This window comes from Juglans regia, chromosome 12 (assembly GCF_001411555.2).
Source record: "Juglans regia cultivar Chandler chromosome 12, Walnut 2.0, whole genome shotgun sequence".
Classification (NCBI taxonomy): domain Eukaryota; kingdom Viridiplantae; phylum Streptophyta; class Magnoliopsida; order Fagales; family Juglandaceae; genus Juglans; species Juglans regia.
In genome coordinates, this window is record NC_049912.1 from 28,705,167 (window position 1) to 28,820,601 (window position 115,435).

General features: G+C 35.7%; 12 protein-coding genes, 1 long non-coding RNA gene and 1 other non-coding gene across 17 annotated transcripts; 5 read left to right on the plus strand and 9 right to left on the minus strand.

Moving 5' to 3' along the window:
- The first annotated feature begins 3,584 nt into the window (after positions 1-3,584).
- LOC108980483 lies at positions 3,585-4,091 on the plus strand. The gene is made up of 2 exons (XR_001994401.2): positions 3,585-3,799; positions 3,881-4,091. It is a non-coding gene; the product is annotated as an uncharacterized LOC108980483 (long non-coding RNA).
- Positions 4,092-5,336: 1,245 nt separating this feature from the next.
- Positions 5,337-8,042, minus strand: LOC108980477 (4-hydroxy-tetrahydrodipicolinate synthase, chloroplastic). The gene is made up of 3 exons (XM_018951416.2): positions 7,960-8,042; positions 7,015-7,095; positions 5,337-6,516 (listed from the first exon to the last, which is right to left on the minus strand). The coding sequence occupies exons 2-3, from the start codon at positions 7,038-7,040 to the stop codon at positions 5,589-5,591; spliced, it is 954 nt and encodes a 317-aa protein (XP_018806961.2). The 5' UTR covers positions 7,041-7,095; positions 7,960-8,042; the 3' UTR covers positions 5,337-5,588.
- Positions 8,043-13,572: 5,530 nt separating this feature from the next.
- LOC108980489 (kinesin-like protein KIN-UB) lies at positions 13,573-23,088 on the plus strand. Its single transcript, XM_018951428.2, has 19 exons — positions 13,573-13,903; positions 14,783-14,883; positions 15,052-15,174; positions 15,425-15,610; positions 15,763-15,984; positions 16,136-16,289; positions 17,141-17,290; positions 17,458-17,546; positions 17,872-18,075; positions 18,613-18,735; positions 19,173-19,307; positions 19,417-19,548; positions 19,953-20,091; positions 20,179-20,271; positions 20,944-21,069; positions 21,227-21,352; positions 21,905-22,048; positions 22,530-22,658; positions 22,741-23,088. The coding sequence occupies exons 1-19, from the start codon at positions 13,717-13,719 to the stop codon at positions 22,899-22,901; spliced, it is 2,724 nt and encodes a 907-aa protein (XP_018806973.1). The 5' UTR covers positions 13,573-13,716; the 3' UTR covers positions 22,902-23,088.
- Positions 23,089-30,319: 7,231 nt separating this feature from the next.
- Positions 30,320-31,858, minus strand: LOC108980480 (AT-hook motif nuclear-localized protein 22-like). The gene has a single exon (XM_018951418.2). It carries the CDS (start codon positions 31,432-31,434, stop codon positions 30,529-30,531), a length of 906 nt encoding a protein of 301 aa, XP_018806963.1. The 5' UTR covers positions 31,435-31,858; the 3' UTR covers positions 30,320-30,528.
- An 8,314-nt stretch (positions 31,859-40,172) lies between these two features.
- Positions 40,173-40,703, minus strand: LOC108980481. The gene has a single exon (XM_035683803.1). It carries the CDS (start codon positions 40,701-40,703, stop codon positions 40,173-40,175), a length of 531 nt encoding a protein of 176 aa, XP_035539696.1.
- A 217-nt stretch (positions 40,704-40,920) lies between these two features.
- Positions 40,921-54,795, minus strand: LOC108980487 (brefeldin A-inhibited guanine nucleotide-exchange protein 2-like). Its single transcript, XM_018951426.2, has 11 exons — positions 53,372-54,795; positions 47,934-48,251; positions 47,405-47,750; positions 46,882-47,304; positions 46,500-46,789; positions 45,555-45,828; positions 44,539-45,038; positions 44,107-44,428; positions 43,405-43,786; positions 42,509-43,173; positions 40,921-41,832 (listed from the first exon to the last, which is right to left on the minus strand). The coding sequence occupies exons 1-11, from the start codon at positions 54,541-54,543 to the stop codon at positions 41,221-41,223; spliced, it is 5,304 nt and encodes a 1,767-aa protein (XP_018806971.1). The 5' UTR covers positions 54,544-54,795; the 3' UTR covers positions 40,921-41,220.
- A 10,440-nt stretch (positions 54,796-65,235) lies between these two features.
- On the plus strand, positions 65,236-69,195 carry LOC108980485 (LOB domain-containing protein 31-like). The gene is made up of 2 exons (XM_018951421.2): positions 65,236-65,537; positions 68,689-69,195. Exons 1-2 carry the CDS (start codon positions 65,253-65,255, stop codon positions 69,010-69,012), a joined length of 609 nt encoding a protein of 202 aa, XP_018806966.1. The 5' UTR covers positions 65,236-65,252; the 3' UTR covers positions 69,013-69,195.
- A 1,092-nt stretch (positions 69,196-70,287) lies between these two features.
- Positions 70,288-74,711, minus strand: LOC108980486. Of its 3 annotated transcripts, XM_035683536.1 has the most exons (4): positions 72,121-74,711; positions 71,466-71,621; positions 70,719-70,774; positions 70,288-70,616 (listed from the first exon to the last, which is right to left on the minus strand). In XM_035683536.1, exon 1 carries the CDS (start codon positions 74,568-74,570, stop codon positions 72,651-72,653), a length of 1,920 nt encoding a protein of 639 aa, XP_035539429.1. In that variant the 5' UTR covers positions 74,571-74,711; the 3' UTR covers positions 70,288-70,616; positions 70,719-70,774; positions 71,466-71,621; positions 72,121-72,650. The 3 variants fall into 3 exon arrangements, with proteins under 3 accessions (XP_035539429.1, XP_018806969.1, XP_018806968.1); XM_018951424.2 differs by having other exon boundaries at positions 71,466-74,711; XM_018951423.2 differs by having other exon boundaries at positions 70,719-70,916; positions 71,466-74,711.
- A 7,410-nt stretch (positions 74,712-82,121) lies between these two features.
- Positions 82,122-88,584, plus strand: LOC108980488 (AT-hook motif nuclear-localized protein 1-like). 2 transcript variants are annotated; one of them, XM_035683666.1, is made up of 6 exons: positions 82,122-82,548; positions 83,253-83,687; positions 84,734-84,801; positions 85,746-85,877; positions 87,307-87,468; positions 87,970-88,584. In XM_035683666.1, the coding sequence occupies exons 2-6, from the start codon at positions 83,333-83,335 to the stop codon at positions 88,261-88,263; spliced, it is 1,011 nt and encodes a 336-aa protein (XP_035539559.1). In that variant the 5' UTR covers positions 82,122-82,548; positions 83,253-83,332; the 3' UTR covers positions 88,264-88,584. The 2 variants fall into 2 exon arrangements, with proteins under 2 accessions (XP_035539559.1, XP_035539560.1); XM_035683667.1 differs by having other exon boundaries at positions 82,254-82,375.
- Positions 88,585-96,148: 7,564 nt separating this feature from the next.
- On the minus strand, positions 96,149-99,372 carry LOC109015683 (protein cornichon homolog 4-like). The gene is made up of 5 exons (XM_035683210.1): positions 99,005-99,372; positions 98,327-98,508; positions 96,895-97,017; positions 96,722-96,788; positions 96,149-96,481 (listed from the first exon to the last, which is right to left on the minus strand). Exons 1-4 carry the CDS (start codon positions 99,074-99,076, stop codon positions 96,755-96,757), a joined length of 411 nt encoding a protein of 136 aa, XP_035539103.1. The 5' UTR covers positions 99,077-99,372; the 3' UTR covers positions 96,149-96,481; positions 96,722-96,754.
- Positions 99,373-99,622: 250 nt separating this feature from the next.
- Positions 99,623-102,613, plus strand: LOC108982692 (proteasome subunit beta type-1-like). Its single transcript, XM_018954132.2, has 7 exons — positions 99,623-99,794; positions 99,875-99,982; positions 100,808-100,889; positions 101,715-101,844; positions 101,917-102,059; positions 102,141-102,227; positions 102,313-102,613. Exons 1-7 carry the CDS (start codon positions 99,748-99,750, stop codon positions 102,385-102,387), a joined length of 672 nt encoding a protein of 223 aa, XP_018809677.1. The 5' UTR covers positions 99,623-99,747; the 3' UTR covers positions 102,388-102,613.
- A 331-nt stretch (positions 102,614-102,944) lies between these two features.
- On the minus strand, positions 102,945-103,140 carry LOC118344136. The gene has a single exon (XR_004797901.1). It is a non-coding gene; the product is annotated as a U2 spliceosomal RNA (small nuclear RNA).
- Positions 103,141-103,739: 599 nt separating this feature from the next.
- On the minus strand, positions 103,740-108,881 carry LOC108982693 (transducin beta-like protein 2). Its single transcript, XM_035683209.1, has 10 exons — positions 108,546-108,881; positions 108,273-108,378; positions 107,855-107,915; positions 107,448-107,743; positions 107,194-107,333; positions 106,374-106,448; positions 105,999-106,089; positions 105,100-105,303; positions 104,398-104,442; positions 103,740-104,121 (listed from the first exon to the last, which is right to left on the minus strand). Exons 1-10 carry the CDS (start codon positions 108,753-108,755, stop codon positions 104,042-104,044), a joined length of 1,308 nt encoding a protein of 435 aa, XP_035539102.1. The 5' UTR covers positions 108,756-108,881; the 3' UTR covers positions 103,740-104,041.
- Positions 108,882-112,375: 3,494 nt separating this feature from the next.
- LOC109010697 (vestitone reductase-like) lies at positions 112,376-114,859 on the minus strand. The gene is made up of 4 exons (XM_018991596.2): positions 114,706-114,859; positions 113,329-113,862; positions 112,838-113,039; positions 112,376-112,733 (listed from the first exon to the last, which is right to left on the minus strand). The coding sequence occupies exons 1-4, from the start codon at positions 114,824-114,826 to the stop codon at positions 112,580-112,582; spliced, it is 1,011 nt and encodes a 336-aa protein (XP_018847141.1). The 5' UTR covers positions 114,827-114,859; the 3' UTR covers positions 112,376-112,579.
- Between the last annotated feature and the right edge of the window lie 576 nt (positions 114,860-115,435).

Sequence of the window (115,435 nt, forward strand, 5' to 3'; positions counted from 1 at the left end):
AATCATTTTGAAATATATATATATATATATGAGACTCACATGAAAAAAAAAATTAATTTTTTAATAATAGATTACATCGATACTTGCACACTTCACGACTATTTATAACATTACTCATTTTAAAAGTTAAAGAAAGTGGAGAGTTAAATGCACACTTAGTAGTGAAACTAAGCAAATAACTTGTCAATATTATGATGGGAAACATTATTGAGGATGTGGGGGTGGCACAAGATATAAATATCAATCATTAATAAGAAGATATTCATTTCAAATAAAGAGATTTAGTAAATTTCCAAGTGCTATGAACATCATAACCAAAATATATAAGGCAATTAGATCATTTTGATTATGAGAGAGGTCTCATTTCTTAGTTGACTACCACGACCTTCATCCTCATCACATGCCTCGTATGGTAGTGCAAGGCCTTTGGTGTTAGTAATGCAAGAAATGAGTATAGGATCGAGCTAGTGGTCCTTGTTCAAAGAGGCATTATGAAGGGTAGGATCCCTCCCCTATTTTACACCTACATGCAGAAAGAGGTGTATATTTTACATAAAATGAAAAGTCATGATTACTTTATTCCCCCCCCCTCTCTCTCTCTCTCTCTCTCTCTCTCTCTCTCTCTCTCTCTCTCTCTCTCTCTCTCTCTCTCATTTTTATTTTGTCAAAAAATAAAAGATTGCAATTCCATATTGGCCATTTAGTTTTATAATTTCTAGATAAACCTGAGCAGTCTGATTGCTTCTTCCAAGAAATAAGAAGCACTAGTTTATTTTCTCAGGTCAATTGCCAATCAGCAAGTTGAGGACCATGTGAAGTGGCTCAGCCGATGAAATTGGACAAAAACCACCACCCTCATCATTATTACGATACGAGTAATACTACTTATCATCTTAATTTTCATCATTTTTTTATCATCTTTATAATATAATAATAGATGAATAAAAATTATTTATTATATTTTATTTGTAAACTTATCATTTAATACTATGTCATAAGATGTTGAATAAAATTTTTCTTATGATAATACCCTGCAGTGGATTGGGGGGTTGGTTCGGGGGGCGGGTTGGTTCATTTTCCAAATAAAATGAGCATGGCTCTGGTACTCAATCAATTACAGTACTGAGAAAAAAAGGGACAAAAGGAGAGAACCTAACCACACTGACTACTCATGATCACCCTTCATCCTCATAACCTTTCCCTTCCTTCCAAATATCTACTGATCATTCTCCAAATACATGTGATTTGTAGGTGAAATTCACCTCCATTTGCATTCTTCTCATGAAGTTTGGATTAACATGAAGTGATTACCTAGTCTAACAAATCCTTTTATGATATATTTGCATGGCAATTATCTTGCCAGAAAGGACTACAAAAAATCTAATCTTTTTAAATGGATGCAAATGATCACTGAGCATGACGAAAAAAAGTAATAACTTTTTTTATCATATGCTGTACGTTCATATTATAGAGCTAATTATACGACATAGATTTCATTTCATGTAGACAAGCATGCATGATCAGGAAACGACAGATCGAGCCATTACCATCGCATTACCATCGTCATCATCAAGATACACAGAAAGTCATTAATGGGAGCTCATGTAGCCCCAGTAATTTGCAGGCAAGAATTCTGGTAAATTAAACCAATATTCCTTAGTGGGTTGCATTAGACTCAGTACTGAGTGCTATTATATGGCTTTGTAATGGCTAAGTTCACGAACGTAAGCAGACTCGAATCAATGACAGAGACTGATGCCAACCCTAACCCCAGCCCGCCCAACAAGATCATATCAAAGTCGTCTTCCCATGACAGACATAAGCCTTTACGTCATGTGTAGAAGAAGGATCCCGACGGTCTTCAAACTGAAGGAGAAATGTTCTAGAATTCAAAAAAGTTACTCAGAAATCATCACTTTGATTCAAAAGCTTAAATCGATCAAGATAAATAATTTAATTTTTATTTTATATAAATAAAATATAAAATATTTAATTAAATATACCGAGACTCAGATAAAACTAACCCTCCTACTTTGTTCAATGTGATTCAACCCACTGCCCAGTTAAGGATTCAGCTTGGACTCCTAGAAAAAGTAATCAGATTAGGACACGTTTGGAAATCGTTTTCATCCCATCCCTTCTCATTTAGGAGATGTTTGGATTCGAAGATGACTTGAGATGAGTTGAGATGGATTGTGAATAATAATGAGATGAGTTGTGAATAGTAGTGAGATTTATGAGTTAAAGTTGCTGAATAGTAATGAATAGTAGTGAGATGAGTTGAGATGAGTTGAGATGAGCTGAGATAACTTGTGAATCCAAACAAGCCCTTAATCTCATTTCTAAATTTCACTCAAATAAAAATATTTTTAAATTAATCATTACAATTTTCTCAAATTTTCAAATTAAAAATAATTTAACTTTTTCAAATTACAAAATAAAAATAATATTTTAACAATATTTTAACTTTATAATATTTTTATTTAATTTTTTTCTTTTATTTTTCAAAACTTCATAAAATATCATACAAACTATATTATTATTATTTATAGGTTTCTCATTTTATCTCATCCCTTAAAATAAATTAAAAGAAGCCATTTTTTTAAAATTGTATTCATCAAATGTAATAGGTGAAGCCCATGTATACATAGCGAAACCATTTTTTTTTCATATGTATTTATGTTATATTATAAACGTACCAATCTTTCTTTTCATTAATTTAAAATTTTGAAATAAATGATGATTTCATATCCGCTTATGTAATTACGAGTCCATGCACCAAGTGGAGAGAAGTATTAAGAGCATCTTCAATGAATTAGTTAAAAATTAAATCAATATTTAGTTATTAGAGCACAAAATGTGATCATAATGGATTAGCCAAATTTAGTTATAATTACTTTTAAAAGAATTTTTAAATTTGAAAGTTATTGTACATATATTAAATACATATTTTATCGATTATTTTTCTTTCTATTTCTTTCTATCACATATTTTATCACAATGGTTGGATTCATGTGTTGGGGGCTGGGTTCATGCATTGATATATTAATTTAAATTAGTGATATATTAATTTAATTAGAATATGATTATTAATTAATATATAATAGGTAGAATAGTAAAATATGATAAAATTAAATATTTTTAAAATTATTAATTACTCACTACTATATAATAAATAAATAGATAATCCAATATAGAGATTTGATGTGAATAGGTAAAATCAAATTCATCTTATATTATTTTATTATTATATAATGAAAAAATAGCAATTCTAATATAAAGATTTATGTTAATAGAATAGTTAAAAGTTAAATTTCTCTCATATTCATAAAAAATATCTTTTAATTTTGACTATCTATTAAAAATGCTTTCTATAAAGATATTTTATAAAATTAAACTTACAAATTGAATATCAATTTAGAAGTTTATTTTTATAAAATTTATATGTAAACCAAATATTTTTCTCTTGCCACTCTCTGTCTCTCTCTCTCACATGTGCATTTATAAACGGTGTGACAGCTACATGGTTCGTAGTATTAAGTGTCCTCTTTAAAGTCCAAGAGCTGTCGCTTACAACCCACATTTTTATTCGCTGCTGATCTTTATTCACTTGCCTATAAACAACCCCATCTCTCTGGTTAGCTCCTGTAAGGTTTTTCTCCAACAAAGAAGCAGAATTTTAGGGGGAAAAAAAGATGTGCATTCACTCTTCATCCATCCCACGTAGTTCCCTGTGTTCTGGTTTTTGCCTTCCACGGTCGTCAAAGCCACAAAACCTTCGAGTTGGACGGCTTAGCAGGTTATTTCCTCCACAACTCAGCTCTCTCTCTCTCTCTCTCTCTCTCTCAACAGAGTTATATATATACGTGTAAATTAACAGGAAAAGAAGACTATTAATGAAAGAAGCAAAAGAGAAGAAAAGGCTGAGGATAGCGAAGGCAGAGATGGAAGTCAAGAACTTGAAATTGTACCTGGAGAACCGAAGCATCATAGAAGAGAACGAGAAGCTGAGACGGCAAGCTGTGCTGCTTCAGCAAGAGAACCAGACCCTGTTATTTCAGCTCCAGAAAAAGCTCCCTCAGGAGAAACAGCAACAACAATCACAAACATGAACACATACCATGGTATTGCTACGCTGCTATGCAGAAAACAAAAAGATTTACGAAGGAGTAGGGAGCCTAATTTCTTTGATCTTTTGAGGGGCTGTCTCAATGAATCCTCTCTCCTCTTTTTTTCTTCTATTTTTTCTTTTGGTTTTCTTAGCTTAAATTAGACTTGGTAACTGAAATGATTATGGCAAGGAAGAAGAAGACGAAGAAAGGGGTTAACTAATAATGATATTGGCCTTCCATGAATGGCTTGACTATCTGTGTTTTTTTTTATGAGTATTAGAACGCGCGTAGTGATGTTACAACTATGCACTGTTAATTGACTATAATCTTGCGTTACTGAGTTTTCAGAGAGGGTTTTCAGAGCATGCTCCGAACAAGATAGTGAGAAATACTCAAGCTACAGTCAAATTACACAAAAGTAAATTTATAAAATAACCGTAACATGATGTGATACGCTAGATTGTAAAACTATTGTTATTGTAAAGTAGATTTAATCAATCATATGAAATCACGTAATTTTATAAATTTATTTTTGTGTAATCCTCTATAACACTTCTCTTAGTCTAATGTAATCTGAGCATTGCTAGCATAATGAGAGGATGATGGATTACATAAGAAGTCCTGCTTTGGCTCAACAGTAATTTAATTAATCATGATTCATGACTATAACTTCTGATTTGGAAGGTTATTTAAAGGAAAAAAAAGACCTGCCTTGGAGAAAGTTATTGTCTGATTATCATTAAGGTCAACCAAAATGTCTATTTTTGTTTAGAGGGTTGCAATGTAAAAGTGAATTAAAGTCAACAACAAAATCTCACAGCCTCAACCAAGACCCTTAACTAGATAGCCAAATTAAGGATTAGAATCCAGGTTTACGACGTTCAGAGTCCAGACATGAGCCACTTCAGGCTCAGGGAACAATTCGCTATGCCAAAGTGGGCCTCCTGGCCCATTAGCAAAGCCTCAGCAGCATACAACGACCAATCGTCGCGTCCGTACTGCGTTGCTCCCGTTAACAGTTTGAACGAGAAAACACGCAAAGGTTTTTTTCTTTTTTTTGAGGTACAGCACGCAAAGTTTTTGGCTCCACTATCAGATCCAGCGAGCTCCATCTTCTTAAGCAAATCAATTACAGTCAGTACTTTGATAGAAGCACCAACAGGCAACAACCCACTCACTCCTCTAAAAACATTCAGGCCTACCAAATCATCACAGGTTCAGTGCTACATCAGGAATATCAGTCCAAATGCCTCGTACACTTTAGCAATGATAAAACACTTCAGATTCATTGCCATAAGTGCCGATTAAAAGAATATATATAAATATATATATATCCATTGTCATAATAAGTTAAAACTACCAAAATGCATCAAGAAACTGCATTATGACTTTATAATGGGTAAAAAATCCAAAAAAAAAAAACCTCCAACTAGCACTTCTAAACCAAAAACAAGGATCTAGAGCAAGAAAAATAGATTAATACCGACGGACTAGTATAAAGTCATCGTCATCAAGAACCTGAACATCTTTTTCTCCAACAAAATTCTCCCGGCCAATTTCCTCCACCAAATCAACAAATTTTACCCTCTTTGCCAGAGGAAGAGGCACGTATGGGAGCCTGAAAATTGGCCTCACGACTCCAAGTTGAGCAAGAGCTGTGTTTAAGCCAATAGGATTTGGCTCCTGAAAGAGCCATTCAATCAGAGGCATAAGCTTCGCATTCAGTGAAGGGTTCTTTCCTCCAAACATGAGTTCCCTCATGAAACCAGGAACCAAGTTGCTAGTAACAGATATCACCCCAGTTGCCCCATGGCTCCATCTAGCATCATGGCATTGATCATCATTCCCACTCCACACCACTATCCTATTCTCTGAATACAGTTCAACCCGATCATTTCCAACACACTCCTTGACACCAGCCAAGTTGGCACTCTGGGCTATAGTGTGAACCACACGGGGGGGAATATCTTGGCCAGTCCGTGAAGGCACATTGTATATGATGGTCGGGCCCATAGATAGGACACTTTCAAAGTGAGAAACCATGCCCTCCAACGAGGTTTTGCCGTAGTAAGGATTAATGTGAAGGGCAGCATGCATCCCAACAGCAAAGCCCTGTTCAGAGGCATGAATTGCTTCCCTTGTGGAATTGCTTCCAGTGTTTCCAATTACCTTGACTTTTCCTCCAAAACAGTTGACTGTATGGCCAATAAGCATTATATGTTCATCCCAGCTCATCAATTGGCCTTCGCCAGTTGTGCCACCGACAATAACACCTTCAGCTCCATTGACAATCTGCATGTTCAACAAATCATCATATGCTTCTAGATCAAATCTACCATCAGGTAGGTATGGAGTTTTGATTGCTGTTATCAATCTAAGAGACTTTATACCCTCTGCCGATGTCCTGCAAACATGGTCAGATGCCTTAGGGCACAAATAACCATCTATGGCAACAATTCTCTAAAACAAAGAAGCAGATATCTCAACATCAACAGTTGCACCAACTATTTCAGTAAATAATTCAGAACCTCTACTTTGATACCATGTGAAATTATCACTTTCTCAAAAGCTTAAGGTGATGGGAAGGGGTAGATTTATATATTTCAATTATATCTTAACATCTATTCAAACAATTCAGGAATAAAGTACAAGCGGATAATTCAAGCTTTAATAAACCTTGGAGGCTTTAAAAACGCAAAATACAGGTAACGTGCAAATGTTATATAGGCTTCTCTCAGAGAACCTAATCAAAGCAGAAGTGTTTCCTCTTAAAATACAAGTATATCATACACACTCACACCCACACTTAGACATTAAAAAGTTATGCCACAACAGATGGCTACCATTTAGATATCTGATATGCCAATTGCACCCACGCAGGAAATATATATTCATAGTGTACCTATTTTTAACCTCCAAACTGCGCATTGGAAGACGGAAATTAGGTATTAGAGCCGCTTGCAGAGACCTCCATTCTGGATTCCTACCTCATAGCAATTGAGAAAATGTGATTAGTAAACTAAGCAAAAAAGAGTTCGTGGCAAGAAGTGGCATCTTTCCATCTAACATTAGACCAGCAAAACGATTGTCCTCGGTACAAACATATAGAAATTTATAAAGATCAATTAAGCGAACAAAAAATAAAATAAAATAAAAACGCAATAAATATACAGAAGAAACTATGGTGAAACAGAAATTGCACTTCATTCGATTATCGATACTGAGGTCTAGTGCTAAATGCAGGAATCTTTCTAGCTTAAAGTCTCGACGGAAAAAAAGCCGGAGGAGGTCAGTAAACAAAATGTTATGGATTCAAGATGAAATACTGAAGCATCAAAACAAACAAAAAGCTTGTGGATTAAAACAAAGACTTTTCACCAAAAATGTTTTTCGGATACTGACAATTACAACCAACCCAGCCCAATTTAATTACTAGCAAAGATAAATTCTTCACTGAAAACATCAACAAAACACACATGGACATGATGTACAAGATTTCTCCTGATTCATAGTATGCAACCAAAAAACAGCTGAAAGTAGCACACATCGTAAACAAGGCCGAAGAAACCCGTATAGAAGAAATCATCAAAGTTGATTAAACTCTGCCTGTCATTACAATTTCGTGGACTGAACGCCATAACACTAAAAAATAATAATTATAACACAAAAAAGTCATTTAGCTGGCGTTAATGGAACGATAAAAACTAATATAGAAAGGAAACGGCTCCGGTTTGTTTAATAAATAACTAAAGCCTAAAAACGGCTAAAATATACGAATATAAATAAGAAAACGATTATAAGTCAATACATTAATAGCTAGATAATGGATTAATTTAATCAGATTAACCTCCTATAGTTATCCCCATAATGGGGACGCGGAGACTGGAGAGCAGAGCCCCTCGGAATCGAACACAAGCTATAGCTCTTCAAGTTCAAAGTTCAAGGTAGCCATTTCTTCGCCTGCAGCTAGAGAACAAACCAGGACCCGATAACCCGATCCGAAAAATTGAAGGTCTGTAAAAAGCTCGGTAACGTCGTTCTCAGGGATTCAAAACGCGAATATGAGAAGTGCCGGGGGTGGCAGAAGTGGTATTTTTCAATGAATAGTGACGGGAATAACAACCGTAGTGGAAATGTCGGTGGCGAGGGTCGCGGCGAACGGTGTTTGTTAAAGGAGGTGGGTCATGCCGTCAGATTGCGGAGAGCGAGTGGTTGGATTTGCTTCGAGAGAGGAGCAGGTGGGGGTTAAGGTAACCGAGGGAGGCAGTGTTTTAGGGTTTTGTTGCACCGAGTGGCAGTGTTTTGAGTGTGACAGTGAATGGACAGAGATTGATTAACAAGAAGTGTCCCACTCGCAGTCAGAGCGTACAACTTCATGGACTCCACCTTCGTAGTTTAAGGTGTAGAGTCGTAGACGACATGGTTTTGTATTCAAAAGGAAGTCTAGTAACACGCGTCAACGGGGGATGTCGCGTCATCAGTCAAGGAAGATTTTTTTTTATCTGATACACCCAACCAGAATAGGGTTTGTTTGATAAAGTGAAGTAGTTTTAGCTTAGAAAAAAAAAAGTGAAGTGGTTTTATATTATTATTTATAAATTATTTATTATTTATTTACCGCTATTTATAGATTATCTAAAATCACATTAACATATAAACTTGAGTCTTGCTTAAAAGACATTTCAATTTATCTTAAATTAATCATTAATAGAATCTATTATATTTTTAATTTTTAATAAAAAATATATCTCAATTTATTTAATATATTCAAATATATATCAATATATTTATATTTAAATATATTTTAATAAAATTTATAAATTAATATTATTTATAAATTAATTGATGGCTCGTTTGTTTTTAGAGATGAGTTGAGATTAAAGTTAAAAAGTTGAGTAAAATATTATTAGAATATATTTTTTTTATTTTAAAATTTAAAAAAGTTGAATTATTTATTTTATTTTATATAGAAATTTAAAAAAATTATAATAATGTGATGGGAGGTTTTCAAAATTTTCAAAGTTTTAAATTTCACTCTTGAAATTACTTAAAATTATCTTAACATTTAAATACAACGTTTTTCACCAGATTTTTATTTTATAATATTTGGTAGGGGTGGGTAGTGAAATTTTATTTGTAATTTGAAGTCAAATCGCTTGTTTGGCGCCTCACGAGCATTTGAAATTACACGTGGGAGTGTACCTTAAACATTGGCAATTGGAAACTTTTTGTTCTTTTGCTTACCATGCAGGCATATGTGCATTCATTAAAAACTAAGTAAAGTTGCTTTTTGCACTGTCTAATCATCACGCCAAATCTCCGCATTTAATTGATGCTTTTCATAATGTATGGATTCCCTAGTGTCTGTCTGCAGTTTGTTCATCACTTGGGCAACCACCATTTATATAGGAGCATTGCTATTCATAAGTCCATACACTTCATATCATAATTTTTTTTATTTTTTTATTTTTTTAAAATTTTTTTATGATTTTATTATTCTTAAAATAATTGAATTATTCTACTCATAATTTATATACCACATATTTGATAAGAGAATAAAATTAAAAAAATCATAAAAAAGATGGTATGTGATGTATGAAGCTTAAGAATAGAATTTTTCTTTATATAGTATCACGTAAATTTGTGTTTTTTTGTTTTTTAATTAATTACTGAAAGAAGCTAATGAATAGACGTGGAAGGCTATTCCCCTAATGTATATGCGATTGTGTCCTAAGGAAAAAATCTTTTATATTATTATTCCCTTTTCTTCTGCACTTCTTGCACACTACAACAAATAAGCACATTTTGCGGTCGATTGGGTTATTTTCGGCTGTATTATTCTTATTTTGACAAACATTGAATCATTATTTTTTTTAAAGAAAAATAATATTTACGATTTTTAAATCTCGTGTACTTTTCTGTTAAATAATAAATAAATCCAGATAAAAAAACTATTTTTTCAATAATAAATTTCACTTTTATTAAAAAAAGTATGCACAATTTATATTCTTGAAATTATATATAGCAACTCTCAATAAATCTCGTAAACAATAATAATAGGGGTACACAATTTATACACAAAAAATAGTGGCAGTAGTAACGTCTCGATCTCGGAGGTCTGGAGAGTTAGCTCCCGATATCTAAAATCATCTCCAATAATACAATTTAAAATACTATCAACTTATATATTCAACACAAATACTCATGTTTCTCCATATGGACACCAAATAAATACTTCAATAAAATAAATTAAAAATTCCACAAAGACTTAGACATATCTATGACTCAAAATACCAAAATAACATAAAATAATAAATCTACTAAATAAGACTCTCCAATGAATAGTTGTACCATTTGACACTTATTCCTCTACAATTATCAAACTTTGCTTACACTTCTTACTATTGATTTCTAGTTGAACCATCAAAATTATCTAAAAAATATTGTAAAGATAAGTGGTGAGTTATCAACAACTCAATAAGTAAAAAACATATACTAGTATGTAAACATAAGCATTTGCAGAGTTCATAATACAAAACAATACATTTTTATTTTCATAATAAATAATCAGAACATGTTATCAAAAATATCAGAGCGAAAGTTAAAAAGTACTCTTATTTAAAATTCATCTGGCTTATCATAACTGAAATATCATATCATAACATAATTCTATATTTAACCCCTTGATAGGGTTGTGCAAACAACGACGGCCAACCAAGCAGAAACAAAATGTGAAATGTTTTTCTTATTATTCTTGGAGTTCTGAGTGTGCACACAAGAAATACCACGCAAAAAACTACTTTTACTTCCAAAGTGGATGCACCAGAAACATAAAAATTGGTACCAACCCGAACATGCCACAGTTTTACACCCGTGGTAAAGTAAAAATAGAACAGAACAAAAATAAAATGTCATGCTAGAATTTTTCAGAAATCACATCATTTCATGTCAGAATACATAATAAATTCAAATCATCTTCATATAATCATGCACGAATTTTCATATTCGCTATTTTTACACAGTTCAGAAACAGAATGCCAAAAATAATTCATGTCTACACTAGTCATAACATAAAATACTTTATCTTCTTAAACATAATTTCATGCGAATACATATAAAATGACCGATGTTGTTTTTCAAATTGTTTTTTTTTCATAACAAAATATGTATATTTTTCATAAAATCAATCTCAGTCCAATCTTTTTATGCAAAGTATAGCATATGAATCTTGCTTACTTGAATTTTTAACTTTTCAAAATTTTCTCACAATAGTGTCGAACAAATATTAATCGTCACCTATAAAATAGTCACGTAGCTTCCGTATATTCTTGATCGAATATGTATTTCGATACTTAAACTTGAAATACTAAAATAACATATTTTTCCAAAATTCTCTTAACCCTAAAATATCATTACTTTCCAAATTTCATCATTATCCATTTAATTCCTCCGACTAATACATTAATTGTAAAATAAAATTTTTGTACTAATATCAAGTGAGACTAGACCCACTAAAAATATTATACTAATTTTACAAATCAACTAAGGCCCATGGTAAAAATCACGCCCAATATAAAAATACAAGTTTAAACTTTGGTTTGTAACTAAAGAATTACTCTACTTTATGCCAAGCTTTACATGTGACCAAAGAAATATTTCCTATTTTGAAAACAAGGCAAGCAATAGAAAAGGGGTGGTACGTTTGAGGCTTACAGAGAGGGAAGCAGGCGTGCGGTGGAGTAAGGGACTAGGTAGCGGTCGTGGGTGGTCAGCGAGGTGGAAGAGCACTGAGAGAAAGAGAGAGGGGGAGAGAGAGAAATAGAGAGAGCAATGTGAGGGAGAGAGAAAGCTCACCACGAGACAACGAGAAGGTGTGGGACGGTCTGGGGGTGACAGGAAGCTTTTGGCGATGGTTTATGTGCGGTTTCCGACGTGTTTGACTCTCGGTGATGGTGGTTTGCAGTGGCTCACAGTGGAGAAGTAGGTGCTCTATTTTAAGGGGCAAAAATAGAGATGTATTTGGTTCTCTATATAGGTGGCTGCCAGTTTCACGTGGGTTGGACAGTGGGCTATCACATAGTGGTTTTATTTTGGATAGGTTGGTTTCGTACGGTGGGCGTACTCGAGTTGGACTTCTGTGATGAAGAGGATGTGCAAGTTTCCAACAGCAATGACTTGATGTTGCAGCTTTGCCTTGGGGAAGGGGAAAGGGCAGCATGGCTGTTTCACGGTGGTCCCATGCTAGATGCTGGAATGTGAGAAAAATAATATGGAAAAAGAAAAAGTGCCACCTGAGAGGTGGTGGTGGTCGTGAAAAGGTGCTAGTTGGTTATTCACAGTGCAACGACGTGCATGGAAAGAGAGACTTCAATAGAGATTTACGGCAACCCTATTATGGGAGAAAGAAAGTTGTTTTATCTAACGTGTGGTATGTATAGTTGCCGTTGAAAATCCTAGGAGAAGGAAAACATGTACATGCATGGGTAGGGGTGTGCAAAATTTCGAAAATTTCGACTCCGTCCGACTTCCGCTCTGACTTCGACTTCGTCGGAGTCATTGGAATTCGGAGTAGCTCCGAATATCTATTCGGAGTCGGAGCTCCAAGAAGCTCCGATTCCGACTCCCAAATTTTTTTTACTGAACACTTGCGCTCGAGCGAAGTGTCGAGCGCAAGTCGAGCACACGTTGTATTGAACATTGGCTCGAGCGACATGTCGAACGAAAGTCGAGCGAACCTCTCTGGAAGAGTTCTGCTCGAGCGACAAGTCGAGCGGAAGTCGAGCGAACCTCTCTGAAAGAGTTCCGCTCGAGCGCCACGTCGAGTGCACGTCGAGCTCCAATCTTATATCGGAGCTCCACGTGAGTCTTATTAATTTAGAGCAATTACACTTACGTCTCTCAATTTAGAGCAATCGATTGTGAGTCTTATTAATTGGGTTGGATTGGTTATAGCAGCCCACCTCATCTCTTTTTTGGCTTGCTTGTATTTTCATGGATCTCAACACAATTGCTAAAATAGTTTAATTCGTCTTTTAAATTTTTCGGCAATTTCACTTAGTTCATTAAATAATTTAACCTAATATTAAACTCAATAAAATTTATACTCTATCAAAATAAAATTTAGATCCGTAATCTTACTCGTTAACTTTCAAGTGACATTTCATACGTATTATTTGAGTGTGCGCTGTACCGGACGTTACAGCAATGTACGCGGTGCTTAATGAAACAGTAATAACAATGTGAATAGTCCACGTGATGAACAGTAATAACAATGTGAACAGTAATAAGTATCTATGAAGACACTTTCGTAATTTCATCCCCTAACCCAAACCTCTAAAAATAGTGGGACCCACCGATCTGAGACGGTGGGACTCCTCCGGGTCCTCCCTCTGCTGTCTTTTTCCGGCGTTGCACGTCCTTTTCTTACTTGATATATGTTTGAAAATGTGCTTTGAAACCACCCAAACACCAAATCCGAAGCACCAATCAAACTCTCCCCTCTCTGCCTATATTTCTTCATTTTAATGGAGGAGGGACTGTTTTGAGTATCGGAGGAGAATGTACTGATTTTCAGTTTTTTTTTTTTTTTAATTTTCTTTTTCATATGGCTTCGAGTGCAAATAGAAATGGAGCTCACAGGGGAAGTAGTGGCATGAAGGTGGATCGGCCAGTCCAGGTAGCGAACATCAAATCGTCGTCGTTTAAATCCAGGCTTACTCCGTCTCACTCTTCGGGATCCGCCCTCCGCCGCAGTAGCCCCGCCTCTTTCGCTTCCAAGGACGGCGACGGAGGTGAATTTCATTCCATTCTCCGAAAACGGTCCAGTTCGTAACTTCATATTTCTACATTCTTATCTTTTGCAATGCAATTTCATTTTTTTTGTAATCGTTATTTTTCGATTTTTGATCGAGGTAATTTGAAGATAATGCTCGTGTTATTATTATCATTTCAAGTTTTTTTTTTAGCTTTTGAGATTGATGCCCTCGCATGTGTGGGGTATCAATGAACTCTGGAAGATTTCGAAGAATTATTTAGAAACGCTTACCCTGATTGTTACGAACGTGTTTCATATCTCTGCTTAACGACTTCCAGTTAGCTGCAACAAGAAGACGAGAGGGGCTAGATGTGGTAGGGGAGACCTCCGATGCCTAAATCAGTGTAGAGTGTGGAGTATATTCTTAAATTTTCGAGGTTCAGAAGTTACCTCAGACGTGTCCTGGACCTCTATTTATATGTGGCTTGTCTCATGGCTTGATCTTCTCTGATCCTTGCTGGATTGTGGATTGTTAGGGTCTCGAATAACCTGTTATGCTGGAGGGAAATAATACCCTGAACGAGTGTCGATGGCGGATGTCACGTTGGATGTTATCTCGTTCGTTATGTCATTAATTCGTGATTAATGACAGCTGGGTTTGAATCCCATACTGGTGATAAGTTGATATGTTCTGCAAACGTTCAATGAAGTGTTAACAATTTTTAGCTTTCCCATTCCCGCTCCTTTTGTTGCTCGTAGCCCTTGGCTCAAGTGGCAACTGTCCAAATATGTGTATTATATATTTTTTTATGTATACATGCAACATATGTTTTTGTATGTATAATGACCTCCACATGAATGAAAAAACAATGGACTTCGGGATGCCAACTGTTGTTTTTTTTTTTTTTTCAAACAGTACCTGGAAGAGTTCGAGTGGCTATAAGACTACGACCTCGAAATGCTGAAGAATTGGCGGCAGATGCAGATTTTGCTGATTGTGTGGAGTTGCAGCCAGAGGTGCTCCTAGTGGGAGTCTAGTTTCAATTTTTAGATTCTACATGTGCCCTTAGTAGTTGTGTTGTCGTGTCTTCCCTTGCATGTTTTCTCTCTCTTAATTTTTTAGCTTTCTGGTATTTTATTACTTGGTTGTGGTGTATAATCATTTTGGGATTTGCCCTACCTCAGCTCAAAAGGTTGAAACTTCGGAAAAACAATTGGGATTCAGACACTTATGAATTTGACGAGGTTCTTACTGAATTTGCATCCCAGAAGCGTGTCTATGAAGTTGTCGCTAAGCCTGTTGTTGAGGTCTGTTATTTGTGTTACATATCTTGATTGTCAGTGGAACTTCCTTAAGCTGTTTCTCTTTTAAATAAAAAGTTGGTTTATTATAGATGATTTGGTACCCCTCACCTGCCAGTACTATTATATTAGTTCTGGCAAGTGCTCACTACCTTTCTTCACGTTAAGTTTATATGAATAAAATCTCCCATCACATGTTCCTATTATCATGTCATAATTTTGGCAGCAATCTGATAATGTGGCCATGATTTTGTAGAGTGTTTTAGATGGGTACAATGGAACTGTGATGGCTTATGGTCAGACTGGTACTGGTAAAACTTTTACTCTTGGACGACTGGGAGAGCAAGATACAGCTGATCGCGGAATCATGGTTCGCTCTATGGAGGATATTTTAGCAGAAATTTCTCCTGAGACTGATTCTGTCTCAGTCTCATTTTTGCAGGTTGTTCTGGTTGCATTTCTTCATAAGGGAATCTTATATTCTCACTTCTTATTCACCATTGGTGTAAACATAAAGATTCTGTTTTCAAAATAAACTCTTTAATCTTGTCCTGTCTACTAAATGACTTTTTTTTTCTCGACAAACATATGTAGCTTTACATGGAGGCCCTGCAAGACCTGCTCAATCCTGCAAATGATAACATTCCTATTGTGGAAGATCCAAAAATTGGTGATGTTTCACTACCAAGGGCAACTCTTGTAGAAATCAGGGACCAGCAGAGTTTTCTGGAGCTGCTAAGAATAGGGGAAACTCATCGAATCGCTGCTAACACAAAACTGAATACTGAGTCTTCTCGTAGTCATGCTATTCTGATGGTGAAATCATCAGCTGTCAATTATACAATAAATTCTCAATTATATACTTTTTTATGTTCTTGCAACAACATTTCATGAATCCAGTTGGTAATTCTTTACTGGTGTGGATTACTCAACGTAGATCTTGATGCATTTTAGTTCCTTTGTACAGGTCCATGTTAAAAGGTCTTTCATGGATGGAGAAGATATCATTTCCAGTGAAAATGGTGACATCTCTCACTTGGCCAAACCTTTAAAGCCACTTGTTCGGAAAAGCAAGCTAGTTGTAGTAGATCTAGCAGGGTCAGAGCGTATCCACAAGTCAGGTGAATGCCCCACTCATGACCTCTCTCATGGTTATTCTACATGGTTATTTGTTTTTATAATAATAGGCTACTGGGCTACACAATTTGGGGTAGCTTTCCATCCGTGGACACAGCTGGGTTCTTGTGCATTTACATGCCTGTAATGGCACTGTGGTTTGCAATTCTGTTCTGGAGGCAAATCATATCAATAGTTTTGTTTTGGGATGATTGAAATTCTCATGCCTGTAAATGGTGCTGAAGTTTTGGGATGATTGAAATTCTCTTGCAAGTAAATGGTGCTGAAGTTGCTATTGGATTTTTTAAAATTCTTTCCATAACATGAAGAGATCAAGGCCCCCAGGTTTCTCTAGCAGTTGGCACCTGTTTTTTTTTTTTTTGGCTGTGGAATCAGACAATTAAGGCCACATCAATATCTGTAAAAGCTTCACGAGCTGGCATCTAGTTTATGTCTTACTTGGATTTTTGACTTGTAGGAGTGTTGGAGACAATGTGCAGGGCCACCAGAGATGGATTATTTTATGTCCATTAAAACATAAAGGAAAACGATACATGAAAAAAGTAGTGCGGAGAAAATTTGAACAGTGCTACTTTAGAAAGACTTTTGTTTTAGATGGAAATCTTGCTAGAAAATAGAATGAGTTTTGTTTTTTTGTGAGTGATTGTTATCTACTTCCCAGAATGTTTTGACATCGAATGTCCACCTCCTGAATTTTGCACAGCTATGAAATTGCAATGGCTTATGGGCCTTATATGGCTTTTGATGAATCTGCTTTATGTCAACTCTGATGCTTTTGTATATGAGTTAGACTCATCAGTTTTGTTGCGACATTGTCTCTCATCCTTTACTGCAGGAAGTGAGGGACATATGTTAGAGGAAGCTAAGTCTATCAACCTCTCTCTTAGTGCATTGGGGAAGTGCATAAATGCTCTAGCAGAGAATAGTGCTCATGTTCCAATTCGTGATTCAAAACTTACGAGGTTGCTTAGAGATTCATTTGGAGGTGATTTCTTTCATACTCATGTCAATATGTGATCCTGATTTAATGGTCAAATTGGTGTCTGAGACACTCGCATGATTCGGATGTGCACATTGAAGCTAATCAAGCACCATGATTTGGATGTGCACATTTAAGATAGGCCATGCTTCACATTGGGCATTTTCTCACAGGCACAGCGAGGACATCATTAATTGTCACTATTGGCCCATCCCCACGCCATCGGGGAGAGACAACAAGCACCATACTGTTTGGACAAAGGGTTAGTTCTTATATTTAGAAGACTTCAAAGATTAGCTTCAAAGTGTCCAATACATGTGATGCTCTAAATGTTATTTGTAACTTACCACAAACCATGTCACTCTTTTATTTATGCTATTATATTTAGATGGCCCTTTGCTGGAATGTTGAACCTTCTTCCTTTTCTTTCCATATCTTTTTTAATAGCTTCTTCCTTTACTAGTATAAAAAAAATCATTTGGTTTTTATCAATGCCTAGTCTTCACCTTTTATATAACTGGCAACTGTATTGAGAGTTCGTATTACACGTCTGCAAGAATAATTATTGGATGTGCCATCAATCACAGGCTATGAAGGTAGAGAACATGTTGAAAATAAAGGAGGAATTTGATTACAAAAGTTTGTCTAGGAGGCTTGAAGTACAACTGGACAAGCTCATTGCAGAAAATGAAAGGCAGCAGAAATCTTTTGAGGATGAAGTAGAAAGAATAAATATAGAAGCGGAAAATCGAGTCTCTGAGGTCGAGAGAAGCTTTGCAGATGCATTAGAGGTTTGTTGGGCTATTTATTTGAACAGCACTCTTATCTGTGATAAGTTTGAATTTTTTCTTCAAATATATATGTAGATGTTGGGGTGTTTGTGTGTGTGATCATGAACTATGTTTACTTATAAAAAAAAAATGTTAGAATACTGCTGCATCATACTTGGTGGTTGGTGGTTTAAATTCTAATCCATTCGGACGAGCTGAAGAATGTCAAGTGCTAGTCCAAACAAACTAGCTGGGGCTTTGGGGGCCAATTTGCAACCCGGATGATTGAAATTTCATTATTTTTCATTATTACTTGTTAATTGTTGTCATGCCCGGCGTAGCCTTCATTTGGATCTCCCAAAGAGCTAGAGAAAGAGGGGGGAAAAAGCATAAAAATGCTCTTGAAAGGAACCCATGTTAGAGCATTTTCCTTTCCTTTCGCTTCTTTTCTTTCATGGCCTTCAGTTGCAAAGATTTCTGGATCATTGAAGTTCTTAGCTTTTTTTTCTTCCTATTTGTATTTGTTTGCTGTTAATTTCTGTATCATCTTTTTTTCAGAAGGAGAGGCTAAAATGCCAGATGGATTATATGGAATCAGTCAAGCAGCTGGAGGAGAAGTTGGTGTTGAATCAGCAACAGTGTGATCTTGATGTCTTCACGGACGGTAATTGCATTGGACAGGTACTTCCTTTTGGAACATTTTGTCTGTTATGTTGTTGTATTCTTGAAAGAGGGATTTTGAATGATTGTTTGTCATAGGATGCTTTTGAGACAATAGACATGCACCTTGTTATTTTCAACATCATATTGGACCCATTTGTGTGTCTCATGACTGTCTTTTGCATATGTGACTCTCTAGAATCTTTTATCGTGAAATACAGAGGCAATTTTCGTCCTAAGTTGGAGCATAATGTGACCATTTATTCTGTTGAGGTTATATCCATCAGCACCCTCCCGTGTTTTTTTGGTGGTGGGGTGGCAGTGAATGTCTGGTCCATCAGCTCAGGTCAAAAGTAGTCTCTAATTATGGGCATATTAGAGTATAACCTATTTTAGAATGATCATACTATACTTATAAAAAATAAAAGATCATCTTGTATATTTTGTTTACTGTTCAGGGGCTTGGCCTCTCTGCTGCTGAGGAACTTGTTGAGTTACAAAAGTTGCTTGAAAAGGAAATTAAACTAAGAAAAGTGGCTGAAGAAGAAGTAAAAAATTGTAAATGTCAACAAGGGCAAGATAGGCAGTCAGAGGTATGGTCCTTGCCTTGCTTAAAGAAGTATCTGTAATAAAATCATCTGGATCTTGTCAACTTCCAAGCATGCAATTTATGGCATATAAGGGTTTGTCTCGGTGTACTAGGCAGGTGGAAGTGTTGAGGTTTTGAAGCTTCACAAAATTCTTGAGGATGAGGCGCATCAGAAGAAGAAACTTGAAGAAGAAATAATAATACTACGAAGTCAGTTGCTGCAACTGACTTTTGAAGCTGATCAGGTATTTGGATTAAATTTCGTTTGTAGTTTATATGTTGATGTTTCCATGATTGATTTTGATTTTATCTCCATTGTGGAGTTATTTGAGATTTTAAATGCCCAAATTGTATGAGAGCATAATGGATCCATGGTTTTTATAATTTTGGAGTTTTATAACAATTTAGACATGAAGGGGGGAATATCATGAGAGCTCACTAGATTTTCCCAGATTTACTTCCTTAAATGACAATAATGAGAGAGAAAAGATATGTTTTTGAGTGAAAAACCTCCTTGTTTAGCAGAGTAAATGATTTAGGTTACTAGTTATGATGGAAAAGAGGATTCTTGTCCCTCTGAAGTGTTAGCTATATTACATGTGTATCTTAGAGAAATTTAATTCCATTTTCTTTTGTTTTATGTTTGTAGATGAAAAGGTATCTTGACAGAGGTGGTTCTGGAAATGCGTATACTGGTCTAGATTCTTCCATGTCTCCATTTAGGCATCCCCAACTTAAAGATGCTGTAAATGGACAGAAGGCATCAATTACAACACTCTTTGAGCAAGGTAATAGAAGAATTTTGAAAGCTTTATCTCATTTGGGCCTATATATAATCTTTGTATCTCTTATTTTTTTTCCAATTAATTTAATAGTTGGATTGCAAAAGATCTTGGCACTACTCGAGTCAGAAGATGCCAATGTACGGATTCATGCTGTAAAAGTAGTGGCTAACCTAGCAGCTGAAGGTAGGTAACTTTTTCTGGGGGGTGCTTTGTTATTAGATATATGCCCACATGTACTATCTATGTTTGTTGTATAACTAGCATAGATTGAATGTCATGTTTGTTAGGAGAAATTTTTTAATCACTATCACTAAAAAAGCGGTAAAATGAGCAAATAGAGTTGGAGCCTCATGCTAATCTTCTTTTTCCAAAAATTTGGTGTAGTATTTCCAACCTCTGTTTTTGTATGACTTAGAAATGATGCTTGCTTGTTTTGTTCTGATTCTTATATGGGCAACATCCCAGTTCTTGAAGAATAATGAGGGAAGCCAAATTTACATTTCAAGTATGATACATTATACTTAATGTACCGATCATATATTATGATGATATATGCAAACTAATATGGGATCCCTTGAGAACTCCCCAAATTGATGACAGAAGTGAACTTATAACCCGATTTCATTTTTATCCATTTTCTATTCTACCCTGCCCAATGAATTGATAGGGTGTATTGCTTTCATCTCATAAGGTTGTGTGAGGGAGATCATTTCAGGATCCCAGAGAATCTTCTTTAATTTTTGAAGTGATTCCATATCCTAGAATGCATATTGGTTTTCTTTAGATGCATTTCCTCTTGTAGCCTGTTTTTAGTTTGATGTTAGAAATGACTTGTGCGCACCATGCAAAAAGCAGAAGTGAACCAGAAAAAGATTGTTGAAGCCGGGGGTCTTACTTCCTTGCTGATGCTTCTTAGAAGCTTTGAGGATGAAACTGTTCGCAGAGTAGCAGCTGGTGCAATTGCCAATCTTGCAATGAATGGTACTTTCTGCTCTCTCTCTCTCTCTCTCTATATATATATATATATTTGAGAGGGTTGGATCTCTGTTCTTTCTTTTTGAATTTTGTTACAATTGGGTTGGGATTTGTTCACTTTGGAATATCAGTTTTTTATGTTGCTTCCTTTTTGGCATAGCAGAAGCCAATCAAGAACTTATAATGGCCAAAGGAGGGATTAGTCTTTTATCAATGACAGCAGCTGATGCTGAGGATCCTCAAACCTTACGCATGGTTGCTGGAGCTATTGCTAATCTATGTGGCAACGGTATACTGTATTTTTTGCATTTTCTCTATTTTTTTGTTATGTTTTATCCCTATAGGCCCTTTAGCTTGTGGGAAGTATGTGTTACAAAAGTGGAAAGAATTTTTGTACATAAATCAGGAAGCACATTCAGTCCTGAACCTTTGCATTGAAGGAAGAGATGCTTTGAAACATTATATGTACCATAATATTCTTTCTGGACCTACTGAGTACTCTCTTCTTTGTTTTTAAATTACTTACTAATGATGAAACCTAGTGGATGAAAATAGAAATGTTGCAGTTAGTTTCCATATATTTTAACAAAGAATATAACCTTTAATTTTTTTACCTTTTTCTGTTGTTTTTTAATCAGCAGGTAGAGGCTTAGTTGATCTTGTTGATGCCTGTTGCTCTGTTTCATAACCTTTTGTAGAATATATTTCCGTTTTTTATTGCTCGACTCATTTGAGTTTTTGGCCTTCCCATGTTCCAGTATGCTTGTGTTTTGAGTCTGAATCATGATTTGTTGATTTTTATTTTTTCTTCTCTCTTTTTCCCACCCCCTTCATCCTGTAGATAAGCTACGAACGAAGCTGAAGTCTGAAGGTGGTATTAAGGCCTTGCTAGGAATTGTGAGATGTGGACATCCTGACGTTCTGTCTCAAGTTGCACGTGGAATTGCTAACTTTGCAAAATGCGAGTCCCGGGCCTCTACTCAAGGTAGGTACCTTAAATGATCTCACACAAGTCATTATTTAGTTCTTTAACAATGATGCTTCTGGAGTTGTCTGCCCATCACCTTAGCGGTGGTATGGAATTGGATAAAATATTCAAACTGATTGATGTTAAGTAAATATCCCAACCTATCTGAGTTTTTCTCCACCAACCAATCTGAGAAAAAAGACGAAACATTAAATGACAATTCAGTTTTTCTATCCCAATTATATGTGTATGGTTGAGATAATTTTTATAACTCTAGCAAAAGCAATTGTACGTTGCAGTGACAATTTTGATAGATGTACCTGTGCCTCACTTTTGGATTTGTAGCAGCATCTTTTTCTCTTTACCATTGTGATATAGATCATGCATGCATCTGCCATAGGACATCTTATCGACATGAAATGGATGTGGTAACTATTTATTGTTAATGTCAAAGTCTTTCTACTATTTGTAGTTTAATTGATATGGTGCCTCGTTATAGGGACAAATAGCAGTAGATCTCTTTTGATAGAAGATGGTGCACTTCCATGGATTGTACAAAATGCGAATGATGAAGCTGCACCAATCAGGCGTCATATTGAGCTTGCACTCTGCCACTTGGCACAACACGGTACAACTACTTCTTTTTACTTATTGAATGGTATAAATATCCGGGACTTGTTCCTTTAGAAGTCTGGGTTTATAAATTGCAGAAGTAAATGCTAAGGACATGATTAGTGGAGGTGCACTCTGGGAGCTAGTTCGTATCTCACGCGATTGCTCCCGGGAGGACATAAGGAGTCTTGCCCGTAGGACATTGATTTCCAGCCCGACCTTTCGATCTGAATTGCGGCGGTTACGGATAGATTATTGATTCTCAGAATAATGGGAATAGCTTCTCTTAATTGTTTCTCAAATCAAGTTGGTGCGTGTGATAAATGTGAGAAAACTTCCCCTAACGCTTGGTAGAGGGGGATCTCACTCCCCATGCATGCATGCTACATAAAAGCTGGTACACACTACCCACTCCGACTTTCTTCGAAGGCGAGTTGGTCTTGTAATCAATGTTTTTATTCTCTTTGTTGAGCATCCATGACCGTAGCAGCAGCTTAATGTAAAAGAAAATGACAAGGCAAAAGGAAAAAAAAAAAAAAAAAAGAAGGAAAATTTAATTCATTGAATCCTCAGTTCTTTAAATTGGGACCGACACATGTCCAACACCCATGTGTCTTTTATTTTTCGTGTATCTGGAGGAACCCATTTTTGGGTTGAAACCCGTTTGTTCTAGAGGAATCCCCCACCTGAGACTAGCGACATCAATACCCGGTACGTAGGAGGATTTCATGTGTAGAATAGAATGAATACCCGATATATTGAGGACCCAGATAAGCTTATCCGTAACTTACTCAGAATATTGAGGAAGATTAATGATTTACAATTTAAAAAATTATTTTTTAGTACAATATATATTATAGTTTGATTTCGGTAGATTTGATTTCAAAGATTCTGGTGTCGTCTGACCAAATTGACGATTTATTTGTACCAGATAAATATCTTATACATATGGTTTGACACTTAAGCAAGCCTCATTAATTAGGACCGAGAATGGGGAAGACTTGTAACCTATGATTAATTACTTGATCACTGGCATAAAGTAGAGCCTCGTAAATAATATATATGGAATGACATAATGAAGGGAAATAAGTAATGGGGCAAGACCCAAAGGCCCAATTTATGGTCATCGTTTACATAATCAACCGTACGATTTTTTTTTTTATTTGTTTTATTTTCTTGATAATTGTGATCATATATAACAATTGCGTTAATAAAAAAGAGCCATCAGACACGAGGCTTGATAATTCCATTCCGACAGGAAGTGTTATGGATTCATTGTGTTTTGTTATGAGTCGTGTCTCAAATTCAACGGAGTCAATTTCAATAAGAATTGGACCAAAGTCAAATCCCGAAAATAACCTTACATCTCTAAATAAGAACTTTAATGGTAAAGAAAATTTCTTATTTTCAAGCCAATATGTAGAGTATATTTAATAAAGTGTTTGATGACAATATGATTTGATTAGAAGATAAATTTTAAAATTAAATCTTACTATATATTTAAATTATATAGATGATGTGTTTTATATACCGGTTTGAGAATTGAAAAACCATTTGTTCATCTACTAGATGGAAAATACCTATCGCCTCTAATTTGGGTGACACCACTATGCTTCATGAAGTTAATCACTTCCTTATCACTCTTAAACATGGTTGTGATATTAGAGTTTAGAAACATTCTCATCATGGTAATTTTTCTTTCAAATCTGCTTGGAACCTTTTTTGGGATCACTCCCCTCCCATTAATGCCTTGAGTTTTATTTGAAATCAAGTCTCCTTACCAAAATCTCGAACTTTTTTCTAGAAACTATGGCATAATGGATCGGAATTCCCCTCGATGATATATTTCAATGAAGTGGGATTCACATGGCTTTTAAATGCTCTTTTTGTTCTGAAGACTCTATTGAAAATGCTAACCATGTTTTTTTGGACTGCTCCCTTGTAAAGAGCATTTGGTATTATTTATGTTGTGTTTTTGGTCATTTTCTTCTGGACTCTAACTGTTGAAAAAACATTACTATCCATTGATGGTCTTCTTTCAAGGGTTCTAACCAATTTAATTTACTTGCTCGTTTGTTACCATCTCTTCTCTTTTGAGAATTATGGCTAGCTCATAATAGAGCAAGATTTGAAGGTCCTAATACTACTGTCATTACCATTATTGGTAAGATAATTAAGAAGTGGCTCTGAGACCTAAACCCAATGCTTAAGGCTAAAGATATTGTGCCTAACATCAATACTAATGTTCTCAATTCTTTGCATATCTCTCGGATCTCTATTAGGACAAGAAGACATATCTTGGTCAAATGGATTCTGCCTCCCCTAGGCATTCTTAAGTTGAAGATTGACGGTGCTTCAAAAGGTAATCCTGGGCCTATTGGTTGTGGTGGTGTTTTAAATTCCAATAATTGCTCTATCATTGTTAGTTTCTCTTGTTTTCTTGGTGTTGGTACTAACACTTTTGCAGAATTGTCTATATTAAGATTTGGTTTAATTTTGTGTTATGAACTAAGTACCACTGATCTGGTTGTTGAGATTGACTCCCTCATTGTAGTTAATTGGCTCACTAAAGGCTACTCTCCCCCAGGATTTGATCAACCATTTGGGATGATATCTTACATTTCAAGAATGATTTTCCTTTTTAGTATTAATCATGTCTATAAAGAAGGTAATGCGCTAGTAAACAGTCTAGTAAATTATGCTGTTATGGGACATACGGTAAGTTTTTATCCATCTTTCAACTCTTTAAGCATATGATTGCCTTGTTTTCTCTGGATCATGTAGGTCTTCCTACTATTAAGCACTAAATTTTATAGGTTTTTCCTTATTTTTTTTTGTAATCTTTATATAAGGTCTTTATTCATTTTTAGGAATATGGGCTTGGGCCTTTACTTTTCTCCTTGTAATCCTCAAGTTTCATTATATGTATAAAGGATATGACATGCCATAAGCGAGGGTAATCAATAAAATTGAGATACCGTCCTTCTTTTAAACAAAACTTGCTAAGATGTATAACATAAACATTATTGATGATTTTAAAACAGCTGGCGGTTAATTAAGATAACTGCCTAGTCCATAGTTCAGATTTCTAAAAAGTTCCAGTACTAGTCACGAACCCAGCCGCCCTATTCCTCTCCTTTGTGCAGAAGATTAAGCCTTAATATGGCAGTTTGCAACCGCCACTAAATGTAAGTTTCAAAAGTGACCACTTAACGTATAACATTTATTCGAGCTGGCTCTAGAAAATATAGCGCCTTAGAGCATTGACATTGGACTAGCCAAATGCCAATGTATCTTCATATTTTGGCTAGGCATGAGAAAAATCATCTACATTGAACTAGCCAAACTACTAAAACTCAAGATATGAGCTACAGTAAATTAAGGAGGCTAGTCATATTTGGAGAGTGACTGTTCACAGACCAAACAATTATTTTAATGTTTTCCACCAACCATCCCTCTCTCTTTTCCTCACTTTTTTCTCCCTCGCAGGAAATGTTTTCCACTTCTGTGCATTCTTCTTCTATTTTCTTTTTGGATATTTTCAATTTCTCCTTATTTCTTTATTTATATATTTTCCAGTAGGTTTGAGAATTGGGGTCATTGTTTTTATTTATATTTTAAGCTGAAAGAAAATTTGGTTTGTATGTGTTTGTTGGATAATTAGGTTGAAGAAGAAAATAGTTGAGAAATAATAATTTTGAGTAAAAATTTAATAATTAATTAATATATGAAGTGTATTTATAAAATAAAAAAATTATTAAAATATATATTATTATATTATTATTTTGACTTTAAGATGACTAGTCGAATGTAGATTCACCTAGCTAAAAATTAATACTATACCTAAAATTTGAAGTTCTTAGTCAAAATTTAAACTTGACAACCGCAAGATCGACGGAGTGCATGTGGCGCAATAAGTAAAAATTAACATATATAGGTGAGTATGCATGTAGATCAGACATTTCAACGTGTAGGAAGTTGTGTGGCCTTGTGACCGTCGACGTTTGCCCTTTTATTATAATTTTATCATATATGTACTTTACGATTCATTTATTTAAGAGAAATAATATAGGTACAAAGATAATTATTAAAAAAAACTAATTGTACGTATATAATAAAAAAACACGTAAGAGAAAATACGATGCCATTTTTTATTTTATTTAAATCTATATTTCATTAAGTTTGGGGAAAAAAAAAATCATTGCGTTGATGAGAATTGTATTATCCCCAAAGTCAAAATTCTTATCAGCTTACGGCTGTTTCATGCTTTAACCAATGATCATGAATACATGAGCACGGTAAGTTTAAACTGTTAAAATGGTTTGTGAATAATATAATAAATATTTAATTATTTATTATATTTTATGTAAAAATTTAAAAAAATTATTTTGAAATTTAAAAATGTTAAATTGTTTATTATATTTTACGTGAGAATTGGAAAAAATTGTAATAATGAGATGAGATGAGTTGATGTGAGTTTTAAATTTAAACGAGGCCTAAAGCCAACACTTGATCAATCAATCCGTGTTTGGAATCCTAATTTTGATCAAGAGGACCAATAATAAATCGATCCTGCAAAATAGATTCTTGGAGAGAAATTATGATATTTACAATCTTAGAATGTGTAGTCTAAGTAGCACTTTAAAAAAATAGATAAATTTAAGACCCAGTACATGTATATATATTATATACACACACATATATCCCCTTATACGTAAAAGCAGCTATCAACGGTGAACAGTAATGAACAATAAACTTATTTTTCGCTTTTCTTCTTCCCCTTACGTTCATCTTTGTATCCACATCCCTTTCTACATCCTCACCATAAAATTATTATAAAATCACAGCAAAATTACAAAATCACCACTCAAATGACAAAATCACCACATAAGTTTCCACATAAATTAGGAGTCATCGGCTGGAGGAAAGGAGGAAGTGGAGGGGTCATCGGTGAAGGATGAGGCTGGTGGTGGTGGTGCATGCGGTGTCTTAGGGGTGGCTAATGGCGGCACTACGAAGAGAAACTCGTACGTGTAGAGGAAGAGAGAGGGCTATGGGCTTCGACTTGTTGCAAGGGGAGAGAGAGAGGTCTGTAGGGACGAGATCGGCGGGCTGGTAGTGGTGGTGCGGTGCAGTAGGGGTGGCTAAAGGCGGCGGTACGGGGAGAAACCTGTGCGTGTAGAGGAAGAGAGAGTGCTACAGGGCTTCGGCCTATTGCGGGGGAAGAGAGAGAGAGAGAGGTCTGTGGGGAGGAGATAGGCGTGTGGAAGGTCGCCGGTGACTGGGCTTGGTAGTGGCGCTGGAAGAGCCGAGGAGAAGAGAGATCGAGAGGGAGAGGGATATGCGGCTGGAGGGAGGGAGGAGAGAGAGGGAAGAGGGAAAAAGTTAGGATTTTGGACTTTAAATCTCAAGCCTTCGTCTTGAATCTCCAGAATTGATCCAACAGTAGATGTTAAAACATTAAAAATAAACTAAGTTAAAATAGATAATTAAAATATAAATTCAACTTTAATTTATAAAATATTAATCTTTTATCATTAAATAAATGATAGAGTTTTGTGAAATATTTTTAAGAGAGTAAAACTATATAAATAATTAGAGTTTTTAATATAATTTAAATCTCATAATATTCTTAATTAGCTAAAATCATTTAGATAAAATAATTTTTTATCATTATAATATTTTTGGAGTTTCCAAAATAGAAGAGACTTAGTTTAATGATGAAAAAATGTTAGAGCAATATAGAAATAAAAGATTATATTTTTTTAGTGCTTCTTGGATCATTGAGTAGTGTGGTTAAATTCTACAATGCATGTTTTGTTATTATTATGATACTTATTAAAATTTATTTTTCTATTATTGTGCATTAAATTATTGACTAATTAATTTTATTTAAAAAATCATATTATTTTTATATTTTGTGAATATTAATTACTAAGTAAATGTGTATTGCACGTCACTCTACAACTATATATATAATATAAATATATATATATATATATATATATATATATATATATATATATATATGCGCGCGCGCGCGCCCATAATCATTTGACTGTAGTAGTTAAAAGAACCAAATGATGCTCATCATAATAGGAAGGAACGATTATCTTAAGTACAGTATGACCCATTTTTGCGACATACTACCCACAAATCTGCATTAATTTCTAATATCAAAACCCGGATTCCAGCTTTTGTTCAAAGGTACTTCTCGACTATGAGTATGACCACACACCGTATTAAGAAATTATAAGAACGCCTGAGGCCATATACTGCGAGGGAAACAAAGTTTGGCAATTTCCTGGCCCACGCACGCATTATATTCCCGCGAAGAGAACATAAAGTGGCTTACTTTCCACTTTCCAGGAGCCACACTCCACGAAGAACAAGAACATGGCCCTATATCGGCCTCCAAGTCTTAATATATCCAAATGCATGCATGCTTCGAAAGATAATAATCAAGCTGGATCAATATGAATATCTATAAGCATTTGAAGATTTATAATGAAGTGGAAGACGTAACAAAATGATATAACAAAACAAGCGAATATTTGGCTGACATCATGTTAAAAATACATTTTATTTAGTATTTATGGGGGAGTGGGGAAATCTGTAGGGGAAAAAAAAAATCTCTGGTGGTGCTCAGTAAGAAAGATGTCTGCGGGAAACTCTGATGATCAACAGAAGATATGTTCAAGTGCAACAAATGAGAGTCCAGATAAGTTTCTCATAAAATAAGGGGAAAAAAAGAAGTAAATGTTGGCATGAGCACTGGGTTACTTCCAGTGCAGAGAACCAGAGGTGGCTAGGGTTTCAAGAGCATCCATTGCATAATCAAGACAAAAACTATATGTATTTATATTTTACTACCTTTGTCGAATCACTCCAGCCCTTTAGATCTCTGCTGCCAACGGGAAGAGAGGGAGAGGAAGAGGAAGAGAGATCAGTAACTTTAACGCTTGCTTAAGGTCTGTTTGTTCTGGTTGCAGCCTCGAAAAGGAGCTTTCTACAGGGCAGTGCACGTGTGACCCAGTATACAATGCATCTCTGCCTCCATATAATAAACCCTAATTCGTCAGAGTGACAGAGAACCCTACGCCTATGACCTCCCGTGACCCTATTTTCTTTAAATTAAGAGTACGTCTGCACCTCCCCCACCAACCTTAAAGCAGCACCAACTTAAATGAACCTGCTATGATTCCAATAATAAGATAATAAGATAACAAGTTTGAAAGCGTAGTACTGTGAAGTGAAAAGGGAGGTCTGGTGTAATGATGGGTACTGAGAGAGCGAGAGATAGAGAAGAGATAAAAGTGTGTGCTGTTACGAGCAAGTGCTAAGAAATATTGAGAATAATATTTTTTTTTTCTAGAAATTGTAGAAACGAAGCATGTAGTCCAAGAAATTGTGTTTGTTAAGTTGAATAAGTTGTTCTTAAGGGCCGTTTAGATTATGTAATGGAATTAATGAGAAATTTAGAGTCTTACACAAAAAATAAAGAATAAAACCCCTCAAGGTCTAGATCATGTGTCTGCTTTCCGAGCCTCTGTAGAGTGAACGAACAATTAGGTTATCATGCAAGTTACCAGAAACTGCAAGAAATGAAAGAATAGAGAGAAATAATTATGGATTGCCATCCTCCGGTATACTGCTGATTTGACCTCTGAGATATATTACTTGGGGTGTACTGGAGGATCGAGCTAGCAATTCAGATAAAATCAACCCGCCAAAAAATTCATAAAATTTGTACATCCTTCAATCAAAGACCGACGAATAGCATAATTAACATCTTAATTGAACATGACTAACTTGTAAAATAAGAATCAAAGCTGATTGAAAACCAGTCACAAAGAGGAAGAAATCAGAACACAGTTTTGGTATTCTTAATAGGGAGGACGACCCGTGCCACCCCAGTAGGCCTCAGACGGTAACTGGCATGAATTTAGAAGATTTTGGGGCATGCCATGAAAAAGAGATGAATTAGGATCAGGCAGTAGTTGCTGCTGCTGCTGTGACTGTTGTTGCCCGACAATTCCTGGGGATCCGAGAGATCCACTTCCCGGAATTGGCACCGGTGGCTCTTCCTCTTCTAAAGGAAGCCTCTCATATGCTGCATTACCAAATGATGCTGCCATTATAACAACTGGGCCAGATGCTAGAAGCGGACCAACCACGCTACCGCCAACCACCTGGCCTTGACCGCCGGCTAGATATATGGTCAACCCCGAGGCGGCCGGTGGCGCAGGAGGGGGTAAAAAGGACCCTGACAGAGATAAAATCTCAAATCTTCCATGTAAAGTCACAACTGCACCGGCTGCAGCAGGCTGCCTGAGGGTGACATTAGTGACAGTGCCACTCCCACTCATAATGCAAACCCCCCTTTGTCTCCGCCTAGCGAAAGTGGAAACGCTTTCCATGATATCACAACCATTAGCGACTTCAACGACATGGGATCGGAGGGCATTTGCACTATCGCGGGTGATTATGATGGGCGGCTTGGGCTTGTTCTTGGAGCCAGCGGGTCTGCCTCGGGGTCTTCGATTAATTTCTCCCTCTCCAGTGGAGCCTGAGCCGAATTCCTTGCTTTCAGTGGTTGTGGCGGTGACGTTGTTGGTGTTGTTTTCATCGTGATCTCGTTTCAGCCCGCGGTTTAAGCTAACATTACCGCTTTGTTCCTCCTCGGAATTTTGGGGTTGGTGGTTTTGGAATTGATGGTGGGGGTGTAGATGAAGATCTCTGGATAGGAAAGGAGGAGGGAGAGGACGGCCATGTGCTGTGATCGGATCCATTACAGCTTTGTTACCCTCAAACCCTAGCTAATTAGCTCAAGTTTACAAAACCCAAGCAAATAGAGAGAGCAAAGGGGGTTGTGTTGTTGGTTTTCACTCTACTTCTAGCTTGGCGACTTTCTTTCTGGATTTTTTTTTTTGGAGTTTCGAAGAATAAAATGATACTAACCTTCAACCAGAAAAGAGAACAAGAAAAAAAGGCTTTTCGGCACACCCACCAAAATTTCAGCTGAATCAGCCATCTTTCCTCTCTTTACCCACTCTTTGAAGCTTTGTTTCTCATTGCGAGGTCTGTTCTATGATGGTTAAAGTAGTTGGGTAAGGGTTTGGGAGAGAAAATGAAGAACCAGAAAAAGGGTAAGAAGAGAGTTAGCTCAAGTGTGTTTGGGTGGGGGTTTGAGATGGGTCTTTTTTTTGTTTTAGCTTTCTGGGTAATAGTGTGGATGTTGGGTTAGGGTTAGGTCTAAGGAATCGGATCGATGATGGGTTTGGTTTTGGTAAGACAGCGTGCGCATGGGCGGTGATGTGGGCCCCCTGCCTTTATCTCTCCCCACCCTCGCTTGGGGGCCCCAACACCCCATGTTCTTTGCTCTTTCTCTCGCCTACATGGACAACACTCCGCGGTAGCCAGCATTAAAAGCCTGCAGTTTAAGATCATCTTGTCCTCCGTTTGCTTGCTGAAAATCTCTATCTTTTCCTGATCTGCTCCTCACCTTGATCTCTCCCTCTCCCTTACTAAAAGGCTTATTGCTTCTAGTTCCAAGAAGTAATATTGTTACGGACGGACTTGAAACCAAATTGCTAAAGAACTTTCCGCTTTTATCATCTACAAATAATTTGTCAAATTTAGAGTTGGGTACAAAAATAAGTCCATTAATCTTCTGGAGTACTACCTTAGATCTCTTTCGTGGGCTTGTTCCTGTTTTCAGTACTGTTTCATTGACCAAGCCCTTATATAGAATTGTTTCACCCATTTCAACCGTACTGTAACATGTAAGATGAAAAAAAAAAAAAAAAAGTGAAAAAGAGATATTTCAGAACTGTTCCAACTCGATGGTTCTGACATTTCTGAAACTAAAAATTAATTGCACCATACTTTTAGAAACTTTTTCATGCTTCACATATATTGAGGGCTTTGCAGTTAGCAGCTTCAGAAAAGGTCAAGCTTAATTTAAAGCCATATTATATATTACGTAACTGACAAAATTAAAAATCTCTTTATACAGCTTCTTCTCTTATATCTTTCTGAAATTTGCAGATCCCCGGGTTACCAAGATTTTTACCTGATTTCATTTATGCGTCGAAAGCAACTCTAGCTAGATAGTCTGAATCCAGCATGCACACAGCTCGCCCAAAGTTTTGGTCATTTGCAACGTCGAAAAGAAAAGGGTCTGTAAATTTTATGTTTCTGTGGAAGATATTATATATATATATATACAAGACGATCGAAAAGAAGTTAAACTGAAACTGAAGCAGGGAAGAACTTGACGTGCTTTTGTTGTCTGCTGCTCTAAATTAGAAGTTGCACCATTGCCGGGTCCGTTACTCCATTGCATATATATTTGCAAGTTTCAGTCACAGGAGTGGCATTTCGTAATTGGGTGCATGAATATGGTCATTCATATAGAACAAGCTAAGAGGGAAAGAAGAAGGCGCATATGGGTCATGGAAAATTGCAGTTGGCCCACCCAACAAACATATCGGGTCAGGAGAGTCAGGGCGTGTCTTGGGGGCGACTCTCTCTCTCTCTCTCTCTCTCTCTCTCCGTGTGATGTCGATGTTTAAAGTGAGGGTCAGCTGATTGTGAGAGACGTGGCTCTTCCCCCATTCATCTTTTTCGCGAAGTATTAGGTGGAGGTACCACCACAAAACGCATCTTCCTCTATTCCTCTTTTTTACTATCTACGTACAGAGAGGCCTTACTTTATTGACTCTGAGCAGATGCCAGCCAATTTCAGACAATTTTTATTTAATTTTTATTACTGTAAGAGTATAAATTAAGAGATATATGATACTAATAAATTGGTATAGCTTACACCCGTTGGTTTCCACTTATGCCCGTTGCAAGTAGTATATATATAACGACAAACACCCGTTGCAACAAGTGTAACGTACAAAAAAATGGAGAGTGATCATATGGTAAGACACAACAAGTATAGCATGATGTAACCGCTAGACACAATTATAAGATGCAACGCCGCATGGTTGCACGGGCGAGCCAAGTTGCACGTGAACTTCACGCATCGGACATATATTGTGGCAATTCTACCCTATATATACTAATAGATCATCAGCGACGGGAGGGTGATGTGGTAAGACATGAGCAGATATTCAATCATCGAAAAGTAGTAGATTGTTCGTAGGCAGAGTAGAAAGAGAGCAAAAGAAAAATTTATAAACGCCAAAAAAATGGCAGAAAAAACAATGGAGATCACAAAGAATCTCTCCAGCAAAGAAAAGGAGAATGAAAAACATACGTTATTTCTCTCTCTCTCTCGAACCTCTACGCCATCAAGAACTGATTGAGAACCGCTAGAATTGGTACGGCCAGTATTTCTCCTCCCCATCGGCCGGTCCAATTGGTTCTTCCATGAAAATTACCTTCATTGATCGGCGGCGGTTTTTCTCAAAAATCGAGCCTATATGGTTGGTTTCCACCCCTATAAATAGTGTATATCTTTCAAATTAACAATAACCTACAATTTCAATATTAATTTCATAATTTTGACAAATATTATCAATTTTGAAGATTGTAAGGGCCGAATGTGCCAAATTAAGTTTAGATTGTTTAAATGTTTAAATAAGACCTAGTTCTCGTTTGGTTGTTAAACTCATTTGAATTCAATTCACTTTAGTCTAATTTTAAGTTAAATCTAATATCCAAACACTCAACTCTCAAATTATTAAACTAATCTCAACTCAAAATTTTTTTATATATGAGACTCATAACTTTTTTCAATTCAATATTTCTTTACACGTGAGACACACAACTTTTTTCAACTTCTCATAAATACATTTAAACTCATTTTAAGTGGACTCCATAAAAATCACTCTACCATCTCTAATCACTACTATTTATAAAAAGTTCAATTCAGTTTAATATCCAAATACAACCTTAGATATATAAAATAGAGTTGATTCACTTGTTGGCCAACTATACATATAATAAAATTTAATATAATATATAATCTAAAAATCCTTACCCTCAAAAAGTCATGTTTTTACATATTTTTATAGTTAGAAGGCCGCTAGCTGCTTACAAAGTAGCTACAGAGAGATCAAGATCATGTGTGTGTATAGATATATATAAGTGGCTCAATATTCAAGCTATTTGATTGGGCCGCACGCATGGATGAAAATTAGTTATATTGTAAACGATTGAGGGAACTTTAGATGTGACACCCACAACCACAAGACATGCGGATGGTCAATTTATAGAGAGGGAATTGGAAAGTTTGTTGGAACATACATGCCTTGGATTTTACCCGAATTCAAATTTGAAATAAATCCGATTTGTCTTTGAATTCGAAATATTTAATTATTAATTTGGAATTAAAAATAAAATAATTCATGGCGTACGTAACAAGCTATATATGCTTTTGACTTCTGGAGCTGCGCTAATTCTTAGATATCAGTACTAGACAGACGTAGCTATAGCTAAGCTATTGGTGTGTATATATATATATATATATATTAATCCACCTTCTAACTATATATAAGCATTGATCGAAGATCACGAAGAAGTTTAATTTCTTTGGCGACAAAGACATGCAACGAATTGTTGTAAATTGGAGAACGATTAATGTTTGATGGATGACCTTGACTTCCTTCTCAATATTATTGGACATTCACGCTAATTAATTTGAATTGTTTTGTTTTTTCTCTAATGCTATATACAGTCATTTTTATATATTTTATTAATATAATTAATTAAAATAATTATTTTATATTAAAAAAAATGAAGCAACCAATTTCATCAAATACGTAAAAGAAGCTATATAAATGGTTTTTTATTTTTTTTAATGTTAGCCGAAACTTTTGACGTTTCATAAGGCCTCTTTTGTTTGTAATCTGCCATCAAAATTTACAGTCATGCATCTACTATACGTGCTTTTTAAAAATAAAAAATAAATAAAGCTATTTTTTATCGCTTGATTTGGAAAAAAAATGTGCTTTTAAGATGTGATCAATTACCTAAATTTCAAAACATTCAGTAATTGATCATCACCCTGCTCCCCGAGAAACTGTAATCTCACAATGTCCATGGATAACAAAATTTTCTAGCTGGAACGTACGTGTACTCAAAAATAAATAAATCGTACATGTCTTTAATGGTCTTGATCATGGTCTTCTAGCATTCTCTTTTTGTTCTGATCAGTCTATAGATCATCCTGAAAACAGAAGCATATATGATTACCCAGACGAATTAGATCCATCCATTAGGGTTTAACAAAATAGAGATGATCTCTACCAAGTCATCATGTTAATGTAACCCAAAAGTCAAAGATCATGAAATCTACCAACGACATGAGATTGATTTATATTTTGAAAAGAATAGCCAAACAAACAAACAAGCAATCTTTGTACTTTTCTATGCGCCACTAACCTCATTCATTTATTGGTTACCATTCCAACAATATATATTGGCGAAGCCCATAAACATAAAATGGTAATTATAAAACTTTGAATAAATAAAAAAAAATATTATTATATAAAAATTAATATTTTAAAAAATAATATTTTATTCAACTCATCTAAAATTATTAAATTTTATTTCATTATCTCAAATAGAATCTTATAGTGAAGAATTATTTTTAAAAAGTTAAAATATTAATATTTTTGAATTGATATCAAAAGTTTTGAGGCGCTCAAAAAATAAAATTTCTTAGATAAATTTTTTTCTAAATAAAATGGTATGAAATTAGGCTGATCGGATACATCAATCTTTTGCAGATTGCAATGCCAACTGGCAATTAGCAACATTAATGATAATACTCGATTATAAGCCTATGAAAGTTATGACATTTATAAGCTTGCATTTATATTATCGGCACAAGTACTGAAAACTAGCTAGTACGTACACAGCTAGCTAGGTAGGTCAGTAACTCCAGAATTACGTACGCAGATCATAGGCCGGGTGGAAATGGGAGAGCAGCTAAAAATATCACATAATTAGGTTTGACTGCATCGTCCATGGTGCTCATGTACTTTGAATGGCAAACCGGAGCGTGTGGGCATGAATGAATGAGAGAGAGAAGCAGGAGAGGTGCTGATGAGAGTGGCAGTGACAGTGACAGTGACAGTGACAGAGACAGATAGACACAGACTAATAGCACGAGCGGCCTTTCTGTGTGCGAAAGAGGAATTGGTATCGAATGATAGCTTATTAGGGGAAGTTGTACTGAGCGAGTCCGATCGAGGGGGGCAGTGTTGCTTTCTTTCTGCACACTCATTCGTGTAGACCACAAGCAGTAGTACTGCAATCAATCCTCGTGAATGAATGAACCCCTTTTTGATGCTCCCTGTCGGTGTGTCCTTTCATTGCCCCGTTCCTGATCACCACCTTGCCATTGCGGTCTGCATAATTTAGTACTTTATGTCTGTAATCTGTATCTTATAAATTTCAAAAAAATGAAATTTTATATAATGCATTAAATTTATTTTGAGTTTACTTTAATGAGATATGTTTATAACTAAAATATTTTTCTTTAATAGGTACAATTATAATAACTTTTCAAACCATCTATTTATTTTATTTGAAAATTCAGCAAAATTTCATTTTCTTTATAATTTGAGATCAATTAATGTTTATGAGGTGGATTCCTTTAAATTAAAATGAAGTATTTTCTAAAAACAACATAAAGGCCAGCGTAACTACTACCTAGCTAATTAATTACATGAATGTCGTGTCTACTAATTAAACTTCGATTCTAGTACTGGTTAGAGATCGAAGGTTAACAACGAAATGGAGAGATTAATGGTGACTTAAAAATTGCGGAAAATCGTTTAGAATTGGTGAAATAAACTAGAGGGCACTCATGCATGCTAGCTAGTACTGAGTATTGAGACTCTAAGGGCAAATTTCACATAATTCATGGCCGTGGCTGCATGCATGTCGTTGATCCTGCATGCCTTCCCATTGAGTATTACGTCACTGTCCCCAACTCTGCTTCCTTCAACCCTTTTTAGAGAGAGAGAGAGAGAGAGAGAGTTTTAATAAACAAATGGAGAAACATTGGTGCGATTGGACAAAAGAGAATCAAACTTTGGGGTCCTCTCCTTAGCGACCGGCCCGCCTTCTTCTCACACGTTACTTCCTCTCTCTCTCTCTCTCTCTCTCTCTCTCTCTCAATAAACATGACATAGTGATCATAACACAGCAAAGCAAACCATCCATCCATCTATCAACGAATAAACAAATTTAGAAAAAAAAATGGAGGCAGAGAAAATGCATCATCATATACAAACAAACCATCGTTTTCTTAAACAGTCAACGTTGCCCGGCCCCAACAACTCTTGTCCAAGGTACAAATCCAAGTCGTCTCGATGATCATGATCACCAATAACCTCCATCTCTAATTAATATCGATCTCATAATTACCCACCATTTTGTTTTGTTTTGCAAAGACTTCACAAATATGGTTAATATATATATATATATATATAGAGTCTGAATTGACATTTTCTAAAGTTTGTTGAAGACCAGAATTCTTGGGTTCACCAAAGTACTATTCGGTGCAAACAATTGTACGTTAAAATAGAGTAAAGCTAACGAGGTTCATTAAAACCACCCTCCCAAAAAAAGGGACATATACGTACGTTTTGAATTATCTTGTGAACATGTGAAGTCTTCAAAAAAGACATAGTCTTCCCTTTGGAATGAAGACGAAATGGACAAAAGCATAGAAAACTGTAGCAACTCTTGTCCTATAGTGCAATGACAACGTACGTTGCGATGCTTATATATCTTAATGGAGTCTCTTTTATTAAACAAATCAAATTACCCATTATCATGTCCAAATAAACGATGATTTTAGTAAAGCTAATCCAAAGAGAGTATGGACCACACGGCCTCATGAAAGAGAGCAGAATATCACTTCCATCATGTGAAGGGCACCTATTTAATTGCTTCGAATCTAACATAATGTTGCATGTTCTTGAGCCCTCAGAAGCTGCTAGCTAGCTTTTCACTCAAAGTGGCTTGAGATTGTTGCGCTAATTGTTGTCCTCGATGCAAGGCCAATCAATAGAAAGCTAGCTAGCTAATTTTCGAGCTTTAGTTAATCAACCAAAGTAGCATCGAGCAATGGGAATATTTTAGAAACTAAACAGCCGACCAAAACTAAGGATTCCATGTGATTGATAGTGATTGATTTGGAATCAGTACTCTAGCTAGCTAGTCATCCCTTCACCTACTTCGATCTTTCAAATGAACTGAACGTCGTCAAAGGTTACTTTTCGTATCGATTTGAATTTGAAGACATGGTTTCTTTCGAGGCGCTTCTAAGCAAACCACCCCAACCCCACCCCCAAAACACCCAAGTCCTCTCGCCTTTCTATTAGCATCTTTTGTTAGGACAAAGTGTAAAAGGTTTGGAACATGGCAAACCCCTTTCAAATGGGTTTCTTAAAACAATAGTTTAGAAGGTACGTAACAGAATAATAGCTAGCTAGGAACTTCAGCGTTTTTTTAGTTATATATGTTGCAATGACTTGATTAATTTGATATTCTTCTGATCCTAGTTTTTTTTTTTTTTTGGGGGGGGGTGGCTTTAATAATTAGTTCGTTTAATAAATGTTTTTAAGTGTCCGAACAGTCAGGCTCCAACCTATTTGGAAGTGCCAAAAATATTTTCTTACTAGTAATTTATTGGAAAAAAAAAAAAAAGAAGAAGAGAAAAGTGGGTTCCATGCATGGCAGTTTAATACCAGAAAGATTGCTCTGCCTGTACTTTAGAAATGATCACCGAGACAATGTGCTAGCTTTTGTTTATAACTTTGAGGCATTACTTATATGCCATGGTTTATCATGGAATCCAAAAATAGTTTAAAAGGGGGCTGGAGATCAGAATGAAATGATGGCATTCGACAAGTCCTTCGCTGCTGCAATCAAGTGTAGATCTTTAGACAGCTAGCTCATTAAGAAATGAATAAATCGAGTTTGGATATAAACAATTAATGGCAGTTGAGTGTAGTTATGCATACAAATAAATACTCAACGTACACCACAATCAATTAAAGTACTATCTCTGATCTCTCTCTCTCTCGAGAATATAGGAAAAAATATGGACTCGAATAATGTATGCTAGCTATAACCGTATGCGTTATCCCATTAGAAACTTGTATAAAATACAGGTGGGGATTGAGGAATGGCTGCTGCCCCTCCGTACAGAAAAAAAAAAAACTTAAAAGGGAAGGAATTCAAGGAAATGTGAACTGAGGATTAGGTCGAGAGAGAGTTCTGTTTTGTCAAACTAGAGAGTTTGCATTTGAATGGCCCAAGGCCCAACCTAAAATGGGCTAAAAAGTTATGGATTGGATCAGGCCTGGTTTTGGTTAGGGGTGTAGAACCAGATGGAGCTCTAATTTAACCTCTTTAAGTCCTATTAGATTCATATATTTTTTCAATTTATTTAGTTAAGTCACGTCAATTTGTCAAATTATTTTTATATAATTTTTTTATAATTAAAGTATTTTCTTTTCTTTTTTTTTTAATCTTTAATCAATTGCGATTCCTATCATCGTGGATCGAAAATCTTCAAAATCCACAAATTGAAGTCATCTCCATTTTTATCGACGGCTTTTATCATACGCCTACGTTCTTTCATTGAGACTCCATTTATCACATCCAAGGCTAGCTGATGAGAACCCGCTAGCTGCAGTTCCTTAGGAGAGATGGGTCCATTAATCCTATCAATATCAAAGGTGAAGAACACATCTCTGAGATGACCTTCCTCGTTCTCATCAACTCCAAGCTTGTTACTAGTGTCATTAATGACATCCGTGAATTCCTCCAAATCAATATGCCAAGTGTCTCCGTTGCAATCCATTTCTCTCAGCTTCCTTGAAGGCCGCAGATTTCTTCTCATGTCGAGGCAGAGAAGGATTTCACGGAGCTCAAAGGTTGATATCTTCTCATTCCCGTTAGCGTCGAGGGTGGAGATGATATTTACAAAGACAACGAGAATGCACAGATGGAGAGGATGCATGTGCAGGTGCTGGCTCTTTGTAAGAACCTCTTTTTGATTTCTTCTTGCAATGATTATCATCAGCTTAGACGGCCCCAAGACCCAAAAACAAAAAACAAACACAGAAATCCGACCAAATCTTTTTAATCAAGAGATGCTTTCCAGACATTGGGAACGCTCCAATCACTCAGTCACGAGGAAGACAATTCACCAATGCCTACAAGGTCCATCCATTTCCAGACATCTCTTTAATATTTTAATCCAACTATGCGACAAATGCGTAGCCGAAAGAGGATCGAAAAAGGCGAAAATATATTGTATATTATCCATCCATCTGTAATGCGCTGCATAGCAACTTCTTTACAAGAATTTATTGTTCTGGAATTCCTTGTCAATAGGAATGTTTCACTAACATACAACATCGGAACTCCTGATAAAATCTATCAATCTATAAGGAAGAGCCGCTCGCCTGAATAAACTACTACGTACAGAAGGTTCCGAAGCACCAGCCAAACCAAAACATGACCCAACTCTCATACAATTATCAAAAAATGAAAAATATAAAAAAGAATATAAAAATAAGACTTGGGTGACAATATCAACAAGACCGAAGCAGAATCGGACCCACTGATGAACTAAGCATATCACTGAGTGCTAACTGGACCTCATTTGACCCATGTTCACAACTTATCAAGCTTGATAGTAGGGGGAAGAACCGACCCAAGTTCTTCTCCAATGAACTCTCTTCCTGTCTACAGATAGCCTGGAGAGTGGTGACAATGAGAGGCGCACGTGCAGCCAACTCTCTCCGTTTCCCAGAACCTAAAGGAATTTTCCAATGAAGCTGCCCAATGGATGATGATTCAGATATCTGTCCCGACCGAGCAGTTTCAATATAAAACTGCAAGATCTCCTTGCAAAGGTCAACAAGGCAGGATTCCACCTGGGCCTCATCATAACTTGGAGGCCTATCCAGTATAAGATTCTGTATGAATGTGAAGCAAATTTGGTAAGACTCATTCTCAAGCCGCAATAATGGAGGGTCTTGCATTTGGGTCATAGAACCAAACTCCTGAAGCTTTGATCGTAGCATTGTATTACTATTGATCTTATGAGCATGGGATGCCACATCATGCAATGCGTCAAAGAGTACTAAAGTAGTTTTTGCTGAAAGGTGAGACCTATACATGTTGTAGATTTCCATCACAGCCTGCAAATTTTGATAATGAAAAACAAACGAAAATCATGTTAATCATTCTGAAAGTGTAATCTTTAACATGCTATGTTGTCTAAATAGTTTCTGTAATTTATATACACCCTTCACAAATGCACAAGGATACCAAAGTAAAAAATTTCTACATACAGCTAATTCAGTTCTCTCAGAATTGTTAGATTATAAATGTTTTCTGACAATCACGACATTGATGGCATCAGTACTAGAAGATCGATTCAATGAATCAAATAGAACATGATTACCAGTGGAGAACTCCACCGAGGCATATTATAAACTGTCAATGATGTTAGTTTGAGATATATATTCTCACTGAGCAATCATTTGCTTCCAGAGAATTTTGGTTTCTGGGGCAACTTGGAATTTTCAAGTTCAAAAAAATATTGTTGATATAAAGTTTCATTCACAGTTTTGCATGCATTGATTTACTTTCTGAAAAAAATAAAAAAATATTGCATGCACTGATTCAACATTGCTTATTCTTAGAAACATTAAACAATTCTAATAGCTGGATTATGGACCCTGTTGTAGAGACATCAAAATCAGGCAAAGCAGATATATTGACAGGCAGATTAACTCATTTCACGACCATATGTTCATCTTAAGTAGTAGGAAGGCATCTGTACTAATTGGCAACATCAGAGCGATATTCTACCTGAATCAATAAAAGTTGAACAGCAGCGCGGCACTTGGCATCAGATAAAGAAGCATAGAGATGGCGTGTCCTTAGGCTCTCTGAATCACCATCGGGAATGTCAGACACGGAAGACTCTATATAATTTTCTCTAGATAAAGAAGGTTCATTAATGACAATGAACGAGAAATCAGGAACTGTTGCATTAGCTGCTTGTTTCAATGAAAAAGCCACTTCTAGCCACTTGTCCTCGGAAAATAGATCACCAGCATTGCTCATCAAACGGACAAATGCAGCAATACCAATACCAGCAAGACTTTTGTGAGGGCGATTAATAAAGCTAACCAGAAGCATCAAAACTTTTTTCAATAGTGGATTAACAGTGTTATAAAATTTGACAAAGAGATCTACAACTAGTTGGAGGGCCAATGTGCAAGTCTCATAGAGCCATGCATCTTGATCAAGCTCGCCTGTGTCACTATCAGTTCCCTGACCTGGTGAGTTCCCCCCAGAAGGATCAATAGCATGCCTCACGTAGTCAAATATTGGAAATAGAACTGATTCAAACACTCGTTCCCACAAAGGAAGTGAGAAATGGTGACCATGGTTGCGTAAAGTATCAAACAGCACTTGTAAGGCACTCTTCCTGATTTCAGGCCTAGGGTCAAAGCTGAGTTCTGACAAACCTGCACAGAAGGAAGAGTCAAGACTATTAATTCAAATTTTTACAAAATGTTTTTGTTCAAAAAAATTTTCTATACATAAAAGCACGTGTTTGTTTGAAATTAGAGCCATTTCTTTAAAGCTTTAGGGTTGAAATCTCAAGAAAATCAAAATGATTAGCAATGTGAGAACTTTTTTTTTTTTTTTTGGATCAGTGATTGGTAACATGAGAACAGCTAATGCAGCTTCCTTACCAGCCAACAAAGGAAACCAGAAATAAATGTGATCATCCTTATCTTCAGTGTCTCCCTTATCTTGTTTACCATCTTTTCCGAATTTAGGTGAAGATGGCGATAACTTTGCAGAAGCTTCCTTGTCCTTATTCCTTGATGAGGAGCCAATATTTTCTTGTACAAGTTTTGTTGCACAAAACTGAAGAAAAGCAATGGCATTAAGGCTAATGTCTTTACTGAATCTGTTATTAGTGAAGGCAATCAGGCAATTGACACAGTCTGTAAAGGTGGTGGTTTCAGTCTCAGTGATGTATGGAAAGTAGTCTCGCACAATCTTCTCAGTTATTTCAAAGGCCAATAAGACAATGTTTTTGTGGTCATCAGAAGCTGCAGTTGTGAAGACCTGAATAAAGTTCACACGATAACAAGAAGCATTAAGAATAGCTCAAGAAGAATAATTTATCAAATCAAATCAAATAATAAAAATAACTTCTAAAGAAAATTATCAAGGACTAGATTTTTTCTTTGAGTAATGCTAGACACAAGCCTATAGTGTGCAAGCCCATTGAAAAAAAGTGGGACCCACCATAAAAAAAGTCGGTTTTTCCAGGTGGGTCTTACTTTTTTCAAAGGGCTTGCACAAGGCTTGCGTGCCCTAGGCATGCACAAATAATTTTCCTTATTCTTTTTAATAAAATAATATATGTTGGATAGATTCCATACCATGAACATACTCTTCCATCCAGATTTAACATTGCTGACACGAGATAACACCATTTGCGAGACACATCTGATGATTAACTCTCTGATTTCAACGGCACTACTCTTGCGCATTACAATGACAAAAGGCTTCATAAATTCATTTTGAAAATTATAGTTAGCCAATTCTTCTAGGTCTAAGAACTTCATTGACAACTGGCGTAAAGAATCCATTGCAAATATTGCAACAGAAAGGTTTCCAGAACAGCCAGTGGTTACAAAGAAATCAGAGAGCACATGCCAGATGCTTGACCACACAAGCCGGATGCGGTTCATGTTATATTGCCTGTTATAAGGAGACAAAGCAGGCCAAGTTATATAATAGATACCAATAAATCACGAGAACAAAAAATGATATGCCCAAGGAGGAACAAGAGAAAATAAGGCGACTCATACGTAATCTCAACAATCTTTGTAAGGCTGAAAACCCGTGGATCAGATGCAGATCTCAATTCCTCCATAGAGACCTTGCAAAGGGCCTTAATAAAGTCTATTATTGCCTCACTGTTTAACTTTTGACTCTGTGTGAATATGAGATTCATTTCAGAGCTCCCAACTTGTTCTAACAGGTTCAAATTTAAGTTGTTCTTCTGTTCAGATGAGACCACCCCCGAGGCATTGCCACCAATAACAGCACTATCATAGGAACCCCTCATTACAGCAGAAGCCGCATTCTGAATTCTCCCAGGTCCCTTTTTCTTCAAAACAGGAAGGATTGTGGACTTAGCTTGTCTAGATTTTTCAGACTCATTCTGAGGAAAAGCAAAAAAGGTTGCATCTGGAGGAGCACCTTCCCCCAAGAGATGTAGATGCTCAAACCTAGAAACACATGTCAATATATGCTCCCAAGCTTCTTGTAAGTAATTCCCATCTTCATCTGCAATTTTAACTATTGCCTATTAACAATAAAGATGCCAAACACACTGTCAGGTCCATAAGCAAAGGCCAGGTGCTTAATTTTATAAAATCTAGTGCCCATGTTATTCGAAAAACTAGATTATGAGTGTCATAGGGTACATTTTCATATAAGATGTAGGCATTGTTTTTTTGGGGGGGATAAGTAAAGATGCATCCTATATCATGTAGGGTGGGCAATGTTAAATAGCCAATTGTCCCAAAAGCTTAAACTAATAGGAAGAGGCAGATTTAATCTTTAATTTGCATTCTGATGCCATCCTCAAGTGTGAGTCTAACTCCACCTAATAAGTGGGCTCAGCACATGAGATATTTATTTGAAGTGAGGGTAAAATTTATCTTACTAAAAAAAACTGCATATTCCATCAAATACAAAGTAGATTATGTTAAACAGAATCTCTCAGACATTGTATAACTCGAGTAGGATCATTAGCAATTATCATTTTTTGTTTATTCTAATCCTTTATGGTATCTATAATAGTAAATCGACCACCAACCTTAATAGCATCTATGTTTTTCTGCTTGATATCAGCGGGAGAGTGGAGAGAGGTAAACTTTGCTAGGGAAGTCACAAAAGCATCTCTATGAGTCTTCATGGACATCACAGCAGTAACATGGATAGCATACTGGAAGCCTTCAAGGCACATTGCTATTACTATTTCATCGTCACTTTGGTCAAGTGGAACACTGAAGGCAGCCAACATAGGAGCCCAGCATACTTCAATCATGAATCTAAGGATCACCACATCGGTTGCCGCATAATAAGCTGACCTACAAATCACCCAGCAAGTGCATATAAAGAAGTAAAGTATCAGGTTGTTTCCTTCAAATTACATGAAGTCACACGTCACAATGAATATAATACAAATTTAGATTCTGGGCAAGTAGAACAATAAAACATCAAAATAAGAGACTATCTGAAAATGATATACTGATATACATATCCAACAGGGATTTTCCTCATGATTCTATCTCAAAATGTTCGACCGAAAATTCAAGCTATACAAATCTTATTTTCCCGAAGTACCCTCATCTCTCACGCTATCCATTTCTTTCATACCACAAATTCAGATGTTAACAGCAAGTATAAATTCAAACTCAAATGATGAACAACTAAGTAGAAATCATTAGCTACATGTCTCCTTAGTTGTTTGCTTCTTCAAAACGGAAGTCTTAGTGGGAAAAGGAAAAATAGTATCCTACACGTCGCTCTACTCAGATTATTGAACTTTTAGGACAACACTGCTGAAATGCCAGTAAAAGAGTAGCATGACTCAGTGGTTTAAAGGATATATTCACTAGATAAAGCACAGTAGAAAAACAACATTTATCAAACCAGGATCCGCATATTTGGTATGATATGGTTTTAGTTGTATGCACCGGCAAACATTTGGTTAAAGCAACAAAATGTTGGACATAAGAGAGAAGCAAGTCCATCTTACTCGGATTTGCGAGCTTTTTCTTTAAATTGTTCTTGCATGTGCCTAATAAGATTGTCACTGGTCTCCATATATCTGTCTTCTTCGCGCTTTCGTATCACTATATTCAGGATCTTGTCCAAGCCTAGAAGTCTGTTTGAGTTCATAGACTGTTTTTGTTGAGAAGCCAAATCATCTTTCATTTTTATCTCGTTTCTTGATATTCGTTCAAAGAGTGACCTCAGGTACTCCTCAGGTAAATCTTTTCCATCATCTATGCCACGATTGTTTCTTATAAAATCATCAGCTGACATCTGCAAATTTTAATGACCGGCGAGGGAGAGAGGGCTTTATCATCATTCTGTATGAAGCATCTGATTAGATCAAATACGAAATGTGAACGCACCTTGTTCTTCACCATGGGGTTATGAGCATCAGTATTGAGCATTATCACGGAATAAGCAAGGACATAGGCCGTGTCAGCACTTGTAAAAACCTTTGGATTACATTTGCAATACCGCTCAGCAAACTTCTCCATGATTCGATCAATCTTCTGTGCCTCACCAGGCAACCTAAAGCCTTGAAGAAAGGCCCTGATTGCCTCGTCAAAATCCATGCCTTGAAATTCAAAGGAATCCACATAGGCATGCATTACTTTCAGTGGAAAACCTTCCCTTTCTCCTAGATAATCACCAATCAAAGTCTTATTCAACCCAGATCCATTTTTAAGAAAATATGCTATCTCCTCAGGTGAATTGCCCACCTTGCTTGCATTGATAAGAAATTCAACCCCTTTTGTAGGTTTCCGATTAAAAAGAGATATACCTTCCTGCCACAAAATTTTACATTAGATTGGATAGGAAATAGCCAACTAAATAATGGTCATGAGAGAGATCGGGTTGCATGCAAAACATCACATATTCTCTTGCCTGAAGTTCCAGCTTGTAAGCTCGTCGTTGCTCGATTGTCAAAACATCAGAAGCCTCGCTGGAAGCTTCAGAATGAGAACCTGGCCCATCAACAGGCTCATCCGCATTACCATTTGCTATGGGAAGACTTGCAGGTTCAGGACTGTTATCTGCTGCTTCAAATTTCTTGGTAGAATGAGGATCTGGAATATGCAACTGTTTATTCATCCAATCTCCCATTGATCTCAAAATAGCCACTAAGCACTTCATAGCTTCATGTTTCACGGTCACCTCCTGTGGTGGCAACAATGTGGTGGTTACACCGGGAGAGACACCTTGTGCAGTTTTAAGAAGTCCATTGACCATTCTGGAAAGATCCGCATAACCGAAAAGACAGATACATACACCAAATCAATCGTTCTCAAAGCATCAAAGGAAGTGTAACAATGCAGCAATGAGATATGTTGTTTAGTGGAAATTCTTGTTCTTGTACATGCTTCTGTAAAATTGTATCAAAAAAGGTAAATTTCGGAGGATGAAACTAACATACCTCTCAAATATGTTTGATGAATTGACATCACAATCATAATTAATAAAGATGTCCACTAAGATTTGCGAATCAACACACAGCCTTTCAAGAAACCGAAGCACAATCATCTTCTGCTGAAAATTCGGTTGGGCAACGTTTTCTAAAACTCTAAGAACTATCATAGGAAAAAATACTCCAATTTCTGCTTTCAATCCAGCTCTAAATCTTGACACCAGACTAATGAAAATGGAGCAAGAAAGCTGGAAAACAATTATTAGAGTCGAAGCACTGTTCTTCAACAATGATAGACACAAGTACTGCTTAATGGCTCCTAAAAACCTGTTTTGCCACAAACAAATGAGAACATAAATTTCATATTAGAAACCTCACCAGTTGGGTTAAAGAACACTAAAACTATGCATGAGTTGAAGCAAGAAAAGTGAATTTTACTTTTCAGAAAGGCAACTAAATGATTAAATGTGGTCACCACTGAATGAAATCAAAGCAGGACTAGCAGTGCAATAAATGCTCAAACATACTAGTCAGTTAAAGAAAAGCAAGAACTAAAATGCGGTCCTGCAAGCCATGCAGCTCACTTTTGACAGAATGCATGTACGAATCTGATTAACACACTGGCTGCCAAGTATAGCATAGCTGATTAAAAAAAAAAAAAGAGGAAAGAAAAGGTACATTTGCACAGATCTTTTTGTAAAGCAGCCATGCTCCCATCATTTGATAACGCCTAAACACGTATCAAGCCAAGAGATGAGTAAGAAATAAAGTCCAATTTAATTTTTTCATAAATTGATTTATCCCAACAGCGTCAGGGCACTTAGGTGAATGGATCGACCAATATTATTGACTTTTTTATTACAATGCAAATATTATAATTTAGAAACTTGTAAGCTCTTCTTTTCTTGGGCACATCATTAGCATTCGCCATTTATGGGCAAAAGAACAAGCCCGGGGACATGATATCTAATCAACTCAGAATTCCCCAACTAAAGTCAAATATTAAAAAATAATAATATTTTTTTTATATATAAGTAAATGATTGTATTAAAGAATAGGCAATAGCCCAAAGTACACAAGATGGTATACAAAGAGAAAACACCTATCTAGGAAGAAGAAGAGGAAACAAGAAATCCAGACAAGTTTAATCCATTAAAGTCTATAGCTATGGACCATACAAATAACATCCTAACAAAAAAAGATCTAAGATCCTCAAAAGATCTCTCCTTGTCTTCGAACGTCCTATTATTTCGTTCTTGCCATAAGCACCATAGAATACAAATAGGGATCATTTTCCACACCGCTTTGATTTGTGGTAAACCTCCTATAGTGGTCCAACAAGCCAGGAGTGCCTCCACTGTGGCGGGCATAACCCAAGCTATCTCTATCATGTTGAACACCTCAGCCCATAACGCTCTAGCAACATCACAATGCAATAGAAGATGATCCACCGTTTCACCACTCTTCTTACACATGCAGCACCAATCTAATATGATCACCCCACGTCTTCGTAGATTATCCGTTGTCAAGATCTTTTCCAATGAAGCTGTCCATGCAAAAAATGTTGCTTTGGGAGGCGCCTTATTTCGCCATATCATTTTCCATGGAAACTGAATGTTCTGGGCCTGTGTTAGAGACTTAGAACGAGCGAACTGAAAATATGCCTTTACTAGCCGGTACCCACCACAACTTGTCATTTCCTTGGATGCTCAGTTTCACGGAATACAACAATTGAAAGAACTCTTCAATGCTACCAACTTCCCAGTCTTGAACCACCCTACTAAAAAAAATGTTCCACTGTACTAGATCTCCAGTTAACACCATAAAGTCCGCCACTGAAGCTTCTTTTGACATGCAATCTTGAAAACTGAGGGGAATAAGTCTTTTAGTCTATTGTTTCCATACCATACATCACTCCAGAATTTTATTCTAGAACTATCTCCTAGCACTACTCTAGTGTGACGAACAAACACCTCCCATCCCCTACTAATGTACTTCCAAGTCCCCAATCCATGGGGCCCATTTACCTCTCTACTACATCAACCCCCCCGCATGCTTCCATATTTGCAGTCAATTACTAATTTCCATAGGGCTTCCGGTTCTGTGTTATAGCGCCACAACCATTTTCCAAGTAATGCCCTATTGAAAATCTTAAAGTTTCTAACACCCAGCCCTCCCATGGGAAGTGGGGAACATCCCTTACTCCAATTGACAAGGTGGAATTTAAATTCAGTCCCCATGCCACTCCAAAGGAATCCCTATACAGTTTTTCAATTCGGGTCGCCACGCTTGATGGAATTGGAAAAAGAGATAGAAAATAAGTTGGTAGATTGGAGAGAGTACTTTTGATTAAAGTGATCTTACCCCTTTTTGACAAGTACAGTCTCTTCCACCCAGCCAATCTACGCTCAATCCTCTCGATCACCGTATCCCATATTGTTGCAGTCCTTGGGGCAGCCCCCACTGGAAGGCCCAGGTATTTCAAAGGTAGGGCAGCCACCTTGCATCCTAGAGTGTTAGCCAGTTGTCTGATATTACGGACATTACCAACTGGTACCAATTCTGATTTTTCAAGGTTTACTTTCAGTCCCGATGCAGCTTCAAAGCAAAGTAAGAGTGCCATCAGTGTCCGCAATTGGTTTTGTTCTGCCTCACAAAATATAAGTGTATCATCTGCAAATAACAAGTGAGAGATATTAATAATACCCCTAGAGGGGTCCCCCACCGAGAAACCAATCATGTAGCCATTGCTAACCAACACCGAAATCATTCTGCTCAGGGCCTCCATAACGATGACAAAGAGGAGCGGGAACAGAGGATCTCCTTATCTCAAACCTCAAGAACTGTGGAAGAAACCATTTGGGTTACCATTAACTAACACCGAGAATTTTGCTGTCGATATGCACCATCTAATCCACGAGCATCATTTATTCCCAAACCCACATCTCCCAAGAAGTAGATTAAGAAATTCCAATTAACATGATCATAAGCCTTCTCCATATCTAACTTACACAGGATTCCATAATTACCAGATTTTTGTCTGCTATCTATGCACTCATTAGCAATAAGGACAGAATCTAGGACCTGCCTTCCTTGTACAAATGCATTTTGGGGTTTTGTGATGATCTTCCCCAACACCTCCCCTAGTCGATTTGCAAGCACCTTAGAAATAATCTTATACACCCCACTCAAAAGACTAATAGGCCGAAAATCTTTGACATCCGATGCACCTATCTTCTTAGGAATTAACGCTATGAATGTGGTGTTAAGGTTTTTTTCAAATTTTCCAGCTATGAACAATTCCTGAAACACCTTCATCAAGTCCTCTTTCACCACTTCCCAACAAGTTTGGAAAAATCCCATAGAAAACCCATCCGGCCCAGGTGCTTTATCTTTGGCCATCTTCCTCACCACATCAAGGACCTCCACCTCCCCAAAAGGCCTCTCCAATCTCAAGACATCTTGTGGTTTAATAGAGTCAAAAGCCATCCCATCAATCTTAGGATGCCACCCCCTTTGTTTTGTTAGCAAGTGTTCAAAAAAACCAACAACATGATCTCTAATTACTGGAGCCTCGGTACATGCTACACCCTTTGTGTTCAACATCTCTATAGTATTGTTTCTCCTGTGGGAATTTGCCATCTTATGAAAAAAAATTTGTACTTCGATCCCCCTCTTTCAACCACAAAGCTCTAGATTTTTGCCGCCACGAAATCTCTTCCAACAAGATGACCCTCTCTAATTTAGTAGCCACCTCTGACCTTCAAGAAACTTCTTCCAAGGAAAAAGCCCGCCCCTCCTGTGTCCTCTCTAGCTCTTGAAGCTCTACCAAAATAGACTTCTTTCGTTCCCCTATATTGCCAAAAGAGTGTGTTCCAAAGCTTCAGGTCATTTTTTAAAGCTTTCAATTTACCTGCAAGAATGAAACTAGAAGTTCCTTCAAAATGATAAGAGGGTCCCATTGCCAAACCCTATCCACAAAACCTTCCAACTTCAACCACATATTTTCGAATTTAAAATACCGCCGCCCACCTTGGATACCTCCACAATCAAGCAAGATTTGATCTGAGCCCAAACGAGACAACCTCCTTTGACATACTTCCGGATAATGAGCTTCCCACTCCGAAGATACTAAAAATCTATCCAATCTCGACCACGTATGATTATTAGACCATATGAATGCCCCTCCCGTGAGAGGGATATCCACCATATTCAATTCAAAAATAAAATCTGAAAATTCTCGCATTACTGGTCTCATTCTACTATCACCTGAGCGTTCGCTTGGAAATCTTACAATATTGAAATCACCTCCTATACACCATGGTAATTCCCACCAACTGATTACTCTAGCTAATTCTTCCCATAACATACTTCTATTACTGTCTAAATTTGGCCCGTAAACACCAGCAAGGGCCCACATAAAGTTATCTTCCACATCTCTAAAGTTACAATAATCCTGTGGGGTGAACCTCAAAAGGGAAAGGAAAGGAAAAAAAAAAAAAGGAGAAATTTTTTTATTGGCTTAAGATTAAATTGCCTACATTAAGCGAGTCTAGATTTCATAGAAAAAGCACCAAGCTTCTTAGTTTGACACTTATTATTTCTCAAGACTGTCCTGAACCAAGAAGGTACCAAAAATATAAGCTCAGAGTACAGCTCCTTGCAGCAAATTAAATGCACTAGAAAGCTTACTACTAGCAACATAAACGCCTACTTTGTTCAAGGACAAAAAATTGCCAAACTAAACATCCCAGCACCAAGGATATTAACAAATGTCAGAAGCATGATATTCCTGCCGATCACAACAAATCTAAACTCCGATTGGAGATTCTCCGAAGGGCTTTTTAACATGCTATATGACAAAAAAGACCTACAATTTTGCCTAAGACTCACTATTGACCACATGCCTCCTACCAATTATAATGATTAGTAGTCACTAACCTATTCCTTGCCAACCCTAAAATTAACTTTCCCAACCAAATTCTCGTGCCAAGCATCATTTCCAAACAATTTGAGCGCACATATGAGAAACAAAGTTGACGGTATCTTGATAATGAATTGAATGCCCGTTAAAAATTCTAATTTTAGCCTTGATATTATTAATATTTACTTATCATTAAGACCTAGTTACAGAACTACATACTTATATATCAGTTCACAATATTGCATTCATTGGTGCTTAATTTCTTGTCTTTCCCAAAGTAATTCATATATATCCGTATAGAAGAAAGAGAAATTTAGCGAAAATAAGCTCACAAACTAACATGAATATAATACTCAAGTTGTAAAAATATTTTTATTATAAAATAGATCTAATATATCACATAAAATCTAATTTGTAAGTTTACTTTTATATAATATTTATGTGTTGCAGCAGTTCTATGCAAGAAATGTGGAAAGAGCACCACTGTATTCTTTGTGTGTGTGTGTGAGAGAGAAAGAGATACCTGTCACTAGTCCTAAACACAGCCCCGGCGTTCTCCAACAAAATCTTCAACAACTCCAAAGCCACAATCTTCCCCTTCATCAACTGGGGATCCGCCAGCGCCTCCTTGGGAGGCGTCTTCATTGACAACTTGCAAAGTGCCCGGAACACCAAAAAAGCGTCCCTCCGAAGCTTATTTCCAATCTGCAGCTCCAAATCCTCATCCCTCTCACCCTCCCCATTCGCTAACTCACCCTTCCTTCCCTCCAACGCCGTCTTATACATACTGATCTCCCAATACTTAGCGTCCAACATATCCTTATCCGTTGAATCCAACAAATCGGCAGGGTTCGTCGCCTCAACCGTCCTTGTCTCGAATGCCCCGTCATGACCACCCAACGATACCTTCCTTGGACTAACAGGATTCAGAACCCCGTCAATGTCCTGCATGATCTTCGTTATAAACCCTTGGACGAACATTGTCATAGACCCGTCCGCATCGGATTTCTCCGCCGGTTCCATCAGTTCGGCAACCAAAATTGGTTGAATCGGCACCGTCGACGAGTCCGCCTCCATTCTCCGGAACACGATCACGAGCATTTGAATCAAGGACGCCTTGGCCGTCGTCTGGTTCACCATGCTTTTGCTCCCCAAGTAGATATCATAGCTCGTCCTCACGATCTGAAGCAAGCAATCCCCGTGGATTCGCAGCGGAATGGAGGTGACTGCTGATAAGAGCGTCTTGAGAACGAGCAATTCCATTTGATCGTCGCCCAAATCGTAGCATTTGCAGACGGACTCGATCAGCTTGGATAAGAGCTTGGCCTCGTCGTCGCCGGTGGAGTCGGCCTCGCCGCGTAGGTAGCCGTAGGCTATCAGTTTTTGGATGCAATCGACTGCGGGATCAGCGATTTTGAGGACGCCGGAGTTGGCGGCATTGATGAGTGGGCTGAGGATGGACTCGGAGTCGGAGAGGGAATATTCGATGCGTCCGCCGTCGTGGAGAGGGCCTGGGACGGAGGAATCAGGCTCGGGCAGAGCCTCGTTCTTCGAAAGGGAAGAGAGCTTTTCTACGATGGATTTGCACTCGTGAGCGAGCTTGGAGTGCTTGCGCCATGAGGCGTTCTTGATAATCTTCTCTAGGGCTGGGGAGACGACCTGACTTAGCCGGGAATCGGCTTCCGAAGAAGCCATTCCCAAGTTGGGAAGATTTAAGGGGAGGCTCAATGAGTCAGATCTGGGGTCAGTGTGGATGTCGGGTGAGATTATCCGTCGATGAAGTGCAGTTGTTAGGAGCGCTAAGTGATGGCGGAGGGTTGACTCACTGAATCGGCGACGACGCTGGCGAGTTCACCAGATGAGAGTAGTGCTCTGGTTGCATAAAAATCTCAGGGAAAGGGCGATGAATTTGGGCTGTGGACTTTGGTGAGGTGACCGTGGGAGAGAGGGAAGCGGCCTATTTTTGAACTGATCAGGGGTGGAAATTTTTTAGAATATTAATTTACACCAAAGTCCAAGTTTGAGTTAAATGTCTTAAATGCCCTCATTACGCTGAATATGAAACTGAAAGGATCTTCCGAGTTTAAAAAGAGTTTCGATGAATTTAAGGATAATGGCGCTACTGACGGTTGTTCTTTCTTTTGATAGAATTATTTAGCGAATTATTTTAAAAACTCCATCATTGTCTATCTTGAATTTATCATTTCTCTTCTGAAAATACCAATTAACATTGCATAGTTAACGTGATGAAATGTAAATGACTTCGCCCGTTAACCACTAAAGTTTAAATTTTGAGATAAGTTAAAATGAATTGAGATAATTTATAAATAATAAAAAAAATTTATAAATTAAAATTTATAAATAATAATAAATAATAGTGAGATGAGTCTCAACCCAAACCGACCCTAAACTCATTTACATTAACTAGTACCATTGAAATAACAAAATACATATAAAAAACTTGTTATTATTATTAAAAAAATAATATTTACAGTTATAAAGTATGTAAGGGCCACATACTTTTTTTTAAAAAAGTGACTAAATATGAAATTTACATTAAAAAATTAATATTTTAATGATGAATTCCTACTATTTTTTAAAATAAGTGCACAGCGTTTATACAATTTATGACTATATTGAACATTAATCTTATTATTATTATTATTAAAAACGCAAACACTTTTGTATTCGTTGACATGGCACTACACATGATAACATGTGGCGATGATGCGTCAATATGAACAATAATCTCTATTTATTTACAAAATAACGATTGTTATTGTCTAGATCTTATATTAGAGGGGATATCATGAAAGTAGTTTTATTAGCATGCCATAACATGATAAAGTTAGAGAAACAACGCATAATATGATTTTGAAGGTTCATGATTACAATCATTCATTCTTTTTCCATCATAATGTCGTGCAATCTAAGGCTTATAGCTTCTTATCAACTATGACTTATCAATATTAAATTTTTTTTAAAAAATGAAGGTTGATCATATAGGTCGTGATATAACATATGTTAACGTTGTGTTTTGCACAACTTTGAGTCAAGTTCCGACAATTCAGGTATTTGAAAACGAGCCCTGCACAAGGTAAAAAATACTGCGACTTTGAGAATGTGACTTTGGGGTCGGGAACCTCCGATATCAAAGTTAGTAAATATTCTTAAAATATAGTAAATAAGCAAGAGAATTTTGGGATCAGAGAGAATTTTTTGGCACTTGGGGTTTGCTATTTATATCATGTATGAGGAGGGTACAGATAGTCTTTTTCCACAAAGTTCAGGCTGCTTCTCTTTTAATGTCCTTTGTCAGACTTTATTTAATGTGGCGTGACTTCATGTCGACTTTATAATTGTGGCGTGTGATTTAATTAGTAGTAATGTGGAGTGGTCTCCTGAGCCTTGGTCCGATTTATATGGGCCTTTGATATCTTGATGCCGCTAAATCGAGGGTCTTTCGTGTGTTTCGCGCACATTCTGTTCCTAAGGGCGGCCACAGTGTGTCAGGTCGTTCTGTCTTGTTGATCAGTTGACACCCTTCCTTGGTTGTCGTTCCATTCCTTATTTGGATGAGAGACCCCGTTAGACTAGGTTCCTGGAACGAGGCCCCCGTGGGCCTTTTCAAGGAAAAAATCTCCTTATAATATCGATCTTTATTTTTCTCCCATTTGAGATTCTTCAATTGAGAATATCTTAGTCCCTTAACCATTACATATGTATAACATAATTTCTAGATAATTATAACGCAAGTATATGAATAAGTTAATTTGAATTTAGTCCTAATCTCTTAATAATAAAATGAATATATATATAGCTTAGTTACTAAAATTGCTTGCTTATGAATCAAAATTAAGTTATCCTAGTAGCATTTTATCAGCACGAATTTGAGATGCACTTGTTAATTAAAATCAGGTCGTCCGATCTTATTTAAAAATAGGGATGGAAACGGCCGAACACAACATGCACTGACCCTGGTAGTATAGACCCATGTCTATGGACTTGTTCGCGTGTCATTCATCGGGAGTCAACAGACTCAACACCATTAGCAACTCATGAACAACCTCCTATTGATTGACGTAGATCCATGTGTCGTTGACCCATGGCCCATGGGATCGAAGATGGACGATAAAGCTAGCGTACGTACGTAAATAACAGGCATGGAGGAGGTGGAAGGGAGGTCGGCGATGGAGAGTGGTGGCGGTATTATCGCAGTAATGGCGGTGGGGGTGGGCCGGTGGGGGTTTGGATGTGATGGCCAGTAGCTCAAATGTTGCAAGGTGGGCTTGAAAAGTATGGTAGCTCTGTTTGTAAATTCACTAACTAGGTGGGCCTTCGATAGCTCCAACGTTTGCAAGGTGGGCCTGCAATACACAATATTATTATTGTAAGTGTCCAAAAATGAAAGAAACAATAATGATTAATAACTAAATTCATATCACGTTTCTTTTGATCGATGTGGTAAGGGTATTCATCCGGATTTCAATTTGGGTATGTTCGGATCGGGACTTGGGTTTTAAATTCGGGTTAAAACTCGAACCGGGTTGATCCGGGTCAAATCCAAACCGGAACCCGAGTAGATCTGAATTTTTTGAAATCCGAAAATTCAGATTTCGGGTTATACCTGGATTTTTTTTTTTTTTTACAAAAGCTTTTTTATTATTAATTGTACTTCAAATATTTTGTCTCCATTAATAATTTCAAATCATATTCTTCATAGAAAACCAATATAAATCTCTTTTAATCTTTCTTCTTAATACAACATAAGCTTATAAACAATTAATTAATTTTTTAACTACATGCATGTAAAAATAAATAAATCAATATTCATCATGTAAAATGCATGCGACATACAATATGCAATCAACTACACATTACATTGTTTGAATTAATTTGTTAATAATATTACAAAACACATATATTACTTTAATCAAACTCTAATACATTGCTTTAATCAAACTCGAAAGCTCAAGTCCCTTAGGTGCTGATTGTTAATCTTCAAGTTGGCATTTCCATCAATAACTATAACAACAACTGTCTCAACAGAACACTCTTGTAGCCTGTTGGAGAACAAAATATAAGCTCTTCAATGATATGAGATTATTTAAATAAGCAATTAACAATGAAGCAAATAAAATACGAAAACTGCAATCATCCAGCCAAGCATACCAGCACAGACAATATAATGGCATAAAGCACATGGAAGAACCCTTCAGCTAGCTACCATCATCTCTCAATTGCAGTAAACATTAAAATAGAAGAACATCATGTTTTAAAGTTTGTAAGCCTTAAATCTAGTTAGTATTCAGCATTTGGAAGCCTTAAACAAGAAAGGTTCAAAATGTCACTTTCATTCGCCCCTCAATCTCTCTCATCAATCAAAGAATCAGAAATATTCAATATAATATCATAAAATATTTTCAACAACTCTATAAAAATATGTGTTTTTTTCAAATCATCAACAATAAGGTTTACGAATTCACTATCCACACACATATAATAGTGTTCAAAGATTTGTTTGTGTTTTTTAACAGTACTCAACATCAAATATATAGAGTTCTATCCAGTAGGAACATCTAAACAAATCATAATCTCACTAATATTTTTCTTTACCGCACAAGCCTTGAACTTGGCAAACCTCAACAGTGAAGATTTCATATATCTGATGACATTTCTAATCTTTGTTATAAACTCATAAACATCTCTCAAGCCGTCCATAACAATCAAATTCAATATATGTGCAGCACATCACATGTGAAGAAACTCACCACCCAATATGGTACAATCACTATCATTTACTCTCCTTCTCATGTAATCAATAGAAATATCATTAAAGGAGGTGTTATCAACTGTGATGGTCAAGATCTTATTAATCTCCCAATCATGTAATCCCAAGTCTAATACACTTCCAATAGTTTCGCCTCTATGGTTGGGAATTTAGCAAAACTTTATAATTTTTTTGTGCAATTTCCAGTTGCAATCAATAAAATGTGCAATAATGCACATGTAATTCATATTTTGCACCGATGTCCAAGTATCGATGGTTAGAGAGATTCTTTGACTATCCAACAATTTTTTTAGTTGTATCTTTTCTTCGTTATACAGCTTAATACAATCCATTTTTTAAAGTGATTCGAGATGGCAAAGTAAATCGAGACCCTTCGTTCTCCACAAGCCTAAAAGGTAATTCACACTTAATAAAAAACTTAGCGGTTGACACCTTAAGTTTTTTTGCATCATACTTCACTAGACTTTGTGGGCTACACACTCTTCCCTCTGCATCTCTCTTAACACTAGATGATTGACTTTTTCCAACTCCTTTAAATCTAAGAGGAAGTTTTACATGCATTATGGAGGTAGTATATCATAGATGAAGTGTCATTCTTGTAGTGACAACTATATAGCTTAACGCAATAATTACACTGAGTTTTTGGGTTATCATGGTCAATAGGTTGGACTTTAGTAAAATGTTCTCAAACCATCGATTGATTACTAGGTATTTTTTTTTATTGCTTGGGTAAAAGTGGGATGGAATGGGTAGGTTGTTGTGTATATGTGGTTGAAATGATTGAAAGGCTCTCATTCTCCTCCATATCCACTGGAATAGACGAGAAGTCACCACCAACCGTTTGTGTTGTATCAATATTACAACTCATAGAATCTTCTTCTATCTATTATTGAATAATAAAAATCACAAAAAATAATATAATAAGTAATTAAACACTAATAATCAAATATAATAAAAATGTGTTGTTTTAGTAACATTTTGTCATTTAATATTTCTCTTTGCATTGATTGTTCTTCAAATATATATAATAATGGATAATCATGATCATATTTTGCTATTTTTAGGCTATATTTACTGATCATAGCACTGAAATTAGGAGAAAAGAGTCGGTTGCCTCGTAAAACCAGCCATATATTTAAGCTAATAAATAAATTTTTTTTTTTTTTAAATTACAATGAAAGCAAGCTAACTAAATACTGGTTAATGGAGACTTAACTAGTACAGTTCCAAGTGGACGTCTCAACTAATTAAGCCTCCACAAGTATTGTAATAGAGAGCTTCTAAAGGATATAAGAGCATGCATGATTAAACCCATTTATAGTGAACTTTGCACCTAAGACCAATGTACTTAGACAATAGTGCAGAAACATCTAAATCTGTCTTCCCTATTTTTTGTCATTTATTTACATTTGCAAGTCATGGATATTGATCAACAACCTGAAAAAATTACTGTATGTACAGTGAAAATAGGGTCATCCGACCATGTTATGGACCTTCGTAAAAAAAAAAAAAAAAACTTGAGCCACCGATGAGAGGGTCATATGACCATAGTACTGTGGGCTCCATGATTGAAAAACGCCCAAGCAAATTCTACATGTATCATTGTTTCGATTATTTATATGCTTTACTAAGTCATTAATCAAAAAGTATATGTTGTATTTTCATTATCCTTATAAATAATAATTAGGGACCCAATTATTAAAACTGGTTAATTCCTGTGTCTTCTCATTCTTGTTGGTATGTTATGTCTCGATCTTTATTTTCTACCTTTAATAAATAGTTGTATGTGATATTTTATTGTATTGTTAGGCTCCTAATTATTTTAGATCTTTCCTTTATTTGTGGACTGACATTATGAACATTCTCAGCTTATAATGGAGGGAATCTGACCATTTTTACTCTCTTTAGCCAGAGCTCATGCTAATGTTTTTAACAAGGAAAAATTAAGGAATACAAAGTGGACTGATTAGAGATTTGTATGATTAATAAAGAAAACCAAGGTGACTAAAGTGGAAATTTCTCTCTACTTTTGTGTATATTCCAATGCAAGAAGATTATTACAGATCATAGTCGGATGGTCAAAAAATTACCAAATTTACTCTCCGAATAGCACAATATCAAGTCCCCCAAAGACCCCATTTTCCCCATCAAAGCCAAATCCAGGAATCTAATGGAGGTCTAGTACTCTACTCAATAACAAATAAAAGATATACAAAAGAATACAAATCCAAAAGGAAAAGTTGAATATCTTATCCATTCCTCACGCACAGAATCATAGTTATAGGGAGAGAGAGAGAGTACCCAAATAAATGAACAACGCCCTAGAGAGAAAGGCCGACAACGACAGAGATGTGGCGAAAACGGCGGCAACGGTGATGGGGTCACGATGATGGAGGCACGGACTTAGGGTTTTTGTGTTTTCTCTAGCTGCAGCGCAGAGAGAGAGAGAAATATATATATATATATATAACCGATATCAAAACGACGTCGTTTTATTTAACTTTAAACTTTCGAACAAAATATAATAAATATTTTAAATTTTTTAAATTAAAAAAAAATAATATTAAAAAATAATATTTTAATAATATTTTATTCAACTTTCAACTCTCGTATCATTTTAACTCAACTCAAATCAATATTCAAACCTCCCAAAAAACGTGTCAATGGATCCCACTATCCGTATAACGTGCTAGCATTGCATGTTTTGAGAAGCGTGGAGGGCAAAAGACACACGCCACCAGCTTCTTGCTGGGTCAAATTTTCCCACGAAGGAAATGGGCCGAATCTCACATCACAAATAAAGTCATAAGCCTACCCAGCAGAACCAAGGCCATGGTTGTCAAAATGTAATGATGCGGAATTTGAATCCAACCGTAATTAATAATGATTTAATGATGTAACAGGACAGTAGTAATATTAATAATATCTAGCGTCATACTCATCTATGATATTCGCCCGATATATTAATTCCTTTCAACACAAGATTTGCCATACAAGCATATTTGAAATCCTAATGGTCTGCAGTCCAGCAAGGATTAGAGTGCGTCGGGCCCACAAAACTTACCAATTGACCACTCGGTCTGTATAAACAGAGATCAAAGAACACACATAAGATAATTTCACATTTTGAAAACTAAAATTATGTATTTTTGACTCTCAGTTACTTGGATATTGGAGGTGGCTCTTACCACACCGAATCCCTCTTATCTCTTTGGTACAGGTTGCTAGAGGTTATTTGCACGAGTATGAAATACGTCCACAACACTTCTTTTATTTTCTCTCTCTGTGTCAACATTGAAAATGACTCGATTTTGTCTTCTATTTCCTTTTCTTAAATATGGAAACCCGAAGAAAAGCTAATTAATTGGCTTTCAAAAAGACCCCATTGGATTTTCAAATGGTCGACTCTGAGATTATCTGTGTTATATATTTTGTAGTGGCTAATGTTTCTAATGATCATACATTTCCAAATAATCAATATAAAAGTAGTGTCAGGCTCAAGCAATCACGAGGCGCGCCCTAGTAGTGAGTGGGAGGTACATTTCTATGGTATGTATACTGGTCATGTGAGGTGTCTAGCAACAGAAGTTGTAGAAGTTGGGAACTCATGAAACCGTATGATCTAAAGAGTAATTATGTCAAATATATATATATATATGTTCGATCAGCGATTATCTGTCAGGTTATATCCTCAAATAAATAGCAACGATGACAAGTACTCCAGTTGAGAGTTCTAAGGAGTCGAGTTATGAGTAATGTTATATACTATACTTTTATCTTATTTTTATTATACTAAGTAATATGTGGCATATTTATCATCATTATATAATAAAAAAATAAATGATGATTTAATGGTGATAAATATACTACATCATACTTAACAGGATCATACTTAACAGGATGATAGTATAGTATATAAAAATTTTTTAATGGCATTATACAGATTGTACTAACATTCTTTGAGATAATTTGAAGACCTTTGGCAGGTGAGATCGAGCTGGCCTTCTGCTACAACAGATCTCTCCTATAATATGAGATATCTTAACCACGGGATAATTAATCAGTTTTTTTTTTTTTGGCTTTCGTTCATGTATATACACACCACCTAATTATATATATATATATATATATATATATCTCAAATTTATTTGTAAATTTCATAAATTTTCTTTGGAAGGGGAAAAAAGAATAGAAGAAGATCAAATCATGATTAACAGGAGACATGAGATCCCTATTTTTTTCATTCCATTCAGTATTGTCTGATAGTTGCATATTCAATTCGTTAATGGGCGATCTGAGTTAATGAAGGTCAAACTCGATCCGAAGATCGGCAATCAAAGCGCCAGGGCAGCATCATGAGCTACTCGAATATGGGAGAGCCACGTGTGAGTCGGTGACTACGAAAGTACGTAACGGCCCAGCTCATATTCAGGACGTCGTTGGACCCTCTAGCACTTGTGCATGTTGCCTCATCAGTGACAACATTTATTTACCATCGAAGTCGTAAATTTCTTTCGTGCGCGCCGTTGGGCGATTTGTGAAACTCATGAGCGATTTGTGCACGTACTGTCTAGTACCATAACTACTTCTCATGGTTAAAACACATTAATCATTTGGTGTCTGAGCTTAGACAAAAAATAACTCAGTGAGACAAAAACAATATGTTTAAAGAGAGAGTTTAAAAAATGTTTTGTATTTTCAGACTACAAAGCTTCTTTGATCAATCTGTTTCCCAACACCCACTTGAAATCGAATTCTTCCATCTCTGGCTACAATGTTGAGGGAATGAAAAAACAACTCTCCCAGATCAGACTCCCTTTCTTCTACGAATAAATTTGAGTATTATTCTCTCTTTGCGCAGTCAGTAGTAGCCATGAAGCCAAACAGCCGATGATCAGGAGTTGTCACTGTCCAAATAATTAAGCAAAGAGAGGAATTGGGGAGGGACAGCGAGACTGTTGCATTCTGCCATGTCTATACTGTTCACCGCGTCTTCCTTCATAGAGACGGTAAGTGGGACCATGCCTTAGACTGACACGCGTCACGATTTGATGTGTTGTAATTACATCAAGGCATGATTTTTTGTGCTAGTCAGTGTGGGTTTGACTAGGCTACCTGTCCATCTCCCCCGTCCTCCCATCAGTTTCATTTGGATCCATATTGACCGTACACTTCACTCTCATAGCGTACACGTACAAAAATTAAAATGACAGAACTCCCCGGGGCCCGGAGTTGTGAAAAGGGAGTGATGATGAAAACGATTTATAAGTTTTTTTATCTTTTTTTTTTCAACCTTCGTATTATAAAGGTTGGTTTTTGCTAATTATAGTTATTTTTATGTATTTTATTAATATAATTGATTAAAATAATTATTTTATATTAAAAATAGTTACAACCCATCATATTAATAAAGTACGTAAAAAAAATATACAAAAGTTTAAGTATGCATGAATATATATATATTTATCGAAGAAAAAAGAGATGAGTGATATTAAATGCTATACAAATTGAACAAACGTGATAGAGTGTTATTCAATTTGTTACAATTGAATGATTATTGGATCCAAAATTTATTTGTAGGCAACTCATCTTGAATTAGGTCTACTCGCACCACTTAAACTTGCTGCTCATTGTTGTCGTTCGAATTTTTTATTTTATTTTTTAAGTTTTTTTTATTTAGCTATGAATGAAGTATATTTTAATAATATTATCTTTTTATATTTTTTTAATATTAAAAAAATTAAAAAATACATGTAAGAAAAAAAGAAAAAAAAAACTTAATTAGAAGTAATGGTGGCTCCCAACGGGAGCTGGGAGCGGTGGGCATAGACCCATCCGGTGTATCCACAACGTTTGCCATTTTGGCAAAAGGCGCGTCAATTCAAGAGTTGCTATCACGTATAACTCCTGTATTTGGGTTAAAAAAAACCCATGTTTTGAAGTGCTGCAACTTATAACCCAGTACGTTGTAATAGGTAAACCAAAATGGTCAGAAAGATAATAGCATTGAATGTAGTGATCACAAATAAACATGAGGTGAAACAAAGAACTACGGGGGCCACATCCATAGCAAGAAAAGTATACCATGTACTAGTCCCTCTGACTGAGAGCTAGCTGAAATGGAAATGACAAGAGATCAATAGATAGATGGAAAAGATAGGATGTTTGTCCCACGTGGGGTGGCCGGGTTTAGCACGTGGCATCAACTGCGGCGGTTGGAAGTTGATTTATACTGTCCCCGCACGTATATATGTTTGCTTTACGCAAGCAGCAGCTCCCATTTGCCCTCTCCCTTGCCGTGGCTTTAAAGTTTGAACCAAAATAAGCCCCCCCCTAATCCCTTAAAAAAAGAAATATAAATATAAATCGAACAAAAGGAAATGGAACAAAAACTAGAACAGAACAACCAGTCCTTTTCAAGTGACCTACCACCAAAACTTGCAAATTATCTAATCAAACACAGCAACAATGTAATCCAACTCCTTTTCTCTCTAAATAGCCATCTCTCTCTCTCTCTCTCTCTCTATATATATATATATATACCCCACAAGCTTACACCGAGAAGAGAAGATAAAACAACTCTGTAAATTAGAAGATCGAAAGGGAGAGAGTGATGAGTGCAAGCAACGGAGGTGGGCCTTGTGGCGCCTGCAAGTTCCTTAGGCGCAAGTGCATAAACGGATGCGTGTTTGCGCCCTATTTTGACTCAGACCAAGGCACAGCTCACTTCGCTGCGGTGCACAAGGTGTTTGGTGCTAGCAATGCTTCCAAGCTGCTCTTGCGCATTCCGGCACATAAGCGGCTCGATGCCGTCGTTACGCTTTGCTATGAGGCTGAGTCTAGGATTAGAGACCCCGTGTATGGCTGCGTTGGTCACATCTTTACTCTCCAACAGCAGGTGAGCTTTGCCTTCTTTGGGCAAGTCTGACGTAGTTCCAAAATTGAAAGAGCGTTTTCCATGTCGGAGATTTTGGTGGTTAGGTTTTCGAGATCAGCCTCTCTTCTTGATCACTTGCTTTATTTTGCCCCCGTTTTTTTAAATATTTTTAATATAAATTGCATGTGGCATATTCTCCTTGAATTTTTTTTAAGCAATTAAGAATTAATCCAAACTATATAATTAGTTGAAACTTTAAATTTAAAGTCATTTTTGGCTGACAGTTGACGCATATATAACTTGATTTTATTTTATTTTTTATTTTTTATCTTTTGCTTTCTCGTTTCCTTGAGAGAAATACAGTGCAAGGGAAATTGGTCAAGGATTATGTGCGGACTGGTAGCTCCTGTGGAAGAAGTAACTCGTTAGGGGCTATGCTTCATGTTTTTCTTGCTTTAGAAGATTTTGAAATGTACGTAGTTTTGCTGGGTTTGTCTAAAATCCAAGTTGAATTGAATGGTCCAAGGCAATATGCTAAAGTGCGGCGGTGCCATCGGTTTCGACAAAAATGCACTAGTTAGTCAAGGTTTTCACATGATCATAAGATTATGCATCTATATGACTGTTAGCTTGACACGTTTTTCATTCTTAGTTGCATTTTCTACGATAAACATGATAACGTACGTACGTGAGCCTATAATATATATGTGTGTGTGTGTGTGGGTTAACTTGTTATCTAGGTACTGTTAAGCAGGGCAGTTTCCTTTTGAGGTGTAAGTAGTTTTGGATTACCCATAAAAAGTGCGTGAAACTCATGCTATCTTTCCTTAGGAAGAGAGATCATATTAGGGTTTTCCTCATATGATCTCTCTAATAACAGCTTTCGCGCTGAAGTGCGCGCGTGTGAGAGAGAGGTGGCGGCCGCCATGAACTGGTTGGTTGATCGACAGATCGAGTACTATGGGTTCGCGTTGCTTTCCGAAGCTACCATGCAATTGCAAACTTAGCAGCTCGAGGATTATACAAATACCTGCGTTTTGACTCTCTCTCTCGGTAATCAGTATTCATATTGTAGAGCTAGACATATTTTTATCTAGTAATCTTTAATAATAGATTCACAATCTTTCAATATCGAGCGACCAAAGAAATAGAAAAGAATAATGATAGGATTACTACTTTATTACTACTCATTTACAACTCAAATGGTATTTGATTTTTTTTTTAATTTTTTATTTTACTTAATGATTAAAGAAATGAATATTAATAAAATTATATATTTTTTTAATTTTTTCTCTTAATAATTAAGGATGGTAAAAAAATACTTAAAAAATGATAAAAAAATAAAAAAATTTAAAATGTGCTTGGGTAGTAGGTGGGTAGTAGATGGGTAGTAACTCTATCACTACCCAATAAGAAATCTGTATATTATTTATAAGAGAATTCTATGCATCAATTACTATTTATTTTTATACTCTATACTTTTCGATTTTTTTATTCATAAAGTGTACGTGAAAGTAGTTTTTATAGGATATGAAGTAATGAATAATGATCGATGAGAAAAATTTTTTAATTTATAATAACATTTCATTGCATAATATATAAATATAAAAGATGTTTTGAACGACGCCATTTTCAATTATTGCTGGCACGGAAGGAGTACTACCATAGGCTGGTCTCAATTTGGTAAAATTAATTATTATTCTGTATTAGTTTTCTTGAGGGGAAAACCTTTTTTTTTTTTTTTTTTTTCCCTTTATCACATGCTATGCGAGTTATTACTGCTGCTTGTGAAGATGCATCGAAATCTTTTGTTTGCAGTTGTGGTTATAAGGCAAGCACTACTGGCGATCATTGAGGTAGCATAACTTTTATTGGATTGGAGTTTTACCCACAACTATATGTACGGCAGCATGGTTACCCATGCGCGCATGCAGTAGTCAGTAGTGATCTCGTGAAATAGAAAATACGTATTGCTTTTACTGTTGATTTGATCTTCCATTACCCTTTTTGTGGTCAATTTAATTGGGAACATAACCACCGTCCATCGTCTTAGCTTTAATTAGGTAGAATTCCATCACCCTCTGATGTCAGATGATTAGGTACGTAGAATCGACTATTTTATGAACATTATCTCCCCAATTAAGCACTAACCGAGATCAGAGAAATGGGTCGTTTTTTCTTCTTCTTCAAGATCACGTGGTTACAAATAAGTGGTAAAGTCTAAAGTTTTGCCTTTAAATCGATAAGTGTACTTTATGTGTGCATCATATGACGTAAACATGTATATATAGATATCATATTTTTTTAACTATGAACTATTAATGTGGTCTCACCTATCTGTTCTGTTTGACGTTGGAGTTTTTTTGTTTTTTTGTTTGTTCTCTCTTAACTAGCTGTTCTGTATGTTAGTTCTCTCTTAATGTTACGTACCTAGCTAGCAAATAAAAATATGGTATTTTCTTGATCTGTTTCTTTCGGTTTCTGTTTCGGAAAGATATAAGAGCTGGTAATCCCTTATGATCTTGTACTCTTCGAGATTTTCTTAGTAACATGATGCAGAACGATGCAATGAATATGTTTATAGTCCCATGGAATTACTTGTCTGTTCTTCACTAAACGGAGCATATATATGGTTCTTGATCCGGTAGACCCCATTTGGTTGTTGAGTTGAGTTGAGTTCTTTATGCATAGTAGTGAATTTTGTGTAGCCATCTAATATAAGTTTAGATATGTTTAAATGTTAAAATGAATTTAGATGTATTTATGAGAAGTTGAAAAAGGTTGTAGGTCTCGCGTGTAAAGATGTGTTAAATTGAAAAAAGATAGTGGCTCCCATACGTGTAAAGAAGTTTTAAGTTAAGATAAATTTAGTAATTTGAGAGTTGAGTGTTTGGATGTTAGACTCAGTTTAAAATTAAACTGAACTGAGTCAAGTTCCAAAAAGGCCTAGCTAACAAGAAAAATAAAAACATCTGAAAAGACTTTCTGTTTTAGCCTTTAGGTTCAATTGCCAGGACATATATGTCATCCAGATATTGTCATTGGTAAAGCTTAGCTAAAGCTTTAGATCATAGCAGCTAGCTTTGAAGCGAAAACAACTAATGTTTTTTGCAAATTAACATGCTATATATATATATATTATAGAAAGAACTTAATTATTTCATGTTTGCAGGTAGTGAATTTGCAGGCAGAGCTGGCGTTCGTTCAAGCCCGCCTTGCCACATTGCATCGCCTTCCTCCGCCGCACTCTCAGAGCCCATCACCTACAAATCACCATTCCTCCTCAGATTTGGGTTCAACTTCAGACCTGCAATCTAACTCTAACTCAGCCATGCATTTTGATCCTCTACATCCACATCCAATTCCCACAGAATTAACAAGTTTTCTCAATTCATTGGATGGAGATCTGGAGGCTGGGACTGTCCAAGTATTGGCTCGGGAAATCATCTCTAGGTACTTGCCCGGAGTAAGATTCCGGCCTTCAAGTCCTAATTAAATTAAATCCTAGCTTCTTGCATGTATGTATTAATGGCGACATGCATTTTGGGCATTTTGGCTGGCAATGTCTACTGGAAAATCGTACCTACTTTTTTTCCACAAGTTTTATTTCAACTTATAACCACTCCCATAATTTCCCAGCCAAAGTAGCTATCATTGTCAATTTTATGACCAAAATTTGCAACCATCAAATCAGCATTTAGCTCTATCCAAAAGAAAAGAAAACTTGTAACTAACTGTAAAGTTCAGCCAGAGTGCAAAATTTGAATCATATAGGTAGGCTGAGACCAGTTACAATGCAAGACAGCTTTTCTTTCGTCTCAAAGACTAGAAAAAGGTTTAAAAGGTCCTGTTTGTTTCCTATGAAAATGAGTTCTCACTTATCACTGCATGTATTATAATTAAGAGCACTGTTTTTAACTGCAGTACCCATTTCGATAAAGCCAGCATAATTGAGCTCATGAGCTGTGCTTTCTTCATTATTGGCCTCACTTTACCGCGATTTACTTAAATGGTATAATTCCTCGAGCCCCCGAAAATGGACTTTACACGATCCCTTTATGGGCTTCCTTCGTGCTTGTGACAGTTATACCTATACTGGGTTTGAATTCTACAACCACTTCTACATTATTGTTCTGTGCCAAGACGATGGCTTGCCAGCCTTTAGCCGTGCGTACTAGCTCTCAATGGAACGAAAATCGAAATTAATAAATTTTGTTATTTTTATTGGAGCAATACTTCAAATAGACAAGAAGTTTTTTTTAGACTCACTAATAAAGAACAATTTTTTTTTACATTTTTTTAAAGTGGACCCACTTTTTACAATGATTTATATAAAGCTTATCTATTTGAGATTTGTACAAATCATTTCTCTTTTTATTATTGATACCAAGAGTCCGGAAACAACTTCCTAACTTTGTTGAGTATTAATACACACAATATATTTCACAATAATATTATAAGATACGGATGTTTTGTAAATTAATGTTAATTTTATAAAGTGTTTTACAAAATTATCTTTCATTTAATACATTGTTGCGTTAAATATTATGTATAAATATTTTCCCTCCAAAAAAGTGTTGTGTTCATAGACTCACGTGAATAATCACTGCAATTATTGACATTTCCGGCAGCCATAAATGGCAATAATAAATGGGCCTCACGTAGAAAGCATGTTCTAAAAAAAGAGGATAATAGGGGGAGACATTCGTATGAGAAACATTAACAAAGTGGTGCACAAATTTCTCTACATGGTTTTCTATTTACGCCTAAATTATTTCGGGTGGGGAGGAAGATACTTGCCAAATATGGTTTCTACCAAATGTTGACCTTTGACAATTACATATTTTGGAATGGTTAATACAGAGTTGCATTCTGTCAATGTAGAGAACACTCCTTTGTTTCACAGTTCAAGACATAATAACTTCAGGCTAAAGACCAGTACAATAACATCAAAGCATCGGGCAAAATGAATGTGTTACCTCTCGGTGAAACCGTGAAACACTTCCACAGTTACTTTCTATTCATAATGGCTATCTGGCAAGAGTTCAATGGCACGCTTTAGCAGGAACATGCCACATTGATAGCAACCAACAAATCATCCTTGCATCAAAATATAGTTTAATATCATGATGTCATCTTTGAAACATTCGTACACAAACTGAAATGACCGAGTTTGAGGTAATAAAGCAAGTATCGTGATACCTTAGGCTACATCATGCAGTTGTAAATAGTAAATACCCCACTTCAAAAGCCCCTTGCTGCATGTTAAAACAAAGAAGCTGTTAGGATGGCCGGCTACTGTCAAGCACTGAGGCAGCTGGATCGAAATAGTTTGACACAGCAGAGAAACATATGGTTCCAACTCCTTTCGCCTTGCACTTATTCCGCATACCTAACTCTCTGTGACAGGGCAATACTTAATCTTTTCAAATACTTGTTGGTGCATTCAATCCAATCACCCCAATTAATGTTTTGCTATCAACAATTAATACAAAAAGAAGAGACACCTATATGAAATACCCCCAGAAAATAGAAAAACAAAACCATTAATATAGGCTGCTAGCAGTACCTCATTGCTAAGCTACAATCTTGTGTGGAATAGAGTTCACAACATGAGTCAGGGACGAGTGTTTCCAGAAAGATCTGATCCCCAAGTTTTGGAAGTGGATCAGTCTTGCCTTATTTATGTCTTACAATGATCTAAGATGACTGGATAAAGTAACATCCAATTTTTTTTTTTTTAAGATAAAATTTTATTAAAAGAAGTAAAAAGGCTCTGCCCAAGTATACAAGTATTAACAAAAGATAACACCTATTATGAGTTAGGAGCTAGAAAATGATACAAGAAAGTCATAAGACTAGATCCATTGAGTAAAATGACAGAAGTGCCAGTTACATCCAAATTCTTAGGATTCGGGTAAGACAGTAACATCTCAAGTTATGTCTGACCTTCTTGGTGAATTACATAAACGTGCACAACACCACCCCAAGGACGCCGTCCAGTGTCAACCACTTTGTAAAGCAAAGTTCCCCAGCTGCCTGCAGCTCATCACTGGCTGGCGCCCGCCAACTGGTCATCTTTGGTGTCCAAAAATTTGCTCACCCCTAGCCAGACCATAAAGAACCAAAATTTTTGTCTAGCACAAAGGAATGGTAGAAATAGAAGATAAAGAACAAATATTCATGGATATTAGAAGAGTTCGACAAGACTTGCGGCATAATGATCTGGTTGAAGAATTAACACCGAACATTCTGGAAGTGACCAAGCGTAATAATCAAAGAAAATAACACAAGATACATGAAATTGTAGGAGAGAGACTGATATGATATAACATTTAAGATGGATGAAATTGTAGGAGAGAGGCTAATTAGGCCAATTTTCTTTTTTCTCAGTTTTCATAAAAGATAAGATGCTCAAAAACACGAGGCACTATTACACTAGTGCAGTTATCCCCTGCTAACTTGGTAACAACCCCGGGATTAGTCGGGACGCTGCTCCGGACACCCGGTGCCAATAAAAAAAAACTTGGTACCATATGCCCAGGTAGGTGATCAAAGACCAAAAGTAGACAGATTTCAATGCATGTTAAAGGGTGATACTGACCAGTTGATCAAAGGCAACCTCCACAACAAATTGCACAAAGCTTAACCAAGCAGCAATGCATCAAACTGTTTGTTAAGCACTGTAGCCAAGCAGAAAAACTATGAAGTGACAGGCGGCTGAGCTTTCAGAAAAAGAGGCTTATAAAGATGCAAATACAAGAGAGAGGCAAATAAATCCACATAATGCCTGAAGAATTGTGGAAGCAAGACTAGACATGTCATACATACAAGGATTTGAAAGAAGAAAACAGATTGAAACAGTCACCAATGTGCATCATAGACAAAAGCAACCTAAAAAATCTGATGGCCAAGAAAGTCGTTTAGAAGAGTTAAAACACATATGTGCAGGAAAGCCCATTTGAGATATACTTTACAAAACCACACGCAGCAAAGACACCCAAAACAAACATGTGAGCAGCTCCAGTCTTCTGTATACATTAATGTACAACCCTCTTCCGACGGTGTGAAGGGATGAATGGCTACAACAAAAATCCACTACCAAGTTAGAGTAGATTAATTATGCTGCTGACTCTACACAATCTCGCCATGCCTAAATCCACTATCCTCGCAATCTGCACTGGAGTCCAATCCACAAGGAGAATCATACCATTTAGGATTCTCTTGGTAGAAACTATCAACCTGTATACCGACAAGACCTACATCTGTGACTATAGCCTCATCGTGCCTATTGGGCTTGGTTAGTTTAGTATCTTCACAATCAAGAATGCTCTTCTCGTCAAAGTCACTGCATTTCAACCACTTTTCAGGCTTGCAAGGCTCGCTCATCAGATCCTTCTGACTCCTACAATCTTCCCTCAACTGGTCCCAAGGAACAACATCACCAAGTGTTCGCCCAAAACTGTCTTCATCATCATCAATCAAATCTGTATCCTTGCCATCCACATATATACGCTCATGGTGATGATCACTCCAATGCACCAGATCATTCTCACCAACCAGCACATCATCTGCATGCGGTTTGTGCGGGATCATTCCAATTGTCTTCCAACTCTCTTCCCCCACCGTTCTGACTTTATTCACAATCTCACACAATTCTCGAGATACTGAACCCAATAACTCATGTGGGAGTTTTGCAATTTTCCCTTCTAGCAACCCAACCTCAGTTCTCAATTCCTGCACCTGGTGCAAAACTGAAAACTGCAAATCCCCATCATCCTTCCCCATCAACCCAAACCCCTCATTCTCCATTTCCTCACTCACCCCATACACCGTCTCTTGGTCCATCAAAAAAGCACCTTTATGCCCCACAACCCTATGCATAATCCTCGCATTCCCATCCAACGGCCCTGGCTCATGCCCTGTATGCACCGCATACAGCTTAAACACCGCCATCCCCTCTTCCTGATACACAAAGGTTTTATCCTTCTCATTATAATTCGCAATTGGCACAATAGCCCTGATCCGAAATCCACACCCACACCGCTTGGACGCGTAAGGTTCCCTCTTCAGAATCTTTGACTTCTTCGCGGCAGGCTCACCTGCCCTATGACAAGCATAATCCTTCACCTCCGCCATAAACGGCTTATACCTAATATACTTCTGCCTGATGCACAGCACAACCTTATGCTTGGCAGCCAGTTGCTGAAGCTTATTAGGCACTTCCTTCGCCGGCACATCAAAGGACTCCGTGTACTCAAACCTACGGCGCTTAGTTCGCGCAGCAGCGGAGGAACCCCCTGACGACGCTGCAGAGCACACGGGGCAGGCGGCGACACAAACCCTGATGTAGCTCTCAGGTATGCCGTAAAATTTGGCACCTACAGTCCAAGCCTGCTTAATTCTCTCAATAGTTTCTTTAAGCCCTAGGTGTTTGATATCGGTGTCGGAGTGGAAAGTCATAACGATATCTTGCCACTGGTTAATATGGGAAACGAATTGCTGGGAATTGTTTTTGAAGCAGAGGAATTGGTTACCAGTGGTGGGGTCGACGTGAGCGGCGAGCTTGTCCTGGATGCGCTTCCAGGCGGTGAGGTAGGCGGTGTCCTCGTTGCGGTCCTTCCAGACGGCGCGCCAGGACTTGAGGACTGCCCGGGGTGTGGCAGAGCGGATCTCAGCCGGGGTGGCTAGTCGGTGCTCTAGGAGGCAGCGGATCATCAAGGAGTGGGACTCCGAATTGAAGGTGTAGAACTGGGACGAGATGTGGGGCTCGGGGCTGATATGGAGTTTGGGGACAGGGGCCAGGGCGGGTTGAATCGTCGAGTTGGAGGAGCAGTGGCTAGGGGAGGACGAAGAGGACGAGGAAGGGGAGGAGGAGGCGGAGGAGCGGAAAAGGGCGATTTCGGGGAGGGAGGAAGCGGGGTCTTCCTGGGATTCATGCTGAATGGACGGCTGGGATTGGAGGATCTGAGAGGATTGTTGGGGTGGGTCCAGATGATGGGGGTTGAGGTGGTGGTGAGAGAAGAGGTGGTCTTCGGTTTCGTCGGGATTCATGGAAAGATGGAAAAGAGGGAGAGGTATAGAGAGAGAGAGAGAGAGAGAGAGGGGAAAAGTGATGACTGAGGAGTGTGAGTGAGATGGATAGAATGTGAAGTTTTATGTTTCAGATGTTTGTGTCTGCTTGTGTTCCGGTTCGTTCAGTTTGTCTCTGACATTTTTTTCGAAGAGTTATTTAAAACCTTTTGAAACTGAAAAAATAAAATAAAACACTTTTAAAAATTCATAGGCTGACAACAAATGTTTTGGATTACTAGGATGAGTTGACCGTTATGCTGATTGCGGATGAATATTTGCAAGAGTGATGCCTGTGTTTTCGGTGGAAAAATGATATTTGTAATTACAATGGTATAAATATTGTGTATTAATATAAAATTTTAATTTTTTAATGATAAAATTTTAATTTTTAAAAATAATTTTATTTTTAATTAAAAAAATATAGACAAATTTAAAAGTGAATTTTTTTAAAAATATTTGAAAAAATAAAAAATATATATATAAAAAAATGTACTAGAAGAACTTTTGAGGACCACGTTAAGTGGCAACCAAGCATTTTCTTGTTTGTAATGGCCCTCAACTTTCTCGGCCCAAAATTTTTGTATCCATTCAGCTACTTTTCTTTCTTTTTCGTTCTTACCGTCCATGAAACTCTTAATAGATAATACCCAAGTATATCATTTGTATAGTTCCAAAAAAAAAAAAAATTTATATCATTTCTCGTTATTCTAAATCGACAATTGCATGGTAGATAATACCAATTATGCATAAAATATGTTATTTGTTTATTTTTAATTATTATCATGTAATAATTTTTTAATATGATATAAAAAAATTTTAAAATTTAAAATCTGTAACTGTAAATATTATCTTTTTATTAATATATCTGATTTTACCATTCTCAAACTCAGTCCACAATATAATTACATTAACATGAAAATTGATATACATTTTTGTCCATAATCACAATGGAAGTTATTGTGATGTGTTTGCATGTATAGTGAGAAAGAATAATAAATCTTCACAACCTATTTACATTACATACTCTATATTTTTTTAATTTTTATTATTTTTTCTTTTATTAAATAGAAAATTTGAAATAATTTACAAAAATAAATTAAAAATTTTTTAAAATATGGAATATAAAATATAGTAGAGATTGTATAACAAAACTCGAGAAAAATACCCTTAAATTCAGTAATTGTTTTAAAGAAAATATTCTAATTACAAAAAGATTATATAAAAGTAATCTTATAAGTTGACGTGATTTAATATAGTTTATTAAATTTTAAAATTATTTTTATATAATTTATTTATGAATATAAGCAGCCTCTCTTATTTCAAATTGAGACTATGTAACAAGCCATATCTTATTTTACCAAATTGTACTGGGGCTGTTGAAAAGTTAGAAGCCCAGAAAAAAGGTCTTAGAAGTTGGACTTATTTCCAAGGTTGAATTTATTGCTGTTGTGTAAAAAGTCAGAGAGTAGTTCGTCTCTTAACTCATTACTCTGTACGTAGGATGGATCTGTCTCGGAGACGAAGTTATATATAGTGTCTTCAGTCTAGGTCTCTCAATTCAGTAGCATATAAAAAATCTGTTGAAATTGGGGGAAGACCAGAAAGTGTAGGATGTTGAATGACTACGATTGTTTGTCTGCCTAGCTGTTTCTGCCTTTTAACTTTTGGTGGTTTTATAGGACGACACCTTTTTCAAATTCGAACCAACTGTGCATTGAGTTATATGGAATCAATCCATAGCAAACACCACCCTATCAGAAAAAATATATATATATCCTATCTTTGAACATATTGTAGAATGGTATATTACGATTTTGAGATTTAATGAATCGATATTGTATTGGTTATACTTTTAAATTAATAATTTTGATTTTATCGATTTCAGTCTAATTTTTTTAAAATATTATATAATAATATAATGATAATATATTGTAATTATATTATACACTACGGTGATATATTATAATATATTATGATATTGTATTAGTATAACTATTAATACTATAAATTACAGTGATAATGTATAGTTTTTATATAGCATTTTAAATTTTAATGTCATTTTACTTAGTAATTTATCATATAATACAATATTATTTTATATATGATTATATATATTATATATCAAAATTATCTATAATATAAAAAATCATATACAAAATATTTTATATAATATAAAAAATTAAAAATATATATTTATATAAACTGATATGGTCCGGTGTTAAAAAAAGGAAGATCGAAACCTAACTGATTTCGATCAATTTAAAAATAAAAAAAAACTAGTACCGAGCCGAACCGATTTAGAACCACTTGTTCGGTTTTACCAGATCACCCATTTTTTTTCACCTCTACTTTCAGCTAACCGAGGCGAGAACCAGAATCCATCGAGAGAACATGGGTTTATGTATGCTATGCATATTGCCAACTTGGCTTCGCTAAGGCTGCATGATCACCCGTGGTCAAAAAAGAAGCCTATGCTCCATGATTTATGGAGTTTTAAGCCTAGTTTGTTTTTACAAACCATCTCATTTAATAATTACAATTTTTTTAAGCTCACATATAAAATATAATAAATAATTTAATTTTTTCAAATATCAAAATAAAAATAATATTAAAAAATTATATTCTAACAATATTTTATTTAACTTTCAAATTTTATCTCAGCTCGTTTGTATAAACAAACAAAACCTAATTGCACACACTGTGGAGTGGATTACTAGTGGAGCCTATTGTGCGCTCTCTCTATAGAAATCTTAGCCCTCGTTTGGATTTAGATTTCATCTCATCTCATTCTGTATGGAGAAACCAACTCTCATCCAAACGGTCAAATCCTGAGATTTCAAAAATGGTTTCTAATGTCTTTGCAACACGACAAACTTTCAAATTAGCAACTTTTAAGAACGCCAATGGAAAAGGAGAAAACATTCAATTTTTTTTTTCAAATTAGTAACACGACAAGCTTTGTCTTCAACTTTTCCAGCAAGTGAACCGGATAAAACATGATTTCCATAATAACAAAATTATAAAATAAAGTGATTTTATAAATATCAAAATATTTATTTAAGAATATTGTAAATAAAATATATTTTATATAATTTGATTTTATAAAAATATTGTTATCTTATAATATTATTATGAAATATATTATAAAAAATAAAACTGGATAGGTAATTTATAAATTATTATTACTTATTTATAATTATATTTATATATAAAACAAAATTATTACAAATATTATGCAATTATTTGTGGAACTCACATTTATCTACTTTCAAACAACTTAAAACCATCTCATCTCACTTCTAATCTAAATACACAAAATTTTAAAAAACCATCTTAACTCACAAATCTCATTACTATTTATAAACCATCTCAACTCATCTCACTATCTAAACAGTTCCTTATTTTTTCCGCCAACAAATATGAAGGGAGGTCTATTATAGGAGGGAGCCCTTGTATATATATATATATATATATATATATATATATATTTGTTTGGTTATTCATTTTTATCTCAATTAGATCACTAAATATTTGATTTATCATTTTTCGACCACTAAATGAGTAACGTGCCACGCTACTTTATTTCTCATGTGTCAATTTATAAAATGAGTTAATAATTGTCATAATCTGGCAAGCGTGTGCGGCTCGTGTTAGAGTTGACCGAAGGTATTGGTGAGGTTTTTGTCCAAAATCAAAACTGCATCAATGAGGAGAAAATATCTAAATCTCGACAGAAACCAGTCGGTGAAATGGGAGAAAATCTTCAACGTTGGTTTCGGCATAAATCCGATCGGTTTGCTAGTGTCATCTGTGACACTGTGAGACAAAGAATGGAGAGAACATCAACAACTGCGCCTACTGTCTGCCATTAAATCGTTATAGGTTACCTATTCCAACTTAGCACTCGAATGCAATCATCACCGATTCACAAACACCATTGATTGACATAGGTCGAAGAGGAACTTACGGAGGAAATATTTCTGTCCACCAAGATTCACAAACACCTGCTATCTGTCATGAAATATTTCTCTGGAGCGTACGATGAGAAACTTACAGTGGAAACATAGGTCGTAGGCTTGCAGTCGTGCTGCGTGAGAGAGAGAGAGAGTGTGTGTGTGGAATGAGAAACATAGAAGGTGATCAGTCTCGGTCCATGTTTTAAAATATCGAAAAGTTTTGGTCCGGTCTCGATCCAAGTTTCTTCCACTCTAGATTAGACTAAATGAAAAATAAAAATAAAAAATATATTATATATATTATTTATATAATAATTATACAATTTATTATGTAATTTTCGTCTAACCTATTACCATTAACAATATAAAATTTAAAATATGCTATTAACATTTATTAATATTCTATCAATTAACTAATATATCATATCAATTAGCTAATTATATAGTAATTATATAAATTAATAATGTAATTTTCATATAATTTATTATCATTAACCATATTAAATATTTTTTTATTGAATTAGTTACATAATCTACATTAATAAGTCACTTAATTTTAATTTAATATTTTAAATAAATTTTTTATTAATTGATTTTAAAAAAAATAATAATTAGGCCGGACCGAACTGGGCCAGTCTAGTCCCTATGGGTGTTTCGAAAGGAAAAGTGACGAGTCCATCACCGGACTGGACTGGACCAACCAATTTGCACTCTTAACAGTATGTGTAAAACAACGACGTTTCACTTGAGTGAAACGGAGTTATTTTACTTAATATATATATATATTATATTGACCGGTTTGACGGTTTAAACTTAGTTTAAATCGGGACTGAATTGGCCAACATCGGTTTTATCAAATTTCCACTACTTGCCAGCTGGTTCCTGAATCCAAGGGCTTGTTCCTATACACCCCTAGCTCATGTACCGCTTTGGTTTTGCATGAACTTCATATATCCCTGCTATTTTTGTAGAGTAATTCTACATATAATTGTGAAGTGCGTAAATACGAACAGACAATTCATAATTACAAATATATTTTCTTATTTTTGTAAGTCCAACTAAGACACATGACATGAGCAGATTTCCCACCCTTGGATCTTTAAAATATGATCCCCTCCACTCCTTTATCAACCGCTGGTGACGCTTTGGATCTTTAAAGAGAATATTTTCATCTTTAGCTCTCAACATGTTTCTGTCTTTTCCAAATGATAACGTGAAGATAGTGAGAGTAGAGTTATTCTACGAAAAGTATTAAAATCAACGATATTAATGTCTTCTTATGATCGTATTTTGCAGCCAGAACCAATTAATTCACTCGATGAATCAGACATTTGATAGTTCTCATCTTGATTTTGATGAGTAATATAGGTTCCAACTTTCATTTTCTTTTTCTAATTTAATCTTAATACATCTTGGTTTAAAAATATTGCTTAATGATACAATTGAGATTTCGAGTAAGGGAGCAGCCCCAAAATAAGAACAAGTAATGATGTCTACACAACACATTTCACAATATATTATATAAGAATTTTGCTGCTCATTGTTCTCACATACCATAATTATTTTAATTTTTTGTTGTTTTATTATTCATAAACTAATTAATTAATTCTACTCATAATTCATACACCACACATTTAGGTTTCGTTTGGATATTTGAATGAGCATTGAGTTATCTTTTAGACCTATCCCAACATCCAAACACAAAACTTCTAAATTACTAAACATCGCTTAACTTAAAACCTCTTTATACATGGAACCCATAATTTTTTTTAGCTCAACACATTTTTACCACGTGAGACCAATAATCTTTTTCAATTTCTCTTAAATACATCTAAACTCATAATTATTCATAAAGAATTTAATTCATCTCAACATTCAAACGGAGTCTTAGTAAGAGAAAAAAATAAAGAAATAAATGAATATATATAGTATGTAGTGTGAAGATGAAGAATACAATTTTTAATTTTATAATACATGTTATAAAATAAAGATATTTTTATAAATAATGTTAGTTTTATAAAAAATATCTTTAATTTTAAAATATTATTACGTAAAATATAGGGCTTGTTTGGATTCGCAACCCATCTCAACTCATCTCACTACTATTCATTACTATTCAGCAACTTTAACTCACAAATCTTACTACTATTCACAACTCATCTCATTATTATTCATAATTCATCTCAACTCATCTCAGCTCATCTCAAATTATCTCAAGTCATCTTCAAATCCAAACATCTCCATAATGAAAAGTGAGGTGTGTTTATATTTTTTAATTGAAAGGAGAGGCATGTGCGGTCCAGATCGGTGATATTGGAGTCATTGGTGGGAGAGAGAGGCAACCTCGGACAAGTATGTTAACTGTGCCGGTCTAACGGCTCACCTACCCGGTATCGTTACGACCACGTGGCTCTTTACACGCGGAGGAGCTTAGCCTTATCTCACCTGCCAATAAGATTTTATGCAGTAAAAGGTCAAAAAAAGAAGAAAAGAAACTTTGAATACCGGAGAGGTCTGTAAAAGGTATATTGGTTTGTGCACCACTTGACCAGAGTTATACGCACGGCACGTTCCCATTTATTTATTTGTGCCGAATAAAAGGCCTCAACGGGAAAATAATTCCATCTCCAGAAGTGCTTTTCGTTGGGTCATTCCTGCCGTGTGATTCAATTTACAATTACCAAAAAAATAAGTTTTATTTAAAAAAATCATAAAAAATTGGGAGATAGAAAGACGTTTCCATAATCAAAGTTATCTTGATACAAAGATATTTAATTTAAAAATAAATAAAATTGATAAGAATTTTTGAAAAATCCCTGACGTCCTCTCCATCTCTCACTCTTCAAAGTTCAAATTCTCGACGGATTTTCTCAAAAAAGAAAAAGCAGCTCAGCTCTCGACCTTTCAAGATGTGTTTAGATATTAAAGTAAATTGAATTGAAATAATAAAATATTATTTTTTAATATTATTATTATTTTAAAATTTTAAAAAGTTAAATTATTTATTATATTTTATATTAAAATTTTAAAAAATTATAATAATGAGTTAAGATGTGTCTTGTTTCATAATTCTTATCGTTTTCAAGGGCATAACATTTAAAATCGAGGACTTTTCACTTTCATAAAATTTTTTTATCTTTTTTTATATTATCTAATTTAAATATTATATTTTTTTAAAAAAATTTTCATATAAAATAAAATAAAAAATTTAATTTTTTTAAATTTTAAAATAAAAATCATATTAAAAAAATATTTTTTAATAATATTTTTTTTAATTTTTAATTTTTATCTTATTTTATCTACAAAAATAAATGAAACCATAATCTCTAATTTCCAATAATAATAATAATAATAATAATAATAAAATTCAGCGGCAAACAAAAGAGTTTGGCCGCCCAACACAACCTTTGCAGCTTTAAGAAATTAAAAAAATATAAATTAAATGCAAAACATACCAATTTTGAAAAAGAAAAGCTATTTACTCTTTTTCCTTTTATCTATCATTTTTTTTTTCTCGAATTTACCATACTAGACATTTTGCCCATTTTTAAACCACATTTTCCTCACGGACGCCAAAGTTTCCTTAACTATATTTCATTTTATCGGGTTCAGCAATTACTACTTTTTTGTTGTTGTTTTTTTTTTTTATTCTCACAATAAAATAACATTTTTTTTTCCAACTCTTTTTGGTCTCATTTCTCGGTTAATTATTTTCACTTTATTTTTTTGCTGGCTTAAATTACCTCTGCTTTCAGACAACCTGTAGAATACCGCCCTGCCGTTTTTTTCGACGCCTGAAATTCAGAGGCGGCCAGTTTCATTTTCTCAGTGAACAAACACTTATATATTTTTCTCTCCATATGTTATTGTGATTTTTCTTGAACTTTTTTTTGGGTGTTCAAGGGCACCATCTGAGCTCAAATGTGAAAAGGGTCTGACACAGAACAGTTTAAGTTGTAGTGTTGAAAGGATTATTTGGAGCGTGGGAGTTACAGTCAGAGGTCATGATCTTTGTATTCTGTAGTTTTTAAGTTCGAACTTCTATGTATATAGTTTAAAATAATTTGGGGCTAAAGATTTGATTTTGTTCGCCAATTTTTTTTATTATTTTTTTGGGTAGGACAAGGTTTTTTTCTTCGTGCTGTTGATTTCTGGCTAGAACCAGTTTTATATTTTCAAAAAATATAATGATAGTTTTTGTTTCCTATGGGTTCTTATCTCGCTTCCAAGGAGTTATTGTTGAAGTTCTGATCTTTGAAGATTTTTGAAAATAATAATTTGTATGTCTTTTCTGTTTTTAGTTTCTGATTTTTTTTTTCCCTTCCTGGTTTGGGTTGCAACTTTAGGTTTCCAGAAGGAAAAAAATGAGTGCATTTTTAATTTCTTTCTGGGATTTGTTTAACAGTCTGAAGTGTAATTTTGTTTTTTTAATTTAATTATTTTTAAACCTCGAGGAAAGTGATAAGCTTGAGGTTATTTCCACTTACTTTTAATGAACCTCTGGCTGTTGACATCGTTCTTTTCTTCTTTTATCACTTGTTCGATTTCTGGTTTGAGCTGCTGGTTTAGGTCTTGGAAGGCTGAACAAATTGTTGAGAGGATATTTCGTTAGCATTTTCCGAAAGAGGGACAAAGGGTTTTAATTTGAAAGCACAATTATGTTTGTTCAGGATTATCTGATTCTTGATGGATTCCTTTGTTGCAGATGCTCGTTTGAGTGTCTGACTTGTAGAATATCAAACTCGTTAACGCCAGTGGTGGTTTTATGAAACTGTTGGTTTATGAATGGAAGCAAGAGACGGCATGAGCACCGGAGTTACTGTGATAGGAGCAGAAGCTCCATCGGCTTATCATGTAGCGCCGAGGACCGAAAACCTGAGTCAGAATCCGGCTGCCGGCTCACCAGCAGTGGCTGCGGATTCACCTGTTAGCGTGGGATTGGCCGGAACAACGGGAAAGAAGAAGCGAGGTAGACCAAGAAAGTATGGACCGGATGGGTCGGTCACTGCGGCATTATCACCAATGCCAATTTCATCTTCGGCTCCACCTGGAGGCAACTTCTCGGCCACGAAGCGTGGAAAAGTGCGGCCTAGTGGTTTGGAGTACAAACAGCATAAAAAAATGGGAATGGAAAATTTTGGTAATGGGTCCTTTTATAGCCATCTTTCTTATTCAACTTGTGGCGTGTTGTTATAGATCTGAAAGTGTTGCTTTACTATAATGGCAAAATGGTTGTCACTAATATCTTATCATTCATGTGAAAAGCTGCCGGTTTTTGCTTCGCTTTTTATGAGTTTTATGCTTTGTTTCTGATTTTGCTAGTAGAACTGCTGTTTAGAGTAGGATTTGAGTCTCCCCATTGAAGTTTGGAACTATTCTCTTGAATGTTTAGAAGAATTCCAAGTTTTCCTTTGTAACATTCCTTACATGAAATCATCCTTTGATTATAGTGGGCAAAGCTTTATGTGGGACCTTAGAGATGCTCTTGTTGAAATCTGGAAGTATATTTCTGGAATAAAAAGGTTGGCTCTTTTGGGTTGATGTAAGGGTGAGGGAATATTCCTTGAGGCTAAGATTCGTTATTGGATTTTTTCTTGGGATATAACAATATGCCCTGGTTTGACTTGGAAAATTGCAGAAATATGCTGTTACCTCCTCAGATAATGAAGTTCCGATCCGCTTGGAAACTGTCAACTTATGGGGTTTTAAAAAATTTATCAAAGGGTCTGTTGCGTTTCAGCATGGCTTAAAGGAATATAATACTGTTGTAGATGCATTTTAAACTAGTAAACTCAATCAGTTTTAGTATGAGAACGTATTTCCTTAGAACTATTATCTGAAAATGCATAGAAGAGGCACTACCTGTCCTTGGGAAGTTATGATCCAAGTTTGTTCCTTATTTACTACACAGTCAACTTCATTAAACTTCCCCCTTCCCTTTCCTTCAAAAAAAAAAAAAGGAAGAATTTTCTTATTGGTTAATAATTCTTCTAAAAAAGGGTTGATAATTATTGAGCCTTGGGCATTGTTTTGCATGATGAGGCCATTTTTTTCTGTATACATTTAGATTTTGTATGGAAGTTGATTAAGATATCAGAGAATGTTGAAACCTTGCTTTATTTTGCCCCAATTTTTTCATATGTATAATCTAACATAAATATATAATTCAATCATTTTGTTTTGTAGGAGAGTTGAATGCATGTTCTATTGGTACAGGTTTCCTGCCCCATATCATCACTGTCAATGCTGGTGAGGTACGTTTATGAGAAAAAAAAAATGTAGCTTTCATTTACTAAATGTAGTTTTGTTTTTGATTCATCATTGTTTAAATGTATGCCAACATCTTTGGAATGCACGAGAGTCATGTGACTTATCAAAATTGAAGAAAGTTGTTTTATACTATGGGGGATTTTTAACTTTTTCTTAGTTTACAGTGGAACATGTGACTATGCAATGTTCTTTAAGCATTTTTTATGTATAATGTTTTGTTTTTGTTCTTTTTACTATTTGGGAATAGCACCATGCATTTTTCCATGGTCCTTTTCCTCTAGGACAGGAGAATCTCAATTAAATTTACTATTGTTTTCATCCTTTTGGGAACATTCGTTCTATACATACCTAAGATTGATTGCGATCTAAAGTCCCATTCTGAGATTATGCATTGTATTAATTATAATTAAGCTTTTATAGTAACTTAAGGAAGTCAAAGTGAAGTACCAATGAGAAAAAGCCGGCAGGTTTTAGAGCTGTTAGTCTCCCAAGTAGCTTATGCCAAGTATTTCTCTTAATTCCTTATAGATTCCAAATCTGTTAATACATTTATAAAGATCCCAAATCTGTTACATAAATTGATGATCAGTCTTAGCATTTCTTAGTCTTTATTCTTGAAATTCAAGTAGTCTCTCCTTTAAAAGTTCCTACAAAATTAGCTTTCTCTATCACGTAGATGCAATAGCTTTAATAAAAACAAATTTAACTACACCACTTTCTTCCGTCTATTATTCTAATTAATGTTTCTTTTTGTTTTGTTAACTATACTGCTTTCATCGTCATGTACTGGCCAAAGTGCAGCACTAATTTTCAAATTTCCCTCAAATTCGTAATTGCTGGCTATTGCTTCATACCTCCAAAAATTATTGAAGACTCTTATATTGGATTTTTACCTTCACTTTTCTTGGGCTTTCTTTTGTGTTAACAGGACATTACAATGAAGGTTATATCATTTTCTCAACAAGGACCTCGAGCTATTTGTATCTTATCTGCTAATGGAGTAATTTCAAATGTTACACTTCGACAGCCTGATTCTTCTGGGGGTACTTTAACATATGAGGTGTGGGCACTTAATCATTCCATTTTTAAACTTATGAAAAGAAAAGCTTTATCTGGAAATTCATACATATTATTTTCATCTCTTTTAGAGTTAATTCTAAATAGTTGAATGGCTATACTCTTTCCTGTCAATTCTTCATGTTACACTTGTATGACTTTTTGGAACCTCTGGAAACGAATGTTCAACCTTTAGGCATAATTTTGATGCAAGTGATAATTTTTGTTCAAGCACGTAAGGTGGGAGCAAGAGGGGTGCAAAACTACCTCTTTAATCTGTTATCATATAACCAATATGCTAGCACGGATTTTCTCTCTCCACATCATGCTTATAGTCAAGCCCGGTCCAAGCTCTTTGCTTTTCAATGTAAATATCCCTTAGTTTGTTATGTACATGTATTGAAACTTTATCAGAGTTGAAAACACAATCTTATGAAATAAGGCCTCACATAAAGAAACTGATTATACTCCCATTACCTAGTTTTATTATGCGAGGCCTGCACACAATGGAACCACTTAATATGACTAGGGACACTTTACAACCACCTTTCATCCTGCATCTTCCTTGACCTTCTTGAAGAGAGAGGTGCCAACTATCATCTTGTACGCTGATGTTATCTTAGGTTTTATATGTTCCCTCTATATTTATGTAGAAGAGCCCAAGGAGTTTGTATTAGGCGTGTAGAATTGATGGGAGTATTTACAAATTGAAGCTGAAAAAGGTTGGGGACATATATACATCAACACAAGTTTTTGGTTGAGCTTATCAAAAAAGAAAGTTTTTGGTTGAGCTTGGTTCACAGTAAACAGCAGAAGCAGATGTTTAGAAATTTAAAAAAAAAAAAAAAAACTTGTAGACAGATTAAATCAGTTTTTCTAGTAGTTTATGGTTATGATTACTAGGGCAAATATATATGGTTGGAAAAGCAAAATAAAGAAAGAAGAAATCTTCTTGGCTGCATTAAAATCTTCGGGTCCGTTTGGCAACACAGCTGTTCTCAAGTTTCCTTACCAAATATCACTCAAACACAAAACACTTTCAATTTCAAATCTTCAACTTTTTCATCTGATCATTACCTAATCATTACAAAATTTTCAAACTCCCAAACAAAACACAAAAAATGAAAAAACAATACCACTTTTTCAAATTTAAAAACAAATATAATATTAAAAAATTATATTCAAACAAATTTTGAACTTTATAATATTTTTATTTAATTTGTTCTCTCTCCTTTCCCAAAATCCAATAAAACATCTTTACTCAAATTATTTTACTACTATTCACAGATATATTGAGCTATCCTAAGTATCCAAACAGGTCCTAATTCTCTTCTACGTTAGGCTACGCCTATTGATATTAAAATATTTTTACTTATAAAAAAAATAAAAAATCTCTTCCACGTATCTAAGATATCTTCCTGTTCTTGTTGTAGGGACGTTTTGAGATACTTTCCTTGTCTGGATCTTTTATTCCTACAGAGACTCAAGGAACAAGGAGCAGGTCAGGTGGGATGAGTGTCTCTTTGGCAAGCCCTGATGGTCGTGTTGTCGGGGGAGGAGTTGCTGGACTTCTGGTAGCTGCTAGTCCAGTGCAGGTAAGACTTTTCTGAAGTTCTCTTCATATTTTTTTCAGGGGATAATTAATCTGTACTTCATGCCAGCCCTTTATTGAGAGCAAGTGCAGTATCTGGATCTTTTATTTGATTGTCCACTTGCCTTCATTATCCATCAATCTTGGCATAACATCTAGAGAAAATGACTGATTTAGGATATTGAGGAAGATTGTAGCATTGGGCTTGCTTAAGATGATGGGAAAGAATTCAAGGGCTTTAGTTTAACATGCTTCAACCCAAACCTGAATGGCAATGACTGAAGAAGGCATGTTTGAGTGCATGCACAAGTAATCATTGTGGATACGGTCAACATGCCTGAACGAAACAGAAGCTCTAGTTTATGATTGGATGATGACTAGTTACATGTGTAACTTGTAATGATTCATGGCTTGGAATACTTACCTAAAACGCTAGTTATATGCATAGCTTGAAATGATTCATGGCTTGGAATACTTACCTAGTCTTTCTATCGGAGCACATCAGGTCGTGGTAGGTAGTTTTCTACCAAGCAACCAGCAAGAGCAGAAACCAAAGAAGCTGAAGAATGAGAACATCCCTGCTATTGTTACACCAGCTACCACCATAGCGGCTATGGTACCTGATTTCAATGCTGAAAATGAGGAGGGCCTGGGAGGAAATGGACAGCAAAATTCTAGCTCCCCACTACCAAACCTTGCTTCTTCTTCCTTCCGACGAGACAGCTGGCCTATCATGCACACTATGCAGGAATCTAGAAACTCTGCAACTGATATCAATATATCCTTACCTGGAAATTAACGTGATTATCTGCAATCAAGGATTATTCTGGGAGTCAATTGCTGACTATATTGTTTCCTGATCTTGATCTTTTACGATGCATCAACGAGTCTTGCTTCAAATATCTAGATCTGTCTTTGAAAGTTATTGATTGTTGTAATAGGAGGAAGTAGAGTAACCGTTTCTGAACTTCCAACTAGGCTGATACGTTTCTGATCAGGTAGGATATCTGATTTGTAGGCTAATTATTAAGGTTTCTGCAGGTGCTATGAGTAAGATCTTTGGATTCAATTGCAACTGGTTTGCCTGTTTAGGACTAGATTTGTCAGACAGTTTTTTCTACTTCTTGAAGTCCTTATCTATGCAATTCATACAGAAAGTAAAATTGCCACAGTTTTTCTAAATCAATGTCCAAGGCCCAAAAAAAATCGTGCATCATTGACCTTAATAAAGGTAAGGCTCAAATTGAGATATAAGACAAGATTCAGGAACCTACGTAGAGATCATATGGCCTCAGTTGATTGAACATCTCATGAGACCTGTAACGTGATCCCTATGCAGGCCTTATAGTAGCCTGCACCTACATGTCTCTCACGGGAGCCTAGTGAAGGCCTTGTTTCTTCAAATTTTTATCCAATTTTGAACCAAATTCTCGCCCAACCAAAATAGTTGCAATTCAACTTCATAGTCTTCATTAGAATAGATCAGTATTTATTATTGTTACACTTTCAACTAGAAACCTTAAGATCACCATTCCATTATATATAAAAATGGTCAAATATCTACTGCTCATAGGCTATAGCGCAAATAATAAAACCACAAGTTTCTGCTGCGCCATGCCCCTTTGCAAAATGGCCATTATATGGTTGTGCCAATTGCCGACAACTCAGGTTTCGAGTTCATTTCCGGGAACAACTTAACAATGACTTTTAGACAATAAGTTTAATATTTCATTAAATAATCATATGATCTTTTAGTTCAAATCATTCTATTTAGTTTCTTATCTTGATTCTCTTTCGTGTCACGAACTCTATCCCGTATATTTTATGCGTCACCAAGCATCCTCCAGCTGCGAAAGGAAAGAAAAAAAATATATTATTTTGTTTTTCTCTGGCATATTCTTTTATCAGCGTCGTTTTCTGTTTGATAGGAAGAGAATGCTGGGAAATTTCATCCTACCCTACAACGAAGGTTTCTTTGTGCACAAGACAATATAAAAGTGTAAAGAATGACAAGAAGTCGGCGATAAAGTCTACATGTATAGATGGGAAAAATTAAGGATTATTATTATTGGTCTCTCAATAATGTTTTTAACGACTTTCTAGTACTTCAACTATTTTACATGATTAAATAATACTTGTTACTTTTCAGAAGCCTTTTAGTAAGTTTCTTGGAAAATTTCCCTCTAATATTGTTTTTTTTTAATGAAAAAACTCCCCAACTGGCTGTATATATAAACTGAAAAGACAGTTTTCCTTCTCATTGATGAGAATCGACAGAAACCAACTTGGGTATTGAAGGGCATGAAGATAGCTTCCTTGCCTGTACTTCTTTTGTGTCTTTTGTTCCTTCTGATCCTCTTGATCTTCTTATCTTTATCACTCTCAGTTTCCAAACAGCATAACATTTTTCTTTCTACATACGAGTTTATCGTTGTGAAAAAGTCTACTCGGGTGGCTGTGTTCTTCATGTTTAACGTCATCATTATCACAATCTTTCGCGGGAATCTTAAGCCATCAACAGAAGATACCGATAACTGGTTACTTTCTTTCCCCCATATAGTATATGAAGCCGGCGATGAAGCAACAAAAGATGAAACGACATGGCAAGAAGAATATTACGACGAAGATAGCGACGTCGACCATGAATATAACCATGGTTATGATGGGTATGAAGAAGACAATGATGATGATGCTGATGGCGGCGATGATGGCTTTGAAAGCGAAGATGATCAGCAAGATAAGGATGATCTGGAGAGGAGAATTAAGGAATTCATAGCCAAGAACTATAGGCAACGCAGAGAGGAGTTGATGTATGAGGCTGGTTTGCATGGCAGCTACAGAGTTCAAAAGTATCCAGCTCTAGCCAATTTCTAGCTCACAATTAGGTTCACATATATACAAATTAAAAGAATACAAGTTTGGATTTGTATTTGCTGTAAATTTCTTGTTTGTTTGTTTGATTTCTCCTCCCCTGTAGTGTTTTTATTTTTCTACTAAGATGGGGGGGTTGGTGCATGCATGTTTGATTTCAGTGATCTTGATAGTTCTGTGTTCTGTCTAATTAGGGACTGTTATGACGATGCGGATGTGCATGTATATAGTAAATCAATGGATCCGTGAATAATTGTTGTATTATGATTTAAAAGGGTATAAAACCCCACCATACAGTTCACTGGGGTTTATCTTTAATTGAGTCTTGATTGGGAGATCAATTTATCAACAATTATAATTAGTATATATATATACATATATATATATATATATATATATTAGTTCTTGCATACTCATTTTGAAAAAAGTAAGATCCACCGTAAAAAAGTTAATTTTCTACATAGATACTAGATTTTTTCTGTTTTTTTTAAATGAAGTGTGCGGATTTGCACCCTATTATTATATGAAGAAAGTGATTACTGTTAAGCGAGTTTACTTCCTTTTTTTCCCCTTTTAATTTTTGTGGGGAGGATTAAATTAAAAGCTGCCATGTTTGGTTTACACAATGTTTAAGTGGGGTGAAAGTAAGAAAAGCAGTGTGCAATTAGAATGCCCTATAAGAATAATTATTTACTTCAAAAAGTCTACTGTCCGAGCTAAGTTTAAGGTTTATTTTAATGAAATACATATATATATATATGTATAGTTTTGACAGCACAAACAAAAATACATGAGTTGGTTAGAGATAGAGTAACCACAAAGGTTGTAGTTTTAAATTAAATTGATGTTACAGGAACGTTGAACAAATTAACTCCTAATTCATTCACAATCAAGCCAGTGTGAATGTACTACATGCTCAATGACAAATGACCAGCTAGCTGCCCTGGTCAGTCAGGTATTTTTTTATAACAAAAATGATAAATCTTGCTGACTTTTCAAGTGCTATGACGTACCCATGTCAACGTAACCTAAATCTTAGGGCTACCTGTGTATCTTTTGATGTACACATGTTATTAATTTGGGTACATATATATTTAAAAAAAAAAAAAAAAGGTACTGTTACGTGCACACGATTTTACATGGAAATGTCGAAATTAACCCAGTATGTTACACGCTATTATGTGGAGATAATTAACCCAGTATGTAATAATTAGTTTAATTTATTCATGTGATTTTATTAAAAAAAACTCGTGTATATGTTTGGTAAGCGAAAATTTTCAAAATATTTTTAGAAATATCTAGTTTGGGTTGTGGAGCATTTCACTATTATTTATTATTTTATAATCATTTTTATCTATTTTTTTATTATAATTTAATATTTTATTATTATTATTTTTTATTTACAAAATATCTGAAATGATGTCATTATTTTAAACCTAAAACTTTGGTGGCCAGGTAAAAAAAATAAGTTGGTTGTTTGTATTTTGTCTGCCATCGATATCTAGAAAGAAAAGCAAGTTGGTTGAAGCCTCTACGGAGATGACGTGGCATGGACAGCATGCTTGACTTGTAAACAGAGGGAAAGAGTATTGTATAAGGTAGGAACGCATGCCGATTGATGATGGATGGTTGGAATTTTGGTCGAGTCTTGTTTATTTGTCTGTTTGTACTGCAAAATACCGATATACCCTACAGTGTATACTTTTGTTTCCCATCTCCGCTTTGACTAGTCATACATCTGTTTTTTCCCGACCGACCGTATCGTTATCCATAATCAAAGTCAATGAACCTGCCCCTTTTTTCCACTGATATGCCAAACAAAACAATTTTTCGTTCTTTAATCCCTTGTGTCCCCAATTACACCCTTTCTAGAATCAAGGCTTAAAAAGACGAACTACTTTTCAGGGCGAGGTTTTTGTTTCCTTTTTTCTCATCTTATTATTATATAAAATTTTTAATTTATTTCATCTCATTATTATATATTTTTTAAATCTTCATATAAAATATGATAAATAATTTAATTTTTTTAAATCTCAATACATTTTTTTCAAATTCTAAAATAATAATAATATTAAAACATATTATTTTAAACTTCAAAACAAAACATAAAATTCTCATTTCACCTCCTAAACTTGCAGTTGACATTTGAGCATAGGAGAAATGATATATATATAAGTTCTAAATATACAAGACTCGTATAATTTTTTTATAAAAAAGTAGATCCAACTATAAAAAGTGTGAAAAAATTTAAGTTTTGTTGATAAAATCTATATTTTTACAAAAAATTTGTACAAAACTATTATATTTGGAGCTCGTAAAAAGCTGTTATATTTAAAATTTGTATCTAGCATTACTAGATCTGTAAATGCATGTTCATAATATTGGCCGTAATTTTAATTTTATAGCTGGGAGTGATAAATTATGTTAAAATGTTTAGCAATCTGTGTAATCAAAGTAGTTGAAGAGTGGGTGAGATGGGTACAAAACACCTGGAGATTGACTCATTCAGTTCTAATAATCAGTTTTGTTGCCTTTTCAGTTTGGCAAGTCAGCCTGGTAATATTCTGTAAGGAAAGGAAAGATAATAAATACCTTTTCAGTTTGGCAAGTCAGCCTGGTAATATTCTGTAAGGACAGGAAAGATAATAAATACTTGGTGGATTCAAGCGAAAGTTATACCATGATATGCAAAGCTTCATCATGTCAATTTTCTTACAACTTCCAGCTCGGCATAAGATTCTAAAAGTTTCTCATTTGTAAATAGTTCAAGATTTGTAAAATACTTTAAACGTTTGGATATTGAATTGAGTTAAATTAAATTAAATTGATAAAATATTATTTTTTAATATTATTATTATTTTAAAATTTGAAAAAGTTGAATTATTTATTATATTTTATATTGAAATTTTAAAAAATTATAATGATGAGTTGAGATGAATTAAAATAGATTTAAGTTCCAAACGAATCTAAGTCGGTTCGACTTATTCACATTGTATATATACTGTACGATTGATTCATGAATATACAAGAAGTCAATTTTACTCCCAATAAAATTTGACATGATATCAGAGCAAAATCTCTGAAGTTTCTATCTTCTGTTTCTCCAATGGCTACTCCTTCCTCTTCTTTATCCTTTTCAATTGATGATCCTCAAAATCCTTATTTTCTCCTGGAGAAAATCCTGGTTCAGTGCTTCCTAATTACCAGATAGGTCATGTTTTAAAGAATTAATAATAAAATATCAATCTCTGCAATAGTACTCATGCCAATACATTATTATTCTACACATGCATCTACTGAACCAACGTCCAACACTAGTGAAGCATGTTATACATTGAAAATAGATAGATATAGGTACCAAAGCAAATACATTATTATTCACCAATCCAAATAACACACATATATATAGGTACCCAAGCTACGTGAGTTCAGGCTGGCACTTGGCTTGGACTCGTGGCTTGTGGAAGGCCGAAGCTGCAAATCCATTCGTCTAGATATATAAAATTTAAGGGAAAAGTAATAAAACCTAACATATATAATATGTGATTATAAAAATGATTTATTATTGAAATAAGTTGATATATCGATTTATTTATTAGATCATGCATTTACTAGATGATAAGATTGTTATTCCCTTCATACCAATTAAATAAGAAGACAAAATCACATTACCTCATTATATCTTCAGCAATTGTAGAACCAAGTTCGAACCCTACAATGTTGAACCAGTCTTGTATACGAGTAACAAGTTTTGGGCAACCTTCAATCTTCAGTGTTTTTAATGTTTTCATATGATGAATCCCCTCCGGTAGAGATGATAACTCATCGCAACCATGTGCATCTCCTCCTCCTCCCGTCAAATCCATTTCTGCACAATATCTAATGTACAATGACTCTAAGGCAGTTAGGTGCTTGATAATAGGTGGCAAAGGGGTCAAACTTTTACATTCCACAAAAATCAATGTGCGAAGGTTGGTGAGGCACCTATCCATAGGTGGAAACAAGCATTTGATTCTTGGACAATGGATCATAACTAAAGTCCGAAGAGAATTAAAGCAGCATACTCCACTTTTGAGCATACATTTATCTTTTGTTGTTATCGCAAGAAGCCTAAGGTTGATCATGTTCCTCATATCTTTGGGCAGTCATTCAAGGTTAACACATCCATCAAGCACCACGGTTTGCAAATTGTGCAGCTTGCAAATGGAATTAGGAAGCTTCTTGATTGACTGATTACCAGATAGGTCGAGATATCTCTCTTTCTAGAAGAATCTTATAAAATTATTATCACCATATTCATATGATCTCTCAATTATGAAATACAAGGTTTGTATTAAGAAACTGTATCTTTGAAGATCTGTTTAGTGATGGACTTAAAAAAAAAAAGATGTTGATCACTTAATTCTATTTTTAAATCAATAAGGAAAAGTTGTACAAGATCATGGTTCATGAGCTTTTCTTTTTATGGGTGCAGAATGTTTATCATATATATGCTTGTTTCTATATCAAAATTATGATTTGCAGCTCAACTGAGGCTGAGAGAGAGGGAGAGAGAGAGAGGCCTGGAGCCCAAAGAAAAGTCACCATGAGGAACAAATTCAACAAAGCAATTATTGAGATGGGCTCCACCACAATGTGGCCCTTTAAGAAAGAACGGTGATTTTTGCAAGAGCACTCACCTGCCTATTGTCGGACGTGTATACTCAATCACCCAAACAACCACCAAATTCCAAATCAAAGCATAGTGCAACCATACCCATATTACACTACAAATACCCCTTGCCTTCAATAAATTGAAAGTGCCTTTAGACATCCTAACACTTCAATTTAGGATTGAAAAATCCCATCTCTTTAACCCCAAATCACTTATGCAGCTTTATACAAAAATTTATTAAAAAAAACATCTTTTAACTTTAGTCACTTTCTCTTGATCGTTCCTAATTTGGTGTCATTCGTTTTTTCTTTCCCTCTTCATAAATAGGTAGACCCCATAGATATTTGGATGCTGCCTTTAACGAGCGTCACGGCATCATATTTCCAACAGGCGTCGGGGTTTGTGGCGTGATGTGGATGTTGTGGAATTGGTCAAGATGCTAAAGGTGAATCTTGGCATTTTAATAAAAAAAAATAGTTATTATATCGAAAGGAATGTTAAAGGTGTCCTCTTAATTACGTTATTTTTACATATTTGAATAAAAATATTTTGATTATAAAAATAAAAAGGAAACTAATTACAAAAAAAATTAACACATTCTATAAAGTCACGTCAATTTATAAATTTATTTAAAATCGCTTTATATATATAACATTTTTGTTTGAGAGAAATATTGTCATATTATCTAATAATTTTGGTAGATTTCAAGGCATGAATTGTTACAAGTCATAGTTTGAAATTTGAATAGATTCTTTATGATTTAAAGATTTTTCTACAAATACACCTCAGATAGATAAGAAGTTTTCAACAAATGCACCTCGAATAGTTTAAGAAAAAGAAATTCATCAATCTGAATGCAGAATTTTAAATCTAGGATGTCTAGTTTTATGTGGTTTGCTTTAAGACCACTTCTTGGAGAGAATTACCAGACTTGGTGTAGGTCAATGCTAATGGCACTAACAGCCAAGAACAAGGTCGGTTCATCGACGGTACTTACGTAAAACCCTCTGATGTGAATGCTCCTCTATTTTCTGCTTGACAACGATGCAATACTATGGTTTTATATTACATATGAATAAACTCGAACCATATGCCACTCAGAACCAAGTGTCTTTACTCTTCCTGAGGTAGCAATATTCATAAAATACTTTCAACTCTGTGAAAATATAACAGACAGGAACTGGAAAAGCACAATGCGGCAGTGACATATGCAAATTACAGCTATAGCTTTTGATTCTTTGCACCTATTAGTGTCGTTTCTAAAGAATAAGTAAAAGGCCAAGCCATTAGATGGAAAACTGAAGAAAGGAAGAGTGCTTGCATGGAAAAAATGGTGCATCAATGACGCTTCCAACAAAATATTACAACCACCAATGAGGTGTCTAAATCCTGGTCAAATCTACTTTAATCCCGAGAATGATCCCCAAAAATCTGTCTCAGGCCCTCCGTCAAGATGTCTGGCAGTTGCCAATGGGTGATCAATTATTGATACCTATCATTTGTCACATAATTATATCTCACATTATAATCATAGAGTAAAATTCTAGAGAACAGTTCATCCATACTTCAAAACAAAAGTATCAGCCACAAAATAAATGATGCGATATGATGAGGAAATACTTTTCCATTTCCCTTTCCTAATGACTCCAAGAATTGACTCTCTTACTTATATCTGTATGTCATATAGGCAAGCACTTTGTGAAACAACAATCAAGAAATGCCATAAACTTACATCAGCCAGCCTGTCAGGAGCAGCACTCCTTGATTATTCGTCTTCCACTGAAATACTTGAAAGCAACCTAAGAGAGATTTTACATGAATGGGAGGGAACACATAATTTCACCAAAATTGCTCTATAAGAGACAATAGCAACCAAGGTTAACAGAACCTAGATTAGCAAAATACCAGAATAGAGAAAGGAAGAATAGGAGAATAACATAGCCAATCTTTAAAAACCGCTGCTTTTTCTCCCATCTCAGTTGGTTATAGATCTCAGTTACGTCAACCAAGTGCCGCTGCTCCATGTACCTGATCAACATGTTATAAATCATCTCAGATGCAATGTTTAATCTGGGGCCTGACATCAACGAAGACTTACCTCATGTCAAATCTGAAATTGCCCACGTCAAAGCAAATTAAATGGGTCTTGGGAGTTGGAAAGACTACTGACTGGTATTCTTCGCATGAATGAATGCTTGAATCGTGAGTTTACTTTTTTTTTTTTTTGGGGTGGGGAGGATTGAGAACAATTATCATTATATTAAAAGTCATCATTACATTGTTTAAATTGTAAGTCAGAAGAAATAAATGAAGCAAAGTGTGCCAGGGCACTAATAGACCGAACTAGTGCAAGATTCAAAGTTTTAATTTCAATACCCAGATTAGAATGATGTCTAGCAGAAGGGTAAACACTGTTAATTGCTAATGTTATTTTCTGCTAACACGATGTTTTTTTTAAAGAAGTTATACCTTTCTGAAGAAAGCTTTCAAATTAAAAGTCAGAAGTGCAATTTGTTTCAAATTCCATTTCAAAAAACAAAAGGATTTCCAAGTCCTTCCATATTCTAGTCAACAAGAATAATGGCATACTAGAGATATGAAACAGGTACTTTTTAACATGAAATTATCAGAGAGGATAGTGTCAGGGACAAGCACTTAAAAGGCGGGACATCTTCATTGTTAATTAAACCCAAGGCCAGGTACTTGTAGATAATTCTGTTTTACAAGTGAGATAACATATCACAAACAAAAATGCACAACCGTAGATAATTGACTGTTGCAATGAAGGATGATACTCAACTTATATCACAAAAGAAAATGTATAGAACAAGTTATTGATCTTCAGTGAAATGCCAGTAGCTGATAACTCGTAAGGATAAATGACTGTGACTTGAACCCTTATCCTTGTCTAATTTGTTTTTTTTTTATTTTCTTACAGATGAAAAATTTTCACTTGTCGGCCTCAAAGTACAGTGCAAAACATGTACTGCTCAAAAAAGGTTCAAAATCCCTAGCTAAGTTCGCTCAATGCAAAGTAGAAGGATTTTCAATTCAGCTGAATGCGATAAGCAGTCTCCCATAATGAATCCGTAATTATAAGATAAAATCCCCAATCTAAATACCAAATATGCGTGCTACTCCCAGTTGCAATTAGTTAACACCAGGATGTATTGCCCGCATTCTCCACTTTATCAAAGTATAACTTACATCAAAATCTTAACTGACATGAAGGTAAGTTTTAAAGCGCATAATCCAGTCATGTCGGGTGCCTTTCCAACAGGAGAAATTTAACTTGACTCACGATGTTGTTATAGGAGTGGGTGAGAAGAAGACTTACAATCTCACGTTGTAACATAGGTATGGGAGAGAGAACACAAACGTAAGCCAATTTCCAGTAAGAAAAAAGAAGAAGCACAAGACCCCCTGAGCTATAAACTCAGGCAAAACAACCCTGTTTATCCGAGATGCTGAATCATATGGATTGATATAGTCATACTCAAGGTCCACCAAGCACATAAGCTGCAATAAACATCTTCAAAACTCAGTTTCTTGAAGTTTTCAAACACCAGTAAAGAAACCAAAGCATAATTTCCAGCCTAGTATTTGACTTAAAATGCTCAGCGCTCGTGCTATTTTTTAATTTAACAATTAACATTCCACTCCAAAATTTACTTTCACTTCATCTCAATATCACAAATCCTCTAACACAATAATAGATGGTATAATGATATCCTTATAAGCGGATCCAAAATTATCCATCTGTAGTAATGAATCATGATCCCTATGGTACTATGGTTCTACTGCATAAAAATTGCAATTCCTCAAAGCATTTGTTTTTTTTTTTTGTTTTTTGTTTTCACACAACAACCTAATGAAATACCCAAAATTGTGAATCCAGCATTGTCAACGATGAGCAAGGGACAGAATTGTGTTGGTATAACAAACAAAATAAAAAATTGAAGAAAGATTAAGAATAGAAAAGGAAAAGGTAAGTTGGTGGAGGAAGCAAAACTACCTGGAAAGCGAGGGTGCATAGCAGACCTAGAAGGAAGAAGAATGAAAATAGCCATAACCACAGAGTCACCATGGTCCTTGTCTTCTTCTCTTGCTCCCAGTGTTTTCACTGCTTCTTTCTTCTTTCTTCTTTTTTTTTTTCCTGAGCTTCGCGGCTCCTGTATATGCTCGCGTTGTGATTTCACCACCACACTATTTCTGTTTCTGATAGTCGGCTCGAACTTTTCAATCCAGTTGTATACTCTGTGAATTTCGTTACGGTCAAGACCACTGCCTCTCTCTCTCTCTCTCTCTCCCCGTTCCTTTTTTAGTGAATTTCGTTACAGTCAAGACCACTGTCTCTCTCTGGTCTCACCCCCCCCCCCTCTCTCTCTCTCTCTCTCCGTTCTTTCTTTTTTTTTTTCTTTTCTAAGTTTATTTTTCTTTTAAAGGAGAGCGAGAAAAAAAACAAATTTTAAGGCCTTTAAAGGATATGATCGGGCCATAATAAAGTTACTCGTAGTTGTATCACTAATTGGGCCAATTAGACTGTTCCTAGCCCAACTTCACAACGGCCCACTTAGATGCCACGGCGTCGTTTAAGTGATGGACTACCAGACTGACTGGTTTGTTTTCTTGAAGGAGACGAAAGAGAGACGGTTTGAGATGTAAAGCCGGTCTGGTCATTACTCTCTCTCTCTCTCTCTCTGTCCCTAGCTCTCTAGTTCTCTCGTCCTCTCTCAGCTCTCCAATTAGCAACAAGCGATGACGAAGCAGCACTCCAACTGGTCTCCATACGACAACAATGGCGGGTAACTCTCTCTCTCTCTCTCCACACGTACGACGCTGTTGATTTTTGTTTGGCGCTATTGATCTTTGATACGTGCAACAGATCCTGCGTTGCAATCGCCGGAGCCGATTACTGTGTCGTCGCTGCAGATACTCGCATGTCCAGCGGTTACAATATTCTCACCCGCGATTACTCCAAAATCTGCAAATTGTAGGTTCCTTTATCCCTATAGTTTTTTTTTTTTCTTTTTTTTTGAGTGACTGTCTTTTTTTTCTTTTTTTCCCATTTTCTTTTGTGATGCATAAAAATATTGGGATTGGTGGGTAAAGTTGATTTTCAGCTATGACATTTTGGAGCTCATATTGGTTTCCACGTGTGTGATTGTATCGTTTCACTGTCATTAAAAGTAAGAAAATTTCGGATTTGAGTTGGCACGATATTTTGGGAAAAATAGTGTTTTAGAGTTTCATCCTCTGTAATTATCGAGTTTACTCAATATGGTACTTGGGTTGCGCCCTTTTGCGCTTTTTAATAAATTTCTCACCTGTCAAAAAATGGATTCATTCAATAATTGGAAAAGCAATTGGAAGTGTGGGATTCTTGTGATTTAAGGACGCAAATGTTTAGGAATTTTAATGAAGTTGGGTTGGGTGAGAAGTGAAGGATAAAAGGGAAAAGCTTTGCACAATTCGTGGACTAGGGAATTTTTCTAGTCTTCACTTTTGGAAATATGGCTTATGAATAAATTTCTTGATTACCTATATATATATATATATATATATAGCTTTTGGAAACATGGTGTAGGTTTTGTGAAATATCGATCAGTGTTTCAGTGGGCGCAGGTGACTGAAATCAATTTTGTTGCTCAACTGTGAATTATAACTTTTTATTCATTTTTCTCGTTTTTTGTGGATTCTTTGCACCTGATAGGAAGGTGCTAATGTTATGGAGATGGAGAGAGGCTTTAGATCAATTGTCTCAGTTCCTGTACAATGAGTTCATCTCTTAAAAGTTTTCTTTCCCTTGACCTTGCAGGGCGGGCAAATCTGTAATGGCATCTTCTGGTTTTCAAGCCGATGTGAAAGCTTTACAAAAGCTCTTGGCAGCCAGGCATTTGGTAAGGTTCAAAAGTATTTAACTACTAACTGTGCTGTAATATATTCTGTAAGAAGTGAAAGGCGGCATACCATTTTGAGTAGAGTTATATCCATATATTTGAGCCAGACTCTAAGCATGGCCAAATTTGTTCAACTTTCTAAATATCTCATAACTTACATTTGTTTGTAGTTTTGGCTCCTGTTTTGGTTTGTGTCGGATGTCTTCTTTTTGCTTCTTTGTAAATTTTAAGGGATGCTTGCAATAGGATTACTATGTGGAAAGACGTGGGGTGAAAGGTTTCTCTGTATTTCAGATCAGAGTCAGTTTCTGCAGATTTTTCCCATGGGTAGTAGTGAGAACTGAAAAATAATTTAGTTTATTTTAGACCTATAGTTATATGAAATAAGAAGCTTTTTATAGCAGATGGCTCATAATAAAGTCTTAGTGAGACTGCTTTCCACCACAGAACTACTGACTTTTGGTGATGGTGGTCACTCATGGATAATTGGATGGGGGCGCTAACCATCTACAAATTAATCAGAAAGTTTAAGATGAGATTTTGATAACTATCACTAGTCTTATTGCTGAGAACGAAGTATTGTTAGGGGTGGGTTGGTAATAGCAAAGATCGTATATTGAAGTTCCTCAGGATTAATTTCTGAAGAGCTTGTATATGCCATATACCCATAGAAAGATAAGCATTCAGCTTCATGAAGCATGAGCACGTATTTGTATTCCTGACTAAAAGTGAATCATTGATTTAATGTTGTAGGTCTGTATGCTTTGACGTTTGTGATTCTGGTTTCTGATGCCTAATCACATTGATATCCTTTCTTGAATGCAGATCTATCAGCACCAACACAACAAGCAGATGAGCTGCCCTGCAATGGCTCAATTGCTCTCTAATACCCTCTACTATAAACGTTTCTTTCCTTACTATTCTTTCAATGTTCTAGGTGGCCTTGACAGCGAAGGTAAAACACTACTAGCTTGAATGTCATTTTCATGCCCTGTTTGTATTAACAAAAACCTTTTTAAAATTACAGGAAAGGGTTGTGTCTTCACATACGATGCTGTTGGATCCTATGAGAAAGTTGGATATAGTTCCCAAGGTTCTGGTTCCACACTCATCATGCCCTTTCTGGATAACCAGCTGAAGTCTCCCAGCCCTCTCTTATTGCCTGCCCAGGTTTGTTTTCGGCTTAAATTATGGGTTTACATCAGCATCTATATGTTATATAGGCCTGATTTTTAAAACTATGATCTTCAGGATGCTGTTACGCCACTTTCTGAATCAGAAGCAGTGGATTTGGTCAAAACTGTTTTTGCATCTGCAACTGAAAGAGATATCTACACTGTAAGTTTATGTTTCTCAACAATTCCACCCTTCTTTATGAGGGTTGTCTATCTCTCTTTTCTAACAAGCCATGGATGTTTTACAGGGAGATAAGCTTGAAATTGTCATCCTAAATTCTGAAGGAATTCGTCGTGAATACATGGAGCTTAGGAAAGACTGATTTCTGTCAAAGTGTTCAGCTGGTTTCTTTTATGGTAATGTCATGATGGTTCTTTTAGCGTTTTCATTGCTCATCCAAGTTTTATTAGCTTTTCAACGAGTCCCAATTTGAACACAACGCATTTCCGGGGTGGAAATTGTTACAAGCCTTGTTGCCCGTTTGGGATACCAAGTTTCGTGTATTAGACTATTTCGATAAAATTATATTCAGTTTACTTTTACCCCAATTTTTAAGCCTAAACGCTATGGAATGTTAGATGTGATTACGACTTATAATATTTGCTTCCCGGTTCTACTGGCAAACTCCAGCAATGACTGTCATGGAGGCCCATAGATCAGTGTTCATTAGAACGAGCTCTCGCAGATCACAACCGAGAATGAAATTATGTAAGTTACCTAGCTAACACGATGAACCGTTTCGAAATGGGCTTGATCGTTCTCGCTAGCATCTAAATGGGCTTCGTCGCATCTGAATGGGCTTGATCGTTCTGGCCATTAGAATGGGGCCAACAATTTCGATTAGCAATAGATTTTAAAAGAACCTTGGACTATGTTTGGGTGGGGTGCGCCGGGCCTATGCAGTAGTGCAACGCATGGGCGACGCTCGAAGACCCCAGCAGCAAGCTACTGTGATGGGCCTTCCCCCTCAAAAAATTAATTTAATATCGTGTGACCCGATGGGCCACGTATCAGATATTAAACTGATAAGAACAGATACTACACTTGATCTTAGCCAAAAGGCCGAGAAAGGTATGCTTTGCTTATACCTTCCGTTTCGTTTTTATAAACTCAGCCTTCACTTCGGATGCTCTTATTCTCTCGGTGTGGGATTATTCGACCTTGCGGGAACAGATCCCACGTGGCCTTGTCTTCCGCACACTGAAGCGAGCCATTCAATCGATTACAGAGGCGTGCGCCTGTTTGCCCTTCTTCTCTCTTTTTTTTTTTTTAAGATAATGGTAGGCTGCCGCCCCCAGTAATGACGGTTGGGTTAGGCAAAATTCAGGCTTTTTATTTTTTTATTTATTCTTTTCATAATTTTTTAAATATTTAAAAAAAAATTAATAGTCACTTCTTTAATCAGTAAATAAAAAAAAATTAAATACATTAAAGGAACAAAATAAGGGGATAAAGTAACATTTTTTATTTATTTTTTGGTTTAAAAGGTCAGAGAGAGAGAGAGAGGATCTTTTCGTTGAAAATGAACTTCGTAAAGTTGGAGAATCTATTGCTCAGTTTAAATTCTGTGAAGCTTATTTTTCCTTGAGTTTTCAGTGGAAGTAAGTGATGTTCAATCCTGGTGCCCTTGGCGGGCGGGTGCGTATGGTGCCAGTAAAACATTAGTCGGCGAAATACAATTCAAACATTACCTCCAAAGTCTTTCATAGAACTTTGTTACCAAAATTTGAGCACAATTAAACAATACAACTGAAAAAAGAAAATGATGGTTTCTCAAGTTTATGCTCCTGAATGCCTTGTATTTTACCTAGCACCTAGAATGAGTGTATGTAGCTTGTATATATGATGGAAATATCAACTCTTGAAAGAAATGAGGTTGATAACTACTAACTAGACAAGATAGCTAATGCAATATGTTATGTATGATCCAAAGCTTCTTCATCTGACGCTTCATACAATTCCCGATTCCTTTAGGATCAGTGGGTTGATGGAGCCGCCCACAACTTCACTTTCTTGTCAACACTGGCCGTTGCTAAAACCAAAACTTGTCCATCTCCTGTAAAAGATATGGCAGTGGTATGTCGTTTACATCCATACATCTCTTTTAAGGATAAAGAAAAAAGAAACATAAACTAAAGAGACTTCATCAAGGAATTCGGGCACGTTAATGGGCCAAACTGATTTCAGATCTTCTAAGAAAATAAGATCTGGCTTCCATCATAGAACTTTCTGGGATGAATGCTAATGCCTGAAGTCGTACTGGTTTTCAATAACAGAAAAGTAGAAAAACGTGTAGGCAATTTACATATGGTATGGAAGGAAGGCGATTTACCCATAGGAATGGTCATAGGTGCCCATGAGATGCATGTGATGTCACCTGCATGATAGAGTGATGTCAATATAAGATTCATAAGCAAATGACTTCACTATTATTTGAAACAAAGTTATCCCAAGTGCAAATCCGTAGAAATCTTAGAGAGCTACAGGAGAAAAATCAATTGCCATTCCATAGAAGGACAAAGATGGGCTACATGTTTGAGTCAAACAACAATGTCTATGACCATAATTAAGTAACAAATTCCAGATGCAGAATATTCATCAGCAAATACAGATAAAAGACATTCATTTTTTTACTGATGAACACAAAAATTGATAAAGTGCATTTAGGACACCAACTACAACTTTCACAACTAGTACATCACTGAAGATCAATTCACACAAATATATTAATCAAAATGCAAGCATTAAGTTCATGAAATAAGATAACGTCACTGGTATGAACCTAACTAGAACTGAAACCACAGCAGTTACATACGAGGATATTTGGCTAAAGGAAACATAAGAATTAATGTGAGACCATCTTATCAAAATTCACATGCTAGCCACAAATTTATATATTATCCAGTATAGGAGAATTTTTTTTGGTTTAATATAGGAGAAAAATAACTTCCTTCATTAACTAGATTTATAATTAAAAAATAGTAGGCAAAAGTTAATAAAAAATAAGAAGAAAAACATCCAACTAATTAATTACCATCATGTGCTTTGTCAGCTGTGTCCAAAACCTTCCCAGATTCTATACATAACCACTGCAATGTCGAACCATGGGTTGCTGCCAATATCCTTCCATCAGGGGATATACAGAGACGATCATAGTGTAAAGTAGCACCACTTGAGTCATGAAGTGGAATCGGAAACACCTTCAGAGTCTTTGGATCCTCCTCAAGATGATACCGAACTTCAAGAGGACAGATAAATTATGGTCAGCACAGAAAAGATCAAAGAACTACAAGTACAGAAACAAAGAAGTAATACCCAAAGTTTGATAACTTAAGGCATAATGTGAAATTGTTCTAACTGTTATACTAATATTCTATTTTACATTGAGAATTTCGTATTTGAAAAATGTAGTTGCTCATTTGATGAAAATGTTCTCTCTCTACCAGGCATATGCATCAATCTCCGGTGCAACTTCAATTAACACCCATCATTTGATTTACCATCATACATGTATTTACTAAAAGGCTATTACGGTGCACTCAGTGGATAAAAGATCAATATTTTGTCCCCACGGGCGTGTGAGTGTGAGACAGCAAGAGAGAGATGATTGCCTTGGCTCCAGTACATGAAAAACTTGGTAAAAATACACAGGTCAAGCACGTAATTTTAATGGCTATTTTGCTTCAATCTCCCTCATACAAATCATAACTAAAGATTTAGAAACAGTTAGAAATGCCTCTTCCTGTCTTTATCCATGGGTCCTTCCTTTACTTCTCCCATTGGGAGTATAGATTCAATACAAGCAATTTAGAAGGGGCGGGGTAACCCAATTCCTTCAATCTCTAACTCATTCTTAGATCAAGTTGAGAAGGACTAAGTTTTTCCTGAACAAGTACAGAGCTTAGGAGAAATATGCATGAAATATATACACACCATTGATATTCCAAATTCTAACTGAACCATCTTTGGAAGCTGTGATGATTTGCTCTGAGTTAGGAGAGAAGCATAACCAAGTTACTGCACTCTGAACATCAGAAGGAAAAAATAAGAAAGGAATTTCGGACATAAGAAGCAATTTAATTATTAGGTCATCAAGCTATAAGTAGAACAAATCTATAGAAAGCAGATATTTTTGAAATTGCAATCAACATTAGCTGGATTTTCTTATGCCATTTAAAACATATGTAACCTAAAGTTAAACAAACTTCATGAATATAAGTTTGGAAAATGGGAAAAATGAAAAAGGATGAAAAGACAAGGGCAGACAAGCTCTCTGAAGACATTGGGAAGTACTTATCACTATACAACCTTATGCCCTTTAAGCTGCATAGCCTTTAAAACCTCCTTGACTGAACCATCCTTTGAGTATACAATTTCCCAGACCTGCGAAAGAAAATTATGAGTGAAAATAACAGTCCAGTAGTTGACATGAGCTATCGGATAAAGTCTTCCTTTTCTAGATTCCATGTCTGGGACACTCAAATCTTCATGCAGTCATGTATGCATACCAAACACTTTGGACAGGACATTCCTTTTGTCTTAGAAACAGGATAAAATTGCATTGCAGAAGGAATTACGTGCATTTTCTCCCGCATAGTAGTGCATCGTATGAAAGGTCCACACAAAGTTTTTGTGTAAACCAAACGATTACTGGTAAACATCTTCCTTTTCTCTCCACTTATTGAACCTTTCCTAATGGCTACTTCCAGCAAGACTTTCTTTAAACAAAAAAATGGAGGAATTAATAGATATACCCAAGCACAACATTCCCAATTCATTGACAGTACATGTCTTGCTATGTAAACTTTGTATAGGCATGTATGTACATCATTCAAGCCATTGTATTAATAAAACTTTTCGTAGACATAGTGACTAAATTATACTGGCATGTTAGCATTGTGATGGTAACATGGTATATGCCAGATGCTATTAAAAACCATTGCAACTGTTGTGCATGACTTTACTGCAAGTGAAACACATGATACACTATTGTACAACAGTTTCGATCGCATGAAAATGATGATGCAATCTTGAAATGATACAAAATATTTTAAAACCCCTATTTTTCATATTCAATATGAGAACCTATAAAAATTGATCAACATAAATTAGAGACACAGACACTCACCTTCACGTCTGCAGTAAAAGCTGCAGCAGCAATAAAACGCCCATTTGGTGATATGGCAGCCATGTTATTTTTCAACTGATTTGTATCAACATTTCCCAAAATCTTCCCAGTTCTTCCATGCCAAAGCATGATATCAGTGCCTGTTTTAAAAAATAGAACCGTTACAACTTGACCACCCACAGCCAATGGCTAGTTTTTTATCATCAAAAGCAAACATAAATACATTTCTTCCTGGATAAAAGACAAGATAATACCTTCTGAACAAGAAACAAGAATTGTACTTCCATCAGCACTTCCAAAGCTTGCAGTGGTTCCAACAAGAGTCAGAATAGCTCTTTTCTCATGGACTTTGTGATGTTCCCATTTAATTTCTGGCAGAGGAAGCTTGGGTTGTTGTTTAGTTTCATTAGAAGCTTTGGGCTTTTCCTCTCCATACATGTATAAAGAAGAACCGGTAAGTGTCTGAGAAGCAACAACTATAGATGACACCTCATCGGAGAATGCAACTGCTGTTGGATGGCCCCCAGCAGGCAAATTAATTCTCAGAAACCTGGAAAAATGACGAAGAATGTGAGAAGTAAAAAAGCAAGAAAAATAACCACCTGCATCTTTGATATTGAGGTGAATCTGTTATTGCATGAAGCTTATTTGTAATTCATACTTGAAGCCTCTACTTGAAGCATCCTCCAACTTGAACACCCTGACCACTCCATCAGCGCAAGCTACATGGATATAAAATTTATGAGTATAAAAAAAAATATACCTTTTATACGATAGAAATAAAATGATTCAAATAAAACTCAGCCCCTACCATATAAAAAGTATAAACACGTACCGGCATATAAATACAAGTGATGGCTACTGGGTGACTAGGCAAATGAGAAGGTCATAGTATAACAATTCAAGTGAGAATGAACATAATCTAGTACAAGCAATCTCCTATTTCCCGAAATAAACATTATTTTCAGTTGAACTCTTTTCATCCACCAGATACCTAGACTCATATTCTGGGATTCTCCAACCAATATCTTGAGTTCTTTTATGAACATCAGCAGCTGAAAATCAAATGAATAACTAACCTGTTGCCAAACTTCGCCCATCAAAGGAAAAACATATCCCAGTGACCGAATCGCCATGACCCTTCAAAGTATTCAAATCCAATGGATGATGCCGTTTGTTTTGATCCTTCAATTAACATCCAAAGGAAAACGTTAAATTGAAGCACACTGATCGTAAAACATACAAGCGTAATATTCCACATTTGCTTTTCTTTTACTTGTCCTGATTTTTCTCTTCCTTTTCACTCCTTTGCTTTCTCGGGAATCAGACAGAGAATTCATGGTCGAATTTACCTTGTCAGCGGCAGAATGGGAGTGAGCTTTGGAGTGAGACTTCTTGGGTTGAGGAGGCCTCTGGTGCTTCTTCGGATCCGACTGGGACTCCGCTTTCGCGATAGACTGGACCTCTGATCTTCGCTTGCCAAAGTAGCTCGTGAAGAAGGAGAGGGCGATTACAGCGCCGAGCAGAACCGAAATTACCATAACTGTAAGAACCTGATCCATATCGTGACCCGGTTTGTGATTCGGGAAAATGGGAAATGGAAAAGGGGAATTTGTGGGGTTTATGGTTTGTATGCGTTTGGAGGAGCGACCGAGCGAGCATGCGATCACGTTGGATGGATTAAGGGAGAAAAAATAGATTAAGGATACGTTTGGATTCGAAGATAACTTGAGATGAGTTGATGAGTTGAGATTGATTGTGAATAGTAATGAGATGAGTTGTAAATAGTAATAAAATTTGTGAGTTAAAGTTGCTGAATAGTAATGAATAGTAGTGAGATGAGTTGAGATGAGCTGAGATGTCCTGCGAATCTAAACGTCTCATAATTCTTATTGCAGTCCACGGGCATGGACCGCTTTGGAGGCCTACATAAAACGCTCCCATAGATGAAACGGGAGCGTTGCATGTAGCAGAACCAAGAAAGTGAAATTCCTTCCTTTGTGAAATTCAGAGCAGAGCAGAGGAACGTCGCCTTCGCAGCTCACTTGGCCCATTGACGTCGCCTTTCCCTTCCTCAAGAGAGGACCGAGTCTGTCCATGCGTCTCTCTCTCTCTCTGTAGGCTATAAGGTGTAGATGTAAGCTTCTATTTTCTTTTCTCTTCTATTGTAATCGATGTTTGATCATTGTGAAAAGATGTAAGATATGTTGGGGGCGATTACAGTTTAAACTGTTTTGTAACCTTACACAATCAAAAGAAAGTTTACACAATATTGTTGATGTAATCTTACATCTCCACAATTCGTCGATCAATTTGTTGGGTTATTACAAATCTGTGAATGGGTTTCCTGGTGTTGTTTTAAATTTGTTGGGTTTTTTGTTGGGTTATTACTCTTCTATTTTCATTCGTTATTTTAAAGGGCAGCATGCACTCTACTTGTTTGTAAAAATCTGTGAATGGTTCCATGGTGTTTTTCTAGCTTTCTTGCCCATGTCTTGAGAGTGCTTTGCTGAAAGGCCCGCCCACTGGAGAAGGAAAGAGACCATGGCTTCTCATTAATTGTTCAACAATTTATATATTTTTTCTAAGAGAAAAACCAAATTTAAAAGTAAGTCTTCTCAACAATTTATTTATAACTTTTCTCAATCTAAAGCACTGCAAATATGTATAATGATACTTGGATTAAGAAATAAAAAGCTACACAAATCTTCAGGAATAGATGACCAATATGTTAAGATGTCAAATACCAGTCTAAGTAGATAGAATAACCATGCATGAATGCATATTTGAAAATATCTATGAATATTTAATAACAATTGATGGGAACCATGATGAGCCTAGTCTTAAAGATCACGGAGACAATGCAAGGATTGATGCAATCCACTTAGGACGAGTTTAGCAAGAGCCCAACATTCAAGATGGGGCTTGAAGGATGAAGATCCAATTTTGATTCATTTGATCAGCTATAGAAGATGGCAACAACAAGACTTAAAAGCTTTGGGCTCTTGAAGGGTTACAACTCATTTAATTCATTTAAAAAACTTATTTTATTAGTTTAGAATAATTGAGTTTATTATGGGAAGCACTTAAGGGGGCCTATACAAGGGCATGTTGGGAAATTTATTATTTTATTGAACTAGGGTTAGGGTTACTGTAGCGCGGTACTGTTGCCGAGGCACTGTTCATCCAGGGGCACTTTCGGAAGATGGGGGTTTATTTTAGTTAGGGTTTCATTAGGTTTTGCTTTAAATACTCTATGTAGCCTCATTCTAATTAGATTATGAAGTTTATGAAATTTGATGAACTTATTCATTGTGAGTTGAGTTTTACTCCTCTTGTTCTTAATTGAACTTTTGAACTTATCAAAGGTAAATCACAACCTTTGTGGCGTTCCTCCTTTGTAATCTGGGTTCTTGAGACGGGTTCTTCAACGGGTCTAGATTTTAATATAATCTAGGTTCTTGAAACGAGTTCTCATCGGGTCTAGCTTCTCCATCCATTGACTTGATTTTGGCTTTCTTGGGGTATTTTCAAATTGATTGTGGGTTCAAGGGATTCCGTTCCCGCGGGTTTATATCAACAATTATGTTGCCAAACAAACCTTAAAGCTATGTTTGAATGTTGAGGTAATATCAGATAATATGTAAATAATAGTATTTTGTGGATCCCATTGAAATATATTTATAAATATGTTGAGATATATGTTCGAATGAATGAAGTAGATTGAGATAGATTTGACTTTTTATGAAAAGTTTCATTTTAAAAATTTTTTTTGAATAAATCCAAGATTTTTATTAAAAAATAATTTGTATTGTGATGAATTTTAATTTTTTTTTAAGAGAATACGCGAGACTTGTACATCTTAAAACCATATATAGCATTACTCTAGGTAATAAATATCCGAACAAAGGAGTAACGGTCATTGACAAAATCCGGTCGCTTGCAAGATATTTCTTTTGATTATTGGAAAATAATATTGTAGTTCTTCAAATTGTAATCTTTCTACAATGTGGTCCTCCAATTGTTGGGTTTGTGGAGCCTGATTTTTGTTGGCATGTCGGCTCGATTTAATGACTCAATTTAATAAGGATGCGTTATGGTTTTTTGGCAGATTTTCAAGAAGGCTTGGGCCAATACTTGTTGGGGTACAAGGGCTTTGCCCCAATGGAAAATTGTTGGCACTCTTTGCAATTAGAAAAAGGCGCAAAACAGAAAATTCATTTGACGTTCGTGCAATAGGTGGCTTGAGCGAAACTTAGGCAGATAGTTCGTTTAAGTGTCGCTTAAGCAAACGTCAAATAGAGATCGCGCTCGAGGCGCGCTCAACACTCTATTAGAGCAAATAATGTAGAAAAGTGAACATTACAATTTTCACCTTATAACATTATAAACTTTTTTTGATAAGTCCTTATAACACTATAAATATGTATTTAATGAATGATTTAGTACACCCTGAGTGTTTTGAATGTGAGATTTTGCCATAAAGTGCATTTTGTGAGACCTCAAAACAATAAAATCTTCTGTAACTCTGTGGACGTAGACACGTTACCTAGCCACGTTAATTTTATATCGTGTGATTGATTTGCTTGTGTTTTTGTTTGTTTGTCTGTCATCGTTTTTCACAACAATAACTATAAAAATCATTACTTAACTTTTGATTTAAATATAACAAAGTAGGCTGAGATCTAAGAAATTATATTTATGGATGGATTAGATAGTGAGATAAGATGAGATGATTTTAGGCGAGTTGAATAAAATATTGTTAAAATACTATTTTTTAGTATTATTATTGTTTTGAGATTTGAACAAATTGAATTGTTTATTATATTTAATATGAGAATTTGAAAAAATTATAATGATGAGATGAGATGAGAGATATTGAAAGTGTTTCTGTATCCAAATAAGGCCTTAAAAACAATGGAAAAAGTTAAAGCACAAGGACATACAAATTACAATGACAATGGGACGGGCATATCATCATTAGTGAAAAGGAGAGTTGGGGCGAGAAAAAAATCCCTAGAGCTATGATTTTTGATGACATATGTCAAAATAAAAAGAGGCGACGTGCATTAATTAGGCCGATGAGGGAAGTATTAGCTGGTAGCCATTACAGCCTACAATTTTTTAGATGAGTGACTGCCATTTACATGAGTATATACTATAAATGACTACAATTTAGATAAGTTAGCAAACAATGTAATCTTCCTTTTGGAAATGACTACAAAATATATCAAGTTACATTCATTTATAATTCAAGCATTTATATCTGACAGAGAAAATAAATAAATTACAGTTTCATGACTCACGATTGATTGACAAACTCAATAGACGATAAAGCCAACATTCGAATGCAAAGACACAAACTACTGGTAGAATCTATAACTCATTAGCCATTGAACTGAAGATAACCCTTTTCTCGACAGCATTGAATTGCTCCATCGAATATTTCCTTGACACCATATTTATATCTGAACCCAGAATCTAAAAGCTTCTTTGATGAAAGCCCTCGTGTTTTAGAACCTTCACATTTCTTCAATGAACTGCACAAAAGAAAAAGAACAAAAAAAAAAAAAAAACACTTTGAGGTCAATGGAAAGTAGCATTTGAGTTACTAAATGATACAAAGAAAGATAATGACACTCACTCTGGTGTTGGTATTTGAATTTCTGGGTAACTGGTAGCAAGAAATTCACGCATCTGTTGAATTGTGATTCCATCTGACGAACAAATGTACCTTCCTTTCGCATTAGGATATTCAAGGAGAAAAATATGTGCGCTGGCCAAGTCATCTACATGCACCATTGAAGATGCAGTAATGGCAATAAAATTATATGCATCCTCATTACCTGTAGAGATATGAAATTGAAATTAGTTCGTTTTGGTGGAATTGGAGAACAACAATTAGGTACAAATACAAGGATTTGAGTGTATGTAAGTCTTAAATTATCCCAAATCCCTTTTTATTGCAGTGATGTGGTATTATAAAATTTAGAAAAGCATTTTAGCCACAAAGATATCACCAAAAAAAAAAAAAGTCAACTCGTAAATTTGATCATGCGATAAAGAATAATGATAAATTTATTATCTTAAATCATGTATTGCATGGCGTTTTGCAACGAAATAAAAATTACATACCAAGGATCATAGCCAATGCTAGGCTAACGGAGTTGGGCAACTTGGGGCAAATGAAGGGTCCAATAACAAGGGAAGGGATTATTGTTACGACATCCAACTCCAACCCATGTTTTTCTCCAAATTCAAGAATTGCCCTTTCAGTTGATGTCTTGGAAACCGCATACGAAGCTCCGTATGGCTTTAGCGCTTTGATGAAATCTATGTCACTCCAAACACTCTCATCTGCTTCATCATCAATGTCCTCGCCACTGTACAAAACAGCTGCTACACTTGAAGTATATACGACTCGTTTCACAGTCTGAGAATTCAAGCAAGCATTTAAGATGCCAAATGCTCCCTCGATCGATCTTTTGGTCATAATCTCTTCAGCCTCTTTGTCTTCGAAATCGACCGGAGTAGCAACGTGGAAGACGCCGATGCATCCTTCAATGGCTGCACTAAAACTCTCTGGAATGCAGAGATCTGCATTGAAGATCTGGAGCTTTTCTGATGCTCCTGGTAGACTAGTGAGGAAGCCAATGTCTTTCGTGTGCCCTGGTCCACGTATTCAAGCAATGAAATTATAATATCAAATTCGTCTGTGATAAACTAAGGGGCCAAGGGCATGCTTGGATTTATCTAATAGTTTTAAAAATTTGTTTAAATAGTCTGAAAAGGTTTTTAGTAAAAAAATTAAGTTATCTGAGTGTTACGTATTGAAGTAATTTCTAATTTTAAATAAACTAAAAAGTACGAAAACATCATAATGTTTTTCCTCATACTTTCTTTTTCGGATAATGCAGAACATAATTAAAATTTTAAAAATATTGTTAAAGGGTAAAAATACCTATATAAATTTCAGATAATTACAAGTTTAAAACTTTTAAGAATATGATCATACTTTTTAAAAAACCAAATAGTGATAATTTCTTTCCCAAAAAGTATTTTTTTAATTTTTTTATAAAGAAATGTAAAATATTTAAAAGTTTAAACATGTAGTTATCAAATAATAAATAACGTTTTAGCATTAGAACAATAACTAAGTCATAAGCTATAAACTCTAAAATTATAAGCTCATTGAGAATTTTTTTAAAATTTAACTATATTCCGAATTATCCGTAAAAACACGTTTGATATTTTTCTTCAAACATACTTTTTAACTTATTTGAGATTAAAAAGTATTTTAATATGTAACACTCAAACAATCAAAATTTTCTATTAAAGAATTTTTAAAATTATTTAATCCCGTCTTAAAACTCTTAACACAGTCCTAAACAGGTCCTAAGTCTGAAAAATAATAAAACCCGAGAAGCAAAACATCATTCACAAAATTATCCAAAGAAACCCGCCTTGATTTCATGAAACGTGGCTGTTTGACCTGGGAAGAAGTGGCTTTACCTGGGTCGGATCTCGTGGTAGTTCGGACACTGTAGCCACGCTCAAGAAGCCTCATGATCAGCCATGATCCTATGTATCCTGTACCTCCTGTCACGCATACTCTACCTTTCTCTCCTTCCATCTCTTTCACTCTCTCTGGTTGATCTCTGCGTTTATGAATATATAAGCGCCCAAATAGTTTATAGTTCTAGTAATAATCCAAAGCCTCCTTGTTCCTTTGCTTTGTAATTCATTATGGTGTGAACGTGGCGAGATTTGACAGTTTTTAGGATAAAAAATACAGATATGATTGTGTAATGAACCCAATTAACGTTGACCGGGTTGATGGGCCACTAGCTAATTTGTCTTGTTTGTTGTTTGGTTGAGTTACTGAATTTGTTTTACTGGGCTGGATTTGTGATGTTGGCCCAAATTTTATCAGCTTTAGTTATTTGCCTTAGTACCGTAGTTTCTGAACTAGCCCAGGGGTCCCTCCCAGTATATGTACTGGAGGTCGTCGTTTGTGATGGGTATTCTGGAATCTTGAGATTGGTTTTCTTTTCTGGGAGAGGGTTCCTCGAAACACCTTGTGTATTTACTATTTACAGCTTATGAGTTTATGAAAGAACAGTCCATCTCCATTTCCATTGACCTGCCCATTTGATTTACACTACGTACGACGCTTCATTTCCATACGTTACAAAGAGGATCATAACAAATTGGATTAATTAGATGATGCTCGGGGAATTAG

Excerpts from the sequence above, each read along its gene's own strand:
- LOC108980485 (XM_018951421.2), top strand. The coding sequence starts at position 65,253 with ATGAGTGCAAGCAACGGAGGTGGGCCTTGTGGCGCCTGCAAGTTCCTT. Across the intron at positions 65,538-68,688 it reads TCTTTACTCTCCAACAGCAG|GTAGTGAATTTGCAGGCAGA; the intron begins GTGAGCTTTGCC and ends TCATGTTTGCAG.
- LOC108980487 (XM_018951426.2), bottom strand. The coding sequence starts at position 54,543 with ATGGCTTCTTCGGAAGCCGATTCCCGGCTAAGTCAGGTCGTCTCCCCA. Across the intron at positions 47,305-47,404 it reads CTTACAAGCTGGAACTTCAG|GAAGGTATATCTCTTTTTAA; the intron begins GCAAGAGAATAT and ends ATTTTGTGGCAG. Across the intron at positions 41,833-42,508 it reads TTCAACTTTTATTGATTCAG|GCTGTGATGGAAATCTACAA; the intron begins GTAGAATATCGC and ends CAAAATTTGCAG.
- LOC108980480 (XM_018951418.2), bottom strand. The coding sequence starts at position 31,434 with ATGGATCCGATCACAGCACATGGCCGTCCTCTCCCTCCTCCTTTCCTA.
- LOC109015683 (XM_035683210.1), bottom strand. The coding sequence starts at position 99,076 with ATGGTGACTCTGTGGTTATGGCTATTTTCATTCTTCTTCCTTCTAGGT. Across the intron at positions 98,509-99,004 it reads TATGCACCCTCGCTTTCCAG|CTTATGTGCTTGGTGGACCT; the intron begins GTAGTTTTGCTT and ends TGTTTATTGCAG. Across the intron at positions 96,789-96,894 it reads TTCTTCCTTTCTCTATTCTG|GTTGCTTTCAAGTATTTCAG; the intron begins GTATTTTGCTAA and ends AATCTCTCTTAG.
- LOC108980477 (XM_018951416.2), bottom strand. The coding sequence starts at position 7,040 with ATGCGCAGTTTGGAGGTTAAAAATAG. Across the intron at positions 6,517-7,014 it reads AGTTTGGAGGTTAAAAATAG|GACATCGGCAGAGGGTATAA; the intron begins GTACACTATGAA and ends CCATGTTTGCAG.
- LOC108980486 (XM_035683536.1), bottom strand. The coding sequence starts at position 74,570 with ATGAATCCCGACGAAACCGAAGACCACCTCTTCTCTCACCACCACCTC.
- LOC108980488 (XM_035683666.1), top strand. The coding sequence starts at position 83,333 with ATGGAAGCAAGAGACGGCATGAGCACCGGAGTTACTGTGATAGGAGCA. Across the intron at positions 84,802-85,745 it reads TCACTGTCAATGCTGGTGAG|GACATTACAATGAAGGTTAT; the intron begins GTACGTTTATGA and ends TTGTGTTAACAG. Across the intron at positions 85,878-87,306 it reads GGGGTACTTTAACATATGAG|GGACGTTTTGAGATACTTTC; the intron begins GTGTGGGCACTT and ends TTCTTGTTGTAG.
- LOC109010697 (XM_018991596.2), bottom strand. The coding sequence starts at position 114,826 with ATGGAAGGAGAGAAAGGTAGAGTATGCGTGACAGGAGGTACAGGATAC. Across the intron at positions 113,863-114,705 it reads TACCACGAGATCCGACCCAG|GGCACACGAAAGACATTGGC; the intron begins GTAAAGCCACTT and ends TACGTGGACCAG. Across the intron at positions 112,734-112,837 it reads ATTCAAATACCAACACCAGA|TTCATTGAAGAAATGTGAAG; the intron begins GTGAGTGTCATT and ends TCTTTTGTGCAG.
- LOC108982693 (XM_035683209.1), bottom strand. The coding sequence starts at position 108,755 with ATGGATCAGGTTCTTACAGTTATGGTAATTTCGGTTCTGCTCGGCGCT. Across the intron at positions 107,744-107,854 it reads GCTTCAAGTAGAGGCTTCAA|GTTTCTGAGAATTAATTTGC; the intron begins GTATGAATTACA and ends TCATTTTTCCAG. Across the intron at positions 104,443-105,099 it reads AGCTGACAAAGCACATGATG|GTGACATCACATGCATCTCA; the intron begins GTAATTAATTAG and ends TCTATCATGCAG.
- LOC108982692 (XM_018954132.2), top strand. The coding sequence starts at position 99,748 with ATGACGAAGCAGCACTCCAACTGGTCTCCATACGACAACAATGGCGG. Across the intron at positions 102,060-102,140 it reads CTCTCTTATTGCCTGCCCAG|GATGCTGTTACGCCACTTTC; the intron begins GTTTGTTTTCGG and ends TATGATCTTCAG. Across the intron at positions 102,228-102,312 it reads CTGAAAGAGATATCTACACT|GGAGATAAGCTTGAAATTGT; the intron begins GTAAGTTTATGT and ends GATGTTTTACAG.
- LOC108980481 (XM_035683803.1), bottom strand. The coding sequence starts at position 40,703 with ATGATAATCATTGCAAGAAGAAATCAAAAAGAGGTTCTTACAAAGAGC.
- LOC108980489 (XM_018951428.2), top strand. The coding sequence starts at position 13,717 with ATGGCTTCGAGTGCAAATAGAAATGGAGCTCACAGGGGAAGTAGTGGC. Across the intron at positions 13,904-14,782 it reads TTCCAAGGACGGCGACGGAG|TACCTGGAAGAGTTCGAGTG; the intron begins GTGAATTTCATT and ends TTTTTCAAACAG. Across the intron at positions 15,175-15,424 it reads TCGCTAAGCCTGTTGTTGAG|AGTGTTTTAGATGGGTACAA; the intron begins GTCTGTTATTTG and ends ATGATTTTGTAG.